Source organism: Phocoena sinus, chromosome 6 (assembly GCF_008692025.1).
Source record: "Phocoena sinus isolate mPhoSin1 chromosome 6, mPhoSin1.pri, whole genome shotgun sequence".
Lineage (NCBI taxonomy): Eukaryota > Metazoa > Chordata > Mammalia > Artiodactyla > Phocoenidae > Phocoena > Phocoena sinus.
This window is the reverse complement of record NC_045768.1, coordinates 92643232-92787410: the sequence shown is the minus strand read 5'-3', so window position 1 is coordinate 92787410 and position 144179 is coordinate 92643232. Positions and strand designations below refer to the sequence as shown.

The 144179-nt window shown below is 40.6% G+C and overlaps 1 protein-coding gene and 1 pseudogene across 2 annotated transcripts; both read right to left on the bottom strand.

Annotated features, from left to right (window-relative positions):
* Nucleotides 1-41295: 41295 nt before the first annotated feature.
* On the bottom strand, nucleotides 41296-114205 carry SPIN1 (spindlin 1). 2 transcript variants are annotated; one of them, XM_032634639.1, is made up of 6 exons: nucleotides 114105-114205; nucleotides 84118-84331; nucleotides 67637-67685; nucleotides 53991-54244; nucleotides 48864-49097; nucleotides 41296-44875 (listed from the first exon to the last, which is right to left on the bottom strand). In XM_032634639.1, the coding sequence occupies exons 2-6, from the start codon at nucleotides 84167-84169 to the stop codon at nucleotides 44676-44678; spliced, it is 789 nt and encodes a 262-aa protein (XP_032490530.1). In that variant the 5' UTR covers nucleotides 84170-84331; nucleotides 114105-114205; the 3' UTR covers nucleotides 41296-44675. The 2 variants fall into 2 exon arrangements, with proteins under 2 accessions (XP_032490530.1, XP_032490531.1); XM_032634640.1 differs by lacking the exon at nucleotides 84118-84331 and having other exon boundaries at nucleotides 41642-44875; nucleotides 114105-114194.
* A 7491-nt stretch (nucleotides 114206-121696) lies between these two features.
* On the bottom strand, nucleotides 121697-124559 carry LOC116755334 (annotated as a pseudogene).
* Between the last annotated feature and the right edge of the window lie 19620 nt (nucleotides 124560-144179).

Genomic DNA, 144179 nt, shown 5'->3' with positions numbered 1-144179 from the left:
CATAACTCAACTTTTAGGTTGTGAATAATTTTTTGGTTGTGAATAATTTTTTAAGTCCACAAAGGAATCTCATATTAGACCTTTAAAGTCTCTTTAGGTTAAGAAGCTAAGTCAAGGACTTGTCTAATTGTGTCCTATTACAAGGAGAACAGATTTTTATTGTTTATATAAATACTTGTGTTGCCATGAAAAATGAGAATATTTAACAAGAGCTTCTGAATTCTGGAGGGATCAGATAGGGAGAAAAAGATAAATGTTTCAACTTTGCTTACAAAAGTATACTTTATTAAATCGCTGTAAGTTATAGGTAGCTTAAGAGACAGAAGAAGAGGTCCTTTAAATCTGGGGAAAAAAACATGAAAGAACCAGCAACGTTTAAATTAAATCATAAAAGTGATAATCATTTTCATGAGTTCATTCAGTCTCCTGTTAATTCTTGTTTTGCTTCATCTTGGGTTAGCAGCTTCATCAATCAACCAGTTTTCATTAGAGTTTTATAAAGTCTTACCCAGTTCAGTGTTACGATCTTAAAGTTATCAGAAACGTATACTTAGAGTACTTGTTTAGGACTCGGCGCTTTCACTGCCTGGGCCCGGGTTCAATCCCCAGTAGAGGAATTAAGATCCTGAAAGCCACCCAGCGTTGCCAAAAACAAGACGGGGGTGGATTCCCTGGTGGTCCAGTCGTTAGAGTACTTGTCAGGGTCCTTTCCATGAATCTCTTTGAAGATGAAGCATTTTTGCCTGTAGTTGACTGTAAGTGCATTCAGAGAAGAATAGAGAATAAAAAACAACTGTCTGTGGGTGACGAAAGACTTAAAAACAGCCATGGTTAAAATTCACCAAAAAATTGGTGCAATTGAGAGGCAAATTGTTATTTATTTATTTATTTTTTTTGCAGTACGCGGGCCTCTCACTGCCGTGGCCTCTCCCGTCGCGGAGCACAGGCTCCAGACACACAGGCTCAGCGGCCATGGCTCACGGGCCCAGCCGCTCCGCAGCATGTGGGATCCTCCCGGATCGGGGCACGAACCTGTGTTCCCTGCATCGGCAGGCGGACCCTCAACCATTGCGCCACCAGGGAAGCCCGCAAATTGTTATTTTTGTGATGTATAATACTATAAAATAATAACGGAAATTGTGACTGATAACATTACAGCAGGACATAGATTTTTAGGAATTTCATATAATTTCTGAATTACTTATATTAATAATATACAACCATGTAAATAAAATCTAAGAAAGTTAAACATTAGTTTTTATTTATGTTTCCCATGTAACTTAACATATCAAATAAGCCTAATAAATTAACATTTCTCTTTTAGAATGAGAGATAGCAACTCTTTTGAAGTCTTCCAGGCACCCTCTGGAAAATCCCAAAGTTAGTTTGAGGTCAAAAAGACTTCAGTCAGAATTTGATTTTGGGAAGTGTGTCAAAAATGTCAAAATGGGACTTCCCTGGTGGCGCAGTGGTTAAGAATCCACCTGCCAATGCAGGGGACACGGGTTCGAGCCCTGGTCTGCGAGGATCCCACATGCCACGGAGCAACTAAGCCTGTGCACCACAACTACTGAGCCTTCATTCTAGAGCCCGTGAGCCACAACTACTGAGCCTTCATGCCACAACTACTGAGCCTGCACTCTAGAGTCTGTGAGCCACAACTACTGAGCCCACATGCCACAACTACTGAAGCCCGAGTGCCTAGAGCCTGTGCTCTGCAACAAGAGAAGCCGCCACAATGAGAAGCCCAAGCACCACAATGAAGAGCAGCTCCCTCTCGCCACAACTAGAGAAAGCCTGTGCATAGCAACGAAGACCCAATGCAGCCAAAAATAAAAATAAATAAATAAATAAATTTAAAAAATAAAATAAAATTTTAAAAAAAGGTCAAAATGTTTAAGACACTTGATCAAATAGGATCACAGGTCACTGTGAAACAACACTTATTCATTCAACCAAGGTGACAATTAAAAGATTTCAAAGGCAAATACAGAAAGTTACATACAACTGACCCTTGAACAACATAGAAGCACAACCCTCCATGCAGTGAAAAATCCACATGTAACTTTACAGTTGGCCCTCCAAATCTGAGGTTCTGTATCCTTGGATCCAACCAACCTGGAATCGTGTAGTACCTATCTACTGAAAAAAATGTGAGTATAAGTGGACCCATGCAGTTCAAATCCATGTCGTGCAAAGGTCAACTGTAGTTGTAAAATACCCTAGCTTTTTTAACAGAGAAGACTCAGTTTTCTTAAGGAATCAGACTTGATAAAGACAACATGAAGCACAGGAAATTATTTTCATAAACAACAGAATCTTTGTTTTCTAGGCAGACTACTTGAAAAGTAAAGAAAATCCTTTCAGAGTCTTACCAAGAGCAGACTAAGAGGCTAATAAAACTTTGTCCTTTTAGCAGATGAAAGAACATTGTTTTAGTTTTACATAAGTACACTATTTATTAAAGGTTATTTTTAAAAAACCTTATAATATATCTATTCAATTTTAGCCAGATTTGACCTCACACATAAAATTTATTTTCCATAAACCTCCTGAAATGTTCTATATCCATTTAGGTTTTGTCTTTTTTTTTTTTTTTTTCTTTTCTTATTCTGGAACAACCAGTCATTTTTTTTTAGACAACATTGCTCTCTTTTCCCTTAAAAAAAACACATCTTATATTCCTTGCATACTCTTCATATAAAAATATATCCCATTTTCTTCCCATATGTTGTATGCAGAGTTGTTTCCCTTTGCTAAGTTTAACTATTACTAATCTTTACTTCCCAGTGAAAACTAGGAAGCAGGCAGTTGTGAACTGTTTATCACACATTAACATCCTGTAGTAAATTAGCAAATATATAAATACAATCATTCCTCCGTGTCTTCGGGGGATTGGTTCCAGGACCCCCGTGGATACCAAAATCAGCAGATGCTCAAGTCCCTTATATAAAATGATGTATATTTGCATGTAACCTACACACATTCTCCTGTATACTTTAAATCATCTCTAGACTACCTATGATACCCAATACAATGTAAATGCCATGTAAATTGTTGCCAACATGTGGTAAAATCAAGTTTTGCTTTTTGGAACTTTCTGGAATTTTTTTCTGAATATTTTCAATCCACAGTTAGTTGAATCCATGGATGCAGAACCCAAGGATACATGGTGCCAACTGTACATAAATAATTTATACTTTTTAGAAACACGTTTTTCATAGCATACTTTTTTTAATGCGGCAAATGACATATTTATTAACAGACCCAGATATCCATTGTCTCTCTATAAAAATTAAAAAGCCAAAAGTTGATAAACTTATCTTTATGTTTAGTGATCAATATCTCAGTATACTATCTTATTTGGATATGACCTAGATATTCAAAATATATCCATTATTTAGTTAAACTTAGTATAAACTTTTATTTAAATTGATTTAAATTATTTTTTCTTAACAGTTATGCTTAGATTAGACATCAAACAGCTAACCATCATCTTAAGTTATTTCTCTGGCTGACAGTTTTGTAATATAGAGATAGCATGAAGTAATTTGACTAGTAAACCCAGGTAGAAAAAGTTGTATGTTTATGCTATACTTAATGCTGACAATTCTGAAAACATGCCTGTTTTATTAAACTAACAAACTTAAACTAGTTTTTATTTATCCAAGATTATCCCAGATCATGTGAACTTAAAAAATATTTGAGTTAGATTCTATATTTCTGTTTTTTACAAATACTTTATACAAGCACTTAGTCTTCTTTTAGCCAATTAAATAGAACGCTATTAAAATTATCACATATACATAATATAGATACTTACATAGTTAAACATATTGACAGACACAAACCGAGACCTTATAGCTTTCATTTAAAAATTTTAGGAACTTCCCTGGTTGTCCAGTGGGTAATACTCCCCACTCCCAATGCAGGGGGCCCAGGTCGATCCCTGGTCAGGGAACTAGATCCTGCAAGCATGCCGCAACAAAGATCCTGCATGCCGCAGCTAAGACCCAGCACAGCCAAAATAAATATTAATAAAAAGTAAAAATTTTAGCCATGTCACAGGTACAATAACACAAAACCCAAAAGAATAGCTGGATCCAAATTGTGTTCCTGGCCGCTGGACTAAGCTAAGGTTACCTGCTCAGATGACCAAAGTTTTTTGCTAAAGATTGTTGTTTCCATGCTGTAAGGATTCTTTTAGAAAAGCTGGTTTTGGAATCATTTTGTGTTTTAGAAACTTCTGCATACCAATCAAAGAATGCATTCTATTGTCTCTGAGAAGTTTGAGATCCTCTTTTCAGGTAGACTTGTCTAAGTTGAAGTTTCCCTAAAGTGGCCATTACAATTGCAAATTATCCAAAAGTTCACTCATTTTCCAAAAAGGCACAAGTTCCTGGTCCATAGTGGGTATACATATAGGAAATAGGAATTTTTGAGGACAGTGGAGCAAGAGTTTTAGACCAGGTAGAACCCACCTTTGCCTTTGGATTCCCTAAAACAAATAATCTACAGGGAGCCCTGTAATCATACTGCTCCCTAAAACCCAGGGAATCACAGGTTTCTACCCTTACAGACAAAAGGGTAACTTACGGGCTTTCCTGGTGGCGCAGTGGTTGAGAGTCCGCCTGCCGATGCAGGGGACACGGGTTCGTGCCCTGGTCCGGGAAGATCCCACATGCCGCGGAGCGGCTGGGCCCGTGAGCCATGGCCGCTGAGCCTGCGCGTCCGGAGCCTGTGCTCTGCAATGAAAGAGGCCACAACAGTGAGAGGCCCGCATACCGCAAAAAAAAAAAAAAAAAAAAAAAAAAAAGGGTAACTTACCAAGAAGCTTCAACAAACAAAATACAGGTATGCACAGTAAAGTCAGAGAGTTCAAAACGTAAAGAGTGTGGAGCTGGGATCCAAAAGAAACCCTTACCCTCTGAAACCATAGTGGAATACTTGCATGCCTCTTCCTAGCTTTCAGTAGTTTACAGCAATCTTTGGTGCCCCTTGGCTTGTAGACGCATCTCTCCAGCCCTCCATCTTCACATGGCCGTTTTGTGACACCAGTCACATTGGATCATGAGCCCATCCTACTGCAGTACGTCTTCATTTAACTTAACTAATCATATCTGCAATGACACTACTTCCAAATAAGATCACATTCTGAGGTTCTGAGAATCAGGACATCAACATATCTTTGTTGGGGGGCCATAATTCAGCCCATAACACAAGTCTAGAGGAAGAACAGTTACTTCAAAGAGGAGGATTGGAAGACTCTGTAGGAGGGTGGGCCCAAGAAAGAGGTGGTAGGTGGTGGGCCCAAGCAGGTTGGGGAGAGGGAATAGCAAGCATCTCAATTTGGCTTCAGTGGACATTTGTCAGGAGGGTGGATGGAGAGGATGATGGAAAGTGGATTGTGCCAGCTCACGCAGGGCACTGGATGCCTGGGATGCTTAATGATGATGGTGTTTTATTCAATGCTGTATGCCAGGCACTGTGTTACCTATTTAATGTTGACAGGCATTACCTATTTTATGTTAACTTATTAAATCCTCCAAAAAGTCCCATAAAGTATTGTAGAAACAAAATAATATATGTAGTTCCTCTCTTTGAAACAAGAAAGTGTGAAATCAGAAATGTGGACTTTTGTTTTATTAAAACGAGAAACAGTGAAGCCCAAAAGTACTTTACTTGTTCAGGCACTGAGGCTTCCCATCGCTAACCCCATTCTCTCTGCTGCCACCCCCCACAGAAGCATGGCAACACGAACGCTTCCTTTCTGAGCCTCCTGCAGTCCTGGCCAGTGGCACTTAAGGCTCTTCCTGGAATCTTCCTCTCTGTGATACAAAAGGAATAAGAAGAACCCCCTGTCTCGTGCTTACCTACCTCCAGAAGGCTTGCAGACAGCTTATAAGAAAAATAAACCCCTATCTCAGCAGTTTTCAACGTACGTTCTCCAGAACCCCAAGACCCTTTCAGGTGGCTTGCAGGGTGGAAACCGTTTTCACAATAACACTAAAATGGTATTTGCCTTCACTATATTGACATTTGCCCAAATGGTACAAAAGCAACAGTGGGTAAAACCACTGGTACAACCTAAATCAAGCCAGTGGCACCAAATTGTACTTAGTAGTAACCATATTCCTCACTTACATGCATTCACACAGTTTAAAAAAAACTGTTTCACTTAAGAATATTCATGATGATGCTGTAAGAGTTATTAATTTATTAAATCTCAAACTCTGAGTACAAGTCTTTTGCATTCTGTACGACAAAATGGGAAGTTTGCATAAAGCACTTCTGCTGCATACCAAAATACTATGGTTTTCTTCAGGAAAAGCACTGTGCAATTGTTTGGCTAGCAAGCCAAACTAGCCATTTTTTCATGGAACATCATTTCTTCTGGAAAGAACAATTGGCAGATGAACTGAATATTTAGACTTGAGCATTTGGCAGACATTTTCTCAGAAATGAATAAATGGAGCCTAACGATTCAAGAAAAACATTACTTGTTGCCTGTGATAACATTCAATCTTTCAAGCAAAAATTAAAATTTTGAAAAGCTTATACTCAGAGCCACGAGCTCAACAGGTTTTCAGTCATTAAAACACTTGAGAGCTTGGTGGTGATATTAACAAATGTGATTTGTTTCATGTTGTATAACAACTAGGTCAAAATTTGGAAGTTCTGCTTAACTCAGTGAACCAATATTTTCCAGTGGTCAATGCATAGTCATATAAATCCATGCACAGATTTTCCATGCACAGATCTGTTCAAAGTACAAGATGCTCTAATTGACTGTACTGTAACAGAGGATAAAAACTCCATTGATAAGATTTCATATTGCACATTGCAGCTAACTTTTAAGAAGCTACCACTTATTAAGTGTTGGTGTAGTATCAAAGAAGAATATCCGCAACTATCTGAAGGCTCTAAAAATTCTCTTCCCTTTTCAAACTACAGACCTACATGAGGTTGTATTTTCTTCATATACTTCAACCAAAACAACCTATCACAGCAGACTGAATGTCAAAGTAGATATCAGAATCCAGCTATTTTTTATTAAGCCAGACATTAAAGAGATTTACAGAAAGACACACAGTGATGCTCTTCTCCAAACAAAATAATTACTGGTAAAACATCATTTTTGTAAAAAGATGTGAGTTAACATGTAATGGGTTTATTAGTGTTATTTTAATTGAATTAATATGTAAAAAAATTTAAGTTATTATTTTAAATTTCTAATACAGTAAATAGTAATACTTCCAACCCATATGAATGAAAGATCTTTGTCATCCTCAATAGTTTATAAGAGTATAAAGGATCCTAAGAACAGAAGTCTGAGAACATTGCTCTTGTTCAAGGTCACTGCTGGCAGGAGGTATCTGTTATGTGCCACAGAAGCATTCATGTTTGTAAGTGGTGTTGGAAATACCTTCTCTTCTGCTAATCAGAGAAGCTAAAGAATACAGATTTTTGATGATCCAGTAAGTAAGCAATTCTAATCGAATTGAAGAAATAGAAACAAGACTTAGTTTAACTATACTCTCTTGTTCCAAGGACACATTTTTCTGCTGTGATGAATTTCCCCTTCATCTGTAAAGAGATCCACGTGTTTCTGCTATTTCCACCTGTACACAAACCTTTAATGTCTGTGTGGTTGTCTAGGAATTGTGAACTGTATTTTATAGAATTATGTTAAGTTACAAAATACACCTGGTATAGACGATATTGATTGCTTTAAAACCACTTCTTAATTGCTTCAGATATCATTACACTGAGGTTGGACTTTCTGGGCTCCTGACACCATTTCCCAGGCCCCATGGGCCTGACCTCAGCACCCACATGCTAGCAGCACTTGTGCCTCCCCTCTGCTCCCAGGCAGGCCTTCATGTCCACTCCAGGCCATGCTGCCCATTGAGAGCACTTTCCTCACTTCCAACGTGCTCGGTGATTCTTGATCTTTCTATTTCAAGATAACTGTAATCTATATAGGATTTGGAGATGGCTCAATGAAGAGAAAAAACAGGAAGAAAAGCTGTGACTCCCCAGGAGCATGGGTGCCTCATGCTCAGTGGCCAAGCAGAACTGAGGGTCCTCACACTGATTCACAGCACAGGGGGGAACCCAATGAACCAGAAGTCTCCCCACAGCCTCAGGGAACCCCCAACAGTGAGGGCCCCTTCCCCTGGGGACTCAGGCTTGGATAAGCCAATGCACCCAGTTGGTTTTCTCCACTCACCTTTTCGCTTTCCAATTTCATGTTATCTTTTTTTAACTTGTCTATTAGTTGGTTTAAATCCCTTCTGGAGCAAGGAAGGAGGGAGACGACTGGTCTGTGAGCTTGCTGGTGACTTAATAAAGAGCCAGCAGATACACACTACTGTATCTAAAATAGGTAAACAACAAGGACCTACTGTATAGCACAGGGAACTATATTCAATATCTTGTAATAACCTACAAAGGAGAAGAATCTGAAAAAGAATATATATATATATAACTGAATCATTTTTGCTGTACACTTAAAACATTGTAAATCAACTATACTCAGTTTGGGCAGGGATGGAGAGATGTATATCCAGCTCTCACTTTTAGTGTTCACTAAGAATCCCCACTTCACCAACCTCTCAGGTCTCTGCTGAGGGCTCTTTCAGACAGACATTGGGAGAGGAGTTGGCCTGACTAGGGTGAGTAAGAACAGGAAGCTTGAATACAACAACTACAATGTTTGCTCTCACTCAGACCTCACATCCACCTGTTGATGAGGCTCTGTGTCCGTCCAAACTCGGAGGCCTCAAGGAGCTAGAATTTGAATGAGAAAACCATAAAACTCTTAGTCCTGCTCATCTTTCTTTTTTTTTTTTTTTTTGGCTGTACGCGGGCCTCTCACTGTTGTGGCCTCTCCCATTGCGGAGCACAGGCTCCAGACGCGCAGGCTCAGTGGCCATGGCACACAGGCCCAGCCGCTCTGAGGCATGTGGGATCTTCCCGGACCGGGGCACGAACCCGTGTCCCCTGCATCAGCAGGCGGACTCTCAACCACTGCGCCACCAGGGAAGTCCCCTGCTCATCTTTTTATCAACATCCAACACTAAGCAATCATACCCAGAAGCCAATGACATCCACCATTAAGGAAAATTGTCTTCAAGTCTTAACTAACAAAGTCAAAGACAAAGGCAAATGTTTTTTGTAAAATCTTCCCAGCCCAACCTCTGACATGTAGGGACAACAGCATCTGGCAGCTACCGATAGCTTCTGGTATTCTTTCTGGCCCCTCCATGGATTTTTTCTTATCTCATCCACGTGTTTCTTTAAGCTTTTACTGTAAAGAAGAAAAGGGATTTGGAAAACCACGCAAGACAAATGTGCAGCTTAAGATAAACACCCCCACAGAGGCCACGACACAGCTTCGTGGCAGGCCAGGGATGCCCACCAGGCCTCTCTCCCTTTCCAGGAAGGAGACAGAAGTGTCCTGGTGTCCCGCTGGCTCAGGGACTGCTTGCAAGGGGAGGGGGTGCTCCTTCTATGCCCCCTGGGCCCTCCAGCGTGCTTGTCCTTCTTCCCACTGGCCACACCGAGAAGGGAGGATGCCATCCACTGTTAGAACAAACATGATTTGGGGGCTCAGGGCAGCCATGCAGCCAGCGCCATCCTGACACATTTGCAGAGGGTGGATCTTGGGGTCTGGTGAGAAAAAGGAGTCCAATGGCTCTTGGAGGCAGCGGGATGGCCTCAGACCAGCTTTAGAATAATGGACATTGGTAGGGCAATGGCTACACAACTAAAAATATGAGTTTCCCAACTTGCTGCCTTTAACTCGTGCAGGAATGAGAGTTACTAACCTAGTGCAGTAACCATACTCTGACAATAGTTGCCTGTAGGCTGTCTCCAGGCCCGACCTGGGTCTCTGCCAGGGCTCCCACCAGCTGGGTCCAGGACCCAAAGTTAGGAGACGCCTCATTTTCTTCATCTTCTAAGCCTCAAGGTAAGTTTTTCTGGAAGACACTTGACCAGCTGTTCTTAATTGATAAGGGGCTTAAGCTGCCCATATGTTGTTGATGTGGGGATACTATCCGACACATTTTTATCCCAAATTACAGTTCTTGTAAACTACGCTCCTTTTTTTCAAAAAAGAGAAATCACATGCATCTGCCTTTTGGTTTACTGGCATTATGAGCCTTGCACTTGCTACAAGTGCTGGCTTAAGACAGTGTCATGGTTAGACAGTGAACGCTGCAAAGGCGGCTGCCCCTGCTGGGGGCCATGGCCTCTGTGGGGACATTTCTCTAGCTGAGCCACCTTTACAACCCTGCCTATTTCAAAGTCATATCCAAACACAGTCAACAAGGTTGCTGGAGAGCAGCTCGTAGATGACATCACCTCTAATTAGCAGCTGAAAGAGGAGGGCATGAAAAACAGGACAATGCATGATGCAGGTACAGGGAAAAAAAGATGTTTGAAATAATTTCTATCCTATTAAATTGTTGAGGCTGAAGTCCAATTGGTCTGTTTTGTAATTTAGGATCTCTGTTGCCTTATTTTCTGTTTGGAAAATCTGTTCATTGATGTCAGTGGGGTGTTAAAGTCTCCTACTATTATTGTATTCCTGTCAGTTTCTCCCTTTATATCTGTTAGTATTCATTTCATTTATTTAGGTGCTCCAGTATTGGGTGCATATATGTTAATGAGTATAATATCCTCTTCTTATATTGATCCCTTTATCATTATATAATGTCCTTCTTTGTCTTTATGGACTTTGTTTTAAAGTCTATTTTGTCTGATATGAGTATTGCTACCCCAGCTTTCTTGTCATTTCTATTTGCATGGAATATCTTTTTCCATTGCCTTTCAATCTGTGCATGTCTTTCACCCTGAAGTGAGTCTCTTGTAGGCAACATATTGTAGGTTTTTGTTTTCTTTAATCCAGTCTGCCATTCTATCTTTTTATTAGGGCATTTAGTCCATTGACATTTAAAGTAATTTTTTTTTTAAGTAAAAACAAGGTTTATTTCAGTATACACAATGAATCATCAAGGAAGGGCAACTGAGCTTCAGCGTCATTAGAAATAAAAAGCTGGTAGAATAAACTGCGTTTTTGTTTTTGTTTTCTTTACATCTTTATTGGAGTATAATTGCTTTACAATAGTGCTCCCACCAAAAGACACAGATTGGCTGAACGGATACAAAAACAAGACCCATATATATGCTGTCTACAAGAGACCCACCTCAGACCTAGAGACACATACAGACTGAAAGTAAGCGGATGGAAAAAGATATTCCATGCAAATGGAAACCAAAAGAAACCTGGAGTAGCAATTCTCATATCAGACAAAATAGACTTTAAAATAAAGACTATTACAAGAGACAAAGAAGGACACTACATAATGATCAAGGGATCGATCCAAGAAGAAGATATAACAATTATAAATATTTATGCACCCAACATAGGATCACTTCAATACATAAGGCAAATACTAACAGCCATAAAAGGGGAAATCGACAGTAACACATTCATAGTAGGGGGCTTTAACACCCCACTTTCACCAATGGACAGATCATCCAAAATGAAAATAAATAAGGAAACTCCTTCCAAAAACAACAGAATACACATTTTTCTCAAGTGCTCATGGAACATTCTCCAGGATAGATCATATCTTGGGTCACAAATCAAGCCTTGGTAAATTTAAGAAAATTGAAATTGTATCAAGTATCTTTTCCAACCACATCACTATGAGACTAGATATCAATTACAGGAAAAGATCTGTAAAAAATACAAACACATGGAGGCTAAACAATACACTACTTAATAACGAAGTGATCACTGAAGAAATCAAACAGGAAATCAAAAAATACCTACAAACAAATGATAATGGAGACACGACAACCCAAAACCTATGGGATGCAGCAAAAGCAGTTCTAAGAGGGAAGTTTATAGCAATACAATCCTACTTTAAGAAACAGGAAACATCTCGAATAAACAACCTAACCTTGCACCTAAAGCAATTAGAGAAAGAAGAACAAAAAACCCCCAAAGTTAGCAGAAGGAAAGAAATCATAAAAATCAGATCAGAAATAAATGAAAAAGAAATGAAGGAAACAATAGCAAAGATCAATAAAACTAAAAGCTGGTTCTTTGAGAAGATAAACAAAATTGATAAACCATTAGCCAGACTCATCAAAAAAAAAAAAGGGGAGAAGACTCAAATCAATAGAATTAGAAATGAAAAAGGAGAAGTAACAACTGACACTGCAGAAATACAAAAGATCGTGAGAGATTACTACAAGCAACTCTATGCCAATAAAATGGACAACCTGGAAGAAATGGACAAATTCTTAGAAATGCACAACCTGGCAAGACTGAATCAGGAAGAAATAGAAAATATGAACAGATCAATCACAAGCACTGAAATTGAAACTGTGATTAAAAATCTTCCAACAAACAAAAGCTCAGGACCAGATGGCTCACAGGCGAATTCTATCAAACATTTAGAGAAGAGCTAACACCTATCCTTCTCAAACTCTTCCAAAATATAACAGAGGGAGAAACACTCCCAAATTCCTTCTACGAGGCCACCATCACCTTGATACCAAAGCCAGACAAGGATTTCACAAAGAAAGAAAACTACAGGCCAATATCACTGATGAACATAGATGTAAAAATCCTCAACAAAATACTAGCAAACAGAATCCAACAGCACATTAAAAGGATCATAGACCATGATTAAGTGGGGTTTATTCCAGGAATGCAAGGATTCTTCAATATATGCAAATCTATCAATGTGATAAACCATACTAACAAACTGAAGGAGAAAAACCATATGATCATCTCAATAGATGCAGAGAAAGCTTTTGACAAAATTCAACACCCATTTATGATAAAAACCCTGCAGAAAGTAGGCATAGAGGGAACTTTCCTCAACATAATAAAGGCCATATATGACAAGCCCACAGCCAACATCATCCTCAATGGTGAAAACCTGAAAGCATTTCCACTAAGATCAAGAACAAGACAAGGTTGCCCACTCTCACCACTCTTATTCAACATAGATTTCGAAGCTTTAGCCACAGCAATCAGAGAAGAAAAGGAAATAAAAGGAATCCAAATCGGAAAAGAAGAAGTAAAGCTGTCACTGTTTGCAGATGACATGATACTATACATAGAGAATCCTAAAGATGCTACCAGAAAACTACTAGAGATAATCAATGAATTTGGTAGAGTAGTAGAATACAAAATTAATGCACAGAAATCTCTTGCATTCCTATACACTAATGATGAAAAATCTGAAAGTGAAATCAAGAAAACACTCCCATTTACCATTGCAACAAAAAGAATAAAATATCTAGGAATAAACCTACCTAAGGAGACAAAAGACCTGTATGCAGATAATTATAAGACACTGATGAAAGATATTAAAGATGATACAAATAGATGGAGAGATATACCATGTTCTTGGATTGGAAGAATCAACATTGTGAAAATGACTCTACTACCCAAAGCAATCTACAGATTCAATGCAATCCCTATCAAACTACCACTGGCATTTTTCACAGAACTAGAGCAAAAATTTCACAATTTGTATGAAAACACAAAAGACCCCGAATAGCCAAAGCAATCTTGAGAATGAAAAACGGAGCTGGAGGAATCAGGCTCCCTGACTTCAGACTGCACTACAAAGCTACAGTAATCAAGACACTATGGTACTGGCACAAAAACAGAAAGATAGATCAATGGAACAGGATAGAAAGACCACAGATAAACCCATGCACATATGGTCACCTTATCTTTGCTAAAGGAGGCAGGAACGTACAGTGGAGAAAGGACAACCTCTTCAATAAGTGGTGCTGGGAAAACTGGACAGGTACATGTAAAAGTATGAGATTGGATCACTCCCGAACACCATACACAAAAATAAGCTCAAAATGGATTAAAGGCCTAAATGTAAGGCCAGAAACTATCAAACTCTTAGAGTAAAGCATAGGCAGAACACTCTATGACATAAATCACAGCAAGATCCTTTTTGACCCACCTCCTAGAGAAATGGAAATAAAAAGAAAAATAAACAAATGGGACCTAATGAAACTTCAAAGCTTTTGCACAGCAAAGGAAACCATAAAGAAGATCAAAAGACAACCCTCAGAATGGGAGAAAATATTTGCAAATGAAGCAACTGACAAAGGATTAATTTCCAAAATTTTCAAGCAGGTCATGCAGCTCAATAACAAAAAGACAAACAACCCAATCCAAAAATGGGCAGAAGACCTAAAGAGACATTTCTCCAAAGAAGATATACAGACTGCCAACAAACAAATGAAAGAATGCTCAACGTCATTAATCATTAGAGAAATGCAAATCAAAACTACAATGAGATATCATCTCACACCAGTCAGAATAGCCATCATCAAAAATCTAGAAACAATAAATGCTGGAGAGGGTGTGGAGAAAAGGGAACACTCTTGCACTGCTGGTGCGAATGTGAATTGGTACAGCCACTATGGAGAACAGTATGGAGGTTCCTTAAAATACTACAAATAGAACTACCATGTGACCCAGCAATCCCACTACTGGGCATATACCCTGAGAAAACCAAAATTCAAAAAGAGTCATGTACCAAAATGTTCATTGCAGCTCTATTTACAGTAGCCCAGAGATGGAAACAACCTAAGTGCCCATCATCGGATGAATGGATAAAGAAGATGTGGCACATATATACAATGGAATATTACTCAGCCTTAAAAAGAAACGAAATTGAGCTATTTGTAATGAGGTGGATAGACCTAGAGTCTGTCATACAGAGTGAAGTAAGTCAGAAAGAGAAAGACAAATACCGTATGCTAACACATATATATGGAATTTAAGAAAAAAAATGTCATGAAGAACCTATGGGTAAGACAGGAGTAAAGACACAGACCTACTGGAGAACAGACTTGAGGATATTGTGAGGGGAAAGGGTGAGCTGTGACAAAGCAAGAGAGAGGCATGGACATATATACACTAACAAACGTAAGGTAGATAGCTAGTGGGAAGCACCCGCATAGCACAGGGAGATCAGCTCAGTGCTTTGTGACCATCTAGAGGGGTGGGATAGGGAGGGTGGGAGGGAGAGAGATGCAAGAGGGGAGAGATATGGGTACATGTGTATATGTATAACTGATTCACTTTTTTATAAAGCAGAAACTAACACACCATTGTAAAGCAATTATACCCCAGTAAAGTTGTTAAAAAAAAAAAAATCTTCCAACAAACAAAAGCCCAGGACCAGATGGCTTCACAGGTGAATTCTGTCAAACATTTAGAGAAGAGCTAACACCTATCCTTCTCAAACTCTTCCAAAATATAGCAAGGGAGGAACACTCCCAAATTCATTCTACGAGGCCACCATAAACTTGATACCAAAACCAGACAAGGATGTCACAAAGAAAGAAAACTCTAGGCCAATATCACTGATGAACATAGATGCAACAATCCTCAACAAAATACTAGCAAACAGAATCCAACAGCACATTAAAAGGATCATACACCATGATCAAGTGGGGTTTATTCCAGGAATGCAAGGATTCTTCAATACACGCAAATCTATCAATGTGATACGATACACCATATTCACAAATTGAAGGAGAAAAAGCATATGATCATCTCAATAGATGTAAAGTAGTTATTGATAGTTATGTACTTATTGTCATGTTAAACCTTGTTTTCCAGTTGATTCTGTAGTTCTTCTACAAAACTTATTTTTTGTTTTTCCTTTTGTGGTTTGATATGGTTTTCTTTTTTATTATGCTTGAGTTTCTTTTTGGTTTTTGTGAATCTATTGTGTGTTTTTGATTTGTGGTTACCATGGTTTTCAAGTATGTTGACCCTTAACTATATCTACTTGCTTTATCCTGATAATACAAGTTCAAACACATTCTAAAAGATGTACATCTTTTATTCCCTGCCCTCACATTTTTGTGATTTTGATGCCCTATTTTACATCTTCATGTTCATCCTTTTGCTGTTAATTGTAGTTAGAATTGCTTTTACAAAAATCTTTTAATTGTTTTTGAATCTATTTACTGGCCTATTTAAGTGATCTTCCATCCTTTTATATATTTGTCTTTCCTATTGTGATTTTCCCTTTCCTATAGATTCTTGCTTCTTTTCTATTTAGAGAAGATATTTCAATATTTCTTTTAGGGTAGGTTTAGTATTGTTGTATTATTTTAGTTTTTGTTTGTCTGAGAAATTCTTTATCTCTCTTTCTATTCTAAATGATAATCTTCCTGGGTAGAGTATCCTTGGTTCCAGGTTTTTCTGTTTCAGGGCTTTGAATAAATCATGTCACTCACTTCTAGCCTGCAAAATTTCTGGAGAGAAATCAGCTGACAACCTTATTGGGGTTCCCTTGTAGCTGACTCTTTGTTTTTCTCTTGCTGCCTTTAGAATCCTCTCTTTATTTTTAACTTTTGCCATTTTACTTATAATATTTATGTCTTGGTGTGTGTCTGTTTGGGTCATCTTGTTTGGGACCCTCTGTGCTTCCCGTACCTGGATATTTATTTCCTTTTTCAAGTTTGGGAAGTTTTCAGCCATAATTTCTTCAAATACATTTTTGATCCCCTTCTCTCTCTCTTCTCCTTCTGGAACTCCTATTATGTGTAGGTTTGCATGCTTTACATTATCCCACAGATCTCACCTGTTGCTTTCATTTGTCTTTCTGTGTGCTGTTCTGATTGGGCGATTTCCATTATTCTATCTTCCAGATCACTTATCTGTTCATCTGTGTTATTTAGTTTGCTATTCACTGCTTCTAGATCGGTTTTTATCTCAGCAATTGAGCTGTATAATTTTGATTGGTTCCATTTTATAGTTTCTAGTTCCTTGTTACAGTGATCTGCATTTCTATCGATAATCTTTCTTATTTCCTTTAGCATTTGTACTACCTCCTTTTTGAACTCAGTGTCTAGTAGACTGGTGAGGTCTGTTTCATTATTTGTTCTTTCATGGGATTTCTCTTGTTCCTTTAATTGAGAGTGGTGCTTCTGCTTTTTCATTTTACTTAACTTTCTCTGCCTCTATGACTTTAGGAGAAACAGTTATCTACTGTGGTCTTGAAGGGGTGTTTTTGTGTGGGAGCAGCCCTGTGTAGACTGTGTGAGTCCAATGTTTTTGGTATGGATGCCAGCCACATCTTTTCTCAGTGTGTGCTGGCCATTATCCCCTTGATAGTGGGTGTAATTGGTGTTGTGGTGTCCAGAGCCAGCACTGGATGTTTGGCAAGGCCTCCTCTTTGCTCCATGGCTACCACAGCCCTGTTGGGGGCGGGTTCCGCTCCCCAGTTACTGGAGTAGAAGCCCTGAGGATTGGGTTCAATTCGGCTACGTTGCCCTTGACTGCATGCTTTGTCCCAAAGGAGGTGAGTGCTGAAGCAAGTGAGGTCCCTGTGGTCACAGCGAACCTATTCACCACCTGTGCAGAAGTCCATGGTTCTGCCCAGAAGCAGCCCAAGGTCACATCCTTTTCTCCATTGTGTTTATCCTAGACCTAGTGCTAGGCTGGTCCTGGGGTCCAGAGTTCTGTAGGTGCAGGAATTGAGGTGGTTGTGCTGCCGCCTGGGACCTGGGCTGCCTCTGGCTGCTCTCTCCCAGGACCTGTTCATCCCAGCTCTGGCTCCAAGCCATAGTGTGGGGTGGGCGGGACCGGAGCACTCCTGCCAGGAAAGGAACTGCTGCATATTCCTCCTCAGAGGCTGTCCGCCCAAGACATGTGTTTCTGTGGTACCACCCTGTGTGCGTGCCACTGCTGGACCTGTGCCCCACTGTGCATATGCTGACAATGGGCTCCAATGAAGGACCACACCCACCATTCATACACTGGCAATGGGCTCTGAGGTTTGGACCATTACCACACCCCAAGCCCTCCAGTCTGTCTCTGCACAGTTAAACCAAGTTTTCTCCCAGGGCCCGTCCACCTGAGATTCAGTGCCTTCCTGCTGCTGGTACTAGCAGTCCTACCGGGCATGCATTTCAGGCTGGGAAGTGCGGCAAGTTGGCGGCCTGTCTCTCTCCACCCTGATTGCTAGCAAGCTGGCACATGTGCACTCTTTGAGAGCAAAGTTCAGACCCCTCCAGCCCCTCTATCTGTCCCATCAGACCTCCTAGCAGGCAAGGCGGGTCCCTAGGGAGAGTGCCTGTCTGTGTGGACTTTCCCTCCTATGACCTATCCTCTTACTCAGGGTCCTACTGTCTCTCAGAAAGGCTTGAGTTCTTGGGACAGGACCAGGAGAGGACATGATGCCTGGGATTGCAGCACCCATTATGCTATCAGACTATAGCTAGAGTCAATCATGGAGGAAGGCAGAGGCAGCCCTGGAGTACTACACCTCATCACCCCTCCCCTTCTAAGAACCTTCAGTTATGGGAGGTAATCCATTCTCGTTTGAGTCAATGTTTTCTATCACTGTTGCAGAAAACAACCTATGTGGTGTTTTGTCTAAAATTTCTATCTTGTATAAAGTATTTTGGCAGATATTTTTCCTACTGTATGTGATGATATCACAGGGAGAAGAGGCAGTTCAGAATCATGATTCAACAGGTGGTCTAGTCAGACCTGCAGAGCCTTCACCCCTTCCTGGTTCACTCTGGTGGGGGTCACACCCACTCCCTGTGACAGTCCTTTAAAGAGGCCCCTACTGGGGTAATCAGCCCATTTTAAAGGTGTAGATCTGAAGCCTGACTACCACGCCCTGAGCAACAGGGCATGAAGGCAGAGATGAGTCCTCTGTTAGGACATGAAGAGCTGACTGTTCAAACGATTACTTGCTAAGAGATTAGTTTCCAATGAGAGATCTAGAGTTCCTCATGTACATTACAGTAACTGTTGGCTCAAGGCACCTGTCTGCTCTCTCCATAGACTTCCCAGCTACAGGGTCCTTCAAGACTCTAAGAGCACGTGGTGAATGGCTGGTTGTCATTTCCCTGTAACCCCCGCCACTGTTACAGACACACACACACATACACACCACACACACACACACACCACACCACACACACCACACTCACACACCACACACACACCACACACCACACACACACCACACACACACATACCCCACACACCCCACACTCACCACACACACACACCGCACACACACGCACACACACACACACCACACACACCCACACACACACCACACACACCACACACACCACACACCACACCACACACACACCACACACCACACACACACCACACAACACATACCACACACACCACACACACACACCACACACACCACACACACACCACACAGCAAAACACCACACACACACACCACACACACACACACCCCACACAACCACACACACCACACACCACACCACACACACACCACACACACACCACACACACCACACACACACCACACACCACGCACACACCAAACACACATACCACACACACCACACACACACACCACACACACCACACACAGCACAAACACCACACACACACACCACACACACACACACCACACAACCACACACACCACACACCACACCACACACACACACACACCACACACACATACTACACACACCACACACACCACACACACACACACACACACGCACAGGGCCCAGAGCTACCTTCCCTGCACCCCCACACTGTTCACCACTTGTTTTGCCAGAACAGAACAAATATTCTTATGTGGTCATTTTGCCTACAGAGCGCCCACTAAAACACAGGTCTCGCGCACCCCTCCCCCTGCCTTCCTCCCTGCAGAGGTTTGGTCCACAGGCAATGGCTCTGTGAGCCGGGATCACTGTTTTCAGAAGAAGCCAATGGGGAGCCCCGTAGACCCCGTATGTAACTACAAATGGAAATCCTTGTGACACCCTTGAATAAAGTAACAAAATGTATGGAGGGCTCTCTGACAGATCATGAATACGTGGCTTGAGGAAGTTGGGAAGCTTTTATCAGTAAATGCTGACCTCACAAAGAAGTCTGTAAGAGAATTAAAACAGAGAAATACAAAGTGTGTGCATGTGTATGTTAGGGAGAGGATACAGGACAAAAGCAGGTGTAGCTCTCGCTGGCCCCTCTCTGGCGTGGCCTGAGTACATTGATAGTGACCATTAATTATACTGCCTGAGATGGTTGTTGAGACCAAACTTCACCCTGCCCGTCTATCCCATCTCGCATTCTTTGTCAGCCTCACTGCCCACCCTACAGTTTCTCTAACATAATAAGCCGTGTGCTTTCTCACCCCAGGGCCTTTGCACATGCTGTTTCACTAATCCTCGTTCCCCTTCAGGGCTCTGCTTAAATGCCCTGTCCCAGCAAGTCCACCTTCAACCCCTGGACCCCGTCAGCCAGGTTAACTCACGCTGAGCACATTTCACACTGTGTAACCAATTAGCATAGTTGTATGTGTGGTATATCTTTTATAGTATATATAACCACATAGTGTGCCAGGATAGTTAGTGTTACTAGTAGTTTGAGTCTATCCTACCCTGTGGGCTGCGCACTTTGTGAGGAAGGGGCTGTGGCTCTCCTGTTCAGATTTGGGCCCTGGGTAACTGGCATGAACCTTCCATGTAAAAGTAAAAACCCACCCTGCCACTCACTGGGCTGAAAGGGCAGCCCCAGAAGACCAGCTGCAGAATTCATAAGAAAAGCACTTCTCACAGGACAGCTGTGCCCTGTCACGACAATGCCTTCTGTGAAGGATTGCTGCTGTTCCCACTGAGAAGCTTGAGTCTCTAAAATCCTAGACTGTCAGACACTTGCCATTTGGAATGAAAGCTGTGAGAATGAAGCAGCCCATGATCCCCAAGGGGACTTGGGTCTCTGACTCAGGGATGAAGCCCAGATGTACAACCCAGGTGCACAGCTTCAGACAAGGGGTCTCTGGACACACGTTCTTGCAGTTCCCAAGGAGGTCTACACAGCTCTGCAGGGCAAGCCTATCAACCCATAGCTTCATTCCAATTTCACCTAAACTCCATCCTTTACAAATCCTAAAAAACTCTTTCCCTTTATTGGTAAGATGCCCAAAGACTCCTTTGGTAAGCAATCAGCTCACTATAACAGGTCAATGAACCAGAGGCCAGGTTGGTCCCCGGAGGTCCCAGGCCAGAAGACACATTGAAAACAGAGCGTGGTGCCTCCTGACAGCCTGTGTGTTGTCCACGTCCCCAGCACTTGGGCCAGTAGGCTCCACATGGTGACCAGGGCTGCAGCCTCTGTCTTCTCCAGGTTTAATCATAGACATTTAAAAAATTGAGATGTAAGTCACAAACTGTAAATTCACCCTTTAAAAGTGAACTTTTATTTCAGTGGGGTTTTAAAAATATAAAAATATAAAAATATATTTACAAGGTTGTGCAATCATCACCACTATCTAGTTCCACAACATTTTCATAGTCCAAAAACAGATCCCCAAGACCCACTGAACAGTCACTCCCCATTCCCACGCAGCCCCTGGCAACCTCTGATCTGCTTCCTGTCTCTATAGATTTGCCTATTCTGGACATTTCATAGAAATGAAAACTTACGACATGGCCTTTGTGTCCGGCTTCTTTCATTCAGTATAACGTTTTCAAGGTTCATCCAACTTGTAGCACGTACCAGTATTTCATTCCTTTTGTGGCTGAATAATATTCCTCTGTATGGGTAGACTATATTTTGCTTATCTCGTCATCAGTTTATAAGACACTTGAGGTTTTTATTTTTTTTTTGGGCTATTGTGAATACTGCAGCTATGAACATTTGTATACAAACTATTGTGTGGACACATGTTTTCATTTCTCTTGGGTTTAAACCTAGGAATGGAAATGCTGGTTCATGTGGTAACTCTGCTTACCATTTTGAGGAACTGCCAGACTGTTTCCCAAAGCAGCTGCACCATTTGCATTCCCACCAGCAGTAAATGATGGTTCCAGTTTTTCCACATCCTCACCAACACTTGTCTTTTTGACTAGAGCCACCTTAGTGGGTGTGGAATGAGTGTGACTATATTTTTCTTGAGTAAATAGCTTTCCCCTCTTACTATCATACCCAAATTCAAGCGTCCCTTTAAGAACACACAATCCTGACGCATAATCACAAGCATGTCCAAGTGCCCTTCATGCTGTGGCCTGAGAGCTATGTACGTAGCGGATATGTGAAGCAGATCCAACCTCTTCCTACCTGTATGACCTTGGGCAAGTTATTTATCATCACTCAGCCTGAGTTTCCACATCTATAAAATGGAGATGGTAATGTCTATTGGGAGGATTTAATGAGATAATATATGTAAAGTCTCTAGAAAAGTGCCTGGAAAGTAAGAAGCTACTGTGTTTCTCATTATCATTTTAATATAAATTGATACTCCTGAGCTCCTATTAGCAATAGAGTGACTTAATTTGTTAGAGTAAATTAGAGAGACATAGTGATCCACTTACCATCATTTGATCTAACCAAGTGACCCACAATCCAGAAACAATCTCTAAAGACAGCTGGCCAGGGAGGGGCTGAGGCTCAGATATCTGTAATCGACCTCAAAGTGTGGTGTTACAGGCTCCAACCAGCTGGGCAAGATGGGAACTGAGCACTTAGGATGAAGCCCAAAGGATAGAAAGTCATGCCACTGCATTCCCAGTGGCTTGCATCCCCTCTTTCCTGGGGCCTCCCTTGGGAACACCAAGATTGGCCTGGGGGGCTGTCCAGATAACATATTCAGGGCAAACCAGGCTTTCCAAAGCCCTTTCCGTTTTCAGTCTCTGATTCTTCCCTCCTCAAGGCAGACTCATTCCCTCATTTGTGGAGGTTTCTTACCCCCTCCAGGCCTGGTGACCTGTTTCTCCAAAGTTGTAACTGCTCAGACCCTTTCATGGATGGTAAAGCGCCCATCTTGGTGACTACTACAGTTTATCCAACCAGCATGAGGGGTGTCACCATGTCACAAGCTCACTAGCCTTTGACTCTCAGAGTGGAGCAGAGGCTCCACACACCTTGCCATCCTGTCTCATAAATCACGGGGGGCCTGTATGAATCTTATTCACCTTGCCTAGGCTACCTCTCCCACGGTCTGGGACCGCTCGGGCAGCCCAGGGTCTCCAGATTTCTCTGTGGAGCCCTGTCCTCTACACCTCAGGCTACTCCGAGGGCAGCAGCTGCCCCTGGAGCCGGTTAGAAATGTAGACTCTCAGGCTTCACCCCACACCCGCTGAATCAGAATCTGCATTCACACTCCAGGAGAATCGTGCTCTCAACCTAATAGTTTCCAACCAACTGACAAATCTTAGAGCAACGCCCTGGGCAGCTGTTCTGCTTAAACAGAGGCCTTTAGTCAGGAACATTCTGTTTTCTGGGTGCCTAGTTTCCATCAGCGTATCAGCCTGTGGCCGTCACCTCTCTTCACTTGCCTTCACAGCCCATCTACTCTTCCTCCCATCTGTGCGCTCACCCTCAGTCCCCAGAGACAGGACTCCACTGCCTGCACACATGCACACTCACCCGCACATGCATATGCTAACACCACCCATGTGTTCACGTGCTGCACATGCATACACTTTACACATGGATGTGTACACACACACATGCACATTTAAACACATGCTCGCATACCCACCTGAACATGCAGAGACACACATGCACACTTGTGTGCACACTTACACACTTGTGAGCACACACAGGACCCTGTTCTCAATCTCTGGGACCAGCTGAGAGAGGGAAAAATAAGATTGATTCCAACATACATCAAGACTCTCTGTAAAACCTGTGGGTAAAATACACAGTCCTCTCTCCTGAGAAAGATCGGGATTTTTCAGCCTGACTTTTGAGAGCCTGTTTTGTAAATCTGTATATATTGAGAAACAGTCAGTGGTCTGAATGAATTAAGATCAGCTGCATGGATGCTGACTGACATGGTCAGGTCATGATCACGTTGGCTGGTGTGAGTTCATGGAAGGACAGGAACCACCCCCTCTGCATTGCCCTCCAATAGGCAGGTGTCCACAACTGGAGAGACCCTTGACCTCGAGGTCTGCCCGTCATCTGTAAGATGTGACCACCCACCTATTTCAGTCTCTGCACAGGGTCCCTGATGGCCCAACGGCAGAAACTGAGGCTCTCACAGCTCACTGGTCGAGGGCCCTTCACATCTGAACTGAAGCCCCCCCAAAAGTCACACTGAACTTATGGGGAGAAATGCAAAGGAGGCAGATGCCCACCTTTTTAAGGCATGGAATTTATTTTATGTACCAACGAACACATAGTACTTACCTGTACAGTTTACAGGACTGAGATGGACAACCATCCGTGTTAGGTTATGCTAGCGCCTCATCTGCACTGTCCATGACAGCAGATACAGGCCACACGCAGCTATCTATATTACAATGAAATAAAATTAAAAATTTAGTTCCTCAGCCCCACGAACCACATTTTGGGTGCTCAGAAGCCACGTGTGGCTACCGCATTGGGCAGCACAGACAGAACATCCCCCAAGGTTCTACTGGACAGCCTTGTCTTGGATGTTCAGTGCAAGCTCAGCTTTCCATAGCACAGGTCTGATCGTTACTACAAGACACTCAAGTGGACCCATCTGTAAAATGGGAGTGAAAATAATGCCTAACCGTCAGAAGAAGTTATTGCAAGGATTTTATATCTTATATATGAAACACACACACAGAACAACCAAGTTCCCAGCACGTACACACATAGTGTTCTGCTGCCTGACAAATCTGAGTTACTGCTATGTCTTAGTCCACTCAGGCTGCTGGGTGGCTTACAAACAAGAAATCTGCTCACAGTTCTGGAGGCTTTAAGTCCAAGATCAAGGCACCGGAAGGTGGGTGAGGACCTGCTTCCTGGTTCATAGATGGATGACTTACTGCTGTCCGCTATCCCATGGAGGAAGGGGCAAGGGAGGTCTCTAGGGTTTCTTTTGTAAGGGCACTAAATCCAACAGGGGGCTCCACCCTCATGATCTAGTCACCTCCCAAAGGTCCCACTTCCTAATACCATCACACTGAGCCTCAGGATTTAACATAGGAATTTTGTAGAGACACAGCCTGTAGCAATGGGCTCGAGCTTCTGCCAAGTGCCTTAATGCAGGCACACGTGGTTCTCCCTGGAGTCCTTACTTTGTCAGATGTTAATAAGATATCTCTACTCTGTTAAAGGACTGAGGAAATCTAACTCTGAAATGCTTGCAACATTCCTGTCCTGCACAGGATTTCTCTGCCTTGGCTTCTTCCAAGGTATTCTCCCGAAATCCAAAGCCAGAGCTGCTTTACCCTGGTAAGGTCTGTGTTGGCTTGTTACTCACTTGGAAAGGGTTCATCGCTCACCATTGTGTTGGTAGCCATCAGCAGACGAGGGGGTAAGTGATAACTGAGGGTCCATGACATCTCTCCACCAGAGTCTTCTCCAAGCTACAGGTTGCAAACTTCTCTTTCTAGGTCCCCCATCCCCAAGTCCAAACAAACTTTTATTCTTGAGAGACTTTCATTCAAAGATAAACTGGTAAAACTCATTTCTTAGTAGCAACCACCAAGCAACTGTATTTCTAAAGACTTCTTTAGGATCAACTATCAAATGTGAATTTTAAAAGACCATCTCAAATTATCACAAAGTCACTGGGAGCAGGGGATGCACTTCTGGAGGAGGCTTTGCAATCCATCATGGCTGTGGGCCCTAGAGGACGAGAGGGATGGAGGCAGTGATTTATTCATTTAACCATTAATTCATTGTTGTTGTGATCAATTTTTCCAAAAATTTTCCAAAATAACAACATTATTACCTAGGACAGATATTTGGCTTTATTCTTTTGTACATAATTTAGACAAGACTATCGCCGATATTAAGAGAGACCAATACATCTACACGGACGTGAAATAAATCAAAGCAGTTTTGAAATGGCTACCACCCCAAGGCTACTGAGACATGGGGCATAAAGAAAAGCACAGGCCAAGGTCAAAGCCACGGCTACCACGAGCACAGAGGTGGAGGTCGCCTGTTTGCCTCAAAATCTTATGTTCTTATGCTGTGCAAAGAAAGTAACCAGTCCTAAGCATGAACATTCATCTTCATTATAGTGCAGGCATTCTTTTTAGGGCTTCAGTTTAACACTACAGATTCTCGAATACATGGCGCACACCGGGGGAAACAGCTCTCATGGCCAAGTGTAGTCGACATAACCTTGAGTTGCTTTCCTGTGTAAATGTGGCCATGTAAGAACGGAGAGCGAGTCCTCTTGGAGACTGGAAGGTACCTCTCTTCCTTTTGCATCTGGACCCAACTGTCCTTCCTGCCTGGATCTTGAAGGAGCAAGCACATCCAAGCCTGCGAGGAGATGGGGAACTGGCAGTCACTGCCCTCAGGGTCAAGGCTGGGGCTGGCACTGGCTGACCACTAACTTGTGAGTACAACATCCAGGCCAAGGAAACACCAGGAGAGCCGGGGCAGCTTGCAAAGTACATGCAAAATGCCCAAGGGGAATAGCGAGGTGTTCCCAGTTATGACTGCGAAGTGGGAATCCCTTTGCAATGACAGCAACTGGAACTGGAATCTGACGTGGAGAAACTCATAAAGTAGCACATGCAGAAGTGGTTAGGCAACAAAAATGCAAAAAAAGCAAGGCAATCTCTCTAGCCAAGAACTCGAATAGGAGAGACTTGTGAAATCCTCACAGATTCTTATCCCAAATAGCTTCCAGCAGGAACTCCCAGCTTGATACTCTGGTCCTTGAATAATCTCCCCCCTCTGAAGTGTTTTATTTGTTCTCCCTCAAAGTCCAGGTACCTTAGGCAGGAAAGGGTTAGACATCCTGTTTGCTCCCTTCTCTCGTCAGTGTGTCCACCTGTGCAAGGGTAGGAGGCAGCAATGAAGAAATGCACTGAGCCACACACATGTTCTGGCGGGGGAAGGCATGCCGCCTGCCCACCAGCCTCCTGCCGGACTTTGATGAAACATTTTCCCACATGAATTTGCCCTGGTGTTGGGCTGACTTGTAGGATTGCCTCCATAGCTAATTTTTCCTCAAAAACTGCTTTCAGGGCTTCCCAGGTGGTGCAGTGGTTGAGAATCCACCTGCCAATGCAGGGGACACGGGTTCGAGCCATAGTCCGGGAAGATCTCACCTGCCGCGGAGCAACTAAGCCCCTGCGCCACAACTACTGAGCCTGTGCTCTAGAGCCTGCGAGCCACAACTACTGGAGCCCATGTGCCACAACTCCTGAAGCCTGCGCGTCTAGAGCCTGTGCTCCACAACGAGAAGCCACCACAATGAGAAGCCTGCGGACCGCAACGAAGAGTAGCCCCCGCTTGCTGCGTGCAGCAACAAAGACCCAACACAGCCAAAAAAAAATAAAAAATAAAAATTAAAAATTACTTTCACAAAACACCCTAGGACCACAAATGTACATGAGACTAACATTCTCCTGTCCCTCGCACTACCACCTGTGTGCTCTCACACCTGCTCCAGCCAACAAATGTAGCATCCCAAAGCACATGCACACAGGCGTGCACAAACACAAGTCTGCATTCCACCCCAAGGTAGACTCTGGAAGGCTCCTCACTGCAGTGGGCTGAGCTCTGATGGACGGATGTAGTGGCGAGACTCGAAGGGTGACAAGGCGGCGTTCTCGACCCAGCCTGAGTGACCTAGGTCCACCTCTCCACTTGCCTTCGCTTTCTGAGGGCAGGCTCAGCCCCACAGCATGTAAGATGTGTTTAATTCCCAAACTAGCCTAAAGCAGAATATTTCCAGTAACGGGTCACTGGGAGTGAAAATAAAGTGTATACGGTCTCATTCTCAGCTGCTTTTGCTTTCGGTATTCTTAACTTTCTGGTTTTGGCTTTTCACACACCCTCCTGGCCGCCTCTTCTGGTTCTGCCTTTCTCATGGGCCTGCTCCCTCTTCCAGATTGAGCCTGCTCTCGGTCTCCGGAAGAATCACAGACTGTCAGCATCAGAAGGGGCCCCCTGGCGTCAAGGTGCTTCCTGTAGCTTTTGGTAAACCTGTAGGCCTCACAGCACCGACTCACCACCAACCACTGCTGCCCCGTGGGTGCCCATGGGCCACATGTAGGCATTCGCCCAAAGGGCTTCTCAGCCTGGGCCGTGAGCTGCCCAGCTCCACAAGTATTAATACTTGTAGCTTTTTCTCTAGTTTCTTGCCCTCCTCTCAGCCTTTTAGCAAGATGATTCACTTGTGATGATGACGTTATTTTCCCACCAGTTATTTTCCTAAATAGAGAAAACTTTAGTTTTTCATGACTTCAGCTCTGATGCTGTTTCCCAGCACTTGACCCTGAGGACAAAGGCGCATGACACTCACGGAGCTCACAACCCCCAACCCCCTCGGCAATCTACCTCGTCCAAATGCAAGTCACAAACTAGAACACCCCCCTTTGGTCTAGCCCCGTGTCCTCAGACCGGATACCAAAGCATCACCCATGAGGTTGTCAGAAAAACAAATTCCCAGGCAGGCAGCCCAAACTCAGAATCACAAACTGTCCCTCCCACCTTTCCTTCTTTTTAGAATTCAGATATCATCTCAGGAGTCTTCTAAATGCTTTATTTGAGATATAATTCACATATGTATCATAAAATCAACTATTTTAAGTGAATAATTTTTTAGTAAATTTAGTAAATGGTTATACAATCATCAGTAACAGTTCCCTCAACGCAAAACGACTCCTAGTATCCACTGGCAGGTGGTCTCCATTCCCAACCGCAGCCTCCAGCAACCAACCAATAAACTACTTTCTGTAGTTTTTACTTTTTAGGAAATTTCACATAAATGGAATCACAGAATATGTGGTATTTTCCATCTGTCTTCCTCCATTTCATGTTTTTGATATTGTAGCTTGTACCAGTTCATTCCTTTTCCTATCTGAGTAGTGTTCCATTGTATGGATCTACCAGTGTGTTTATCCACTCACTGGTTGATGATAATTTGGTGTATTTCCATTTGGGGGCTATTATGAACAATGTTTCTATAAACATTAGTTTACAAGTTTTCTGTAGACATATTTTCTCGATTTTCATGTGTATTTTCCTAGGTACCTAGGGTCTTATGGTAAATTTGTATTTAACTTTTTAAGAAACTGCTAAACTGCTATCCAAAGGGGCTGCACCAATTTCTCCACATCTTTACCAACATTTGTCATTGCCTGTCCTTTGGGTTACAGCTATTTTGGTATTGTTATTTGGTACAGTTATTCTGCATGGGAAGTGGCATCTCAGTTTTAATTTGCACTTCCCTAATGACTAAGGATGTTGAACATCTTTTTGTATTTATTGGCCACTTGTGGATCTTCCTTGGAGAGATATCTATTCAAATCCTTTGCACTATTACTTGGATTGTCTTCTTGTTAAAGAGCTTTTTGTATACTCTGAACACCGATCTTTTATCAATATGATTTATAAATGTTTTTTTCCAGTCTGGCTTGCATTCTCATTTCCTTAACAGTGGCTTGTGACACACAAGTTTTTAATTTTGATGAAGTCTAACTTATCAATTTTACCTTTTAGATTGTGCTTTTGGTGTTGTATACAAGAAATCTTTGACAAACCATGAAGATTCTTGCCTATAATTTATTCTAAATTCAATAGTTTTAGCTCTTGCATTTAGGTCGTTGGTCCATTTTGAGTTAGCTTTTGTATATTATGAACGATCTAAATTCATCTTTTTTTTTTTTTTTTTTTTTTTTTTTTGCGTTACGCGGACCTCTCACTGTTGTGGCCTCTGCCGTTGCGGAGCACAGGCTCAGTGGCCATGGCCCACGGGCCCAGCAGCTCCGCGGCACGTGGGATCCTCCCGGACCGGAGCACGAACCCGTGTCCCCCGCATCGGCAGGCGGACTCCCAACCACTGCGCCACCAGGGAAGCCCTAAATTCATCTTTTTGCATATGGATAACCAATCCTTCCAGCCTCAACTGTTGAAAGGGCAATATTTTCTCCACTGAATTGCCTCAGTACCTCTGAGGAAAACCAACTGCCCATGAATGTAAGGATTAATTTCAAGACTCTCAATTGTCTCACTGAGATAGCCAGATGTATCTAGATATATCTTCATTCCAATACCACACTATCTTGATTACTACAGGCTTATAGTTAAGTTTTAAAACCAGGAAGTATAAGTTCTCCAAATTTGTTTTTATTTTTCAAAATTCTTGTGGTTATTCTGAGTCCTTTTATATTTCCATAAAAGTTTTAGGATCAGCTTATTCCTGCAACAAAACCTGCTGGAATTTTGACAGGAATTGCCATATTAATAGTGAATCTTCCAGTCCATGAACATGGAATGTCTCTCCATTTATTTAGATTTTCTTGTGTACAATCTCATACTTTTATTAAATTTATTCTTAAGTATTTTAACCTTTTTGATGGAATTAATTTCAAGTTGATGTAGTTATATATAGAAATGCAATTGATTTTTTGTATATGTCTTCTTACAACCTTGCTTAATTCCTTAGCTTTTATGTTTTATGTGTGTATCACTTAAGATTTTCAACATAGAATCATCTCATCTGCAAATAAAGATAACTTTATTTCTTCCTTTCCCACCTGGATGCTTTTTATTTTTTTCTTGCTTGACTGCAGGGTTAGATCTACAGTATAAAGTTGAATAGAAGGAATGAAAGTGGACAACTTTGAAATTCCTGACTTTAGAGGAGAAAGTTATTCTTTCACCATGAAGTATGATGTTAGCTTTTGTTTTTTTATAGATACCTTTTGTCCGGTTGAGAAAATTCCCTTCTAGTCCATGTTTTTGAGTTTTTATCATGAATGGTGTCACACTTTGTCAAACGCTTTCCCTCTGCCTTTTGAAATGACTCGTGTCTTTTGTCCTTCCATCTGTTAATATGGTGGAATACATTCATTGGCTTTCTGGTATTAAATCTCACCTGGCCATGAACCTAAGACTTTCTAAATGTCATTGGATTTGTTGAAGATTTTTGTATCTATATTCATAAGGGATACTGGTCTGTAGTAGTGTTTGTGATGCTTTTGTCTGGCTTTTGTATCAGGATAATAGGGGGCTCATAACATAGAACAAGTAGGTATTCCCTCCTCTTCTATTTTCTGAGTCTCTGAAAGATTGGCATTATTTCTTCTTTATATGTTTGATTGCATTCACCAGTGAAGCTATCTGGCCCTGGCGTTTATTTTCATGAGAGAAGTCTAGTTTCCAGCCTAATCTCTCCACTTGTTATAGATCTAATGAAATTTTCTATTTCTTCTTGACAAAGTGTTGGTGATTTGTGTCTTAAGATTTGTCCATTTCACTTGAGTTGTCCATGTGTTGACATAAAGTTGTTCACAGTATTTCCTTACCATTCTTTTAATTTCTATAAAATTGGTAGTTATGTGACCTCTTTGATCCTTGATGTTGTTAATTTGTGTCTTCTTTCTTCCTTGGTCAGTGTAGCTAAAGGTATGCCAAACTTGATCTTTTCAAAGACCCAACAATTGCTTTCATTGATTTTTCTGTACTATTTTTGTTTTCTATTTCACTGATTTCCATACTAATCTTTATTATTTCTTTCTTTGTTTGCTTTGGATTTATTCTTGCTCTCCTTTTTCTAGTTTTTTTAAGGTGGAAGCTTAGACTTTGATTTGAGATCTTTTTAATATAAGTATTCACAGCTATAAATTTCCCTCTGAGCACTGTTTAGCTGCATCCCATATATTTTGATATTATGTTGTGATTAACACTTATTAGGAAGTGATATACAAATTTTTTTTTTTTACAAACACCTCTTTAATCATCCACTTACTATCGTTTTTGCAAAAGTCCAACTTCCAGGAAGGTAACAACGAATTTAATATAAAAGGTTGTTAGTTAACTAATTCAAGCTCTGTACTTCAGATTCTAAGAAGTAACACTGAGCATATTAAGATCTATCTATGCATACAGTCCAGTAATCAGGCCAATGTGAGCTATCTGGAAAATAAACATGGATGCATTTGGTATTAAGCCACTGCATACACACACCCATGTCATCATTTAGACGGTTTGAAGACTGAGTTCCTCTTAAAGACAAATAAGAATTCTGTGAAACACACAGCTAAGTGGTTATTTAGAGAAATTCCAAGTGTACATGGCAAATGAATTGTGATAAAATACTATTCTTTTGTTCCTATAATAGTTTCTTTTAATTAATAAGCATCTTTCAAAGTTATAAAATGACATCAATTCATTTTCCAAAGTTAAATCAATGTGTGAGAGCATGAGAGAGCATCCTGCAGGTGAAAATCATTTTGGCACAAGGTACTTCCGTGTCCTGCAAGTTTTCTGTTTTGTTATAAAACTATTACTGAGTATCCTTTCAGGAATAGAACAGTAGTAGTCTAAAATGACTTGAGTTCTGTTTCTGATGAAGCTCTCAACATCATTTGAATACTGAAGCCTGAGGGTTGTTTTCCATCAGAAAGTCATACCTAAATGGGCAACAGCAGACGGGGTCACCTGGCTGAGGTCTGAGGTAGAACTAACACAGCCTGGCTCATGAATGGGCAAAACACAGGAATGCCATGTGCTGATTTCTGAACAATCTCATAAGCACATTCACAGAACTCCAAACACAACAACTTTAATCATTTCCCCAGTTCCAAAGTCTTTTAAGATTTGTATATTGACATAAAAATTAATCTGAAGGCTTAAAACAGGAAGATTTAAATCAAAATCATTAGAAACATGAAAGCATTTTCTCACCATCCCTGAGATACAGCCTTGGAAATATTAAAATAACAAAAACTCCCTGATTTTTAAATACTCCCTAAGATCCAAGATGGTAGGTCTCAAACTTGAGTATGCACAAAATTATTTAGGGGTAGGGAAGGAGTTCTTCTAAGATTGCAGTTTCCTGAGCGTCAATTTTAGTTTGTGTGAAGCCTAGGAATCTGTATTTCTAATAACCCTCACACAGATGATCATGTAGCTGACTCTCATGCTGCACTCAAAGACACTAGCCTAAGATGGGTTAGCAGAAACAGTTTCTCAGTCTTACTGACCACTCTTAAAGACCACCCATTTCTGATGATTACCAAAATTAACATGTAATCAATTCCTATTTCTTAGCTCTTTAACCCCTTTCTACTCCAGAATAATAACTTAATGGTGAGTTACAAGCACGATGTCAGACAGTGAGGAAAAAAGCTACAAAACCTCACCTTTTAAATACATAATCTTAATATAAGTAAATGAATCTTCTATAAAGGCTTATTTAGGCTCATGACAGACCACTAAAAGTGTGTTAACTGTTGATAAGGCAAGGAAAATAAAAGCATGAAAGGAATGGGGACTAATGTGTAAGAGAAAATGGTCACGTCAGCCAACATTTCATTACAGTACACGGTACCTGCTTAGCCACCAGCTCCAACAGGCAACCTGAAGCTAGGCAGCTGCCCTTTTCTCTGCAATCCTGGTCACCAATGTGTGGTGCTAAAGTGAAAGGGAGAAATAAGACCCTCAGTGGCCTTCCCAGGAACCACTCAGAGAAAGAATTCCCATGTTGAAAAATGAAAAGTGCTCCTAGCTGCCACAGCAAACCCCACCATCAAACACACTCTTCATTGACAGTCATGCAGGACCAACTCCCGAGGCTGTAAATCCAGCATGGTCACTTGGGATACAGATTTGACACTTCTGTCTGTGAACATTTTCCTGGGGCCTCCTGACCATCCACAATAGGAGTGTAACTGAGACAGTAGTTACGCAACAGATCTTTGTGCAAAGAGAGCAGTTCTCTCACTGCTCCTCCTTCCAGGAAGCAGCCAGGGGGGTAGGGGTTGGGGGGTAGGGGTTGGGCAGCAGGGTCCTTGGGGGCAGGTGGGCATCCTGACTTCTGAGGTTTGAGTGTCACCTCGGTATTCGGCAGACTGGATACAATCACTTTACCAGGGACTACACTCGCCACTGGCCCTCAGGCCCAGGCTGCTCCCTGGACTTTACGGACGCCATGAGGGGTGACGGGTGACAACCCTAAAACTCAACTGGCCTGTGACACCAATCACAATGTTATGAACATGCTGTGCAGCAGGCAGTCAAAGAGGCCCTGGTGGAGGCCAGAACAGTGGAGATGCCTCCTGACTCTAGCGTGGGCCTCCGCCCAAGCACTCAGCTTCACAGGCACTCTGCAGGTACTCAGGAGCTGGCAGACAGCCTGAAGTGGAGAGCCATTGAAAGACAGACTCAGGTGAACCTGAGATGAATCTGCTCAGAGTGTCTCTTCTAATGCTTAAAGGTATCCTAGGCACTGTATGAATTAGCTTACTCCTTTTTGCAATAATGTACTTTCATATACTTCCCTTTTGGGGGGATTTTCGGCTCAAAGTCACTCAAACCAGAACTTTTTCAAAATGATACTCTGGACAGTACCCAGGGAACTAGGTATGATTTTACCATCTGAAAAAATTCATGACATAAGATTCTTAAAATCTTGTCTTTAAAGATCATAAAAAGTAAATAAATCAACACAAAATTATATTAACATGATCCTGAAATAAGATGCTTAATAAAGGTATGACAATTTACTTAAGTGCAAAGGAATTTTGGTAATATGGTTAGCTATAAAAGGAACTTAATTTTCTTGGAAAAATTAAGTCAGCTTAGAACAATGGCTTCAAATAAATTTTGAAAAACTTCTAATTTACCTTCAGTTCAGTGCTGAATGAGCATATAAACTATTAAGTTAAACCTAGGATGCTCAGTATAAGGAAAACATTAAAATACCTTGGTATACAAAAGTCCCATCTTAATAGTGTCTTTCCTCAAAATACTTAAAATGTCTTGAAATCCTACAATATCACATCAGAAAAGTGAAGCTGGTAAAGTTGGTCTTTTCTCCAAAGAAGGTAGAGATAAGAATACAGAGCAACCGTTAAGATGGGTGTCTTAAAAAAAAAAAGATGGGTGTCTAGCCAAAAATCATGCCTTCACCCGTTTCAGCTTGAAATTGTAAGTAGAACTGTTTTTAAACAGGAAACAAATTACAAACAATTTTAGAATATTTTAAATTATGAAGACACAGAAACTGCGGAAAAGATTTTGGATTTTTCTGATATTAATGGTACACAATTTGAAACTTAACCTTGCACTTCATGATAAAACTATAAGGTGCATGTAAACCCTGAGAAGCAGCAGGTATGACAACACAACCAGGCAAGTACTGACCACAGCCAAATGGATCCTGCTGGAACGTGGAACACAAGTTTGTCCTGCTGTCTCACAGAAAGCCCCTCACTGGAGGAGGCGGGGCAGAAACAGCCCTGGTGGATTCCAGTGTATTAACGGTCTGTTGGACAATGGTCGGCTGGGAGGATTTTGACTGTAAACTGAGAATATGCTACAATTTACATTTTACTTTGTTTTCTCTTTCTAAAAGCTACATCACACCACTCTTTGGTGTCACAGACAACTAAAATGCTTAAATGCCAGTTGTAAGCTCCTCCATGGAGCACAGTGTAGCAGGGAGAACACCAGTTAGGAAGAAACACCTTCATCAGCTTCATGTTCATCAGCCAAAGTAATTCTTGGTATAAGGCACCTCACTGAACCAGATGAGCAGTGGGAAGACTTCAGTGTAGTAATACGTAGAACAGACACGAGCTTATTGCTATCTGAATTACGGTGCTAGTTTAAATGTAGTATAGATTGTCACTTATTCTGAGGCATTTTTGCAAAAACAAGTTACTCTTTCCTAAGTGCTTTTAAAAAACAGGAAATCATAATATTATTCTGGATAAACAAGTTAGAAGTTCAGAGATGTTAAAAAAAATAATCATGCAAAGAAAGAAACTGAGCACAGAGATGTTTTAAAATAGAGAACAGAGACCAGACTCCAAATACCTGCCCAGGGCTAATTCTACCAGGCCTTGTGAATTTATCCTGCAAAGTCCAGCTGCTGCACTGGACAGTGCCCCCCAAAATCCCAAGTCGTAACCACCATATAACTCACATACTGGTGAAATTTAACCACACAACAGTGACCACAAGTTTTAGGAGCCATTTCAGTGAGGTGCCTCTCTTGAGGTGGCAGTATACCATATCAATTTACATTATCTGGAAAGAAACAGCAATCTTCCACAGGACTCTTAAAACTTCGCTATTAAGGATGGAGAATTTTCAAGGGCAAAATAACTATGTATACCTATTTTGTTCCATAAAAGATTTTAGGTAGCTTATGAAATTATTTGTATATTATTCACATTTACAAAATATCCTAGAGGCAAATGTACATTTTTGCTACTATCTGTAGAGTATTAAAGCTGAATTAGGTTAGAATTGACTTGTTTACAGGTTATAATAAAGACTTGCAACATAGCAACATTTGTAATTCCACTCTAAAGAAGTTTAATTAAACCCTCACCTCCTTTAGAGGAAGGCAGCCTGCTATCTTCACTTTCTCAGCAGGACAAAATCTTGCTCTTGGTGTCCACACCCTCAACACTTTCCCAGGCGCCCCACTGAAGAACACAAGCAATGGCACCGTTACGCGCCAGATGCCAGCTACCATTCTCAGACAATTTGATGGTTATTTCTTTTGGGCACACGTGAAAATAAAATGAAATTCGGTTGCAGTTTAAATAAAACAGCTGGCTTTACCTGAGTGTGGGACCAATGTTAAATAGCCATACCAGAAATTAATTAAAGATGGGACATCAAATACTAAGGTGAAATTAATACCTGCAAACAACCCCGCCCCCTCAAACCATAATCAACTTTTAAAACTTCTCCGAAGAGGGACTGATTTCAGATTATATTAGAGAAAAAGCAACATTGGTGATTAAAGACACAGTGCATCAAGGCCTCACTTGGGGTGGGAGTGAGGACAGTGGTCATTACTCTCCTATTACACACAACGGCTACGTTTCATTGGGCATAACTGTCCTGTTTTAAAGATACGACTTCCCTCTTAGGCAGCAAAACTCTCTGAAAGTAGACTATTTCTATTTAAATTACTCCAAATCAGGCCACTGGCTGACACTGCCAACTCTAGCACCATGTTTTACGAAAGCACTAAGGAGGCAGTTCAGTGTTCATGACCCCTATGACAATGTGAGAACATTAGCAAAACACATATGCAGACCTTTATTCATGAAGGTTATCTTCATAGTCTCCTTCTTAGTCACAATAAAATGGAAAATGTGGAACATCCCACTGACCTTTCAACGGTGCTTTTTACAACAATTTTTACATATGCTGGGAGATGCTACTGTTCTGAAAAAATATAAAAATGGAAATCTTCCCGATTGACATTATATAAGTGAAACTGTATCAAACTAAAAGATCTCAAAGATCATAAAATCAAAGCAAATCATGGCAAGGCCTGAAATGACAGAGCTGCTGTCTGTGTAAGGCCCTGACACCCAATGAAATCCCAGCACGAAGGTGACCCGCTCCCTCTGCATCAGGCTCAGGTTTGCATCACGCGCACATCCAGCATCACTGGATCCACTCATCTTTTGAGTGAGTAGGGCAGGATTCTCCCCAAATACAGATGAGGAAAAGAAGTTAGAAAGGCTAAACAATTTGCCTGAGATCATACTGATAGGTAGTGGGCAACGAGAACTCAGAGATTTGGCTCTTCTTTCAATGCTCTCTTTAGTACACTAAATTTATCCATCCCTTTTAAATAAAAATAGAAAATTAGTATTGTTTTTAAAATAATTAGTCTGTCAAAAATAATGCTCTGCCAATAAGATTTCTTTTCCATTGTAAGCTTAACAGTAAGAAAGCCCAACTAAATTTTAACACAGTGCTGTGGATTAAATTGCATTACCCCAAAATTCACCTGTTGGTATCCTAACCCCTGGCAACTCAGAATGTGACTGTATTTGGAGATATGGCCTTTAAAGAAGCGGTTAAGGTTAAATGAGGTGGTTATAGCGGGCCCTAATCCAATGTAACTGATGTTCTTACAAGAGATCACGGCAGACACACACAGAGGGAACACCATGTGAAGCTGGAGGTAGGACAGCTGTCTGCAAGCCAAGGAGAAAGGCCTCAGGAGAAACCATCCTGCTGACACCTTAACCATGGAGTTTCATCTTCTAGACCTGAGCAAGAATAAATGTCTATTGTTCAAGCCCCACAGTCTGTGGTGTTTGTTACGGCAGCCTGAGCTGACGGACACATATAATATGTAAAGCAGTATCAGAAAACAATCCTTCAGTGGTCTACCACATGTAATTTGATCAGAGCATGACCCTTTTTAAAAAATATAACTACCAAATTTTAAAAAAGGGCCAGTCACAACAGCTGAGACATTTCTGTTTTTGTTTACTTGTTTGTCTTACAAATGCATGTGAATTAAGGAGACGGCTGGTAACAGGTGTTAGTTTCCTGTGCTCTGTGTGATCTCTCCCCCACAAACTGCTCAGAGGCAGTAATTCTAGTTGTAGGACAATGCAGACTGTGGACTCCATCCCTTCAGACATGTTTTTCAGTCCTTAACATACTGCTCTCTTCTGCTGGCTGGACTGCTCTGAAAATGACCACAATCTTGTCCTTCTCCTGTGACAAATCAGATTTGGGATAAATTAAGACAAATGCAGTGGTTAAAACTACTTGGCCACGGTATTACAGGGCAACTCGAAGCAACACTTTGCTCAAATCAGGTCCCCCGTAAATAACAGACATGCACACACACACACACACACACACACAGAGTAAACACAGTCCACACAAAGTACAACTCTTGGGAAAAAAGCCACAGTCACCAGGGACTACTCTCCTCTCGTTTTTCTAGTGGGAATGCGCAGTGCACAAGTAGTCGTGTTCAGATTTCTTACAAATCCTTTAGGAGACAAACCTAAGGCAAAAGCTTTAAAGCAACTTTCACAATCTGTATCAGAGGACAATTCAGAATGCTGAATTTCAATCTTCAGTTGTTAACTGTTCATATCAATGTCAAGGTTTTTAAAAGGTCTTGGTCTTCCTTCTGTCCCTTTCACATCATAATCTGCTTTGGTTCCAACATGAAGACACAGAATTTAAAGTTACGTGTAATGTGCCAATCCTATAAAAAGGATTTTTAGGTAGCTCACATGGTACTTCAAGCTCTAATGTTCCCCCAGAGCATGAATTTTCAAAGCATAAGTTGAAAGTAATGAAAGAGGATGGAGATAAAGCGGAAGCAGGAACACGCCCACAGTACACATGGCAGCCTACTCACCTACTGTTAATAGCCAACGTAAAAAAGAAATGCAATGAAAGGGTCCCCGCCTCTGTGTCACCACTGCGAGAGCTGACAGGGGTCAATGCGCTACCTGGTCCAGTGCCCTCACATAAAAATTAAGCAGAAAGAATGCAATGTCATTTTTAGGCAAAATGATGTGCCAAGGCAGTACCCGAAGTCCATCTGCCACTGAGTTACCAAAACCTACGAGTTTTAGGGCCCATACAGGGGCAGAGACTATCCTAGAATGTCTGGAGAAACAGTTTACAGACTCACCTGATTTTCTGAAATTCAGCAGCCTAAAAACTCACACACACACACACACACACACACACACACGTATATTAATGACATAGGACAATTACTGTGAAAACTAGGAAGGAGCATAAGAAGTCTAGGTTTTATAAGAATATTAACTTAATGACATGTTTAAAGTGTCTGAAATATAAAATAGTATCTACATTCTTGTGATGGAAATTTAAATATTTCCAGTATAATTTCTCTCCAAATAAAAGATATTTATTTTTATACCTTTTATTAGCTATATTTATTATAACTTTGGATTACAATTCTCACTATAGACAGATTTCTACATTCTAGCGACTTAATATAAAACCTTTTATTATGCAACTTGGAAATAAAATACTTTTTGCTATCAGTGTACGAAATAAGGTTACAAAAAATTATCCATAGAAATTACTGGACCATAGACTATTCAAATCAAATCACCCCACTTTAGTAATTTAATTCTGAGGCGTGAACACAGCAGCTTGGAGCCCGGGCACAGCATTGAGGGTCTGAGTCCTGATGGCCTCTGTAATCCTGGACAAGGTACTCAACCCTCACTCCTTTTACAATAGCACAACATGGAAAAACGTCATGCCTTCCTCACAATATTAAGAATTAAATGAAGGGACTTCCCTGGCAGTTCAGTAGTTAAGACTCTGTGCTTCCACTGCAGGGGGCATGGGTTCGATCCCTGGTTGGGGAACTAAGATCCCGCATGCCACATGGCATGGTCAAAAAACAAAAACAAAAAAACAGAAAGAGTTTGGCAAGGTACTTACTAAGCACTTTTGCTAGTGCTTTATTAGTGTCAAATGCTTTATTATCACAGAGCTGTGACTGTATCAAGTGAAGAAACAATGGAAAGCAAGCCCATCCCTGCAATTCTCCAATAGTGGCGACTGCTCTAGACCTAGTTCTTCAGTTTACAAACAGCAGTCAGCAACCGCCAACCTTTCGACTAAGCTTGCTTTGTTATTTTGGGGGAAAATATTTCCTGAGCTGTACCTTCGATACTACGAGTGATTTACCTTCAGGAAGAAGACTGTAAGATCTCGCCCAGGGTGAACACGTGTGCTTCCAGGTTCATCTTCTCCCAACACCTGTCTGCAACTCCTCCCACCAGAGTCTGAGAGGTGGTCCTGCATCCCCTTGGCCAGGGCCTCAGCAGTGGTCATTGCAGCTGCCATGCCAAGCCTCCCCAGCCACTCTGGCCGCAACAAAAGTGACCTGTCCCGTCCTAGCTTTAACCACGGATCCTTGGGCCGAACAGGGAAACATAAAAAATGAATCTAATTAAGGGCAGGCATACCATAAACTCTACTTTTCCCTCTCACTGATAAAATTATCCAGGAAGATAAAATATAGAGTACATATAATTCCAGTATTACCTACATGTCTTTGTCCTTACTACTGGGAAAAAAAAAAAAAAAGATTTTTTCACTGCAGAATTTCACTAGTTGGTATTTAAGTATTAATAAAAGCAATATATAATTATAGCAAGAAAAGATGTGAAAGTATAAAACACACATTATTTAATTCTATTTAAAACAATTCTTTTAAGTTTAAAATTTTATGATAAACTGAAATTTCTCATTAATTGCTAATCACAAACTTTCATATTTTGGACTATATAATATATTGGGGCTATTGATTATTGCTCCCTTTCTTTACAGGTACTATTAATTATCATTCAAATAAAAATTCTATTTCTTTCTGTTCCTATATATATCTGACATTTACATTTGGTGAAAAGAGGGAAAAAAGGTCTCTTAAAATCTTCAAGTAAAACTTCAAAAACTTTTTCAGAAGCACGTTTAACACATCACAGTTTGCTCATAAGCACAAAATTTACAGTCAAAAGTTGCACATAAAGGGTTTATTTTAAATGTTTTAAGGATAGGATAGAGTTACATCATAATTATAAAAATTACTTACAGAATGAACAGATTTATATTGTTTATACTTCTAAATGCAGAGAACAGGGAACTGTCTACACATTGTATAAAATAAAATTAAAATTAAAAATGAATTCAAGCTTGAAAGATGAGGTCATTTACCTAATATTAAAATGCGAACACGAAGACCTCTGAACTATACACATTCGTTCGAACTGCACTAATGATGGAAAATACAAAAAGCGCAGCATTTCCAAGGAACCACAGACATTTTGACCATAATTATTTTCTGTTACAATAATTCCTGTTTTGTCTTTGGAGAACTTTTTTTTTTTTTTTTTTTAAGACAATCAGCTTCAAGAATGTCTTCAGGCACTACAATTTGTGACAATCAAAACAGCCTTCTAATGGGCCCACAACGTTCAGAGATTCAAGCCCAATGCACTTCAGGGTTTGGCACGTAAAACAATAATAGAAATGAAATCTGGTTTAGAAGCAACTGTGATTGTTTTAAGAATGCACAGTCCCTTCAAATGCTGCATGACATACACAACTGGAAAATCACCTTCGGTTGGCACTACATTTGCTTCACCAGTGCATCTTTATCCTACAACCACTGAAACAGCACAGTTAAGCAAATATACAGAAACTGAAACCAAATAAAAACAAAGATAGAAAACAAAAAACCTAAATATATTTAACATGCAATTTTAGTTAGTTACATTGAACATTCTACTTAGAATAGAGCATGCAAAAAAGGATGGTCTGCTTTTAAGGTTTTCCTTTGAAGCTTTACATGGCAGCCAGACATCACGCACACACACACACACGACACAATAATACTATAGCAGGTCAATGAGAAAGGCCAATACATTTTATACAGAGATTCATGTCTTGTGTTGTCACAAGTCCCATGATAATTTTGGAAATTAATGTTGTATTCCTAGAACAAGGAACCAACATTCCGATACCAGGAAAATGCAAGCAATGCATGCAGATCTGAAACATGAGCCTAGACGAAGCCTGAAATACTCGGCTGGGGAGCAGAGTTAGTCATGGCATCAGGAAGTGTGGTTTAAGCCACCAAAAGAAAAAAGAATGGGAAAAAAAAAAGGAAAAAACAACAAAAAAAAGACCCCTTCCCCTTCCTTCAACCCTAAAGGCAATAAATGGAATAATGATTAAAATAATGATGATAATAAATCACGTCACATTCATCTAGAGAGATCATGTGGTATTAAAAGTTGCTAAAGGTACTTGCAGAAAAACCACAATGCAAGTCATTAAGTAATGCCAGAAATGTTTCAACTCAACTGACCCAACCCTCAGGATATCTCCAAAGGACTTTGTTTTTCAGTCTGAAGTCACTGTGTCCTGTTCATGCAGTGCACGCTGGACAACACACTCTCTGGGCCACATGTGTCCACTTGGGCACAGGGAGCTGGGCTCAACCTTGAGATTCACATGCAGGAACTCTTACAAGAGCCTCCAGGAGAACAGATGACAGATCTGTAGCATGACACTTGTTTCAAGCACAGGAGGAACACCTAAGACCTGGGTACCCACTGCATGGAGAAGCTCACCCCTGGCTGCCCTCAGTGAGGCACTGGGCACGCTGGAGAGAACTGGGGTGCTGTATTTACATGGTGCGCGAGGTTACCACCCACCAGCACAACAAGGCACAGCCTTCCTGAAGGCAAAAATGGGCATCACACAAACCATGCAGAGCGCAGCCTTGAAACTACAGAATCTCTTAACATCAAGAACAGCCATGACAGACGTCACACAGACCTGGTGTTTGACTGAGATTCATATGCATTTAAGCTTTCTGCCCAAATCAGAGGTAAGATTTTCAATCTCCACAAGATTGGTTTCACATATCATCTTTCTCCTAGCTTTCAAACTGCCAGGGATCATCAAAAACAAAGTGATAGACTGATGTTCTGCTGCTAAATGAACCACTTTTGCAGTTCTATTTTAGTTAAAACCACCTTGCAGGAAAGGATTCAATGGCTAAGGGCTGCTATCAGTCACACCCACAAGCCTGTGCAGGTGACTGACCCTGATGTGGTAGGATCCACCAAATGGCATGAATCCACATCAACAGCATACCATGAGTAAGAACATACAGCACCACAAGAGGTGTCAGGAATTTAAGCTGTTATTTGTCTAGACATTCTTTGAGGGGAAAAGTCTTCTGACCATAATCATATATCAGTAATAACAGTAATAAAAATAAAGGTATCCCAGAGAACTTGTTAAAAGGCAACAACGTCATTCTTAAACTTACATTTCTAATATAAAAGCACTACGTTCTTCCAGGAACTTACCAAATACACATAAACCGCTGGTACACTGTTGCCTTTTAAATCCAGGTACTAAAATTCCAGATTACTAATTTGTACAAATAATGGACCAAATGTGCCATCCAAAATACACCTGCATTACACTATGTGGACCAAGTACCTGGGCTTTGCTTAAAAAGAAGTATTTATGATAAAAAATGTAAACAAATAATATACAAAGCTTAGAATTAAAGGCAGCCTTTTACCCAGATTTCTAACTGTTTTGTAAAATTGTAATGTGGGTCATTAAATGTTCACAGGTGATTCATATTTGAATTTACAGTTTAAAGCCTCCAGACTGAAATGGTGCTCTGAACCTGACTTTCAAAATAAGCTGAATGTCCCAATGTGCTTCCTGTGCCCAAATTTAATTTTAAATAAACAGCAGTAATACACTGAATACACTAAATACAAATGGCTTGGGTCAGCACTCCTGTTAAACTGGAGAAAATTATGTAACCCCCACTCCAATCCACAAAGAAAGGACTGCCCATGAAGTGTGTGTGTGTGTGTGTGTGTGTGTGCGCGCGCGCATGCACACAGATCTATGTGTATGTATATATACATTATATATGTATACACACAGATATAGATAGATAGGTAGATATAGATACATATATATCTCAAAAAAAGGCAATAACAAAAATACCAAACTATGCTTGCATTGTGGCAGCAGAATAACAGTGTTAAGCGTGAAGGGGAAAGTGGATAAGATCTACTACAGTTTTAAATGACTATGATACTAGCTTAACTTTTACCAGACTTGCCTGTAACTCCCTTCCAAACAGACAGACTTCTTTTAAGAGGAAGGAGTTCCTTACACAAAATGCTTTGTGTTCACATAAATCTGTACTATTCAGAACAAAACCAGTTCTGCTGGCAGAGATTGTGGGTTCGCAGGGACATTTAAGCTTTCATTAAACTGGAAAGCAATCAAGTCTTTATGTCTACAAATTATACATTTAATAGTTCCACAAATTTGGCAAAGTTCGTGATGACATCTAGGATGTTTTCACCAAATCGTAGACATAAATATGGAAATCATCATCAAACTTGATGAAATAGACAGACGGTTTGGCTTCTACTTGATGAATGACCATGCCAGTCCTTTTAGAGCCATCTTCTTTGGCATATTCCACTTGTTTGCCTACCAGGCTGTCCACAACTTCTCCTGGTTCCCTTTCTGCTGGAGGTGAATCATCTGTATTTAAAAGGGGGAAAAAAGAGAATTTAGAGTCAATTTTTAGATACACACCAACTCACATATCTATTTTAATAATTAAAAAAATTTTTTTTTAATATCCTGAATTCATCTTGATTTTCTAGACCAAGAGTCAGCAAACTTTTCCTTCAAAGGCCAGACAATACATATGTTAGGCCTGAAGCCATACGGTCTCTGTACCAACTACTCAGCTGTATTGTTGTCACATGAGAGCAGCCACAGATGATATATAAATGAATGGTGTGGTTGTGTGCCAACAAAACTTTATTTACAAAAACAGTGTGCTGATCCCCAAGAGCTAGACATGTAAATGATTTTGAAAATCATAACCAGAAATTCTTTTGGCTTATATTTAGTTATAGCTATAATGACCTAAATAGGGATAGACTAAAAGAAGGAAAGGGTCAAGAAAAAAACTAAATACAGTTGACCCCTGCACAACAGGGGTATGAACTGCATGGGTCCACTTATACAGGGATCTTTTCCAATAGTAAATACACGATCTGCAGTTAGTTGAATCCACAGATGCAGAGGAACTGCAGATATAAAGGGCTGCCCATAAGTCATATGCAGATTTTCAACTGCACGGAGGATCAGTCTCCCCAACCCCCAAGCTGTTCAAGAATCAAATGTAATTATACAGCTTCTTTCTTTTTTAAAAAAATTTTATTGAAGTATAGTTGATTTACAATGTTGTGTTCTATAGCTTCTTAAAAATAAGGCTGTTTTACTTTGAAATAATTTCAAAGCAGATAATACCTACTGGGATTACTGAGAATGTGCCTAAATGCCTAAGTATTCCTGTCTTATCCTGTGAATCCTTAAAGCTTTTTTTCCCTCAACTTCATTTCATCACACATGGTCCTCTTAACCCAGTTTCAAAATAAAAGAGATTTCCTGTGCTATAAAAATAGGTGCTAAGTGAACTCCATCCTCAGACCAATTACAACTGAATCTCAGAGGATGGCTGAGGCACCTGAACTTTTTGAGAAGCCCCCAAGAAAATCTGAGTGTTGGAAAACACTGCCCGCCCTATGACCTAGCAAGAACTCTGTAAATTCTAGGAATACACATAAAATGAGAACAAATCATCACTGTCAACAATAAAGAAACAAAGTACAAAAAAGGGGAGCCAGGGGAAGGAGCTAGGCAGTTACAATTCTATTTTAAGAAACGCCTAACAGGTCCTGAATAACTCAAGCTCTTATCCATGTAGTAACAGAGAGCCTTCAAGTACGACAACCAGGTATCCTGGTTTGCCCAAGACAGTCAGTGCTTATGCCTGTAGTCCTGACACAATGGTTAGCAGTGCACCTTTTTATTTTCACATGTATCCTGGTTTGGATCATATCATGTATCTGTATTAACAGTAGTTTGCCTCTTTGATTATAATAAATTCTCTCATTGAATGGCATAATCTGAAACCTGCTATTCTGATCTCACACAACACAAGCAAACCACCTGAGCATAGTGTTATCAGTTCTTTAAAAAAAGGAAGTAAAGAGGAAATCTAAGCTGAACTCTTCTTCAACAGTGCTCTTCCATCAAGCACCAACATCATACCACACCACACTTTTGTGGCACCTCATGTGTACAAAGAAATTACAAACACATGATCGCCATACGTTTTACAGTAACCATAAGTGAAGAAGCCAAGGACTCAGAGGCCACTGCAGAGCTCTTTGTATCAGAACATCACAACAGCAAGTAACAGCAAATAAACTTCCATATCACTCGAAAGAAAGGAGTGAGAGGATAAAGACGTGGTTGGTACAGGCAATGATTTAATCTGCAAATGACCTCATACTTTCTATTATCAAGTCAACAGTACTTGCTTTGGACATTTCTCTACAAAAAAGTTTAAAACTTCATATAGGTTGGAGGAAATGTTTTTATGGTATGCTCTCATATTTAAATTCCTGCCTTTTTTACTTTCCATTACACATTTATAACAAATATACATGCACTTAAAAAAAAAAAAAAATCTAAGAAGGCAGAAGTCAGGGCCAGATGAGCACATGAGTAGATTCAATGAGTGGCTTGTTCACAGGAAGAACTTTAAAAAAAAAAAAAAAAAAAAAAAAAAGGAACAGAGATGGTGTTACATTGCTAATATATCCAGTGTCTGTCAGTCGGCCATATCTGCCTAGGGCCAAGAATTCATGTGTTTGAGGAAAAGCTATTGAGTAGTTTAAAGAAAAAAAAAAAAAAAGGCTTATGCAAAAGTGAAATTAAGAAAATAATTTTATTCACAATAGCATCAAAAAGAATAAAATACTTAGGACTATAAGAAGGGCAAAAAAGTATACTCAGAAAACTACAAAACGTTGATAGAAATGGAAAAAACTCAATAAATGAAAAAACATCCCATGCTCATGGGTCAATGGCTTAACTTAAGATGGCAATATGCCCCCGCCAAACTGATCTAGAGATTCAACACAATACCTAACAGAATCCCAGCTGACTTCTTTTGCAGAAATTGACAAGCTGATTCTAAAATTCATACAAAATTGCAAAGAACAGCCAAAACAATTCTGAAAAAGGAGGATTCACACTTCTTGATTTTAAAACTTATTATGAAGCAGTGTAATCAAGTGTGACACTGGCATAACTATAGACATATGGACAAATGGAATAGAACTCAAAGTCCAGAAATATCTCCATACCTCCATAGTCAAGTAATTTTTACCAAGGGTGCCAAAACCATTCAGTAGGAAAAAGAATAGTCTTTTGAAAAGTCTCTGAAAAGTGGTTTTCAGACAACTGGATTGCCACATGCAAAACAAAGAAGTTGGACATGACACATCATAAACAAATATTGACTCAAAATGTATCAAAGATCCAAGTAAGACCTACATGTAAGAGCTAAAACTGTAAGACTCTTAGAAGAAAACATAGGGGCAAATCTTCATAACCTTTGATTTGGCAAGGGTTTATTAGATATGACACCAAAAGCATGAGCAATAAAAGGAAAACTAGAAAAACAGGACTTCATCAAAATTAAAAACTTTTGTACTTCAAAGAATACTATCAAGAAACTGAAAAGACAACTCAGAGAATAAGAGAAAGTATCTGCAAGTCACATATCTGACAAGAGACTTATACCTATACTATTGACTGTTACGACTCAATAAAAGAAAGACAATGCAATTGAAAAACAGGCAAAGGATGTGAATAGATATTTCTCCAACAAGACACAAAAATGGCCAATAACACACGAAAAGATACTTGACATCTTTAGTCATCAAAAAAAATGAAAACCAAACCCACAATGAGATACCATTTCACTACCACTAGGATGGCTAGAATCAAAAAGTCAAGTAACAAGTGTTGGTAAGGATGTGGAGAAATCAGAACCCTCACACACTGTTGGTGAGAATATAAAATGATGCAACCACTCTGAAAATCAGTCTGGCAGTTGCCTAAATGATTCAACCCAGAGTGATCACTATGCCTCATCAATTCCATTCCAAGGCATATACCCAAGAAAACTGAAAACAAATGTCCACTCAGAAACTTGTACATAATTCTTCATAATAACCAAAAAGAAGCAAAAAAATCCAAATATCCATCAACAGATGAATGAATAAACAAAATACAGTATATCCAATCGAGTTGTATTTGGTTATTAAAAGAAATGAAATACAGACACACGTTACAACATGGATGAGCCTTGAAAACATAAGCTGAGTGAAAGAAGCTAGTCACAAAGGACCCCACATTATATACACCATTCATATGAAAGTCCAAAGTCCAGAACAGGGAAAGTAAATTATTCTTGGCAAAAGGGTAAAAATTTCACAACCTATGCTTTGTGCATGACTAAAAGAATAACCACTTAACCCTAATAATTAAAATTTTTAAATGTATCTGCACAAGAGTTAATCAAATATCTTGCTCTAAAGATATTTGATTTATCAAATTATTTTTGAATTATCAAAAATAAAAGTTGTCAATCTATACTTACTAGAATCGGGCATAATGCGAAGGTCGCCTTCTTTATAATCATCTAAGAGCTGGTACATGTACAAGACAGGATCTTTTTCATAGGTGATGTAAAACCATGTGTTCATTATAGGGGCACGTGCTAAGACCATTCCCCTCCACTCGTCTTTAGAGCCATCCTCGGTCTCAAACATGTGCTCCACTGCTTTGCCAATCATTGTGTCGGCTAGGTGTGCATCACTGATTCGAGATGTTGCTGGGGACAAAAAAGCAAACAATAGTTTACGTGAAAGAATCTGCTTTTTTCTTTTTTTTCTGAATTCATCTGTTCTTGGTACTGTACCTAATTAAAACTTTTAGTTTATTCAAGGTATAAAGTGTTTTTTGTTATTGTTTAATAGATAATTATTTTAAATTATGAGATAGAATTAGACTTACAGAAGAGTTCCAAAAATAATATTGTTCCCATATTCCCTTTACCCACCTTGCCTTTTAAATATCTTATATAACCATTGACCATTTATGAAAACCAAGGTATTAACCTATTCAAGGCATAGGTTTTTACTCTTGCCCCTACAACCTATTTTTTACAGTCAGAGTGATATTTGTGGCCGTTATACCAGATTGTGCTGGTCATTTGCTTAAAACACTCCAGCACTTTCCTTTCATAATTTGAATAACGAACTGCTTCTCCAGATCCACAGCACATTGGCCATCATCCCCTGGTAGCCCTCTGCCCTCCTGCTCGTCACATACTGCTTGACTGCCTTACACCTCAGCAGCATGGGCATCTTTTCCTGGGATACCCTTGGGCTGACTATGGCCCCCACATCCTCGGGGGCTGGCTCTTCCTGAGCAGATGTCCTCCCAGAGGCTTTCCAGGACCACCCGGTGAAAATAGCCCCAACAATCAGTCACCTAACCGAGCTTGATTTCTTAAAGACATTTACCACTCTCTGCAGTTATCTTGTTTTACATGTTTGTTTACTTGCTTTTAGACTGCACAGTGATGAAAGCAAAGGCCTTTCCCATCTTGTTTCCAATACTGTGATCACAGGGGTTCAACATTTGTTGTATAAATTAATTATTTCAGAGGAAAGCAGGTTGTTCTAGATGGCCTGTGTGATTAGGAACACAGGCCTCCCTACTGGTGTATCAATAGCTCTCTGCAGCCCTGCTCTACATTAAAGACATAGGTGAAAAATTACAAGTTTCATTTTCTTTTTTAATATTGCGAAAATTATGGAGGAACCTACTGATTTTAAGGTTTATCCATTCCTCACATTTTAGACAATTATCTTTAAAAAAAATTAGCACTTCTTACTCATGAGTCCTATTTTTGTCAAAGTTCAAAGGAACAAAGATTAGAATTTCTTGGTAAAGGTACTGCTATCCAATTTTATCAGGACACTGTAAACACATACGGTAGTTTTCTTTGTTTAAGTATGCAATAATTACCCAAAATAACATAGAATTCCCCACTGTGCATGACACTATAGCAAAATCCCACTAGTTTTCTTCATACCAGAAGTTATCAAACTTTCTCATCTTAGGACTCCTTTACATTCTTAAAAGTTTTTGCGCATTTGTTTATATGGATGATAAATATCAGTACCAACTATTTTAGAAATTATAAATGACATTATCTAAAAATATGTTAAAATACCTACAGAAACACATTTTTAATGAAAAATATTTTCTAACAAAAAATTAGTAAGAAATGTCTAGCTTTAAAAATGGACAGCTAGGGGCTTCCCTGGTGCCGCAGTGGTTGAGAGTCCGCCTGCCGATGCAGGGGACACGGGTGCGTGCCCCGGTCCGGGAAGATCCCACATGCCGCGGAGCGGCTGGGCCCGACAGCCATGGCCGCTGGGCCTGCGCATCCGGAGCCTGTGCTCCATAATGGGAGAGGCCACAGCAGTGAGAGGCCCGTGTACCACCAAAAAAAAAAAAAAAGGACAGCTAGAATCTCGTATCTGTTTCAGCATTCAATCTGTTGTATGTACTTTTAGTTGGTGTATAAAATCACAAAGATATGCTGTTGAAAAAATATTTTATTAGTGTTCAGATAATTCTAGGTATTCTTCTATGATACCACATCAAAACTCAACAAGTGGTAGCTTTCCTTAAAGGTTAATTGCAATGTAGAATCTGAAATCATTATCAATAAACTTCTGTCACACTATTAAATTAAAATTCATTTGTCTCCAGAATACATAAAGAACGCCTACAACTCTACAATAAACAAAACAAAAAAATCAAGTGACCTGATCAAAAAAGTGGGCAAAGGACTTGAACAGACATTTCTGCAAAAATGACATACGAACGGGCAAAAAGCATATGAAAGATTCTTAACATCACTAATCATCAGAGAAATGCAAATCAAAACCAACAGAAAATAACAAATATTGGTGAGGATGCGGAGAAATTGGAACCCTCGGGCACTGTTGGTGGGACTGTAAAATGTTAACAAACACTATGGAAAATATTACGTATGTAGGCTCCTCAGATAATTAAACACAAAATTACCATATGATTCAGAATTCCTGGTTAAATACTCAAAAGAACTGAAAGAAGGGCTCAAAGAGATATTTGTATACCCATGTTCACAGCAGCAGTATTCACAATAGCCAAAAGGTAGAAGGAACCCAAGTGTCCAATCATGGATGAATGGGGGAAAAAATGTGGTATACACATGCAATGGAATATTATTCAGCCTTAGAAAGAAAGGAAATCCTATCACATGCTACAACATGGATGAATCTTGAGGACATTCTGCTAAGGGGAAGAATCTAGTCACAAAAAGACAAATACTACATGATTCTACTTATGATGTATCTAAAGTAATCAAATTCATAGAAACAGGATGGTGGGTGCCAGGGGCCAGTGGGAGGCAGAAAAGAGTAGCTGTTGTTTTAATGGGGAAAGAATTACAGACTTGCAAAATGAAAAATTTCTGGAAACCTATTCCATAACAATGTGAATATACTTAATGCCTCTGGAACTGTACACTTAAAAATAATTATGGTAGTAAATTTAATGTTTTGTGTTTTTACCACAACGTAAAAAATCTGTTGGTCTTTGAATGGATCTTTCACCAATATATGATTTGGTAACATCATGCATTGCTCATATAGAAAATATTGTATTCACTTAGTTATGCAGATCTTCCAAATAGTGGGAAACTCCAGTGTATAACTGTGAAAGGATGAGAGTGAAAAAGGCAAATTATATCTTAAGATTTTTATGAAAATTAATTTTGACCTAATAAGCCTCCTGAATGGGCCTCTGGAAACCTCAAGGGTCCTCAGACTACACTTTGGGAACTGGTACTCTGTGACATCACATGCTTTTGGGTTGACTGACTTACTTTTCTCTCCATCTTTAGCTTAAGGAAAACAAAACTGTAACTTTAATGTACTGCCTTAAGCAAATTAGGAAAGACCATTTTCTTCCTACATGGAACATAAATGAAGTCCAAATAATTTTTCAGACTAAAGTATCATAGGGAATACCATAGTTAACTATTAATTAAATTAGGCATGTAACATATTGCTGCTTTGCACACAGGCCTTTGGATTTCCTTTTTTAAATTGCTTTTCTGTTTACAAAAGCAATCCATATCTACTGTTGGAAACAGAGATGGCCCAGAACTAGAAAGAAAAACAATAAGAAACCCTTAAATCCCATCACCAGAGATACTCATATATCTTCAGATATTTTGGTTTAGTCAAATCACTTTTTTATCAAGATAAAAGGTTTCTTCTGTCCTATGATGACAACAGAGCTAACACAGGTCATGTGGCAGAATGCAGTAAATTTCAAGTAAGCTAGCAGCCTTGCCCTTGAAGGGGTCAGAAACTAAAATTCTGGGTCAGAAAAAGAATGCATGATAATTACTGAGCACAAATAATTGATACAAAGGTGTGGATAATACTTTTTAAGCCCTGAAGGGAAGATTCTTCAATGTTAATTTCTAATGTGGAAAATGGACTGATGTCAAGATGAGGAGAAAAGAGGATGTGCTTCACGAGGAAGAATGTGTTCGGCTGAACTTAGACTAAAATGCCAAAGATTTACTATTACATAATTAGTTACCTTTGGTTAAAAATACAAATTTAAAGAAAGATTTCTGTGAAAACTGAACTATATTTATACAGGATGAATAAAGACAGTGTTTGCTATCTAAAGCAAGGATTAAAAAAATAACTTGCTGCTCTGGCAAAGTTAACTTGATGAGGAAGCATGTGTTCCAGGAACACAATGGCAAAAACAAAGGGGGAAAGGGGGGGCTAGGTAAGCGCCTTCCCTTGACAATTTAATCCCAAATTTCTATCCTCCAAGTGCAGATCTGCTGAGGCTCTATTTGTAAATATATAGGCTTTTAAGGACAATTCCAAAAGCATAAACCAGATTCAAGCAATAGCAGCATCAGTGTAATAATAATAAGAAAACATTTCAAAGTAAATACTCTGAAGAAAGTAACAACTTGGGTGTATTCCGTTGATCTTAAAAATAAAATCATATTTTATTTTAATCTTAAAAATAAAACCAGTCATGCCTTAAGGAACCTAAGGTATCCAAAGCAAAACTGATTTGTATGACATTAAAAAAGCCATCATTTCCCACAAACCTTGTACAAACGAACCCCAAAAATGCTGTAATAGAGTTCACATGTTTTGGTTGCTTAAATTTTGGCTGAAGGTACAATTATCACTTATATAATAATACACAATGATAAAAATTCACTTCACATAAAGATCCTAAAATAAATACATGAAATTTTTCTGAGCTATTATAATCTGATGAAATGAGCACACTGAATATTTGAGCTAATGAGAAATACTCTTACTCACCAGAGTCCAGATAAACTGAGCAAAATGTGGGAAATAATCATATTAGAAATTATTAGACTGTCGACTTCTTGGGGAACAATTTTATACGTCTTTATATCCTTCACAGTTCCTTGAACTTTGGTTTTAGAACATTTGCTGAGCAGTTTTTGTGGTTTTAGGTGACTGATTTAAATGTGTATCAGAAGTACTTATGCTCCAATTAAAAAAATACCAGTAATGCTAATAATCAAAAAGCATCCATTTCAATAATCATTTTTAAAGCATATAACGCACAAACAGTAAAGAGAACTTACCAACTCTATCAGGGAGGACTTCAAGCGCAGAAACTCTTTCATCTTTATTAAGTTCTAGTCCATAAACACAGTCAAATCCATCGTATTTTATAAGATACAAAGAAGGATTTACAGGCACCTGGTCCAGAACGGTTCCTTTCCACTGGGTGATGGGGCCATTCCCCTCTTTCCACCCATGCTGAATCCTGCAGCCTACGATGTTCCGCCGGGGCTGGGAAACAGGTTTGCTCGGCCCCACACTGCTCCGATGTTTTCTGTATTCACACATATACACACGTAAGGTATCATCTCAAAAGTATGCACTCCTACCAACACAACTACTGCTAGCTAGCATGCTCCCATCACAGATGCTCCGGGTCCTATGCTAGCTAATGTTGCCACACTCGGGGTTCAGGTGGCTATAGGCAGCCATCTCCCAGTCCCACAGCCGTGCAGTGGTGGCTCACAGGTGGGGCCTGTCTCTAGCAATAGAAGCTTCTTGTGCACCCTAACTCAGGACACGCAGAAAAACACAACTAGTCAATAGCAACTTAGCCTTAAAATTAAGTATCAGTTTTTCAGCTTTCTGAGTTTCCTTTAATTCAATCAACTCACAATTATCCAAATTAATCAAAGAAAGACAAGGGCTGACTACATGAAATAACCGCACATGCATATGGCTTTATAAAATAGAAATCCATTTCTCGTTAAAAAGAAACTCAATTTCACCCATTCTAATGCCCACATAATTTTGTCCCCACTGGCTTAAACAATAAGAATAAACTAGACATTTAACTTTTTCTTAAACTGGAGTTCAGGCTGGCTTCTATCCATGCATTTATACTATCATTACTTCTCTAGAAAACATAACCTTCAACACTTAAATTTGTAACAAATACTTAATGTAGTATTAAAAATTATTGAAGTAACACCAAACTACATTCTTTCTCAATTACAAACAATCGAAAAATCTACATACAATGTTTACAAGTAATACACCTGGCTCTCAATATCAGGGAAAAAAATCTTCATTTCATGTAGAAATCCAGAGACAAGGGACAAGACTTAGCTTGAACGCAAGCTGAAGGCCAAAGCCATGCTGGCACATGGATGCTGCTATATGCCAAGAATGAAAAAATTTAGGGAGCAGAAAAGAACCCACTCATAAGAACCCAGAGCTTATGTGGGCATAAAGCTCTCATCTGGTAAACCACAAATAAAAGTGGTGAACAAATGGCATAAATACAAATAAACTTTTAAAAACAAGTAATTTATTGTAGCCTGTAATATTTAAAACTACAGTTGTATATATTTTAAGTAGACCAGCTTGGTAAACTTAGTGGTTTTGTGAAACAGAGAAACAGGTTACAACAAGATATTAAAGCTGTCTCAAGGAGGCCTAGAATCAGTTGACACAGTCCTTTACCTAAGCAAGATAGGGAACACCATTTGGGGAACACCTCAGAAGGAAAACTTCTCCAGTTGGACTGTAAAAGGGTTCACAAGGTTATATGCAGGACATGAGACCAGAAAACGCTGTGTCTAACCCAGCCCTTAAGTCTCTGCAAACACCCAGCCAAATGGCCTTCCAGGAAAGGCAGAGCCCTGAACTGAGGACACATACTGAGAATAACATCCTGAGTAGGGTGAGGCCCGTGGGTAAAGGAAAGATGAAGTTCAGATGCTTACAGGGTGGGCCCAAAGGAGGCTGACCTCAACAGGTATCACATAGGAGACTATACAGAGAAACTTGAGTATGCCATGGGAATACTGAAGAGCTCTGCAGCAAGGATAGCTGTCCTGGAATACTCTCACCCCTTCTCATGTACAAAAGTCTCGGGAGAGAACCATGGTGGCACCAATGGGCAACGGAGGCAAACCCAAAAATATGCCCACAAGGCAGATGGAAATTACCACCTAACATTATGCACATAACAGAGGCCATAAAAGAGGAACTTACATCAAAAACATAAGAGCCCAGATGAGAGATAGCTACACAAGAGAAGATGTGAGAAAAATCAGACACAGTCAACAAACAAGCAGCAATTTGAAAACTTTTCAGAAATGAAGGCTAAACTAGAGGAACATGGAAGAAATTGACACCATGGGGCATTTAAGGAAAACAGATAATAAAAAAGAGACAGATGGGAACAGATATGAAATTCCAACTTCCATGTAACAGAATCACCCAAAAGCTAAAATCAGAGGAACAGAAAGAATACTAAAATAATTCAAGAAAAATATCCAGAAATAAAAGACTTAAATGTACACACATGCCCCTGGGAAAACTGACCCAGAACTACTGACACTAAGACAGTCTAGTGAAACAAACAAACTTTAAAGAAAATAACATCTCGTGGGCATCCAAGCAAAAGAACTGCATCATGTGTAAGGATAATCACATGTGTAAGGAAAAGAAAATCACACAGTGACACCATGCGTGTGCCACCAGATAACCGAGTGACAAACTTAAGGTTCTCAGGAAAGAAAATGTGAGGTGAGGGTTTTACAGGCAGCCAAGAATTCTATACTGACCTCCAAGTAAAAGTATACAGATAAAACTGTGTAAACACAAAAGAACGCGGGGAATACTGTTCTCACAAATGCTTCCTGAAGAAGTTAACAGTTGGCCATCCATATCCATGGGTTCCACATCCTCAGATTCAACCAAACATGGATAGAAAAATCCCAAAACTCCAAAAAGCAAAACTTGAATTTGCCATACGCAGGCAACAATTTACCTGTCATTTACATTGTATTTACAACCATTTACATAGTGTTTACACTGTATTAGGTATTATGAGTAATCTAGAGATGATTTGAAGTATATGGGAGGACTTATGTGGGTTATGTGCAAATACTATGCCATTTTATATAGGGGACTTGAGCATCCATGGATTTTGGTATGGTGTGAAGGGGTCCTGGAACCAATCCCCCTCGGACACCAAGGGACGACTGTACAGGACAGAGTTTCAGATAATCAGGAATGCCTGGGGACTTCCCTCATGGTCCAGTGGCTAAAACTCCGTGCTTCCAATGCAGCAGGCCGGGGTTCGATTCCTGCTCAGGGAACTAGATCCCACATGCCACACCTGAAGATCCCACGTGCCGCAACTAAGACTTGCTGCAGCCATATAAATAAATATTAAGAGGGAAAAAAAGAAAGAACACTTAGAAAAGTTTCAGCACAGAGCTGATAGTAAGCAGTGAATATCTCTTACTATAGAACAAACACAGGAACAAGAGAAATAGAGTAGAATTTAACTATTACCTGCTCTGAAAATACAGTTAACACTACTCTGAAAAGGGGAATGAAAGAAGAATATGTAAAGTATAAGAAGCTCACCAAGCAAAAGAATATTACTTGGAACAAAGTACCTGATATTAAATGGAGAGAGAAAGGAGAAAAGCAAGAGCTAAATTCAATATTGTTCATAGTAAGGAACCAATCTATATAACCTTAAATGAATTAATAAGATTAATTTTTAAGGACTTCAGTATAAAACTTAGTGGAGAGGAAAAAACCTTAATAACATATTGAGTCTGTAACTTGTAACTACTACTAATACTCAAACCCGAAAGAAAGTGAACCTCAAGACCTTTTCATAATCCCTGAAAATGTGCCACTACATCCAACTGGCCCTCTGTAGGGATATGGCTGGTGAAGGTGATTATTCCTCCTTTAGAATACAAGAATCTTTGCTAGCATTATGTTTTTCTTCAAATAGACAATTACCTATCTTCTTTTGATCTTTAGGCAAAAGTCCTTGTGTTTCATCCTGTGTACAGAATCAGGCTTTCTTCACAGCAAAGGCAGAGGTTGGTTCCCAAAACTCACTGAAGAAAGAATTCAGTCATATGCACCATTTTGTAATTCACACAGACATTCCATTATTACTACCAAAATTATAAGCAAATTCAGCATCTTCACCAGTGTGATGGTTAATTTTAATGTGTCAGGTTGGCTGGGCCACAGTATTCAGGTATCTAAATCAAGCATTAGATGTTTTCTGTGAAGGTATTTTTCTACATGAAACTAAAATGTAAATCAACAGACAGACTGCCTTCCATAACATAGTTGGGCCCCATCCAATCAGTTAAAGGTATTAAGAAAGAGTGTTCGCCCCCCCACAAAGAGGCAATTCCACCTTCAGACTCAAGCGGCAACATCAGCTCTTCCCTGGATCTCCAGTCTCTCTATGCACGCACCATTGGTGCTGTTTCTCTGGAAAACACTGACTACAAACAGCAAAGATTCCATCCTAGATTCAGAGGCATGAAATTTTCTACTACTATGATTCTCAACAAAACCAATATAAACTTAGCCATTGATAGCAGGAAAGGGCAACTGGAAGACTCACAGCAGTGATTTTCTAGTTCAGTCACTCATCCTTTCTATACTCATTAGTGGCATTCTTCTGGAACCGCAACTGCTTCTGAAGAGGGAGATGCTTGATGCTTTCTAATCACATTTCAGAACAAGCAGTTTTTATCCTGGTCACCTCCAGTGGTATAGTACACAAGGCTCTCCTCCATCTTCTGGACAACACAAGGGACTCAAATCTAGCCAGCAAGCATCCCTATTCAAAGTGGCTCCTATATCCTTTAATTCTGAAGAAACACAATCCCTCCTTTTTGCATGGATTTTATTTCCTCACTTTCTTTAAGGGGACTTTAATCATTAATTTTTAAAAATATTTATTTATTTATTTTTGGCTGTATTGGGTCTTCGTTGTTGTGAGCGGGCTTTCTCTACTTGCGGTGAGCAGGAGCTGCTCTTCGTTGCGGTGCGTGGGCTTCTCATTGCGGTGGCTTCTCTTGCTGCGGAGCACGGGCTCTAGGCGCACGGGCTGCAGTAGTTGTGGCACGCAGGCTCAGTAGTTGTGGCGCACGGGCTTAGTTGCTCCGCGGCATGTGGGATCTTCCCAGACCAGGGCTCAAACCCATGTCCCCTGCATTGGCAGGTGGGTTCTTAACCACTGCGCCACCAGGGAAGCCCTTAATCATTAACTTTTGCTGTGGTAAATAATATGCTTGGTCTATTCTAACATTTTGCTTTGTGTTTCTGTTTGCAATACTTTGTCTCATTTCCTCACCCCTTTCTTCCTTTATCTATACAGCTAGGACGAGCAAGGTTTCTTTGCACCAAATAAAGCTTCTAATGGAAGCTGTAGGAATCTATAGATCTTATTTCTAAACTTACAGCAATTACTTCTAACTTCCTAAATATCCTATTTAAATTCCCTGACAGTCCAGTGGTTAGGACTCCATGCTTTCACTGCTGAGCGTGCGGGTTCGATGCCTGGTCAGGGAGCTTCCCACAGCCACATGGCTCGGCCAAAAAAAAAAAAAAAAATCCTATTTAAACTTACAATTTTCTATTAAAATCTACAATTAATCAAAACCTATACTTTCCCTTCCCCGGTCCAAGCAAGACTAAAAGTAACAAAAAAATTCTTAGTAAAAGAAGGAAAGAATTTTAAAAACAAACACCTTAGCACCTAGTAACCCCTTCCTGGCCACTTTCACCACACTGCTGAAATTCAGTCTTTTGTTCCAAACTGTTATTTATCTTGCTACTATCTTAAAAATAATTTTCAAAAAACATTTCCTTATTTAGAAGTAAACAAGAGGATTTTTGTTGCTTTCTGCAACATTTATATTTTTCTCACGTACTGGGTTGGCCAGAGAGTTCGTTCGGGTTTTCCCGTAAACCTGAACTTTTTGGCCAACCCAATATATTTGGTCTTTCTAGACATGTCCTCTGGTAAGTCAGATAGGGTTAACAAATGCAAACTCCAAATTCTTGCAAGCCTCAAAATATTATTTTGTTCTCATCCTTGACTTGCCTAGGTATACAAGGCAGGCTCAGATTCCTTTTCCCCTCAGTACCTTTATTGCAAAAAGGTATTTTCATTGTCTTCTACCTTCCAGAGTTGAGAGATACCAGATGCCAATCTGATCCTTGCTCCTTTGAGGGTAACCCATCTTCCTCTTCAAGTTGCTTTTAGAATTTTGTTACTGGATTCTGAAATGTTACCAGGACTTGTGACATATGTTTCTAATTATCCCTCACTAGCACTTGGTCAATCTCTTGAATTAGGTAAAACAGGCTTGAATTTCAGTCTATCTATTGAATACCTTACATAATATTTTTAATTTCTATGAACTGATTATTTCTTTATCTTGAATGATTTTTCTTTTTAATGAACACACCTTCTGATATCTGAGGATAATTTTCACTTTTCCTGATTCCTTGTGAACTTCTGGGTTTAGCCTTGTCTTTGTTGAGTCTGCTGCTGTCTGAGTGGCAGCTTTCTTAACACTTGCAGATTCCTGGTTCAGCTGCCCTGTTCCATGTATGACTTTCTTTGGTGCTATCAGTGTTCCTCAGGTGCCTGATGATTCTTGGTGTTCATACTTCAGATGCAAGGAAAGATTAAGTGGTATCTGTAGCTGAGATGTATTTCTTCAGGCCAAGTCAGGGTCCCTGGTGTCTGAGTATTAAGTACAGGTTCTGATAAAGCAGCCAGGACCCAGGGAATTGTGAAGCAGCTGAGACTGAGTAGCAACTTCAAGTCAGGGGAGGTAAGGTGAGCATCTACTGCTTAATGGTTTCTCACCCATAATGATTCAGACGACTGCAGCCAGTCTTTGCTCTCCCTGACCTGAATAGATTCTAGGGGTCTAGTTTGAACATTTAACTTTTTCAACTTTTTGGAGGTCTCCCTTTGCAGCTGAAAGTGGTTGGGAGTTCCTTGGCTTAGCTGAGTTTTTATATAAATCTATTCCCATCTGCTGTATATCTTGCAGAGATTTCTCAGTGTTCTGGTCTGCTGGTAGGATGATCTTTCTACACCAATAACAAAAACTGCAAATTTAATGCAAATTACAATGAAGTACTATTTTCTAACTGCTTACAGAATAAATACAGCCCTCCTAGTGAACAATCTGGCAATCCACTGTCCCAGTAATTCCAGGTCTAGGAATTTATCAAAAGAAAACAGTGGACAAGCACAAAGCTACAGCTACAGTGAAGTTCTGAGCAGTGTTCATACCAGGGAAAACTGGAAATAAAAAATGTTCAATAGGTCTCACTGAATTAATAAGTAATAGTGTATCTATATGATGAAATAACTACATAGCTATTAAAATCACAGAAAAAACATGACATTTTATTCCTTGGCTTGTAGACACATCACTCCAATCTCTGTCTTCACATAGCCTTTTCCCCTATAAGTCTGTGTCCAAATTTTCTTCTTATAAAGACACCAGTCATTGAATTGGGGGACCTCTGTAGTCCAGTATGACCTCATCCTAACTTGATCACATCTGCAAAGACCCTATATCCAAATAAGATTACAGTCAGTTTCCAGGTGGACACGAATTTTGGAGGACATTATTCAACTCAGTACATACATCCCTCAGAGTCGTTGCAAGGAATAAATGAAATAATGTTTCCAAAGCACTTAGTACTGTGCATGGCAGGGCACACAGTAGGACACACAATTATCCATACAGATATGCAGAAAAAAACTTTTAAAACATACATTAAATTATTAACAGGTGTGATCTCTGGATGATGGCATTAAAAATAATTAAGTTGTCTTCCTCTGAATTTACCTGTGTTTTCAAATTTTTCTATGACTTAAGTATTTTACTTTCATAGGCAGATAAAACAATTTTTAATTACTCTTAATGCAATGGATGTCCTAATTCTGCAATAAACTATATATAAAAACAGATTTATACATATTAGTGTTATCAATTCCAAATTTTATTTCTGTTGCCTTTTTTTTTACATCATTTCACTAGTTCTAAAAGAAGAATTCAAGGAGATCTAATATAGATACCATTTCTGCCCAATTTATTTAATAAACAACTTAATTTGATCGAAAGGAGGAGGTAAAAAAGAATGAATGGATGGGACTTCCCTGGTGGTCCAGTGATTGGGACTCTGCGCTTCCAAGGCAGGGGGAACGGGTTTGATTGCTGGTGAGGGAACTAGGATCTCACATGCCGCGTGGCGTGGCAAAAAAAAAAAAAAAAGAATGGATGCCTCAACGAATACTAAAGACAAAAACAGTAATTAGAATATACCACTTTTTAAAATCATCAGTCAAGCTTTCCAATTATTGCACCTTGAATGCCTAAACTGTTCAAATACCCTTGCAGCCGAAGTTTACAAAGAAGAATGTTTAAAAATATTTTTAAACATATGTTAAAATATTAAATATTATTTAATATTAAGTGTAGAAATATGTAAGTTTTTGATAAACTGATTTAAGCTCTTCCAACTATAGCATCTACTAGAAGACAAGGTTTAGAACTTCCCTAAATTACAAGAAATATACTAAGAGTATCTAATATTGGGCAAAATGTTGATAATTGCTGAATCTGGATGATAGGAATTCGGGATTTATTATATACTACTTTATTTTTGTGTGTATCTGAAATTTTCTGTACTAGAAAAGTTAAGAATTATATATTAAACAAACTCTAACATTTTACTTTAATTTCTAATTGCTAATTCAGATTCAAAAATCAGTAAGAAAAACTTTAAGGGGGGACTTCCCTGGTGATGCAGTGGTGAAGAATCCGCCTGCCAATGCAGGTGACATGGGTTTGAGCCCTGGGCCGCAAAGATCCCACATGCCGCGGAGCAACTAAGCCCGTGCACCACAACTACTGAGCCTGTGCTCTAGAGCCCGTGAGCCATGACTACTGAAGCCCGCGCATCCAGAGCCCATGCTCTGCAACAAGAGAAGCCACCGCAATGAGAAGCCCGCACACCACAACAGAGTAGTCCCCGCTCGCTGCAACTTAGAGAAAGTCCACGCACAGCAACGAAGACCCAACGCAGCCAAAAATAAATAAATAATTATATATATATAAAGAAAAAACTTTAATAAAAATTAAAGCTTACTTACATGAGTTGAAATAGTATATATAAAAGCAAACAATATGTCAGATTACTGGAAGAAGATATAAAAAGAACACAAACACACGTGTGTCATCTCTGGACAGTTCAATCTAAGAATAGTACAGGGAATTCCCTGGTGGTCCAGTGGTTAGGACTCCTCACTTCCACTGCTGAGGGCCCGGGTTCAATCCCTGGTTGGAGAATTAAGATCCCACAAGCCACACAGCATGAACAACAACAAAATTTTTTTTAATAAATAAATAAGAGCAGTACAAATAAGGATGTGAGATTAATGATTTAAAGCAATGAACTTTTAAAATTTAAAATAACAGTTCCTTTAATATGGTAATGTTGTTTTTTGTTCTCCCTGGATATATTATTTTTAACAGCCTTAGTCTCTGGTATTTTCTTTGGAAAAAAAGTCTAAAATGTTCTTAACTATCATTTACTAGGTAGTCAATAAATAAACAGCAATACTGTAAACAAATACCAAGACACTTCATTCAACTGAAGACATATGGAATTACATAGCCAAGGGCAAATAAAAAGCTGCATCCCGTCAAGATCCAAACAATTCAAGGATAAAAGCAGAGAAACAAGAATTAAACATCTATAATCACTTTCCTTGTTTCTTATCTCCAGAAGCTATAAATGGCTTTTCTTGTAGTTTCAATGGGAGAAAATGGTGACCAAGTACACAGCATCCAATCATCCTTCATTGCTGTAATTTTGTGTACTCATTTCCAAACAACTTGACTTAGTTATCTAACGTGCTTTAAGATATCAGCTCTGATAATGGTCTAGGCCAGTGCTTCTCAAACTTTGGCTTGCATTGAATCACCTAGAGAGCTTTTGAAAAAAGATACCCAAGCCCTGCCCCAGAGACTCTGGGCTCCATTCCGCAGGTCTGGAGAGTGACCAAAGACTTTCTAACAAGCTTCCAAGTGCTACTGCTGCTGGCACCAGACCTTTCTTAGTAGAGCTGATCCAGAAAAAACACTAATTTCTATCCATCCATGTGCCCAAAAAAGATAAACTGAGAGTGCAGAAAATATTTCTGTACTTTGCTCAATACTTTAAATAAGTTCTCAATGTACCATTCCAATTATTTGGTCATCAAGAAAAGAATTCCTAAGAACAAACTAGTGGTTACCAATAGGGAAAGGGAAGTGGGAGGGGAAAAATAGGGATAGGAGATTAGGAGGTACAAACTACTATGTATAAAATAAATAAACTACAAGGATATATTGTACAGCACAGGGAATATAGCCAATATTTTATAATAACTATAAATGGAGTATAATCATTAAAAATTGTGAATCACTATGTTGTATACCTAAAGCTCACATAATATAAATCAACTATACCCCAATTAAAAAAAAATCTGTTTTAAGACCTTTCATCTTTTATCTAGACTCCCTTATTGACTTAAGTTGACTACTGTTTCTCATCAGTAAATACCTTACTTTTATAGTCAATATTTAAAGGCACCATACTTCTTCAAGTTAAATTTTCAACCATTACAATTCTACTATGAACCAGTAAATGACTGCCACACACCATGTACTTTGGTGTATGAATTAATTACTGACCTCTTTCCTTATTCTATTTAGTATTGTGAGATAACAGCAGTTTCCTGACTTTGTGTTCCAGCAGATTTCAAAAGAGACTATTAAGGCAAATAATTATCTTTCTGCAAAATGCATACCAGCAAGTCGAGAGAGAAAAAACTGCTTCTCTAGTACTTGTTGCTTGATAAAAGTTCTACAGCTGATACGGTCATTCCCAGCTTAAACTGGCAATATAAAAACAAGATGGAGAAAGTCAAGTTTTCCATCCAAATCACTATGGTTTTTTCATTATTTTGTCTACACAGTGTACACCCTGAGGATATCAGAGATGTCCATGGCAAACATCCAAATGCCTCAAGGGTCTTCCAAAGCACTAGTCACTTTCACTGGTGTTAATAACAGTTATTGGCAAATTGATTAAAAAGTATTACATATTTGACCAATTTAAGATTGTCAATACCATGGATCATTTAGATGCTTGCTCCAACTGTTATCTAGTCTGTGTGTTTAGGACAGAAATAATATATTTTTCAGATATGAGACAACAAAACATACAGTTCAGGAAATGGAATGTGGTAGTTAATATGGGCTTTAGAATCAGACTGTCCTATTTCTGAATCCTAGCTCAGTCACTTCTTATACGTATGACCTCAGACAAGTTACTTAATCTCTCTGTGCACGGAAGAATTCATGGTCCCTACCTGACAGGGATGCCATGAACACTAAATGAGACTACACCAGGGACACAAGGAGGAGGATCACAGTGACAGTTTTATAAGATACTAGTATTGGTATCTTATAAAATGAAAGGAAAACATTCCCTGGAAATCCTCAACTTAGCATGTAACAGCTCATGATCCATTTTCTAAATGTACATTAGTAGGAAATACACCAAAGCCCAGTCATACCTTCCAACAGTACCCTGAAATGTAAATCTATCCACTATTCCAATTAGGAAGAAAAGAGCCAGATTTACATTTGAAAACTAAAACAAAGAATCACTGTAGCTAAATTCACCTTACATGTCCCCCAACTACACTTCCCTTCAAGATGTAACTTCAGTGCAGATTTCCCAAATAACCTCCTGGGAAGCCAGGAAAGGCTTGTCCACCAGCTTGTCCCCCAAACACACCAAGGACCCTAGCCCGCAAGAAGTACAAAAGTGTGTTTCTATTTACTTTAAAAAATGAGAACAAGACTCAGCTACACAACGTTTCTGGGTGCAGAGGTACTGCTCCAAGCACTGGAGACCTATTACCTGAATCCCCTAGCACCCACGGGGATGGGAGGTGCCGTTCTCAGGACGGTGGCTCTGCCAGCATTTGTTTCCTGGGAGTTCCTGTGACTCTCTCAAGCAAGCAGAGGCATCTGCACATGGAGTTATTATTGCTCAGTCTCCCTATTCCAAGACGGGAAGCGAGAGGAGGCATGACCACGGGTCAGTGGCTGCACATGAGGAGTCCCGAGTGCCTTACTTTCTGGAGAGCCACAATGGGGGCAGGCAAGGAGAGTGAGGCTCCAGTTCTGCTTTCTTATATTTGTTTGCTATAAACACTTCATCTGTAGAAAGGATTCTATGATAAAAAGCTGAAAACCTTGTTGTTCTAGTCCAACACCATGACTTTACATGAGTTAAGCAGAGCACCAGGCACATGAGGGAACTTGGTAACGCCCACAGCTGAGCCAGTGGGGCTTCCCACTCCAAGGCCAGCCTCTCCAACAGCCATTATTCCCACTCACCCTTCCAAGGACAACTATTAACACCTTTCACTTGTGAAATGTGGAAACTTTTCAGTTTTTTTCCATCCCACCCATCTTCAAATTTGCACTGAGATTAGAAAAAATAGGAAAATGACCGATAACTTTTCCTTTCATTTCAACTTCTCCCTTTTAATATGTTCAAAACGTCTACCCTTTAAGTGAGACAAGCACACCTCATATTAAAGCACTAGATCAAGTTCCCTGTATCATACAACATACAGGATGAGAAACCTTTTAGCTGTACACATATGAACTTCAAAAATTGAACAGGTAGGTATTCAAGCCTTGTGTTTTAGGGGAAAAAAGATGAAGAGTTCCGGTTTTGCAAAGTTAATGTGTAATTTACTTTCATTTCCCACTGTATTTAAGTTTTTTTTCATTACCTTCTATTTGTGCCAAGAGGTGGTGTACCATTTATGGTAATGATATGATAATTAGTGGAGATATAGTACATAAATTATCAGATTACTAGATATGGCAGAAGATGTGAAGGTGATGGGCAAATAAATGAAATTTGAGAAACGCTTTATCAAACCTCAGGACTTGCCTTATCTTCATATTTTTACTTTCCAAGTCATTTCTTAAACTGAATATCACAAATATTTACATTACATATACAAGTATTCATTTAAGTAGAGACATATTTAGTTTAATCACCAACAATTACTAAAAGGCACCTTTATTCATCCAAACTTTCCACAAAAGCCCCGAGGACTCACACTCTTTGACCACTACAGTGCGGTGACCAAGAGGTACAAGCATTTCAATATGAGTAATTTGAAAATAATTGCTATGGGGAGAGTCTTAGGAGGTGCTAGGGTCAAGGAGAGTCTTCCATATTTAACAATCCACGATTAAGACTCATACAATCATAACTGATTTGTTAGAGAGGGTTCCATGGTGCAGTAGCTGTCACTACTGCACAGTAGTGGATACTGTGGATACTTGTAAAATCTATTAAATAAAATACAGTACCAGTGGATATTGTTATTTAAGATAGTATCTCAATTTTCTTTTTGGACATAACTACATTACACACAAAAGAAGATTTCAGGGAGGAAAAAAGTTGCTTCTACTCTCTAGTACCTATAGAATTTAGGATTTATAACACATTTGTCACTTAAAATTATCTTTCAACATACTTATGCTTTCTCTAAATTACAAGCTCCTCATTCATTTGAAAATCTTATAAAGAAGTGAGTGTGCCTGGCAGAGTGCTAGCCAGGTCCTCAATGCACAGGGATTAGATAGCACACCACTACTCAGCATGCAGCAAGGCTATATGTGACGCTGGCTGCTGTGAGGCAAGACCTGCTCATACACGGAGAGAGCCTCACATAGATGACCTCATATCTCATGTAACCAAAGGCCACAGTTTGCTATCTAAAAAGGCAAGTTTCAGAATTGCTTACTTGTGGGATGTCCGTTTCTTCATCATGCTTGCAGATACACCAGCATGGCCTAAAAGAGAAGTGAGTGTGAGTCAACGAAAACTGAATAAAAAATAGTTCAAACTCAGGAAAAAGTTAACTTATGAAAAACTGCTATATAAAGTATGAAGTTAAAATAAACCACAAGAGAATTCCCTGGTGGTTTATGGTTAGGACTCTGCGTTTCCACTGCCGAGGGTCCAGGTTTGATACCTGTTTGGGGAACTAGGATCCCACAAACCACAAGCCGTGGCCAAAAAAACCCACAAACAGCCAACATGTAACAAAACCATTTGTTCACTTATCTTTTAAATAGGAGATATAAGGGATTCTGGGAAGATAAAATGACAGAGACAGCAGTTTATCTCCCTAAATCAGCCATAAAACAAAACCAAAATCACACGGACAAAAACTGCAACAAAAAATGACAATCCTAGTCATAAAGAACTAAAAGGTACAGAACTTGTCTTCCTGCCACAAACAACTAGAAAATGGGACAAGAGATATGACACATCTGGATCCAAATATCAGGACAACAGGCAGCAGAGGACTATGGAACCAGGGAGCAGAAAACCCATGCAGAGGTCCCCACACCAACCAAGTGCATCCCGATAACAACTTGTGGATGATGGTTCACGAAGGGAAAACCAAGAACACTGTGGTTCTGCTACACTGAGAGTCAGATGGGAGTTGCGGAGGGAGAGGTGGCTGGGAGTTGTGGATCTGAGTGCTGGCAAGGAGAGAGATCTCAGAGGGAGCTCCAAACATCTGGAAGGGGAGGGGTGGTCTTAAGTCTGGCTAGATATTAACCTGCAAAGGCATGAGGGTTGTTCAAAGTCCATCTAGCCACCTCTCTGAACACACAGGGCAGTCAGTAAAAACCATAAAAAGATAATCCGTTAACCAGAAGGATGAAGTAGCCCTAAGAAGAAAAGCTGCTATAGACCTATCCTAGCACCTGCTTGCCAAAACAAACTCCAATATTCATTAAAGGACATCAATAAAACCCAGTGCTCCACAACACACTTCAAATGTCCAACACCCCAACTAAAATTATTAGACCTGTGGAAAAGCAGGAGACTGTAACACTATAACCAAGCGGGTTTTTACCAAAACGATGTAATTAGCAGGCAAGGATGTTAAAAGAACTATTAACAACTATGCTCAAATAGCTAAAGGAAGACAAAAACACTTAAAATAGAAAAATGGGGGTGGGGTGGGGAGAAGAGAATAAATAAATGAAACTGGTGAAAAATACATGATCCAAAATGAAAGAAAAAAAAAATCACTGGATATGATTAACAGCAGATTAGACCCCACAGATAAAAAACCAGTGAATGTGAGACATGGCAGTAGAACATATCTAAAACAGAACACAAAGGAAAAAACTGGGGGAAACAAACAGCCTCAGTGACTTGTAGGACAATATCAACTAGCCCAACATAAATGAAATGCACTCCATGAAAGAGAGGACCAAGGGGTGAAGGAAGAAAAAGTCTGACAAAAATAATGGCAGAAAGTTTTCCAGATGTGGTAAGTACATAACCATGGAGTCAACAAGCTCAATGAAGCCAAAGTAAGATAAAGACAAAGGAAAAAACCACACCAAGGCACATCCTAATCAAATTTCTGAAAACCAATGATAAATAAAATATTTTAAGCAGACAAAGAATAAAGACACCTTAAACTTAGGGAAACAGAAAATACTAGCTCCAGATTTGTTGTCAGAAACAATGTAAGCCAGAAAACAGTGGAATAAATCTTTAAGGTGCTGCTAAGATAAACAAAATAACCTACCTGTGGATTCAGAATACTATAGATAGCAAAAATCTTTCCAACCCCAACAATATTGATAATTTCATTAAACATAGTCTAAATGAATCAATTTAAGAGACCATATAAAGAAGGAAGAGATGATTATTAACATCAGACAAAGTAACTTCAGGACAAAGTTATCAGGGATCAAAAAGGACATTCCAAAATGACGAAAGGATCAATCAAGAAGCCATACCAGGGAGTTCCCTGGTGGTCCAGTGGTTAGGACTCCAAGATCTCACTGCCGAGGGTCTGGGTTCAACCGCTGGTGGGAGAATGAAGACGCCACAAGCTGTGACGGTGCGGCCAAAAAACCAAAACAAAACAAAGAAAGGGAAGCCATAACAATCTTACATGTATATGAACCTAATTATAGAATACTGAAATATATGGACTTCCCTGGTGGTGCAATGGTTAAGAATCCGCCTGCCAACGCAGAGGTCACGGGTTCGATCCCTGGTCCGGGAAGATCCCACATGCCGCAGAGCAACTAAGCTCACATGCCACAACTACTGAGCCTGTACTCTTGAGCCCACGTGCTGCAACTACTGAAGCCTGTACACCTAGAGCCCATGCTCCACAAGAGAAGCCACCATGAGAAGCCCGTGTACCACAACAAAGAGTATCCCTCACTCTCTGCAACTAGAGAAAGCCTGCGCACAGCAACGAAGACCTAACGCAGCCAAAAATAAATAAATAAAATAAATAAAGAACACTGAAATATATAAAGCAAAAACTGACAGAATTCACAAGGAAAAGTGACATACTCATAATTGTATTTAAAAATATGAACGCTTCTCAGTAATTGATATAACAAGTGGCTAGGAATATCAGAAAGGATATAAAAGACCTGAACGTCACAAACAGCCAACTAGGCTTAGTTGACATTTACAGAATGCCAATCCAATATTGTCAAAATAAAGATCTTTTCCAAGTTCACATGGGACATTAACCCAGATACACCATATGCTACTCAGAATACAAACCCTCAATACACTTAAAATAACGTGAAATCATACAAAGTATGTCCTCTAACTATATCAGAATCAAGTCAGAAATAAATAACAAGGTATTTGGAAACACCCCAGTATTTGCAAATTAAACAACAATCTTCTAAAACTTCATGGTTCAAACACAAAATCACAAAGAAAATTCAAATATTTTGAATAAAAATATGAAAATGAAAACAATCTATCAATATCTGTGGAATGATGCAAAAGCATGCTTACTATATTGATCAAAATTCACGCTAAGTAACAAGATCCACCTGGGTGGAGGAAGAATGCTTCTGGGTTTTCTGCAAAGTTCTCTCTCCTTGGCTTTACGTTAAGACATGCAATTTTTAGACATAAATTTCTGTACTTACATAACATTTACAATTCTAAGAAGTTAAATGAAAAAGGAGATATATGGTCAATTGGTCTGTGTAAGATTGTCCATTCTACTTCATAGATAAAAACAGTGAGACATTACCCCAATTGCTCAGAGAGCCATTCTCCCCCACTTTCACCTAGCATGCTTATATATATACAGTGCACGAAGTGGGCAGCTCATACATGAAGATGAGATACAGACTGAACAGAGAGCAAATCTATCCAGAGCATCCCTGGAACATCCCTAAGGCTTACAACAGATGCGTATAACGATATAAAAAATGCAAAAGTAGACGTGAAAATACAGGATTCGATCAAGATCTACTGGAATTGTACCTGGTGTCAGGATCCCCTCCTTCCCTTCACCACTAACTATACAAGGAAAGGGCAGCTGACGTTAGCATTTGGTACACCCCCGGCCTAACACCCACACGGCTCCCTGCATCCTAGGCACTTAACAGGCCCCAGACATCGCCACACTCCCCACAAAGCTGACTTTCCCATTTAGATGAGTACCGTGACAAAAACAATCTTCTGATCAATCAAGAAAAGGTAAGCCGTTTGTAATTAATCCTTAATTCTTAAGTATGAATGGACAATGAACAATAGTCAAACAAAACAAAAAAACAAACAAAAAACCCAGTGGTATGAGAAAGATAAAAATAAGCATCACTGTTTGTAGTTCCAAGACCTACGAAGATTAAATAAAAGAACTGGTATCCTCAGGAAAACTGAAGATACTATAGTCATAAAATGGGAACAAGTGGCTATAAAAAGGGACAACAAGAGCTCTTGAAAATTAAAATAAATGAAGAGAGAGAACTTTCCATTTCCAGTCCGGCATGTTAGGAGCTTGGAAGTTATCACTCTGTCCTAACAAGGGCTGAACAAGCTGAAAAATCAACAACTCTTCTTAGATTGGTGAGAGAAGTGAGGTTACAAGGAATCACTGTCCCCAAAATTGGAGACACAGACAAGCAGATACAGAGAATCACAATTCATGGTAGCAGAATCCTCTGCAGGAACCAGTACCTGGGTAGGAAAACCTGAAAGGCAATTGACTAACTGCTAGAGGCTTGATGTGGACAAGTCTGAAAAATAAAAACTCCAGGGGACCTAGTCATGGGAAGGAAGGGGCTCCACATATTTTTAAGTTTTACCTCCAGAAGCACCATCAGGTTCTCACAGTGAAGAGCAGAGAAAAACCCCCTTATGCTTTCAGCAGAGGGAAGGGAGAAGTACCCTTTTTGAAATACAGCAAAGTATTATGTTCTTAACAAGGCCTGCCCTTGAGAGAAACTATTTTATTGGAGCCTTACTGTATCAGGGCCTAAGTGACCAGAGGGAAGGGAAATACCCAACTCCAACTCTCTAGCTGTCCCCTGGTGTGACAGGTATTTCAAGGCTCAGCCCCCTAGCCACCCTGTAGGACACAAGAGGGGAGGAAACTGAGGAGCACAAGTGAAGGTCACAGCCCGGTGAGGCAGACTCACTGAAGACTAAAACCTCATCACAGAACTACATAGTGCATCTCTCCCTCCCACACCACACCACCATATCACTTAAGGCTCATTTACCAGAGCTCCTTTTACCCAGAATATCATGTCTGGCTTTCATCAAAAACTGTGAGGCACAGTTTGAAGAGACAGAGCAAATACCAGAATCGGACTCAGATATGGCAGTGATGCTGGAATTATCCAACTGAGAACTTAAAATAACTATGAATAACATGCCAAGGGCTCTGAGTGGCTGAACCACACTGACTCTTCTTTGTCAACTCCTTCTTAGGCCCTCAGTCCCACCCCCTCTCCCCTTTCTGCATGACTGAGCTTTAGCTTACTCACAAGAAATGCACCCAAAGCAGTTAAGTTTCCTATCAACTCTTACCCTTGCCTTTACCTGATATGAAAACTGGGAGAGTATCTTTTGCTGATGCAGATGGTTAGTGGACATGAGACCCCTGGCGGGGGGAGGAAAAACCCCAGTCCCATCTGTGTGGGTGTGCTTCTCCCTTAGTAATCAGATTCCATTTTTAGCTTTGGCTCCTTTAAATCCCCCTATACTCCTTTTGGTGGTATGGAGTGCAGCTGCAAACACCTATGGATGGTCGTCCAGCTGATCCTGCCTGTGTGTAAGTCACCCCACAATAAACTTCATAATTGCACTTTATGACCGCTTCACTTTTTAGTCTCAAAGACTAAAAAAATTAAAGAACCATATAAATGGACAGATATTCCATGTTCATGGATAGGAAAAACCAACACTGTCAAGATGTCAGCTCTTCCCAACTTGATCTGTAGATTAAATGCAATCCCAATCAAAATCCTAGCAAGTTATTTTGTGGTTATCAACAAACTGACTCTAAAGTTTATATGGAGAGGCAAAAGACACAAATAGCCAACAGGATATTGAAGCAGAAAAATAAAACTGGAGGACTGACATTACCTGACTTCAAGACTTGCTATATAACTACACTAATCATGACAGTGTGGTATCGGTGAAAGAACAAAGAGATCAATGGAACAGAATAAAGAGCCCACAAATAGTCACCCATAAATACAGTTAACTGTTCTTTGACAAATGAGCAAAGGCAATAAAATGGAGAAAAGACAGTGTTTTCAACAAATGGTGCTGGAACAACTGGACATCCACATGTAGAAAAATGAATTTAGACACAGATCTTATATCCACCACAAAAATGAACTCAAAACAGATCACAGGCCTAAATGTAAAACAAAAAACTATCAACTATAAAACTCCTAAAAGGTAACATAGGAGAAAATCTAGATAACCTCAGTTATGTTGGGAACCTTTTAGATACAATGCCAAAGGCAAAATCCATGAAAGAAATAATTGATAAGTTGGACTTAATTAAAATTTAAATCTTTTGCTCCGTGAAAGACACTGTCAAGACGATAAGAACATATTTGGGAAAGACATATCTGATAAAGTACTGTTATCATAACATAAAGAGAACTTTTAAAATTCAGCAATAAGAAAACAAACTGATTAAACAACTTTTAAAAATTGAACCAAAAGGGCTTCCCTGGTGGCGCAGTGGTTGAGAGTCCACTTGCCGATGCAGGGGACACGGGTTCGTGCCCCGGTCTGGGAAGATCCCACATGCCGCGGAGCGGCTGCGCCCGTGAGCCATGGCCGCTGAGCCCGCGTCCGGAGCCTGTTGCTCCGCAACGGCAGAGGCCACAACAGTGAGAGGCCTGTGTACCGCAAAAAAAAAAAAAAAAAAAAATTGAACCCAAAACCTTTACACCTCACCAAAGATACAGAGATGGCAAATAAAAGTATAAAAAGATGGTCTATATTATAAGTCATCAGGGAAATACAAACTCAAAACAATGAGATACCACTAAACACACCTATCAGAATGGTGAAAATCCAAAATATGTATTGATAACACCAAATGCTGGAGAGGATGTGGAGCAACTGGAATTCTCATTCACTGTCGGTGGGAATCCAAATTTGGAAGTTTCTCACAAAACTCTTACCATATAATCCAGCAATTATCCTCCCTGGCACTTATCCAAAGGAGGTGAAAACTTACATCCACATAAAAGCCTGCACATGGATGTTCATAGGAGCTTTATACATAATTGCCAAAACTTGGAAGCAAGCAACAAGATGCCCTTCAGTAGGTGAACGGATAAATAACTGGTACTATATCCAGACAACAGAATATTATTCAGTACTGAAAAAAAAAAACGCTATCAAGCCATGAAGGAATTTTATGACTCCAACTATATGATATTCTGGGAAAGGCAGAACTATGGAGACAATAAAAGGTCAGTGGTTGCCAAGGGTTAAGAGGGAGGTAGGGATGAATAGTTGGAACACAGGATTTTCAGGGCAGTGAACCCATTCTGTATGATACTATAATGGTGGATTTGTGTCATTATGCATTTGTCAAGACCCACAGAACATACAACACCAAGAGTGAACACTAAGGTAAACTACAGACTTAGGATGATGCTGATGTGTCAATGTAGTACCTTCATTGGTAACACATATATAATTGAGTGTGGGATGCTGCTACTGGGGAACACTGGGGAGAGATGGGGGGTATATGAGAAATCACTGTACCCTCCGCTCAATTTTGCTATAACTTAAAACTGCTCTACAAAAATAGTCTATTTTTTTAATTCTTTAAAAAAAATAAAGAGGTACTAGACTTATTCTTTGACCATCAACACTGGGCTAGACAACAAGAGGTAAGTGATGCCTTCAAAACTGAGGTAAAATTATTTTGAATACAGAACTCGTAACCAGATAAATTACCAACTGGCATTTACAGTCATGTACGGGCTCAAAATTTAAACCTTAAACAAATCTTCTCTCAGAATTATTGGAGGATACTCCAGAAACTGAGAGAAAAGCACTGTAAACACAGAGGATCTGAGAAACCATGTTAGAAGTTCAGCGCAGCTTCTGAGAAGTAGGCTAAGAGACCCATACAGATGGGAGCAAGAGACAAGGGACTCAAGGAAGATTTTCTCCAAGAAGCTGACTCCACACAACAGAGAGTATAAGATAAATTACTCATACCACAGACAAAAGTTAATATCTCTGACATTAAAAGAGGTTCTGAAAGTAGAGAAGAAAAAATGGGTGAGAGAAGAACAGAAAAAGGTCAAAGAGGCATTTACAAGTAACACAAGATATGCAGCCTCACGCATACAACTACAGAGATACCATTCCCACCCATCAGATGGACAAAAATCTACACTGCTGACAACATACAACGCTGGTGAGACTCTGTGAGAAATACATATTACTTGCTAGTAGGAATGCAAAACGGTACAGAGCCCGTTGAGGGGAATCTGGTGACATCTCACAGAATTACATACACATTTAAGATCTGATTCAGTTCTACCTCTAGAAATCTATCCTAATGGCATTGGCAAGACAAATGGACAAGGCTATTCATTGCAGTTATTATTTCTAATAGCAGAAGAGTAGAAACAACCTAAATGTCCAAATAACTGACTACTGAACAAACTAATTTGGTACGCCTGCACAATGGAATACTGTTCAGTTGTAAAGAGTCATGAGCAATTTCTCTACATACTGCTAAGAAGAGGTCACCTATACATACTGTTAAGTGGAAGAAGCAAATAACAGAAGAGTAGGTAGGTGTGTATATATTCACTGGGCACCAATGTCAGTTAGTTGTCAATGGTGGGTTATATCACCCATCTGAGGATCACAGATTTTCCAGTGGAAAACAGAACAAGACCCTTTATTAGGGAGCTGCATCTATTTGTTGATTGAAATGAGGAAAAAAGCCTAATTTACAAAATAAACTGTTCAATGACTCACCAAACCACTACTTAAATTGTACTAAACCATGACAGGCAAGTAAAACTATATACACTCAAAGTGTTTTAACAAGCTCATTCAGACACATGTTCCAAAATAACCAACTTTTGACTTAACTTTGCATGGACTCAGATGTTCCAAGGATAAAGACCAATGTCTGTTCCAGCAACTCATTTGGATTAAAAATACCAATCCCCCTACACACCACACTCATTGCCTCCAATCCTATTAACTCACTCATTCCTCCCCTGTGAGCACCTTTCCCTCTTGTGAAATTTCCCTGGGAGGCTGTCAAGGTGACAGTCTCCCTGTTGATCAGCAATTTTAATTAGCCTGGCTTTACATGACCAGCAGTCGTCTCTGGGGGGGTGCCACTTCAACAAACAGAAAAAGAGTATGACTTTATAACTTTAAGGGAGAAATCAGGAAATCTGAGAGGTATTAAATACTCTCATCATACAAGCAGGAAATCTGAAAATCCATCTCTAAAGAAAACATTCACAAGAGAAAACATTCACAAATAGAGACGAAAAGCAAAGAGACACTAAGACAATCATAAGAGGCAGAGCTAATTCAAGAAAGGCTTTTTAAGAATGCAACTTACAGGGGCTTCCCTGGTGGCACAGTGGTTAAGAATCCACCTGCTAATGCAGGGGACACGGGTTCGAGCCCTGGTCTGGGAAGATCCCACATGTCGTGGAGCAACTAAGCCCATGTGCCACAACTACTGAGCCTGCGCTCTAGAGCCTATGATCCACAATTACTGCGCCCGCATGCCACAACTAGTGAAGCCCACGCACCTAGAGCCTGTGCTCCACAACAAGAGAAGCCACTGCAATGACAAGCCTACACACCGCAACGAAGAGTAGCCGCTGCTCGCCGCAACTAGAGAAAGCCCACACGCAGCAACAAAGACCCAATGCAGCCAAAAATAAATAAATTTAAAAAAATTAAAAAAAATAAGTTTCTAGAGAAGAGGGGAAAAAAACCACTGGACACATACAAAGGTTCAGAAATGAAAATGGCATACAACTTCCCCAAATAGCAACACTGGATCTCAAAGACAATGAATGGAGCAATGCCTGGAAAATTCTGAAAGAAAAAGTTATTTCCAACCTAGAATCTTTTCCCTGCCAAATATAAAGCATGAGAGTAGAATAATAACAATGTTGATACAAGGTCCAAAAAACCTTCCATCTTCTATGTGCATTTTAAAAAATTCTTATTAGAGACAATTTCAGGAAATCTGAGAAGTGGAAAGTAAAGAATATGAATGAATCACTATACATTCCACTTGCAGCTTTAACAATCAACTCATTCACTGCCTACTCTTGAAACTTTTGAAGACATACATGCTTTACCCAGGCAAGAGTACACACTAAGAGACAAAATGCATGGGAACCAGGAGGAAAGGAGAATCTAACATACAAAAGAGGAAAAAGAAATTCCAAGGATGACAATGTTGCAGCAGGTCAAGAGAATAATCAACAGATGAGAAAAGGACAGAAGGCACTAGGAAAAAATCCTCTAAGAAAAACACGGACAGATGGATTTGGCATGCAGGAAATTATACTGAGAGGAGCTTTATAAAGCTGTTGGAGGGTTTAAAAGACTTCAACTTGCAAAGAAACTTAAAGAAATAGAAAAAAACTAAAGCAATCACTAAACTCCAGGAAAAATGTGCAGAAAAAAATAATCATACTGCATTACTTGGCTCAAAAGTTCAGTACTTATGTAGTAATCATGATAGAAACAGTAAGTACCATTTTAGCCAAAACTTAGAAGGCTAAAGAAGTAGTAAAATTGTCCCTGTTTGCAGATGACATGATGCTATATATAGAAAGTCCTAAAAGATGCTACCAGGAAACTAGTAGAACTCATCAATGAATTTGACAGTTGCTGGATACAAAATTAATATACAGAAATCGTTTGCATTTGTATACACTAAAAACAAAATATCAGAAAGAAATTAAGGAAACAATCCCATTAACCACTGCATCAAAAAGAACGTATCTAGAAATTAACCCACCTAAGGAGGCAAAAGACCTGTACTCCAAAGACTGTAAGACACTGATGAAAGAAATTGAAGACAAAAGATATACTGTGTTCTTGGAATGGAAGAATCAATATTGTTAAAATGACCATACTACCCAAGGCAATCTACAGATTCAATGCAATGCCTATCAAATTACCAATGGCCTTTTTCACATAACTGCAACAAAAAATTTTATTTGTATGGAAACACAGAAGACTGCCAATAGCCAAAACAGTCTTGAGAAAGGAGAACAGAGCTGGAGGAATCATGCTCCCTGACTTCAGACTGTACTACAAAGCTACAGTAATCAAAACAGTACGGTACTGAAACAAAAACCGACATAGAGATCAATGGAACATGATAAAAAGCCCAGAAATAAACCCACGCACTGATGGTCAATTAATCTACGACAAAGGAGGCAAGAATATACAGTGGAAAAAAGACAGTCTCTTCAATAAGTAGTGCTGAGAAAACTGGACAGCTAAATGTAAAACAATGGAATTAGAACATTCTCTAACACCATATACAAAAATAAACTCAACTGGATTAAAGACCTAAATGTAAGACTGGATACTACAAAACTCCTAGAGGAAAACATAGGCAGAACACTCTTTGACATAAATCACAGCAGTATTTTTTTGGATCTGTCTCTTACGGTAATGGAAATAAAAGCAAAAATAAACAAATGGGACCTAATTAAACTTAAAAGCTTTTGCATAGCAAAGGAAACCATAAACAAAATGAAAAAAGACAATCACGGACTGGAAGAAAATTGCTGCAAATGATGCTACTGACAAGGGATTAATTTTCAAAATACACAAATAGTTCATACAGCTTAATATCAAAAAAACAACCCAATCAAAAAATGGGCAGGGCTTCCCTGGTGACACAGTAGTTGAGAATCTGCCTGCTAATGCAGGGGACACAGGTTCGAGCCCTGGTCTGGGAGGATCCCACATGCCGCGGAGCAACTAGGCCCGTTAGCCACAACTATTGAGCCTGCGCGTCTGGAGCCTGTGCTCCACAACAAGAGGCCGCGATAGTGAGAGGCCTGCGCACGGCAATGAAGAGTGGTCCTTGCTTGCTACAACTAGAGAAAGCCCTCGCACAGAAATGAAGACCCAACACAGCAAAAATAAATAGTTAATAAACTCCTACCCCCAACATCTAAAAAAAAAGGGCAGAAGACCTCAACAGACATTTCTCCAAAGATGACATACAGATGGGCAACAGGCACATTAGAAGAGGCTCAACATGCATTAATTAGAGAACTGCAAATCAAAAGTACAATGAGGTATCACCTCACACCAGTCAGAATGGCTATCATCAGAAAGTCTACAAATAATAAATGCTGGAGAGGGTGTGGAGAAAGGAGAAAAAGGAACCCTCCCTACACTGTTGGTGGGAATGTAAACTGGTACAGCCACTATGGAGAACAGTATAGAGGTTCCTTAAAAAACTAAAAACAGAGCTACCATATGATACTGCAACCCATGCACCCCAATATTTGTAGCAGCACTAATTATAATAGCCAAGACGTGGAAGTAACCTAAATATCCGTCAACAGATGAATGGATAAAGAAGATGTGGTATGTATATACAAAGGAATATTACTCAGCCATAAAAAAATAAATGAAATAATGCCATCTGCAGCTACATGTATGGACCTAGAGATTATCATACTAACTGAAGCAAAGAAAAGTATCATATGCTATCACTTATATGTGGAATCTAAAAAAATGACACAAATGAACTTACTTACAAAACAGAAATAGACTCGCAGACCTACTGGAGAACGGACTTAAGGATATGGGGAGGGGGAAGGGTGAGTTTTGACAGGGCGAGAGAGAGTCATGGACATATACACACTAACAAACGTAGTAAGGTAGATAGCTGGGGGGAAGCAGCCGCAAGGCACAGGGATATTAGCTCGGTGCTTTGGGACAGCCTGGAAGGGTGGGATGGGGAGAGTGGGAGGGAGGGAGACGCAAGAGTGAAGACATATGGGAACATATGTATATGTATAGCTGATTCACTTTGTTGTAAAGCAGAAACTAACACACCATTGTAAAGCAATTATACCCCAATAAAGATGTTTAAAAAAAAAAAAAAAAAAAAAAAAAAAAAAGAAATAGACTCACAGACATAGAAGACAAACTTATGGTTACCAAAGGAGACATAATGGGGGAGGGGGATAAAATAGGAGTTTGGGCTTAACATATACACACTACTATATATAAAATAGGTAAACAACAAGAACCTATTGCATAGCAGATAGAATGATACTCACTATCTTTTTTAAAAAAAAAAATCTCATTTATCTGTCTCTGTCTATCTGTCTGTCTGTCTATGCCAGGTCTTAGTTGCGGCAGTCAGGATCTTCGTTGCAGCACACAGGATCCTCAGTTGTGTCAGGCGGGATCTTTTAGTTGTGGCATGCAAACTCTTAGTTGCAGCATGTGGGATCTAGTTTCCTGACCGGGGATCGAACCCAGGCCTCCTGCACTGGGTGCGTGGAGTCTTAGCCACTGGACCACCAGGGAAGTCCCAATATAATCAATATCTTGTTAATAACCTATAATGGAAAAGAATCTGAAAAATAATACATACATATGTACATGTATACATACACAACTGAATCTGTTTGTTGTATACCTGAAACTAACCCAACATTGTAAATTAACTTTATTTCAATAAAAAAAATTAAATATTGACATCGTTATTAAAAAAAAAAGGTTAACGGGAGAAAAAAGATGTTACGTGAAAAAGCCGTCATCCTCCACAGGTTTCAATACATATCTAAATTTTTCAGATCAAGAGAAATCTGTGTACTCATTTACAAATTTTGAAGGTAAACATCAAAATGAATGGAGTGCCTACTTTTTGATATAAGTCTTCGGCACTACTTGACATTTCACCCATGAATTTTTATTGATTTGATAAAAGTAAAATCAAGGTTTTAAAAATATTTGAATACAGCAAAAATAGTTGTTAATCTGAGTATTAGGCACATGGATATCTATTACTACCATTCCCTGTACCTATCAGTATAATGTCATAAAAGGAGAAAATTTGCAACCTTTGGTAAACTAGTAAAAATGGAGGCTAACTTTACAGGAAAAAAAAAATATGAAAAAAGCTTTACTGTAAAAAAGGACTTGCTTCCCAACGTCATTAGGTATATATAAACTACCACTTTAGTAACCAATTAAATTCCAACACATTTGTATAAATAAACCTAAGTTATTTAAAAAATAGAAATCCCTGGAACTTCCCTGGTGGCACAGTGGTTAAAGAATCTGCCTGCCAATGCAGGGGACATGGGTTCGAGCCCTGGTCCAGGAAGATCCCACATGCCACAGAGCAACTAAGCCCATGTGCCACAACTACTGAGCCTGCACTCTACAGGAGCCCATGAGCCACAGCTACTGAGCCCACGTGCCACAACTACTGAAACCTGTGCACCTAGAGCCCATGCTCCTCAACAGTGAAGCCACCACAATAAGAAGCCCGCACACCACAAAGAAGAGTAGCCCCCGCTCGCCGCAACTAGAGAAAGCCCGTGCGCAGCAACAAAGACCCAACGCAGCAAAAATTAAATAATTAATTAATTTAAAAAAAAAGAAATCCCTAATATGTTGAACTAGGTACATAAAGAGAATGTAGAAAATTCAATTTTCAAATTTTTATTGATCACTCACACCCTAATGTCAAGCACTGTCAGGTATTAGGAATTGCTCACTGTGGTGGTTTTAAAACATGACCACAATTCTGACACTTCTCCCATGGAGCAGAGTACATGCCCACTCCCTTGAACCTGGGCAGACCTCTGAGACTGCTTCAATGAATAAAATGCAACAGAAGTGAACCTGTATGACTTCCAAGGCTCCAAGAGAAGAGACCATGCCACTGTGCCTGTTTCTCTTGGGATACTTGCTCCGGGAGCCTTCATGTAGTAAGTCCAGCTACACAATGGCCCACAGAGGAAGAGAAACATCCTAGGAGCCTTATCCACTGAAGGCCCCCACTTTAGCCTTTCAGATGGCACCAGACTAAGGGCATAGCCGAGCCACCATATCAACTCTGGAATGCCTATTTGGGCTTCTTGCTGCATGAGAAAAAGAAACCCCCTTTGTGTGTGAATTTTCTTTATTTGTAAATGGGCACATTTGTTACTGATACAGGGATTTAAAAGTAACAAAGCCTTTGTCTATGTTAACAGGGAAAATGATTAAGACTAGTTTATAAGTAATACTGATCAAGGGATCAGTATCTCTCTAAAATAGAGTATAATACACAACAGTGAAAAACAATAAATGACCCCAGGGTTTCATATGTTAAAATATTCAACAATAGGCTGATTAGAATTTACAGAGTACCTACTTTGTCTTTAGCACTATGCCATATGCTCTAAAAAATATCAAAGAGTTAGAAAATATAAGATCAAAGAACTGGCTAGGATCAGACAATCTCTCCCTTAACAGTAACATCTCTTGGTTTAGCTCCTTCAATTACTTATACCATACTACACATCACTTTAATCAATTCTTTCTGCTAAGAATATGACTAAATCAGTGAAGAAAATAGGAGTGCTGAATTTAGAATGGTGTGCATAAAAAGAACTTGAGGGTACGAATTACTATTTCAAATGACAGAAACATGGGGTGTTCACTGATCAACAAAAACTTGACAGCAATTTTTGCAACTAATGAGATGGAATAAATATTTCGTTACAAACAGTATGATCAACAAAAAAAAATGCTTTTTGCAGAGCAGCTATAATGTGCCAGGCACCTACCTAAACACCTGACAACATAAACACATTTATTCTTCATAATAACCCCAATAGATACATACCATAACAGTCCCATTGTTTAGATGAGAAAAATCAAAGCTTAAGAAGATACAAAATGCACCAACGTTTATACAGCTAATAAAAGAGCAGGACAGAGCTGATGAGCCGGTTGGAATTTAAATAGTAACCTCTCAGGTGACTTATACTTCAGTCAGTCACCACTACTGCAAGTTAATCTTACTGACAAATATTTAACAGTTAAATCAATATTATCTTTACAAGAGAGGAACTAAAATCAAAGAGAAAAGAGAAACTTAAAAATCTTAATCCCTGTGGCTCTTCTACAAAGGAATTCCAAACACTACAGTTAATAAATAAAATAAATTCTAAATCACATAGCAACCACTTGTAAGATTAATAGTAATTTTCCTAGAATTCTCAGATTCATTTATCAAAGAACCTTAATATGTTATGACAGGTTTTTTCCAATATTCAAATGTATTTCTGGAATGGAGAAAAACATAAATCTTAAAGAAAATACTACTTACCTATTTTATTTTGTAGCCTATAAGATTTTTAACCTTTGTTTTTAGGGTGGACAAAAATCATGCAAAGTCTAAACTTCTAGTATCGGCTGTGTGCCACAAAAATAAAAATTAATTTCTATTAAATATTCATTTCATTTCCATACATTTCATTCCAGTAAAGTTCTTTCAAATAAATACACAAAAAACTGAGCTTACCTTTTTCCCTATAAATATCCTAAATCTCACTAAATCTAATACTCAGCTAGTCATCTCACTTTCACATCTTCTTTCAAAAACAAATGATAAATCCTTTGTTTACTATAATCCTACAAGTATTTACAATTCACTTGCTGTATTTACTGGACATCTATAACTTACTGCAAGAGACCACAGGAAAAAAAAATTAATATGATCCCTACCTTTCAAAAACCTAAACCTGTTTCTTTCACATGTGTATGTGTTTAAAATACTGGAAATCACAAAGCTTTAGGAATAGCAAACCACTAGGAATTACATGAGAGCATTTCTCATTTTTACAACTGTTTTAAATTTATTGTACTAAAGTGTAGAACTGCACTGCCTACCTGCATCAGCTCTGGACCGCTGGCCAGGTGTCTTCCCGAATGGGGTCTTCATTCATCTGTATTTAAGTGAGCAGCAGAGCTGCTGGACTAGGGTGAAAATTCAGTATGCTCCAATTTGAAAGTTTTCACAGAATTTCAATGTTCTTGTTAATCCATCATCCCAAGCGCCTTTTTTTTTATAAGTTCAGCAAAAATACATGAAATCCAAAGTACTCTGTAAGACAGTGAAATAATAGTTCATTACTAGAGCATCACAAAAGCAAACTACTCCAAGTAAGCCATCAAACATGACAAATTTTAAACGTAACATCAGCTAAAATACACTTTGCCAGGAAGCAATTAACTTTACTTCCTCAGACCTCGGTGCCAAGGACAACACAGAGAAGCAGGAGAAAAGGAGGTACTAGACCCCTCAACAAGGAAAAGTACAGTTCCTCACGGGTCAACTGAACATAATACAGCATCTGGCTTCCGGCTTCCCCCATTGTATCCCAACCTATTTTGCTGGCAGCCAATCCATTTTGCTGGCAAAAGTCAGAAAAGGGTAGACACTGGCATGTCAGAAAAGATTTAGACTGGCAGGTCCCATATTCTTGATGGGACACAAAAAGACCCAGCAAGGCACTGGAGCGGGCAACAGAGGTGTGGCAGGTGCATGGTGGAACAACAGCTGGAGGGTGAGGCAACACTGGAAGCTACTTCAAGTCTGAGCCACAGCTAGAGGTATGGTCAGTAAACCAGCAGCCTTGGGCAAAAGAAGGGATTACAGCCAATAAGACTTCGCAGCTCCCTTTCTGCTCCCAAGCTTCAGGAAACCAGAGCGGAAGATCCAATAACTCTGGAGAAGCCTCAAAGAAATTTCCATACCCATGCAAAAAAGTCAGTTTATCATTTAATTGAAATTTGGGTCTAGTTTACAGTCCACGTAGTAAAACATATATGGAAATGTATTCTCATAAAACACAAAAATATCCACCACAAATTTCACTGAACCACATGACTACGTTCAGTTCTCGTTGTTAGTCATCATGTCTACATCGTACAGCCATGCATTCACAGGTTTAAGAATTGAAGGGAATGAATTTTCTAGAGCCTAAAATTCAACAAAATAGTTAAAATAATTAAAAAGCCTAAATAACAAGGGAGAGAGGAATCATTTCAACTGGTAAAAATGCTTAACTATATAGAACTTCAAGGGAAATTTAAAAACAAATGGCTTTTATAATTCATTTAATGAATATTCAGAATGCCTACTGTTTGAAGCTTAGGTAGGAGGGGAGAGACAGTACACAAATAAGTAAGGAAAAGAGACAGTATTTCAAGTGGCAATAAGTTATACAGGCATCCCTCAGAGATATTGAGGGTTCAGTTCCAGACCACCACAATAAAGCAAATATTGCAATAAAGTGAGTCACACTAATTTTTTGGTTTCCAATGCATATAAAAGTTAAGTTCATATTATACTGTACTCTATTAAGTTTGCAGTAGCATTATACCTGAAGAAAACTATGTACATACCTTGATTTAGAAATACTTTATTGCTAAAGATGCTAACCATCATCTGCCAATGCCAGGTTGCCACAAACCTTCAATAAAACAAGGTTTGCCTGTACAGAAAAAACATGGAAGCAGCAGCTTTTCTGAAGGTGACTTTTCCCACGCAAGGTTCATGTGCTCTTCCTAGGAGCTACAACCAGCCTGCCTCCCCACCCACTGAGGTAAGGAACTGAAGTCTAGGCTGTCATGACAACAAAGTCTAGGCTGTCATGACAACAAAGACGTACACTTGTCTTTCCCAAGGCCACCCAACAGACATGTAAGCCTCGCATCACTCTACCTCTTTCAGCACCAGAAATCTCACTTCCCCATTCAATTCTTCCCACTCTGATGTATCTTTCCCTACTGGAACCCTACAGCCCTCTTCCCCCATCTGCCCAAACCTTTCTGCTGCCTTCTGAAAGGCAGTCTGTCTGTAGCAAAAGTCTATCTAGGGTCCCCTCCATCCAGCAGCTCTCTCCAAACTGGTTGTTTGTGTTCCCCAAACAACCTTACTTACACAATCTCTCCTACCCCAACACCCCAACATGGAGGCACGTGCCATAGCACTAGTAATAACAGGCCCCCCATTTTGTTGCAGTCATCCACCTATTAATCCTCTAGTCATCTGCACACACTCTTGAAGATCTTACTTGTTTTCCATCACATTCTTGGCAACATATGATCCTTGAACAACGTGCTCCCTTGGTTCTCTGACATCCTCACTTCAAACTACCTACCCAACTCCAACCAACTATCTCCACAGCCACAACCTCAACCTTCTCATCACCAATGACTACAATACCTCTGGAATCTTTGTTTCAAGCATCTCACACTCAAAACCACCTCTGATCATTCCACTTTTCCTACACCAGAAGTTTCACTCCCAACAATTCTTTGATGCAACCACTACCTGCAAACTACAGCTTGACCTTTATCTTCCTTGGGGACTAACTTCCCTCATTACTCAGCTTAGATTCCACAGATGGTCAACCACTAGAGTGACTCCCTTGCTTTTCTCTTCCTGTCACTTTCTGGCAAAACCCTAACCCAACTCCTTTCCTACTGCACCCACAATTTCAGCCATTAAATGGGGCTGAAAAACTTCCAAATTTATAATCTCATATCTCAAGTGGGCATTTGACAATACCAAGCCCATCCTCGGCAGATAAGGTTCCTTTCTGCTAGTTAGACAGAAGCAAACAGAAGAGAACTACTCATTTTCCCACCACAAATTCACCAGCTGGTTGGTAGCCTCTGCTACTATAATAACAGATAAACTGTGTTTAAATTCAACGCTTTCATATGTTTTAACAATCCCATCTCTATCTTCTCTATCAATTTCTGTTCTCATCGGTATACAATAAATAATGCAGTATTTCCCAATTTTAAAAACATCCCATGACTCTGCTCCTTTTCTCTGACACTCTTTACAAAGCTGCTTCAAAGACTGAAGAATATTTTAATCTACACAAGTATCAATGTTTCTTAACTTAATAAATCAACTTGGTTCTATAACATGAAAATTTTAGCTTACTGATGGTCTAAAGAGTATGTACCCTTCTCACTAGCAGATTTAAGCTTATCTTGGTATGATTTTTCTACTGCTTACCACTTCATTAAAATTTTCAGGTTGAAATTGTTATAATACTTTTTAAAAAGTATAAGACACAGATTGAAAAAAAGAGTTGCAGAAGGGAAGGATATAGGAGCTTTTTGAATAATATAAGAAAACAAAATTCCAGATAAAAGTCCTTCCCCATTTTTGAGTTGCAATTACTATTCCAACTGCTTGATCTTATCTTAAATCCTGAGACAGCACAATCTCATTTCTAAGATAGCAGGAGTCATAATTTTTTTCAAATATTACACAAAATGTTGTCAAATGGAGCTTAAATTGAAGCCAATAAAAAAGATAGCTCTGTATTCAGGACTAAACCCAACAGATTGCTAACACCATTCGTGAAAGGCTGTTAAAAAATAATGTTGCACAGTACCAAAGAATCACCCCAAATTACCTGTTGATTATAAATGCTTCTTGACAATGGAGGGATCAAACAATTCAACACCACTAATTGTGAGCCAACCACACTTTAGAGGCTTCCAGATGTGATGTGATGCAAGGTACATCACATCATTATAAAACATTCTTGCCAAAAATGCTTTATCTAAATCTACTTGAGACTCTAGACCTAATTCCCAGTTTTTAAGAAATACAGGTGATACAAGAGAATGTGAGAAGTTTCTACAAGACAAATGGAATACACTCCTTAAAAGGTCAATGTCATAAGAAAAAAAGGTAGACATACTGCTCTAGATTAAAAGAGACTAAAAGCAGACAGCAAGCAAACCCTGAATGAATGGTTTGGAGAGGAAAAAGCTATAGAAGACACTGAAGTCTGGGGAAATTTAAATAGGGTCTATATAGTAGATGACACATTATGGAATTATAATTAACCTTTAAAAGCACAATAATGACACTGTAGTTATACATGAGAATATATTTATTCTTAGGAAATACATGCTGAAATTTCTACAGGTAGGCTGAATTAATGTCTGCAAGTGAATTTCAAATAGTTCATGGAAAGAAAGTGATACATACACAAACAATAAAGTGAAAATGACAAAATATTAATTTTTGAATCTATACAAAGAACATACTAATGTTATTCTCTTAACTTTTATTTCAATTTAAAATTTTTCATAAAGAAAGTTGGGGAAAAGAAGATCCTGGATTTATTTCCCTTTGCTATAAGTCCATCTGTATTAAATATAATTAACTATCCAAGCATGCAATTTTGCTAAACAATCTTTAAAACATGTCATGGAGACGATCGGTGCCGACCGGCACTCACCAACCCGAGAGGCTTGCTGCTCACCCACCGGGGCGGGCGGGGCTGCGAGCTGAGGCTCGGGTTTTGGTTTTGGACGGAGCTCAGGGAGAGGACTGGGGTTGGCGGCTTGAACATAGCCTGAAGGGGTTAGTGCACCACGACTAGCCGGGAGGGAGTTCGGGGAAAAGCCTGCACCGGCCGAAGAGGCAAGAGACTTTTTCTTCCCTCTTTGTCCCCTGGTGCGCGAGGAGAGGGGTTTAAGAGCGCTGCTTAAAGGAACTCCAGAGACGGGCGCGAGCCGCGGCTAAAAGCGCGAACCCCAGAGACGGGCGCGAGCCGCGGCTGAGGGCGCGAGCCCCCGAGACGGGCGCGAGCCGCGGCTGAAAGCGCAAACCCCAGAGACGGGCGCGAGCCGCGGCTGAGGGCGCGAGCCCCCGAGACGGGCGCGAGCCGCGGCTGAAAGCACAAACCCCAGAGACGGGCGCGAGCCGCGGCTAAAACCGCGGACCCCAGAGACGGGCGGGAGACGCTAAGGCTGCTGCTGCCGCCACCAAAGGGCCTGTGTGCGAGCACAGGTCACTCTCCACACCCCGCTTCCGCGGAGCCTGTGCAGCCCGCCACTGCCAGGTTCCCGGGATCCAGGGACAACTTCCCCGGGACAGCGCACAGCGGGCCTCAGGCTGGTGCAACGTCATGCCGGCCTCTGCCGCAACGTCACGCTGCCTCTGCCGCCCGCAGGCCGGCCCCGCACGCAGTGCCCCTCCTTCCCCCATCCCCCAACCCCCGGCCTGAGTGAGCCGGAGGCCCCGAATCAGCGGCTCCTTTAACCCCGTCCTGTCTGAGCGAAAAAACAGACGCCCTCCAGCGACCTACACGCAGAGGCAGGGCCAAATCCAAAGCTGAGCTCCTGTGAGCTGTGAAAACAAAGAAGAGAAAGGCAAATCTCTCCCAGCAGCCACATAAGCAGCGGATTAAAGCTCCACAATCAACTTGATATACCCTGCATCTGTGGAATACCTGAATAGACAAGGAATGATCCCAAATTGAAGAGGTGGAATTTAGGAGCGAAATCTATGATTTTTTTCCCTTTTCCTCTTTTTGTGAAGGTGTACGTGTATGCTCCTGTGTGACATCTAGTCTGTATACTCTAGCTTCCACCATTTGTCCTAGGGCTCTATCCGTCCATGACTTTTTTTTAAAAATTCTTTTTCTTAATAATTAAGTTTAATTGTAATAACTTTATTATACTTTACCTTCGTTCTTTCTTTCTTTCCTTCCTTCCCTCCCTCCTTTAGACAACGAATCACCCCAAATTGAGGAGGTGGTATCAGGGAGCAGGATTTATGATTTTTCCCCCTTTACCTCTTTTTGTGAAGGTGTATGTGTATGCTTCTGTGTAAGATTTTCTCTGTATAGCTTTGCTTCCAACATTTGTCCTAAGGTTCTATCCGTCCCTTTTTTTTTCTAAATATTTTTTAATTCAATAACTATATTATACTTTATTTTTACTGTATCATCTTTCTTTCTGTCTTTTTTTCCTTCTTTCCCTCCTTCCTTCCTTCCTCCCTCCCTCCCTCCCTCCCTCCTTTCTTTCCTTCTTTGCTTCTTTCTTCCTTCCTTCCTTTCCTCCTTTCCTTCTTTCTTTCCTCATACTTCTACTAATTCTCTCTACTTTTTCTCCCTTTTATTCTGAGCCGTGTGGATGAAAGGCTCTTGGTGCTCCAGCCAGGAGTCAGGGCTCTGCCTCTGAGGTAGGAGAGCCAACTTCAGGTCACTGGTCAACAAGAGACCTCCCAGCTCCACATAATATTAAACAGCGGAAATCTCCCAGAGACCTCCATCTTAACACCAGCACCCAGCTTCACTCAACGACCAGCAAGCCACAGTGCTGGACAACCTATGCCAAACAACTAGCAAAACAGGAACACAACCCCACCCATTAGCAGAGAGGCTGCCTAAAATCATAATAAGGCCACAGACACCCCAAAACACACCACCAGACGTGAACCTGCCCACTAGAGAGACAAGATCCAGCCTCATCCAGCACAACACAGGCACTAGTCCCCTCCACCAGGAAGCCTACACAACCCACTGAAACAACCTTAGCCACTGGAGACAGACATCAAAAACAACGGGAACTACGAACCTGCAGCCTGCAAAAAGGAGACCCCAAACACAGTAAGATAAGCAAAATGAGAAGACAGAAAAACACACAGCAGATGAAGGAGCAAGATAAAAACCCACCAGACCTAACAAATGAAGAGGAAATAGGCAATCTACCTGAAAAAGAATTCAGAATAATGATAGTAAGGATGATCTGAAATCTTGGAAGTAGAATGGACAAAATGCAAGAAACAGTTAACAAGGACCTACAAGAACTAAAGATGAAACAAGCAACGATGAACAATGCAATAAATGAAATTAAAATCACTCTAGATAGGATCAATAGCAGAATAACTGAGGCAGAAGAACGGATAAGTGACCTGGAAGATAAAGTAGTGGAAATAACTACTGCAGAGCAGAATAAAGAAAAAAGAATGAAAAGAACTGAGGACAGTCTCAGAGACCTCTGGGACAACATGAAACGCACCAACATTCGAATTATAGGGGTTCCAGAAGAAGAAGAAAGAAAGAAAGGGACTGAGAAAATATTTGAAGAGATTATAGTTGAAAACTTCCCTAATATGGGAAAGGAAATAGTTAATCAAGTCCAGGAAGCACAGAGGGTCCCATACAGGATAAATACAAGGAGAAACACGCCAAGACACATATTAATCAAACTGTCAAAAATTAAATACAAAGAAAGCATATTAAAAGCAGCAAGGGAAAAACAACAAATAACACACAAGGGAATCCCCATAAGGTTAACAGCGGACCTCTCAGCAGAAACCCTACAAGCCAGAAGGGAGTGGCAGGACATACTGAAAGTGATGAAGGAGAATAGCCTGCAACCAAGACTACTCTACCCAGCAAGGATCTCATTCACATTTGATGGAGAAATTAAAACCTTTACAGACAAGCAAAAGCTGAGAGAGTTCAGCACCACCAAACCAGCTTTACAACAAATGCTAAAGGAACTTCTCTAGACACGAAACACAAGAGAAGGAAATGACCTATAGTAGCGAACCCAAAACAATATATAAAATGGAAATAGGAACATACATATCAATAATTACCTTAAATGTAAATGGACTAAATGCTCCCACCAAAAGACACAGATTGGCTGAATGGATACAAAAACAAGACCCTTATATATGCTGTCTACAAGAGACCCACTTCAGAACTAGAGACACATACAGACTGAAAGTAAGGGGATGGAAAAAGATATTCCATGCAAATGGAAACCAAAAGAAAGCTGGAGTAGCAATTCTCATATCAGACAAAATAGACTTTAAAATAAGGACTATTAAAAGGGACAAAGAAGGACACTACATAATGATCAAGGGATCGATCCAAGAAGAAGATATAACAATTGTAAATATTTATGCACCCAACATAGGTGCACCTCAATACATAAGGCAAATACTAACAACCATAAAAGGGGAGATCAACAGTAACACATTCATAGTAGGGGACTTTAACACCCCACTTTCACCCATGGACAGATCATCCAAAATGAAAATAAGTAAGGAAACACAAGCTTTAAATGATACATTAAACAAGATGGACTTAATTGATATTTATAGGACACTCCATCCAAAAACAACAGAATACACATTTTTCTCAAGTGCTCATGGAACATTCTCCAGGATAGATCATATCTTGGGTCACAAATCAAGCCTTGGTAAATTTAAGAAAACTGAAATTGTATCAAGTATCTTTTCCGACCACAACGCCATGAGACTAGATATCAATTACAGGAAAAGATCTGTAAAAAATACAAACACATGGAGGCTAAACAATACACTACTTAATAATGAAGTGATCACTGAAGAAATCAAAGAGGAAATAAAAAAATACCTAGAAACAAATGACAATGGAGACACAACGACCCAAAACCTATGGGATGCAGCAAAAGCAGTTCTAAGGGGGAAGTTTATAGCAATACAAGCCCACCTTCAGAAGCAGGAAACATCTCGAATAAACAACCTAACCTTGCACCTCAAGCAATTAGAGAAAGAAGAACAAAAAAACCCCAAAGCTAGCAGAAGGAAAGAAATCATAAAATCAGATCAGAAATAAATGAAAAAGAAATGAAGGAAACAATAGCAAAGATCAATAAAACTAAAAGCTGGTTCTTTGAGAAGATAAACAAAATAGATAAACCACTAGCCAGACTCATCAAGAAAAAAAGGGAGAAGACTCAAATCAATAGAATTAGAAATGAAAAAGGAGAAGTAACAACTGACACTGCAGAAATAAAAAAAATCATGAGAGGTTACTACACGCAACTCTATGCCAATAAAATGGACAATCTGGAAGAAATGGACAAATTCTTATAAATGCACAACCTGCCAAGACTGAATCAGGAAGAAATAGAAAATATGAACAGACCAATCACAAGCACTGAAATTGAAACTGTGATTAAAAACCTTCCAACAAACAAAAGCCCAGGACCAGATGGCTTCACAGGTGAATTCTATCAAACGTTTAGAGAAGAGCTAACACCTATCCTTCTCAAACTCTTCCAAAATATAGCAGAGGGAGGAACACTCCCAAATTCCTTCTACGAAGCCACCATCACCTTGATACCAAAACCAGACAAGGATGTCACAAAGAAAGAAAACTACAGGCCAATATCACTGATGAACATAGATGCAAAAATCCTCAACAAAATACTAGCAAACAGAATCCAACAGCACATTAAAAGGGTCATACACCATGATCAAGTGGGGTTTATTCCAGGAATGCAAGGATTCTTCAATATACGCAAATCTATCAATGTGATAAACTATATTAACAAATTGAAGGAGAAAAACCATATGATCATCTCAATAGATGCAGAGAAAGCTTTCGACAAATTCAACACCCATTTATGATAAAAACCCTCCAGAAAGTAGGCATAGAGGGAACTTTCCTAAACATAATAAAAGCCATATATGACAAGCCCACAGCAAACATCATCCTCAATGGTGAAAAACTGAAAGCATTTCCACTAAAATCAGGAACAAGACAAGGTTGCCCACTCTCACCACTCTTATTCAACATAGTTTTGGAAGTTTTAGCCACAGCAATCAGAGAAGAAAAGGAAATAAAAGGAATCCAAATTGGAAAAGAAGAAGTAAAGCTGTCACTGTTTGCAGATGACATGATACTATACATAGAGAATCCTAAAGATGCTACCAGAAAACTACTAGAGCTAATCAATGAATTTGGTAAAGTAGCAGGATACAAAATTAATGCACAGAAATCTATGGCATTCCTATATACTAATGATGAAAAATCTGAAAGTGAAATCAAGAAAACACTCCCATTTACCATTGCAACAAAAAGAATAAAATATCTAGGAATAAACCTACCTAAGGAGATGAAAGACCTGTATGCAGAAAATTATAAGACACTGATGAAAGAAATTAAAGATGATACAAATAGATGGAGAGATATACCATGTTCTTGGATGGGAAGAATCAACATTGTGAAAATGACTCTACTACCCAAAGCAATCTACAGATTCAATGCAATCCCTATCAAACTACCACTGGCATTTTTCACAGAACTAGAACAAAAAATTTCGCAATTTGTATGGAAACACAAAAGACCCCGAATAGCCAAAGCAATCTTGAGAACGAAAAAAGGAGCTGGAGGAATAAGGCTCCCTGACTTCAGACTATATTACAAAGCAACAGTAATCAAGACAGTATGGTACTGGCACAAAAACAGAAAGATAGATCAGTGGAACAGGATAGAAAGCCCAGAGATAAACCCACGCACATATGGACACCTTATCTTTGATAAAGGAGGCAGGAATGTACAGTGGAGAAAGGACAGCCTCTTCAATAAATGGTGCTGGGAAAACTGGACAGGTACATGTAAAAGTATGAGATTAGATCACTCCCTAACACCATACACAAAAATAAGCTCAAAATGGATTAAAGACCTAAATGTAAGGCCAGAAACTATCAAACTCTTAGAAGAAAACATAGGAAGAACACTCTATGACATAAATCACAGCAAGATCCTTTCTGACCCACCTCCTAGAGTAATGGAAATAAAAACAAAAATAAACAAATGGGACCTAATGAAACTTCAAAGCTTTTGCACAGCAAAGGAAACCATAACCAAGACCAAAAGACAACCCTCAGAATGGGAGAAAACATTTGCAAATGAAGCAACTGACAAAGGATTAATCTCCAAAATTTACAAGCAGCTCATGCAGCTCAATAACAAAAATACAAACAACCCCATCCAAAAATGGGCAGAAGACCTAAATAGACATTTCTCCAAAGAAGATATACAGAATGCCAACAAACACATGAAAGAATGCTCAACATCATTAATCATTAGAGAAATGCAAATCAAAACTACAATGAGATATCATCTCACACCAGTCAGAATGGCCATCATCAAAAAATCAAGAAACAATAAATGCTGGAGAGGGTGTGGAGAAAAGGGGACACTCTTGCACTGCTGGTGGGAATGTGAATTGGTTCAGCCACTGTGGGGAACAGTATGGAGGTTCCTTAAAAAACTACAAATAGAATTACCATATGACCCAGCAATCCCACTACTTGGCATATACCCTGAGAAAACCAAAATTCAAAGAGAGTCATGTACCAAAATGTTCATTGCAGCTCTATTTACAATAGCCAGGACATGGAAACAACCTAAGCGCCCATCATCGGATGAATGGATAAAGAAGATGTGGCACATATACACAATGGAATATTACTCAGCCTTAAAAAGAAATGAAATTGAGCTATTTGTAATGAGATGGATAGACCTAGAATCTGTCATACAGAGTGAAGTAAGTCAGAAAGAAAAAGACAAATACCGTATGCTAACACATATATATGGAATTTAAGCGAAAAAAATGTCATGAAGAACCTAGGGGTAAGACAGGAATAAAGACGCAGACCTACTGGAGAACGGACTTAAGGATATGGGGAGGGGGAAGGGTGAGTTTTGACAGGGCGAGAGAGAGTCATGGACATATACACACTAACAAACGTAGTAAGGTAGATAGCTGGGGGGAAGCTGCCGCAAGGCACAGGGATATTAGCTCGGTGCTTTGTGACAGCCTGGAAGGGTGGGATGGGGAGAGTGGGAGGGAGGGAGACGCAAGAGGGAAGACATATGGGAACATATGTATATGTATAGCTGATTCACTTTGTTGTAAAGCAGAAACTAACACACCATTGTAAAGCAATTATACCCCAATAAAGATGTTTAAAAAAAAAAAAAAAAACAAAAAAAAAAACCAAACATGTCATGAATTTAGTTTTGAAACTCAAAATATTTCTGTAACCAGCTGAAAGGGGATCACAAGATTCTCACAATTTCACAAACAAGTGTCCCCAAGCACATGCTGTGTGTCACACACTGCTATACATGCATCAACTCAGACTCTATACAACCACCACAAGGCACACACTATACTTGTTCCATTTTGGAAATTAAAACCCTACGGCACCGGGACTTCCCTGGTGGGGCAGTGGTTAAGAATCCGCCTGCCAACGAAGGGGACACAGGTTTGAACCCTGGTCCGGGAAGATCTCACATGCCGTGGAGCAACTAAGCCCATGAGCCACAACTAATGAGCCTGCACTCTAGAGCCCGTGAGCCACAACTACTGAGCCCGCACACCACAACTTCTGAAGCCTGCGCACCTAGAGCCCGTGCTCCGTAACAAGAGAAGCTACCACAACAAGAAGCCCGCGCACCTCAATGAACAGTAGCCCCGGCTCACTGCAACTAGAGAAAGCCCGTGTGCAGCAATGAAGACCCAACGCAGCCAAATATAAATAAATTCATATATAAAAAAACCCCTACAGTACCTTTGTTATACAGCAGAAACTAACACAATATTGTGAAGCAATTATACTCCAATAAAGATGTTAAAAAAATAAATAATAAAAACCTACAGCACCGAAATTAAAATGCACGTGGACATACAGACTACAAGTAGCATAGCTGAGATAAATTTCTTATTTTAAAAATAAACACAGGGACTTCCCTGGTGGTCCAGTGGTTAAAACTCTGTGCTTCCACTGCAGGGGGCACAGGTTCGATCCCTGGTAGGGGAACTAAGATTCCACATGCATGCTGCAACTAAGACCTGGAGCAGCCTAAATAAATAAATAAATAAATATTTTTTTAAAAAAAGTTACATATCAAAATATTTGCTGCCAGCTGCTATCACGAAACAGTGCTATTTATAAAAATAAAATAAATTTCTAAAACTGCTTCAGCAAAAGTGCCATGTTCCAAAGAAATCTCAACACTAGTGGAAAAGTACAAACCGCTAAACACACCAAGTGTTAAGCTGAAGTTTGGGCTGCCAACAAGTGTCTTACAGTTGTCGTCACAAAGGGTTCGAAGTGTGGGGAGGAATGTATGCTATCACAAATATTTATGTGAAAAATGACATATGGCTAAAATCTGAATAGCACCTGAATATTAAACAAGAAATAATTTTCTTAATTTCTTAATTATGATATTGTAGTTACCAAAAAAAATCCTTATTTTTAAAAGTATCATGATGTCTGCAATTTACTGCAACTTTCAAATGGCTTAACAACAAAAAATGTGAGTATAACAAAATGTCAGCAAATGAATATCAATGGAAAATATACAGGTATAACTCAGCTATAGGTTTAACTTTTCAGTGCATAGGAAGTTTCATTTTAAAAGTTTGGGGAGGGCTTCCCTGGTGGCGCAGTGGTTGAGAGTCCGCCTGCCGATGCAGGGGACACGGGTTCGTGTCCCGGTCCGGGAAGATCCCACATGCCGCGGAGCGGCTGGGCCCGTGAGCCATGGCCGCTGAGCCTGCACGTCCGGAGCCTGTGCTCTGCAACGGGAGAAGCCACAACAGCGAGAGGCCCACGTACCGCAAAATAAATAAATAAATAAATAAATAAAAAGTTTGGGGAAAACAACAGCAGAGAGAGAAGAACAGCAAAATTTGGAATTGGTGGCAACAACACAGATTTACTGTAGGTACTCCAAAGTCTGTAGCTTATTTCCTAAGATGTGATTTTTAAAAATAGATTAAGAAAAGGTGGTAGGGCTTCCCTGGTGGCGCAATGGTTAAGAATCTGCCTGCCAAAGCAGGGGACACGGGTCAAGCCCTCGTCTGGGAAGATCCCACATGCCGCGGAGCAACTAAGCCCATGTGCCACAAATACTGAGCCTGTGCTCTGGAACCCGTGAGCCACAACTACTGAGCCCACGTGCCACAACTACTGAAGCCTGCGCACCTAGACCCTGTGCTCCACAACAAGAGAAGTCAGTGCAACGAGAAGCCCACGTACCGCAACCAACAGTAGCCCCCACTCGCCACAACTAGAGAAAGCCCGTACGCAGCAACAAAGACCTAATGCAACCAAAAATAAATAAATAAAATAAAATTTAAAAAAATTATTTAAAAAAAAAAGGTGGCAAAGTATTTGCAATTCCTGAATCTGGATGGTGAGTATACAGACGTTCGACTGCGTTTCAACTCTTCTGTATACTTGAAAATGTTCACAATAAAATGTTAAGAGAGAAAAAGGGTCAATAGTTTTAGATTCTATAAATCTGGAAAGAAAAAACATTGTATTACAACTCAGAACCTTCCTAAGTACCCAAAAGAATTTACCAGAAAGCCCAGTCACAAATGTTTTAATGGATGGCATGTAAAAACAGTGCTCTAGAGGTCTCCAGCATAGGCTGTCCCTTTGGCTAAAACCTCAAGATTAAAATGAAGGGCTGTTTGAACACAGCATTGTTAATTACCCAGTGTTTGGCTACAGTACATACCAAGTGTATATCTGAAGGCCTTCAGGGCCACAAACTCTCTTATCAATATAAACAAAATTATTAAACAGCCTAAATCACAAGACACCCAACCACCAAGTTCTAACATAGGAGCTCTTAAGGATGGACAAAATTCACAAGTATCATGAATTTGGATGAGGGAAAAATTCTATCTTCATTTTCCTAACTTTCACCTGAATTATACAGCAAGCACTTCCTTCCATCATGAGCGTATGAAACCACATTATTTTACCAGTATCCCTGACTTTCTCAGCAACAGAAATCACAGATCTTTCCACCCCACTGCATTTATTACAGATCTCAAAACAGCTTTTAAGCTCATCAATTACTTCGGGGTTTTTTTTTTTTTTGGCTGCATTGGGTCTTTGTGGCTGCGTGCGGGCTTTTCTCTGGTTGCGGCAAGCGAGGGCTACTCTTCCTTGAGGTGCGCGGGTTTCTCATTGCGGTGGCTTCTCTTATTGTGGACCATGGGCTCTAGGCGCGCGGGCTTCAGTAGTTGTAGCTCGTGGGCTCTAGAGCGCAGGCTCAGTAGTTGTGGCACACGGGCTTAGCTGCTCCACGGTATGTGGGATCTTCCCAGACCAGGGATTGAACCCGTGTCCTCTGAGGTGGATTCTTAACCACTGCGCCACCAGGGAAGCCCTCATCAACTACTTCTAAATTAAGTTATGAGGCCTGCCACAGAACAAGACATGACCGGAGTGGATCAGCCATCAGGGCATTAGTCATCAAACTGTGACAACAGAATTGGTGACTGTTGTAAAACAAAGAGTTTGGCTGGACCTTGCCCCCTCCCCACCCCCGTTCCTGGGAAGTACCTTCTAAATCGTTGGAATGTCCTAAATGACAGGAGTGTTTGTGATTTATGGTGGGTCCCTAGATAGTTTGTGCTAACAAGATGACTCAGGATGGGGCTGGCCACACCAAAAAGACCAACCACGGGATTAGAGGATTGGAGCATTGAATCCCCTGATAGCCCAACTTTCAGGGAGGGAAGCTAAAGACCAAGCTCAACCTCATGGCCAATGATTCAATCAGCCATGCTCACATAACGAAACCCCAATAAACACTCTGGACATAGAAGCCGGAGAGAGCTTCCCTGGTCTACAATACTCTAACTCCATGCACCATTACATATCCATGTGCAGGTCAGTGATACTCCACTTCCTGACTCCACAGAAGAAAACTAGAAGATTCCCATTCAAACCCTTCCAGACCTTGTCCTGTGTGCTTCTTCTTTTGGATGGTTATGGATTTGGATCCTTTTCTGCTATAATGAAACTGTATCATAAGTATATAGCATTTTCCTGAGTTCTGTGAGTTGTTCTAGTAAATTATCAAACATGAGGTCACGAGGACCCCCGAATTCGTAGCCAGGTGGTCAGAAACGTGGGTGGCCTGTGGACCACCAAGTTTATTGTTGGTGTCTGTAGTGACGGCAGTTTTATGGAGGACAGTGGTTCGGCCTATAAAGTCTGACCTCACTCTGGGTAGCTAGTGTGTCAGGATTACAGTGCTGTGACACACAGATCTACTATGCTCTCTTGTATTCCCTATCAATTATTTGTTGATCAATATGTGAAAGGAGAGAAAAGACCACCTCAATTTACTTTTTGATAAACATCAAGAGCTGTCACTTTAGTACCTTAAAATATGAAACTGTTTCTGTATGTCTTATCTGTCACTTAACATATTAACAAAAAAGCCATATTACTAAATTAACATTGTTTTCATATTTTAATAACTATTTAAATATAACATTTCTTCTTTGCTCCCTTGTATTTTATTCACTTGTATTCAGAAACATTCTGAGAAGGTATCCACAGGTTTCACCAGACTGAGAAAACGTCCGTGGCACAACGACCCCTGCCTAAAACCACTGGCAAAAAGTAACCCTGAATCTTTGATGTGTCTTTAAAGGCCACCTGCAGGAATCAATGTAAAAAATGGACAATCCTGGTAGGGATGGACTGGTAATTTAGACCACTCTCCTGAAAGCTAGAATATCAAAATAAAATCTAAAAGAATACCCTTAACAAAAACTATTGGGAAGCAGGGTTTCTTATAGAAAAGGTTAATTCCAGGTGAGGGGGAGGAAATATATGAAGAGCCTGGAACATCTTGCCATACCAGAAGCCAGGAAGCTATCAAGGTCAGGAAGATCACTGGAATGGTGTCACAGAGACAAAGGGGGATCTTTCACACTATTTTCTTGACTATTGTACAGTTCACCCTCCACATCTGTGGGTTCCACGTCAACAGATTCAACCTATCTCAGATCAAAAATATTCAGGGGAAAAAAAATTCCAGAAAGTTCCTGAAAGCACTGGCAACTATTTACACAGCTTTTACATTGCATTTACAACCATTTATGCAATATTTATGCTGTATTAGATATTATAAATAATTTAGAAATGACAAAGTACATGGGAAGATGTGCATAGGTTATATGCAAAAAACTACGTCGTTCTATGTAAGGGACTTGATTTTGGTATCTATGGATTTTGGTATCCTCTGGGGATACTAGAACCAATCCCCAGCAGATATCGAGGAACGACCGTATATGACTGAAAACTTCCGTGACAAAAACATGAACACACACAGTGACACATACACTAACCACATGCTTGAAGGCATCAAAGAACTTGAAGATAGCAGTGCTTCCAGAGGCAGGACCTAGAGTGGTAGGTAAACCCCACATATGCAACCACTTTTCTCCCTGAGAGTAACTGCCAAGTGTTAAGGGGCAGCTAGAGGCTAATAACTTTGCAAGGTGAGGGGCCAAAGACCAGAACCCAGGGACTACCAAAGGAAGGAGGGGGCTGGTGAACCCACATCTCTATGACATGGAATCCTGAATTGCTCTTGGGAGCTGGGGGAATGGTAAGAAGTCCAGCCGCAACTCCTCTTTACCCTAAAACTTAGCAGAGGTGATCCCAAGCTGCCAGCTCCCTCAGACGTCTGGCAGAGCAAGCATAAATCCTGTCTAGGAATATCATCCTGACCCCAAATTATCTCAAACACTTTAAAAAATGTAATCTACTACATGTGCAACCATGCAAGTTAGCCCAGAAAGAGACAAAATAAAAACTAGCAGAAACGACAGATAAACAACAAAAAAAAGCAGACCCACTGTGCTACTAGGTGTTGCAGTTACAAAATCATACTTTATAGTAAGCTACAGGAAGGTTACAGGAATAAATAAAATTATTAAATGAAAAATAAAATAGCTGTGACTATTATGTTCAGAGATAGAAAAATAAGATATAAAACTTTGGTAGAAAACTATCACAGAACCAGATTTTCCAGAAGTGAAAAAATACAATAAACTCAATGGATAGATTATCAATAGGCTGGTCTCGTTAAAAATTAGTGAACAAAGACAGATCAGAAGAAATACCCAGGACGAAGCATGCAAAGGGTAAGAGACTGGGAACGCCTCACATGCATTTAAATGGAGCAGGGGGTAGGGGGGACAGGGCAGCAGAAATACTTTAAAAGATAATGGCTACAAACTTCTCAAAAGAATAGAAAACATTACCACAGATTCAGTAAGACCTATAAACACAAAATATAAATAAAAAGAAATATATACCTAGACACATCATAAAAACTGTTGAAAACCAAAGACCAAAAAAAAAAAAAAAAAAAAAAAAAAACCATAAAAGCCTGAAGTAAAAAAGATAGATCCCATCCATGACAGCAAATATTAAACTGAGAGTTTACTTTAAGAAAAAAAATGAAAGCTAAAAATCTAATAACTTCTTTCAACACCTTAGAAGAAAACTGACAAGTCAGAACTCTATACATATCAAAAATATCCCTCAAAAGGGAAAATCAATTTGAGATATTTTTAGACTAACATATACTCAAAGAATTCACTATTAGGAGTCACACAACAGGGGAGAAATAAAGAATGTTCTTCAGGCAGAAGGAAAATGGAAGTGGAATTGGATTGGACTGGAATTATAACAAGGAACGAAGAGCAATGAAAAGGGTAAATCTAAATGGCTACTACTGTACAAATTAATAACGTCCTAAGACAAAATATACACAGAATTAAAATAGCACAAACTGTGCTACCTAAGTGAAACTAATATAAATGGAGTTTAAGTGTCCAGGAAGAGGGGGAAACAACCAAATATTAGATTTTGACAAGTCAAAGATGCATGTTTTAAGTAACTTTGAGGTTAGCAGAGGAAAAAAAAAAAAGGCATTCAAAGAAAGCCAAGAAAGGAGTAAAAGACACATAAAACAGGTACAATAAACAGAAAGCACTTATTAAGACAACATACTCAAACCCAACTATGTCAACAGTTGGGTTAAATTTAAATATCAATAGACTAAACACTCCAATTATGAGAAATATTGTCTGACTAGATTTTTAAAATCCCAGCTATATACTGCTGAAAACAGAAACGTCCAAAACATAGTACAAAGACTGAAAGTACAAGGTTAAAAAAAAAGATATACACTGCACCTGCTAATCAGAGAAAAGATAATGCAACTACATTAATATTAAGCTAATCAACCTTTACCTCTAATAACACTTTTGCCTTAAGGAAAGACAATTATTTTAAAGGACTCAACCGGTAAAGAAAATACACAATGCTAAACATTGTATGCACCTAGTAACATAGCCACAAAATAGATAAAGCAAAAATTATCGCAAGTAAGAAGAAACAGACAAATGCAAAATATGAGTATTAATACATTTCTCTTGGTAACCAATACAACCAGCAAACGAAAAGGAAAAAAGGATGTAGAAGAATTTAACACAATTAACCAAGTTAAACTAACAAATATAGAACACTGCATCTAACAAAGACAGAGGCACATCCTTTCCAAGCACACACAGGACATTTACAAAAAGTGATCATATGTTGGACCATAAAGCAAGCTTCAAAAAATTTCATAAGCTTTTAATTACATAGTATTATGACCACAATGGAATGAAGACAGAAATCAGAAAAAAACAAATACAGCACAGAAGATTCTTAGAGCAGTGAAACTATTCTCTATGACACTATAATGTCGGATACATATTATAAATGTCAAAACCCACAGAATATAGAACACCAAGAGTGAACCCTATGTGAACTATGGACTTTGGATGATAATGATTTGTCAATGTAGGTTCACCCATTCTAACAAATGTACAATCTGGTGCAGGATGCTGCTAATGGGGGAGGCTGTGCTTGTGTGGGATCAGAGGGTACAGGGGAACTCTGTACTTTCTACTCAGTTTTGCTATGAACCTAAAGCTGCTCTTAAAAATAAAGTGTATTTAAAACAAAAAAAAGAGTTTATCTGACAAGATAGGTTAATGAGTATGCTATGGTTACAAACCACCCTAGTAATCTTAGCTGCTTAAGATGAAGAAAATTCCCACTCCCACCCATTCCCTCCTCCTCTTTTCCCCACCCTTGCCCTCTCCCCCACCCTCTGCTCTCTGTTTGCTCTACACCGGCAGTCCCCAACCTTTTTGGCACCAGGGACCAGTTTCATGGAAGACAATTCTTCCATGGGTGGGGGTGGTGGGGGGGGATGGCTCAGGCGGTAATGCAAGTGATGGGGAGCAGCAGATGAAGCTTCGCTCACTCGCCTCCTGCTGTGCAGCCCGGTTCCTAACAGGCCGCAGACGGGTACCTGTCCGCAGCCTGGGGGTTGGGGACCCCTGCTGTAGCTGGAATAGAAACTGATAGGTATATCCACACTGGAAGTTTGGCATTATCTACTAATACCAGACATAGGCATAATATATGACCCAACAATTCTACTCCTAAGTCTACCCAACAAAAAAGCAAACAAGAAACATGCACCTGAATGTTCACAGCATGTCTGCTCACATGAGCCCCGTGACAGTCATGGAAATGAGCCTGTTGGATCACCTAACATGGGGAGCTGCTCTGTTCTGAATCCATCATCACCATTCCCCCAGCCCAACATTTCCCACAGGCTGTTCTAGCCAATGACTGGCCATAGGCAGGATGCTAAAGCAGGTCCATTCCTGCAGAAGGAACTCCTCTGACCCTAACTTTGGCTGGAGGACATGTCACTGGTCTTGCTTAAACTTTCTTAGAACTGCACTGAAGTCTGAAGACTTATCGTACCAAACGTTCCCTCCAACCTCTTCCTCCTCTACATACATCAGTCCTGCAAGGGGCTGTTGGCTTTCTCACAAGTATTTCTCCCAATACAGCAAAATCTAATCCCAACTTGTTGTCTTCTTGTCCTTGGGGGACCTTAACAGGCTCAAATTGGGAACAACCCAATATTTATCAACAGAAGAATGAACTACTACCATGGATAATACATGAATAAATCATTACATGAATAAACAAACTACAACTATACATGACCGAGTGAATGAAATTAATGACAAAATGAGTAGAGTTCCATGGCTGGTATGTCACAAACCATGGATCTGTAACTACTTCTGTACTTTCAGTATATTTCACCAAAAAAAAAAAAAAAGAAAAAAGAAAAATCAAAAAGGCAAGACTCTGAAAAGTCAACTATCCTTAAACCAAAGGGGAATTTGCTACTTACTATTAACTCAGATTAAGAAGCTACCCATATGCACTAATATGTATAAAATAGATAACTAATAAGAACCTGCTATATAAAAATAAAATTCAAAAATTCAAAAAAAATAAATAAAAAAAAAAAAGAAGCTGCCAGACTGTTTACATGGAGCCCTCCTCCCCCTTCCTTCATCATTCTCACATCCCTCAGAGGTAACCACTGTTAAAAGACTGCTGTGAATCTAATGACATATGCAAATTCTTAAAGCATAGTAAGTATAGATATACAAACATCTTAAAACACATACATGCACACACAAAGTTCTACAACTTGCTTCTCTTACTAAACATTACATTTTCCATGCAGTATAGGGAATTTTTTCCTCTTATTTTTATTTCCCTCTTATTTTTAATAGTGACAGAACATTCCAGAGTATGGACATAAAGATCACTTACTTTACTGTTAACTTCAATATTAGACAGATGTTTCTCATTTTTCACTACCACAAACACCACTATAATGAAAAATCTTACACATACAGGTTTGTACATTTGTGCAAATACATCTATACCATAAATTCCTAGCAGTGGAATTGCTAGGCCGAACAGAGTACAGGCATTTTATATTGTTTCAATGACGCCACCTTCCAAAAAGAGTCCACCAAATTATAGTCCCACAGGTCATATAAACTATATATTTAAAGGCTAATGTATTTTAGATGAACCCTACTTTATGGACTAAAGCTTGTGGTGAAGAGTAATTATGAACGGAAAGTACATAAAATTGCTTTTATCTTTCACTGGGTCAATTTAAGGAAAAATTTCAGAGGGTTACACAAAAATACCAGAGTAACCAAAAAATTACCAGTAGTTACAACCCAGAGATTGATTCTAAATAAAAAAGACCATTTAATAGACCTCACAACCCAGGATCCAACTGTCACCACAGCATTTACAGATCCCAGTTCAGTGCCAGCAGATCCCACTGTGATTTCTGATCTACAGAGAAGAGTGACCAGAGTTCTCAAGGATACTGGGGCTTATCGTACCAAATGCTCAGATGTCTTGCAGGTGTCTTATGGCTGTGGCATAAGGCCTGAGTTGTGAACCTTCCCAGGAAGGGTAAGTCTTTCATGACAAATCCACTCCAATACTCCAATCTCCCTAAGCCTTTGGATACCTTCCTCCACAGTATACCAAGGTAGTTCTGGCACCTCAACTCCACTTAGTACAGGTCACCCTTCGGTTTGTTTCAGGCAATCAACCAAGCAGAGCCCTTTCTAAGCCCTCAAGCTGTAACACTGAATACAGAATCTCTCCTTATGGGTCCACATCAATAAATTTGGCCTAACCCAACTTTACATTCCCTTCACCTTCAACTCACACCCTTAACATCCATTCCCATAAATATTCCCCAGGTTCCTATTTCTCTCATGGCAAAGTAGACAATCTTTTGGAGGGTAGGCCTACCTCTTCATGGGTCACAATTTGCACCTCACCCTTTGGGGCCTCTTGGGATGATCCTAGGGGAAGCCAAATGCAGGTTTTTCAGGCAAAGGGAGATTAAGTTCAGGGAAGGGATGGAAAGGTTGCTTCTACAGGGAAAGGTAGCCCAGCAGAATTTAGGTGTTCAAGGTCTCCAGCCACATCAGAATCTGACCATATGCCGCTAATCCAGTTTTCAGGATCCCATTCCTTACCAACCAATGTTTTCACTTACAAACGGGGAATTCAATTTGCAGTTTTAGGGCAGTTGTAGAAACCTTCAGGTCCCTTATGTGGAACCTGACCTGGTAATTTAAAACCCTGAACTCATCGTTTTGCTTTGCAACGTTTTCACTTGGCTAGGCTAAATCGCGTTCCCCAAGATTTCCACTCCCATTTGTTTCTAGATTGGGCGGGCCACAAGAGAGACTACTGTGCAGCACGCGGAGGGAGCAAGTGAAGGGGCACACATCTGGTAGGACATCTGCAGCCTGCACCCACTGAACTCCCCATTTGCTTCAATGATGCAAGGCTGCAACAACTACTCTACCTTCCCCCAGGCTCACTGAGAGTCTCTGCCTCCTGGGCCAAGTGTGTGTGGTTACCTCCATGGCAAAGGGCCAGCTCTTTCAGGATATCCACACAACCAAGGTCAGAGGCAACAGAACTGACACATCTTTCCATCTGTCTTGCTGTGGCTTCCAGTCTGGGTTCTCCCCCACTGTACATCCACCTTCCCTTCTCAAATGCCTGTCCTATGGACTGCAAACTCCAGCATCAGGCACACAGACAACAGTCTTATCAATGAGTTGCATCATCAGCTCCTACACTGTGTTAACTGAGATCCCTGAATAAGACTGTCTGACAGACCCCTGTGCAACAGACCACACATTTAACCACACAGCCTCAACCTGCCCTTGGACAATTCTAGTGCCCAGGGAATTTGAGCACTCACAACCCAAGTACTGAACTAAGGACTAGAAAAGTAATTATGGACAAAACAAGAAGAATCTCTACTTTAATGAAGCTCAGCCTTTTTGAGAAAACAAAAATCCATTAAATCATGTGAACAAATGTAACCCTGTAATTTTGATAAGCACCAGGAAGGCCAACAATGTCCCTAATAGAAGAACTTGACTTCAGTAAAGTCAAGAAAACTGCTAGTTACTGTAGCAAGTGGTGGATATATCGAAGTTCCCTATTCTACCTTTATTATAAAATGTGCAAACTCACACAAAACGAATTTCATAAAAAAGTGATGCCTGAGACAAGCTCTAAATGAAACTAGGAATAACTGAAACCCGGACGGAAAAGCATTCCAGGAAGAGGGAAAGAACAAATGCCACACTCCCTGGTGGTGGAGATGATGATGGGCACGGGAGATGTGAGAAGGACCTGCATGGCTGGAGCAAGGAAAGCAAAGGGAGATGTGGTACAGGAGAGGTCAAGACCCCAAAGTTTAAGAAATATGCACACCCTTAAGGCCACGTTTTGAAGTTCTGTCCTTAAAGCAACAGGAAGCCACTGAGGGTTTTACGTAAAAGGTGACATAATCAGATCTGCTTTTTTAAAAGGTAATTTCTGACACTAACAAATTACAAACACGTTTACCTTTTAGCCAACAATCTCACTATCTTGAAACTATACCTGCACAAATACAAAACAATACATCCACAAGGTTATTCACAGCAATGGAATATAAACAACCCAAGTATTTATTATAATTAGGAAATGAACTACAAGCACAAAAGAATGGAAAAGAGTGTATACGAAGTGATCTCTAGAATATATTAAGTAAAAAAGAAGAAACAACAGTGTACACAAACTTCTTTTTAAGAAAGGCAGGTAAAAAACATACTTGTGATTAAATTTGCAAAAATAAAACAGTGGAAAAATAAACCAGAAACTAATAAAAGTGGGGCAGGAAGGGTACAGTGCAGGGATAGGAAGAAAAGGGAGAATGTGAACATACCTTAGTAATGCAGCTTTGATTCTGGAACTATATAAATGTTTTACACACTGAAAAAATACATTAAAATATTAAAGAAATCCTTAAAAGTTAAAGATTTCATTCAAATAAACCAAACTAATGATCGAATTGGTTACAAAATCAGAGGGAAAATGTTTTCAAATGATTTTATAATTCAGATTGTCAACTGTACATCCTTGCATGGATACATTTTTAAAACAAGGAGAATAAAATACAAACCTACAATCACTCTACGGTTATTAACATTTTCAAACTACTATATTTATACTGTAGGATAAAGGAAAGTAACTACTGTTGCTAAGAATGCAAATTTTTAACATTAGAGAAGAAAGGATAAAGTCAAAGTAAAAACCCTATAAAGTTAAATGTGAATTGGAAATATCAACACAAAATCAAAATTTATTATTTCCCAAGCCTATCCAATGAAAGCAAGGGCATCTCAGTAGCAGTAAGGACACACAGCACCAGATTTTGTTATCTAAATTCCACTGCCTGATAAAAAGAGCTAAAACAACTGGCTGATAGATATTGGGCAGGAAAAGCACAAAGTGAATCTAAGACATCTTGTAACATGAGCAAGAAACAGTTCAAAGATTAATGGGGTCGCATTCCAGGGAAGAGAACTAGTTTGAAAGGACCAAGCCATGCCCAAATTAGAACAAGCTGAGGGAAAAGAATGATGACTACTTGTTTAAAACACACCAAATACATAAAATTCCTTGGGTCCACAGTGATCCTGAAAGAGAGAAAGCAAAAAGAAACAACAACAAATCAACCCTGTACAAAGGAAAAAGAACATTCTTATCCTGTGTCAGAACCTAAAACTCACACTAGGAATATTAACTTAGATATATGATTAGTTAATATACAGGTAGATATACAGGTCATACATATGTGTAAGTATATAGATCATCTATAGATAAATACGTGGATCATTTGCAGACAGGTCCAAAAATTAAACCTAGGTTATAAGGATATAACTATAAGCAAGCTGAACAACAAATATAAACAAACAAATATAATCTAAGTTTAAAAAGTTGTCATGCTTTATTACTACAGTCTAAAAACATCTAAAATGGTATGAAAATGCTTTATTAACCTCTTCATTTACTCTCTCAACATTTGGATAAAACAATATCCATGATGAATGGATCCTTCCTCCCTCTACCACCCACCACCCACCCCCCCAAAAAGTCAACACACTTAACATTCTAGGGACTCCAGACAAATTGCCCCTGCTTCAAATGACTTCATCTGCCTTCTTGAACAGGCTACACTCTTTAAACTAGAGCTCCTACACTGGCAGATTCCTCCAATGCTCCTTTCATACGGTTTAATGCCTTTCAATGGCTCCCCTCACCTTTAGGATAAACACCAACCACCTTAATGAGATATGTACAATTATTTAAAATCTGGCCCCAAATTCATCCCTAGACACTGGCCATGCCAAATTATAAGTGGTGTCAGCAGTGGTATGATCAATACCCACAGAGAACTTATGATGTCCAGGGACCCTAGGAATCAGTCACACAGGAGTAACCGATAATACAGGGCAAACTTTTGGTTGTAATTCAAATCCAGAATGATCTCAAACACTCTCTTCAGGACTCTGCTCCTGCTGTCCCTCCATCTAGACTTTTTTCCTCTCCTAATCTATATTCTTAACCCTGCTGGAACATCACCTTCTCTTCCCAGATATCAAAAGCATAGAATTTCCTCATCTTATGTATGGGTATCTTCCCTACCAAGCTGTAAGGTCTCTGAGGGCACATCTTTATATATTATGTCCATGTATGACTTATGGCAATTTTAAGGCCATATAATAAGCACCCAGTAGAGATTTAATTAAAAATTTAATTGGGACTTCCCTGGTGGCGCACTAGTTAAGAATCCACCTGCCAATGCAGGGGACACGGGTTTGAGCCCTGGTCTGAGCCCTGGTCTGGGAAGATCCCATGTGCCGCGGAGCAAGTACGCCCATGTGCCACATCTACTGAACCTGCGCTCTAGAGCCTGTGAGCCACAACTACTGAGCCCACGTGCCACAACTACTGAAGCCTGCGCACCTAGAGCCCGTGCTCCGCAACAAAAGAAGCCACTGCAATGAGAAGCCCATGCACCGCAACGAAGAGTAGCCCCTCCTCGCCGCGAGAAAGCCCACGTGCAGCAACGAAGACCCAACGCAGCCAATAAATAAATAAATGTATAAAAAAAAATTTAATTGAAGACGAGCACAACTAAGCAACCTGATGTTGAAAAAAAAATGGTAATAACTATAGCAAAGTTCAAAATCAGGATGGAGAAGGAAATCAACAATGACTGGCACCAGCTGCTGAACTTCAGGAACTGTACTGGGAACTCTACAAATCCATTGCATTTAATTCTCATAATAGCTTTATATGATAGGTTTCATCCTACAGGATGAAACCTATGTTTCATCACAGGTTTAAGCTTTTTAAGAAAGCTTAAAAAGGCTATGTGATGAATCATGTATGTAGCTTTGAACCAGTAAGGAGTGTGGCTGGATTTCAACCCAGACTCTTCTGAGCTGAAGGCCATCTCCATGTCCAACTCCAGAGCTCTTATCCTTTGCACAATTGATTCCCTGCTTTCAATTTCTTTTCATTCAAGGAAAAGAGAAAGAAAACACAATTAAGCATCTAATAAATATAAGAAAGTATTTACATGATATATGTTAACTGTTCTTTCTCAGCAAATTAGAATCCTGCTAATAGCTAATTCAAAAGAAATACCCAACAGCATTATTTTTAATCTCTAAAATAATCCACAACAATTCTTCAGGAACAACAGTATCCTTTTTATGTGTTTCCAACATACCGGCGGAAAAAATGCTAACAATTAAGGAGTGCAGCCAGTGGAGTTTAACTGTATGCAATCAGGTAAGTCATTGGGAAGTGAGAACACTACATAATTAAATTTCTCCTAGTTAAGACCTCAAATTAATAACTCATAATTATACACTATCAGTGTGATAAGAGCCAAATCTGAGGTACTCTTTCCCATAGGATGCACAGGCACACACAAATCACATCAACCTCCCAGTCCACAATTTATAGGAGTGGTACCATTATCCGTAAGGACACCAATGACCAACGTTTCACCATTACCTGGATTTCAAAAGTGTTACTAGATATTACACGAAAAACAAAACAAGAAGGGATCTGGGGCCAAATACGGAAAACAGTGCTGGTACTATTCCTCAGAGCCCTTAACCTGATAATGTGAATTGTGACCCTTGGGGAGAAGGAAAAGGACAAAGCAATGTTTCCCAAACTAAGGTAACCAAGAACCGTTCTGTTTTTCCTGTAGCATTTCTTAGCACTAGTATTACCAAGAATACCACCTTAAACACTGCTTCAGATATATATTCCAAAACTAAGTAAATACTGTTACTGTGGTCTGAATTGGTAAATAAAGGTACTGTCAGAAACAGTACTATCAAAATTCTGGGGCCAATAGAAAACCTTAAAAAAAAGAATGCTAGGGGCTTCCCTGGTGGCACAGTGGTTGAGAGTCCGCCTGCCGATGCAGGGGACACGGGTTCGTGTCCCGGGCCAGGAGGATCCCACATGCCGCAGAGCGGCTGGTCCCATGAGCCATGGCCGCTGAGCCTGCGCGGCTGGAGCCTGTGCTCCATAACGGGAGAGGCCACAGCAGTGAGAGGCCCGGGTACCACAAAAAAACAAAAAGAATGCTAAGTTAATCATAGAGATGACTGAGGGCCTCTTTTCCTTACCCATTTCACAGCATTTTAAAATAACCATTTTGCATTTTGTGGGACTTCTGGTGGTCCAGTGGGTAAGACTCCGCATTCCCAATGCAGGGGGCCCGGGGTTCGATCCCTGGGTGGGGAACTAGATCCTGTACGCATGCCGCAACTAAGAGTTCACATGCCACAAGTAAAGATCCTGTGTGTGGCAACTAAGACCCGGCACAGTCAAAAAAAACAAATAAATAAATACTAAAAAAAATAAAGTAACCATTTTGCTACTCGAGTCAAAATAAAGAAATTCTATTTTATTTCTCACAAGAAACACACATCTACTACCCATAATTTTGACAAACATATTTAGCAACTCTTACATTTAATTATCAAGTCTGATAATAAAGGTTCTGTAATCCAGCAGCTACTACAACTTTTTGGTATTTGCCCATTAACCAAGGTTGGGGGGACGGGGGAGAAGCCTCCTCATTTCACTCGGCCCCCATCTGAAATTTCACAGCCTCTGAAAGTTCACAACCTTTAAGAATGTTCACAAACTCAATCTGTCCTGGTATACATCCTCAAGTGTAGGTTTAGTTTTCACTTCCTAACAAAAGCTGTGTAGAAAGCAATTACTGTACTCTCCATCAATGCTTTCAGACCGCGGAGTTCCTTCCAGAAAATTCCAACAGAAGTTATACAGGAATTCGCATTTTGGTAGGTATGTCGTCTCTGGCACAAGTCACGTTATGCAGTGTAATCCGTTAACACTTAAATGTATTTGGTGTTGCTTTTTAACGTACAGCAAAATCCGTATTTGCTACTCCAACATGCATGGAAAACCCTCTCCAAAACCAGGAATCTCAATCCACAAATCATAAATAGCAAATAAACGTAAAGCAAATGCGTAAACAGATTTGGGGTGCCTATTTCGTGGCATTTATTGCTGAAGCCATCACTAAAATCTAACCCGGTAGAGTCGAGGACGCATCCGCAGTTGGAAAGATGAACAGAGCCAAACCGAAGGCACTGCGCAGTTTCCGAGCCGTGCAATTAATCTCAGCAAATGCTTGCGGAATGCGTTCAAGGTCACTCGTGATGAAAAAGAAAAGTGTGTGTGTGAGTGTGGGTGTGCAGAAACCCCGCCGTCCGCCAGTCCCGCGCATAGCTGACCAAGGCGCGCGGACAGGCAGCCAAGGGGGCGGCGGAAATTAGGCGGGGGGTGTTACGGGGAGCCCCGAAAAACCACCTTCTCCACGAAGCCTACTGCTGCAGGACCCAGGGCAGCCGCCGGGGAGGCTACGCCGTCGTAGGTACACAGCCCTGGGTGGGAGACCAGCGCCAGGCCTCAGGGGGATCCCGAACCCGGAAAACCCCCTCCCCTTTCTGAGGTCTCGGTGCAGAGCCCCTCTCTCTCTCACGCTCCGGGAGGCAGTCCCCATTCCCTCCCCCACCTCCTTCCCACCCTCCACCCCAGCCCCTCCCCACGCCCCGAGGGCTCGTTCCCCTCCCCCCTTTACATCCCCTCCCACCCAACCAGGGATACAGTCCCCACCCCCGCCCCAGGGGACTCGAACCCCTCCCCCTCAATACCCGAGGGTCCCATTCCTTCCTCCCCGCCCAGCCCGGGTTATGCAACACTCACCCCGCCCCGCCCCCCACCAGGGCCCGCCGCAGCGCCCCCGCCGCCCCGCGCCCCCCGCCCACTGTGTGCCGAGGCCTCCGGAACAAAGCGCTCGGGCCGACCGGCCTGGCCGGGGGCGGCGGCCATGTTGGCGGGGGCGGCGAACAAAGGCGCGCGGTCAGAGCCCGAGGCCCCCGCCCGCGGCCCGGCCGGCAGGGGGCGCTGTGCAGGCGCCACCCGCCGCCCGGACAATGCGCCTCGGCCCACTGCTCCCCGGGCGCCACCGTCCCTCAGCGCGCCCCGCCCGCGACCCCGTTGCGGCGCCCGCTTCCCCACGGCGCACGGACCTCACCTGCCGGCCACCTAGGCCGCCGTCGGCAGCCCGCGGGCCCTGCCGTCCCGCGCCGCACTCCCGCCCCGGCCCAACCGAGCCAGACGGCGCCGCCCCGCCCCCGCTCCGCGGCCGCCGCCGCCCGCCCCCGGCCGCACGGCGCACGCGCACTGCGCCCGCCGACTGCACCGGCCGAGCGGCCCGGCCCCGGCCCGACGGGCCGTACTACGCAGGCGCTGCAGTCGGTGGGCGGGGCCTAGAGGGCGGAGGGCGGGGCCCGGCGGACTTGGCTTGAGACTGCTCACCTGGTGGTGGGGCGGGACTGAGTGAGGGAGGGCCTGGAGGTGGGGCGGGGCCTGGTGGCAGAGCAGGCCTTGGTCTGGCACAACTCACCTGGCCGCCGAACAGAGCGGAACAGGGCCTGGCGCCGGGTGGGGCCTGGCGGCGGGGAGGAGCCGGGCGCGGCTCTCACCTGGGGGCGGGGCCTGGCTGGGGGGCCAGGCTGCGCCCCCGCTGCGCGCTGGAAGAGGCGGCGTTCAGGGCCCGGAGGCCCGGGAGAGGGGCGGCGCGGTCGCAACGGAAGTCTGGCATCCTTGGAAGTTTCGTTTTCGCGCGGTGGGAGGGCTTTCACCGAATGACTGTCCCTCCTTGTCCTTGAATTTAAGCAGCAAGTCGACCTGCGTCGCGCACGCCGCCCGTTTGGATAAAACCGGATACAGTGACAAGGCCCTCCACTGGCTGAGCCGTGGCCGCAGAGACAGCGTCCAGTGCCTTCCGACTCACCGCGCGGACCCCTCCGCCGCACTGCGCCACCGCGGCACGGACCCGGGCCTCGCCCACTCACCTGCCCTACCTGGCAGGGGAAGGTGAGCTCTGCAGCTCTTGACCCTGCACTCCCTCCCCGTGCGCCGCCCCCACCACAAACTGGAGAACTCGCTCGGCTCTCCGCGGAAGTCAGGAGCCAGGCATTCCCACGGTTACTCGTGAACTTGTTTGAGTTATGTTTAAGCCAAGATGCCCTTTGAGTGTCAGGTTAATTGTTTGCAGGAGGACGGGGAGAGGAAGGAAGCGTCCAGAACAGTTTTGACTCCTGCGGAGTGCCGTACCTGGAGGCTGAACCCCGGGTCTGAACCCCTACCCCAGCCTGGAGTTCTGCCCCCTCCAAGCCCTGGCCTGGGACTCTCCTCTCCCCACATCCTCATCACCCGACTCCCGCCCAGCCCTCTCCGCCCACCAGACCGGTGTCCTCCAGCGAGTCGCTGGGCGGACGTGGTTCCTCGAGTGCAAAAGTGCAGTCACTTCGTAATAAACCGCCTCCCCGAATGTTGTCAGGTCAAATGACAGATGTATTATTGGAAAGCACTGTGTATACTCTAACCTGCAGGACAATTGTCAGTTAGCAATGCTCTTTGGGATTTTACTGGCACGTTTTTCTTCCAAGTAAGATTGATACGTGCCTGTTGGAACAATTAAAGTGCTCATCTCAGATGACACACTTGGCAAGAGCTACAAGTTCACAGGCCAAGTAGAGGGCCAATTTAGTTACAGATATACAAAAGTGTGGCGCCGTACTTACCAGTTAGGAAGTGTTGAGAAATTGTTACTTCCCTTTGTGTTTAATGTTTATGATGCATACAGTAGTGGAGCATTTCAGAAACAAGGAGAACTGGAAGGAGGCAGGTGCCAAGGAGTCAGTTAGTTGGAATATTTCAGTGGCATCCCCTGGATTTCTCCACCTCGCTACTGTTGACATTTGGGGTCAGATAACTCTTTTTTAAGGGAGATGTTTGGCAGCATCCCTGGCCTTTACCCTCTAGGTGCCAGTAGCACACTCCCTCCTCCAACATGAAAACCAAAAATGTCTCCAGACAAAGCCAAATATGTTGTCCTATCCCCTCCAACACCGGAGAACCCCTGTTTTAAAGTTGGCCTCTAGTGATGATCACTGGGAGCTATCAAGAATGCACAGGCCAGGGCTTCCCTGGTGGCGCAGTGGTTAAGAATCCGCCTGCCAATGCAGGGGACATGGGTTCGAGCCCTGGTCTGGGAAGATCCCACATGCTGCGGAACAACAAAGCCCGTGTGCCACAACGAATGAGCCTGCACTCTAGAGCCCGCGAGCCACAACTACTGAAGCCCACGCACCTAGAGCTGGTGCTCCGCAACAAGAGAAGTCACCGTAATGGGAAGCCCATGCACCACAACGAAGAGCAGACCCTGCTCACTGCAACTAGAGAAAGCTGCACAGCAACGAAGACCCAACGCAGCCAAAAATAAAAATAAAATTTTTTTAGTTAAAAAAAAAGATATTTTCTAAAACAAAAAAGAATGCACAGGCCAGGGAGGTCAGCCAGCCCTATGTCAGAAAGGGCCACACTCCAGAGAAGGCAACTACTAGTCTTTCTGCTAAAAATATCTCCATGGCCCTCAGAAACCTTACTTGCTAGCGTGCTGAATGTCAAAAATGAGGTTTTACGTCACCCATGTATATCTGCCAAAAAGGTTTAAAATGAAGCTAGTCACAGGGGAAGAAATCAGACAAATCCAGTGTGAGAGACCTTTTGCAAAACAGCTCCACCAGACTCTTCAAAAAATCAACATCAAGAAAAACACAGGAAAGCTAGGAATAAGTTCAAACATAAGAGACCACAACCAAATCCATTGCATGACCATTGATCCTACACCAAGTTGAAGGAAAGAAGCTATGAAAGAGATTTGGGAGATAATTGGAGAACTTGATGGAAAATATATTAAAGAGAGTATTATTTAGTCTGTTAAATGTTTCACTGTGATAATGGCTATGTTTGAGAATGTCTTTGTTCTTCGGAGTTGTGTGATGAACTATTTTAAAAGTTGTGGTGGCTACAATGTTCTTTCCAATAGCTCAGAAACACATGTATTTTATATACAGATAAAGCAAACGTAGCAGAAGGTTAACAATTGGTAAATCTAAGTGATGGGTATATATGTTTTAATTCTGCAATTTTTTCAACTTTTCTGGAAAACTGAAATTTTTCAAAATAGCAAGTTAGAAAAGTGGAATACGAAGTATTTTGTGAATTTTTGGAATGCTAAATAAGCCAAATTGCTTCAACTTCCCAGGCAGCCTCTATTCTCTTCCAACTTGCTAACTAAGCATTTCCAGAAACTTAATTTCTTTACAGTTTTTCAACCACACTGTACTTCTGGAGATTACGTCAGAAGGGCCTGCATGTATTTTTCATCCTGCAGGAGCTATATTGCTGGCAAATATAAACAGGCGTGTTAAAAGTTTCAACTTATACAAGACCTATGTCTATTTTAATGCTGGATCCCAGGGATCCTACTTGGGGAGAAGGGAATTTCTGCCCCAGAGATGAACCCACAGTGAACCTTGGTATATTCACCCCACTGACATTGATGGATCATAGGAAACTGATCCTCAGGAGCCTTTTTAAATTAGTTATATTTATTACAGGATTATTCAGTTATTCAACACAGCAAAAAGTATTCAGTCTTCAGTATGTACCCCATGCAATAGGGATGATTCTTTGTATTAACTTAACCTCTAGGTGAGTGAGCCTTATAGGCCACCAGTCACCTTGTAAGTAAGGATGATCTCTCCCCAGTGTTTGCCTGGGTCAACTCCCAATTGGATGCTATAGCCTGCTGTCCCCGGGGAAGTGGAGACAAAGGTCATTGAACTGGGAGCACTCAGGGCTTACAAGTTTAACATGATGACCCTCATTATGATTGTGGCTTATGCTGGTTCTCCTACTCGCACTTGTGGCTATGGATTATGGCTATGCTGGTTAGGCAGCCCTATGTGAATCCTGAGAAGATGGTGGCCTCACTAGGACAGAAGCCACTCCTCTCCGCTGGCTCTGGGGTCAGATCTCTGACGAGAGCCACATTGATGCACATGTTCTACAGGGAGAAGCATGAGGTCTAGGGCTGTCATCCAGGGCAGAGGTGACCAGAACCTACCTGGATGGCCAGCAGTGGGGCCAAAAAAGAAGGAAGAGGTAAGGAATGCTCAGGGAAAGGCAGGGTCAGCGCTGCCTGGCACCTCTCCAGGTATTTACCCCACTCAGGGCTACAGGAGGCTGGAATGAGTGAGGATGGTTTCTCCAAGCCTCTTAGCACCCTCTGTCACATTGTGTCTTCTGAACTTCCAGAGAGCACACCTTTTTTTCTATTTTCTGCTGTATCTGTACTGCCTGGACTAGAGCCTGGTGAGAGATGTGGTTCATTAAAGACTACAGAAGACTAGTTGTGGTTTGTAGCCAGCTTCCCCAAGTTTGTTTCATGGCCTCAATGCAGAAGTTTTTCTTCGAGGGGAAGTAACCAGTTAGGGGAAAAAAACAGGTTTGCCAGAGGTGCTACCGCAGACTCTGCAGGAGCCACACACAGACCTAGATCCAACACCCTGGCTTCTGACCCCCTCCCCCTCCCCCTCTGCCTCCCCACCCTCCCCACCCCCCACCCCCACCCCCACCCCCATGCCCTCTCTAGTGTCCTCACCCTGTTGGAGAGGGGGAAATTTCCCCCTTTACTCCTCTTGAGTTCCTGTGGGTGGACTAATAACAAAATTAACACAAGACAGAAGAACAGGAGAAAAAGAAACATTTTAATTCATGCACATGTAGGCCTCATAGAAATGGGATCTACGAGGTGACCAAAGCAGGCAGATTTTATACTTTTTAGACAAAGAAAAAATAAATTTGTGAGGAATTGACAATACAAACTTACGTTTTGGGTGCTCAATTAGTGAAAAATCTAAACAATTTGGGCTTGGGGTAGTAAATTTAAAAAGTAACAGCGTTTGTTTATACAGGCTTCTCAGCCTGATTTCCTTGTCTCTGGTGATAAGTATCTCTCTTTGCCTCCTGGTACAAAAAGGGTACCTTTCACATGGGAGATTTATTTCCTGTTTTCAGGGAGACAGAGGGGAAGGTCAGAGTGTCCCTCTTACATTGGTCATTTCTTAAGTAACTTTAATTCAAAATAATCAATGTGCCATTGTGGCATATTTGGAGGCAGTCCGCCCTGGCTCCAAAAACCTCAACCAGGAGGGTATGAGTCCCTTCCTTTCCCATTCTGAAAGGAGAGGTCTGGCCACCTTGCTTCCCAGGAAGCCTCAGACCAGGTAGACCTGAGCAGCTTCCTATTAGAGGGGGAAGGAGCCAGATTTCGCAAGCCTCTTTCCTTGGAAGTCTGGCAGCAGTGGGACCAGAAGAACCAAAGAGGACCACTTTCTTCTCAGGAATTCTCTCAGAAAGTACTCTTTCTCTACACTCATTTTTGGCTTACCTTGGAACCTCAGGAAAATCATAAATTAGAGCGCCATTCCTCTTCCAGGCTTCTCTCAAATAATTGAAACTATCACTGTCACAGCACTGCTGAATGAAAAAGAGAGCCAGAAGAGCCTTTCCACTCCCTGGCTCAACAGATATCAAATGGACCCTACGGAGCACAAGGTACTGCATTAGCCTCTGGAGGGGACACTGTGTCTACATGCACAAGAATGTTTACACTTCATGAAGGGAACATCACATGGTGCTAAGGAAATATTTACTGAATGAATGACTCCAAGAAAGAAACAGCAGGAGCAGAGTTCAGCCATCTGGTCAACTAAGCAGCTTCCTCCCCTGGCTCACTCCCACCTTTCTCCAGGTCATTCTCTACCCAGCAGGCAAATATATGCTTTTAAATGTCACCTCCTCAGAGAAGCCTTTTCTGACCACCTGCACAAGTAGATTGCCCTCTATTCTCTTTTACTGACATCCTTGTTTATTTTTCTTTGTAGTACTGATTCTCTTTTGTAATTACATCCATCACTGACTTGTTTAGTCACCACCCACCCCATTATAAAGTCCAGAGGCCAGAGGCAAGATCTGTTTTCCTTATCAATATACCTCCTAGAGGACAGTAAGTGTTCAACAACTATTTGTTATAAATGAATACATGACTTGACTGAATACTGTATCATGGGCATTTGTTAGAACATAGGGTTTGTGAAGGGCCTCAAGTGCCAGGATATTGGGGAATTTAAATTCTATGCACATGTAAGGGAGTTTCACCATCCAGTGGGAGACAATTGAAGATGTTCAGTCAGGTTCGTGGGGTGACTTTTTTAAATCAATCTGTTGTTATCTAGAAGAAAATTTAGAGTAGAAATTATGAAATATAGGCAACCATGTAGAAGGCTACTGAAATAACTTGGGGGGGCTGGATTTGAACTGGATACAATGCTTATGAAAAGGGTAATATAACAATAACTTTTAAACAGCAAGCAATACATATGACTGGTTCACTTTGCTGTGCAGCAGGAGCGAGCACAACATTGTAAAGCAACTCTAAAATAAAAAAAAAATTTAAAAGGAACCCAAGTAAAAAATATATATTAAAAAAATAAAACAAACAGCAAGCAAACTACTCGATGATAGAGGAGAGTTATTATTTTATTGAGGAGGAGGATTATGGTTAGGTTGAGATGGAGGAAGTCCTCATGATTTAAAGAAACATCCTGAAAAAAAAATTTTTTTAAGTATTTATTTATTTATTTGGCTGTGCCAGGTCTTAGTTGTGGCATGCAGGATCTTTAGCTGTGGCATGTGAACTTTTGGTTGTGGCATGTGGGATCTAGTTCCCTGATCAGGGATCGAATCCAGGCCTCCTACAGTAGGACCGCTGAATCTTAGCCACTGGACCACCAGGGAAGTCCAGTGGCTAAGATACAGTTATGCTGAGTTCTCTCAACAGAGTGGTTTTGTCTGGTTATGTAAATGGAATCAAACAGTGACCTGCCTACTTACAACATAACACTTCAATACTGTTTATGCATCCCTAGGGATGCTGTATGTGAACTGGAAGATAGCTGCTCTTGGCTATATTCCTAGAAGTGGGATTGCTGAATAAAGAGTATGAATATTAGTAGAAATATTAATACATACCATACCCATACAATGATATGAATGTCATTTTATATCTTTGCAAGTTCAGTAGGTGAACAAAACCATATCCCATGATAGTTTTTATTTACATTTGTCTCATTTTATGACAGGTTGGTCTCTTTTCATATATTTAAGTCATTTGATTCTCAGAAATCTACTAAAAACTATTAGAAGTAATAAACAAGTTCAGCAAGGTTGTAGGATATAAAATCAATATACAAAAGTCAATTTTTTCCTATACAGTAGCAATGGGTAAACCAAAAGTGAAATTAAGAAAACAATTCCTTTTATAATAGATTTCAAAAGAATAAAATAGGAATAATTTTAACAAAATAAAAACAAAAATTATACTCTGAAAATTACCAGTGTTGAAAGAAATTAAAGAACTAGATAAGTTTGAAAGTATCTCATGTTCACAAACTGGAAAACAATATTTATAGATGGTAATACTCTCCAAATTGATCTACAGATTCAGTACTATCCTTATCAAAATCTCGACATTTTTGCAGAATTTGATAAGCTGATCCTAAAATTTGTGTACAAATTTAAGGAATACAGAATAGCCAAAACAATATTGAAAAAGAAGAATAAAGTTTGAGGAATCACACTTCTCAATTTTAAAACTTACTACAAAGCTACAGTAATTAAGACAATATGGTATTTACATAAGCATAGATATATAGGGAATTCCCTGGTGGTTGAGTGGTTGGGACTCCGAGGTTTCACTGCTAAGGGCCTGGGTTCTATCCCTGGTTGGGGAACTAAGATCCCACAGGCCACTGTGTGGCAAAAGAAAAAAAAAAGAGTAGATATATAGATAGATGGAGTAGAATTTACAGTCCAGAAATAAGCCATCACATTTACAATCAATTGATTTTCAACAGGGTACCAAGACAATTCAAAGGGGTGCCAGTATTTTCAACAAATGGTGCTCAGACAAATGTATATCCACATTTTAGAAAAAGAAGTTGAACTTCCATCTCACACTACATGTAAATATTAACTCAGAAGTACCAAAGACCTAGATGTAAAAATTATAAAATGCTTAGAAGAAAACATAGGTATAAGTCTTTGTGACCTTAAATTAGACAATGGTTTCTAATTCTAACACCAAAAGCACAAGCAACAACAACAAAATAGGTAAACTAGTGATCCCCAAAAGTAAATCTTTTGAGCTTCAAAGAGCACCATCAAGAAAGTGAAAAGACAACCCATAGAATGGGAGAAAATATCTGCAAATCACATATCTGAAAAGGCACTTGTATAAAACATACAAAGAACTTAGCAACACAATAATAAAACAACAAATAGCCCAATTAAAAATGGACCAAGTATCTGAATAGTTCTCCCAAAAAGATAAGCAAATGGCCAATAAGCACAGGAAAAGTGTTCAGTATCATCAACCGATGAAGGACCACATATTGTATGATTCCATATATCTGAAATGTCAGAAATAGGCAAATCTGTAGAGACAGAAATTAGATTAGTTGTTGCCTGGGATGAGGGGTTAGGAAGACTGAAGAGTGATGACTAAGGTGTGCAGAGTTTCTTCTGGGCGTAATGAAAATGTTCTAAAATTGATTATGATGATGGATCCATAACTATGGGAATGTACTAAACACCATTGAATTTTACACTTTAAAGGTGTGAATTACCCGTAAATGAATTAAATCTCAAAAGAAGCTGTTCAAAAATGAAACAGAAAACAGTCATTTGATATTTATTTCTTGTGAATTGTCTATGTCCATGGTCAATTCTTCTATTTGGATTTTTGTTTTATTTTTCACCTTAATTTGTAGGAACTCTTTGCACCTTGAAGAATACTAGTCTTCTGTCATATGTGTAGCAAAAAATTTACCGAATTTTATTTGGGTTTTTCTTTTGTTTGTATTATTTTTTTCCTGCAAAGTTTTTGTTAACACCAGACAATAAAACAGCCAGTTATTATACCAGCAAAGCAAGTTTATCTGGGAGCAGAAAACAACTGCAATTCGAGACACGCAACTATAGCAAACCACATTTAGGTCCAGCCTAAGGTTCTCATAGCCCATCTGTAGGCACAGTCATAGTAGTAATATCCCCAGAAACCAGGATAAATCTCCAATGTGCCTGAATTTAATGAACAAGATATATCATTGTATCACCAATATCTGCCCATAGCCCATTTTCAGTGAGATGAATTTTCTTGCTCGTGGGGTCCATGTGGAAAACAGCATGCTCAGAAATGGGCATCTCCTCAGCATGCTCTTTTCCCAGGACAGGAACTTGCCAAGGCCCCAACAGTGGATCGTCAAATCTCATCAGTTTCACTTTGGAAAGGTCTTTGATTCCTCGGTCCACTTTCATTAAACGCCAGATTATAGAATCACGGTTATCTCCTCGCCTGATTTCAATTTTGGTTGAGAAGTGGCCATTGAATGGCTGAGAATTCACTAGGGAAGCTGATACACCAGGTTCTGTGCTAAAAACATTAAGTGGTTTCCCAGAACAGCAATCTTCCCTGACTTTATCTGCTTCAGAGGCACACTTGAGTTCTGTGTGTTCTAGCTCAAGGGAATTGGTCAGATAGACTCTATTCTCCATGAGCACTTCAAATTCTAATTGCAAATCTAGAACATGAGGTCCCATCTTCTCCAGATTTTCCTTAATCATTGTGACAAATGGCATCACTTTCTTCATGTATTTCTTCATTTCTGGCAAATTGCCTAGTTCATTAGCATGACTTTGTTATCAGGCAATTTTCCACTGTTGGTCTCAAAGTGATTATGCAGAACTGACAGGGTGATGTGTTGCCAAGATGGATAGTTCTTCGCCACATAGATGGTGCAATGTGAAGGCTACTGAGGGGGCTGCTTGTCAGTCTTCTTCTCTTTAGCTAGTATCATATAGTTCTTGAGTCAGTCTAAGGTCATGTGCTACTTCTATGAGATACTGTGAGGAATGTATCAAGCTTTCATCCACAGGACCTGCCAGAGGCCATGAAGCATTCATAACTAAGTTGGGCTTTCCCAGGAGTGTCCAGATGTGCTCACACAAATGAGGACAGAATGGAGCCAAGAGAAGTGTCTGAACTTCAATAAACCGGAACACAGGTCTTGGTGCATCCCTTCTATGGCCAATTCATGGTACTTATCTTTTGCTGCCTGAAACTCAAAAACCCTGTTTTCAAAGCTTCTTTAAGCATCATATTTTCATGGTTTTGATCTGTTTTTATAATTTCACTGGCAAAAACTCTATCATTGAAGGTGTTGGCAGGACCACTTCTTAGGCTATCCCAGTTGGCAACCATTTCTTTCACCCATTCCACCCAGGTGTACGGATGGAGAATACCTGCATCTGCCATGGTTTCCATAAAGTTAGCATCTTCAACAGTGTCACCAGCATCAGCTAGAGCCAAGCACATTCCATCGGCTGAATATTTATCAAGAGCTTGGGTCAAAGTGAGGAAGTTGCCTGTGGAGTTTTGACATCAAAATCCAGCAAAGAAGTGCAGCAAAGTAAGGAGAGGAAACTTTTTGTTGAGAAGGGAAAGTTGGGAGGGGCTATTATAAACAAAAAGCCCACTAGAGCAGGGGTCCCCAACCCGGGCCACAGACTGGTACCGGTCTGTGTCCTGTTAGGAACAAGGCCTCACAGCAGGAGGTGAGCGGCGGGTGAGTGAGCCATTCATCTGTATTTACAGCCACTCCCCATCACTCACATTACCACCTGATCTCTGCCTCCTGTCAGATCAGCCTCAGCATTAGATTCTCATAGGAGCATGAACCCTACTGTGATCTGCGCATGCGAAGGATCTTATGAGACTCTAATGCCTGATGATCTGAGGTGGAGCTGAGGTGGTGATGCTAATACTGAGGAGCGGCTACAAATACAGATTATCATTAGCAGAGAGGCTTGACTGCACAGAGACCATAATAAATCAATTGCTTGCAGACTAATATCAAAACCCTATCAGTGAGTGACAAGTGACAATTAAGCTGCATCTGGTGGCAGGCTTTAAGTCAGAATTTGACACTTATTTTAGTCTGCACGTGGCCCACCCATTATTTTATTTACCACTTCCATCCGCGCCTCTTTCCCACACTGTGCACTTGTCTCAGTCATAGTCTTGGTAAGCCCACAAGCTCACCCTAGCCAAAATGAGTAAAAAACAAATGTCGCTGAAGAGCTTCTTTGAAAAGGGTGAAAGACCCAATGATGAGAGAGCAGAAGACTCTCAGGCTGCCAACAAAAAAAAGCTGCATTTAAAGGAAAATACCAAGAGTCTTACTTAAATTGCAGCAGGTGATTCACATTCTCCAAGCCCACTTTGTATAATATGTGGAGACCAGCTATCCAACGAAACCATGAAACCTTCAAAACTGCTCATCTATCTCAGCTTTCACAAGAGTTTGAGCATTACTTCCCAACCACAAAAGACCCCTGAACTGGGAAGGAATGGATCTGCGACCCATTTGTGAATAAGCCAGGTGAATTGACTTTGTCTGTGCTAGAAGAGGATCAACTGCTTGAGATTGCAAATGATGGTGGCCTTAAAAGTATGTTTGAGACAACTTCAAATCTCCATACTCCATACATTCTGGATTAAAGTCACAGCGGAATATCCTGAGATTGCCACAAAAGCACTGAAAAGCCTGCTTCCATTTGCAACATCCTATCTTTGTGAAACAGGGTTTCCTGCAGTGACAGCAACCAAAATGAGATTACGGAGTAGACTGGACATAAACAACACACTTCGGGTGTCCCTGTCTCCCATCACCCCCAAATGGGAAGATATAGTTGCAGGAAAACAAGCTCAGGGCTCCAACTGATTCTGCATTATGGTGAGTTGTATAATTACTTCATTATATATTACAATGTAATAATAATAGAAATAAAGTGCACAATAAATGTAATGTGCTTGACTCATCCCGAAACCATCTGCCCCACACCCGGTCCATGGAAAAATTGTCTTCCACGAAATGGGTCCCTGGTGCCAGAAGGGTTGGGGACTGCTGCACTAGAGGAAACTGGGAGTTCAAAGTATAGTGGCTTTTCATTGGTTAAGTTGTGACAGTCTCTCATTGTCTGAGCCATGCCAAGCAAGAAGAAAATCTCTCTTCCTCCTGCTGGTGGTAATAAAGTAGTATCATTCCTGTAGGAGATGGAAGGTACTTCTCTTCCTGTTGGGATCTTATAGACTTCAAATGGTATCTGTGTGAGAGCTCCCCCTTCTGCCCTCCCAACTCTATTTTAGTGAGGTTTCCCTTCATTAAGAGAATGAAGAATGTCACCAGGCTTATCAGTAAATAAAGGATGTTGGGGCCATCAAGCCATCGACCACTGCAGATGCCCCATAATGTGCACCATGAAGAGATTCAGGATGGAGAAAAGCAGGATACCAGTCCTAGAGAGTTAAGGTGCATATCAAAGGAATAATTTCGATGAGCCCAGACTCTTGCATCTTCCCATAGATAGAAAAGGGCTAACTTGAGATGTCTGGTTTTCTTTAGTTAGCAGTAACTTTTGATGTTTTGAGTACCTGCTTTTAGTTGCAAAAACTCCTGTATATCCTGGATCCTCCCTTGCCTCTTTGGAGCAGTCCCTTAGAGCTATCAGAGATATTAAATCTGTGAAGCCACAATGCTTGCAAACAAGGACCCTGGGTGGTGATTATTTTCACAATTTGCCTTCAAGACTGGGTCATCTACCAACTTCAGTCTGGGCCTCACCGCACCTCCTGTGGCTATGAGGATGATTCAGAGGACTGAGCAAAGCCTGAGACACATACAGTGAGCACTGGCATTCTAGCAGATAACATACATCCAGGATAACCCACAGAGGTGCAACCTGTGGCCAGGACAAAGCCAAAACCTATGGAGAACGTAGCTAAGATGCTAGCTCCCAGGCATTGGCAACCTAGGGACAGAGAGGCTCCCACCGGGTATGATCTGTCCCAAGCCCTGATCCCAAGGCCTTCTACTTTTCATAGCAATGCCAGCTTCCTGGAAGGAGGAGGGAGTCTTCATTTCAGGAGGGCGGGAAAGGCCAGTTTCATCTATTCTTTAGATATCCCCCAAATCTGTGAGTCCTTAGCAATTTGAGTCTCAAACCCACTTTTCATACTTCTCAAGTTTTTTTTCTCAAACTAAAATCTCTGCCTTGAGACCTCAGAAGCCTACTCTGTAAATCAAAAGCCAAGAATTTTGTTATCTTCAGTCTTTTTCTGATCACCTCTCCTGTGAGGCAGAATAGTTGGAATGTTCTAGATAGATGAGCTCCAAACATGTTCGATCTCGAAGTTGAAAACCTTTTGAGCAAGCACCCCCCTGTGTGAATGTGCTTCTAATGTGTGTCCATATATACTACTGCTAATCTTTACATAAAAAACTGGCAAAGCGTAGCTTTTTCTCTCTGCCTTGGATGTCAATTAAATTCAATATAAGTTCGCCCAGCTAGAGTGCGTGCAGTGACTTTCTGCTAATGATAATGTTGTGTTGATAGGTGGTGGAGGCTAAGGGGAAGAATTTTTAATTCCAGGAGATATGGTTTTTGGTTCTCAAGGACAAAAGTCAACTGGCCCTTCGAAGCTCTTCTTGGAGTAGTATCCGGCAAATCATTCCTTAATTACCCTGTTCACCCCTTATGTTCCAGGCTCCTCAGTGGGCTCTGTACTCCTCCTCCATTATTGCAGTCGAAGAGCTAGACTTCTGAGGGTAAAGGAAAAAAAAATGTTGCTTGCTATTCCAGTTCTACAACCATCAATCCATTAACCACTGCAGATGCCTGGTCACCTGAGGGGAATTCAGGATGGAGAATAACAGGAAGCATTCTGGGTTTTGGATACCAGCCCCTAAGTAGTTAAGATGCATATCTAAGGAAAAATTTCAATGACCCCAGATTTTTGCATCTTTCTATATACAGCAAAGCACTAAAATCATTAACTTTATATGTCTGTTTTTTTGTGATTAGCAGTAATCTGACGTTCAACTACATGTTTTTTTTGTTTGTTTTTTCCAGGAAAAATCTCATATATATGCTGGCTTCTCCCTTACTGCTTCGGAACAGTTTCTCAGGGCTGAGAGGCTGTCTCCTGGTCTACAGTCCTCAGCAAGACGCTGAATATACTCAACTCACAGCTCTTACAGTGTGTGTTTTTTAAGTCAACATGAGTCATCGATCACCCTTGGGAAGAAAAGGAAGATGAAGGATTTTTTTTCTTGTTAAAACACTTTCTTACTAGAAAACTCATGCTTACTTGCTGTAAAAGATACAAAGAATGACAGAAATGTATAAAATGAGCTCCACCTGCACCTTCAATGCTCAGGGAAGGCTCCTGTTCACCTACAGAGTCCTTCTTTTACTGGAAAAGTTCCTTCTTTTCAAAGTACATTTTGGATATCCTTGAAAGTAGCTCTTTGTACACATTTCAACGACTTTGTGGGGTAAACTTTGTTTTTTAAATCAATATTTGCTGTATCAAAGTTACAAATTTAAAATTAATGAATTCTAAAATTGTAAAAACCTAGTTCTTCTTTAAATAAACTTATAATTCATATTATTCTATTTATATATCTAGCAAATCTTTAAATAAATTTTAAGGCTTTTATACAACTTAAGTCTCCTTAAACATTTAACAATATATTTGATTTCCATCAACTATACTTAAATAAAAGAATAGCAAAATACGTATATATGTGTGTATATATATGTGTGTGTTTGATTTCCTTTGTGAGTACTTCGGTTGTTTTATTAGTGAACAAAATTTTCCCAGTAATCACCAATCTTCATAAATTCATGAATTGTAAGTTATTTATTTTTTATTTTTTAAATTTTTTTGCCATACATGGGTCTCTCACTGTTGTGGCCTCTCCCGTTGTGGAGTGCAGGCTCAGCAGCCATGGCTCACGGGCCCAGCCGCTCCGCGGCATGTGGGATCTTCCCGGACTGGGGCACGAACCCGTGTCCCCTGCATCGGCAGGCGGACTCTCAACCACTGCGCCACCAGGGAAGCCCGTAAGTTCTTTTTAATGGTAATAATATTTACAAAGAGTAAGATTTTCTTTTAAAATTAAAAAAGTCTTGTCAGTTATTTAATTACACATTTTAAGCTGAAATTACAAGATTGTTGGGCCCCAAATCTCTGAAACTTTAAAAATACTTAAAATGCTAAGTATGCACAAAAATATTAACTCTATATGTTTGATTTATGAATTAGGTCTACACATACTTTAGATACATTGACACAACAAAGACACAAGCATGTGATGCCACCTGAGTGGAGTGAAGTAACCATCCCAAGCAAGGTTATTCTCTCAGCTCCAGAAAATCCAGGTGATCCTTCTCAGAATAAGGGACATATTTCTGTACTAAAGGGAGTCCCAGCCCATGTTTCAATCACTCAAGTTGTATATTATCTAATTCCTATCCGAAGATCAGCAGCCTCCCCCTTAAGATGGTACCTAACCTCCTTGCATTTGGGATTTTTGTCTTTTTGTGGCTCTTAAGATATTTAAGTGACATTATCGCCCAAGGCTCTAACTCTGCACTCACAAATTCTAAGGTCTGTATTGGATTCTGTATTTCCCAAGGCTTTAACTCTGCACCAACAAATTCTAAGGCCCTTTGAAGGAATTCAGGAACACCACCCCAAACTATGCCTCTTTGGTATACTGATTATTTTGATCTGAAGGCACTTGAAAAAAGCAAATGCTTATCTGCCTAAAGACAAATCCTCCAAAAAAAACCAGGGACTTCCCTGGTGGTCCAGTGGGTAAGACTCTGTACCCCCAATGCAGGGGGCCCAGGTTCAGTCCCTGGCTGGGGAATTAGATCCCACATGCATGCCGCAACAGGTCCGCATTCTGCAACTAAAAAGTTCCCACATGTCACAACTAAGACCAGGGGCAGCCTAAATATAAATAAATAATTTTTGTTTTTAATTAAAGAAGGAAAAAAAAAAGAACTCAATTGTCATCAATTCCCTCCCAGGAGTTTTTCACTCACTAGGGAAGATTGACTCTTATCACAGGAGAAGAGACAGGAAGTCACCACCACTCTTAAATTTTGTCCCAAGCTACCACAACTTCCATCTGGTTTTTTGAGGGTTTTTTTTGTAAATCATTTACTCTCCCCTAAAATGCTCACATCCCTTCTCCCCTTCCCCTATTATGACAGTATATAAGTTCTCAAATCTCATCAACATTTTGGGTATTCACTTTTTTCCCTGAGACACCCCCATTCATGGGATGTTCAAAATAAACAAATTTGCATGCCTTTTGTTCTGTTTACTGTGCTTGTTGTCAGTGTGTTTCATAGACCCAGCCAGGGCAAGTCTTTCCTCCTCTACCCTTTCCAAACACAAATCTCTTCAAAGATAGTCTGGAGAGACAGGTACACAGAGTGAGGGGAGAGGGTGCTATCCTCCCTCACCTGCTACATCAGTGAAACAGATCTTGCCAATCAAGAGTAAGCAGTGAAAAAAAAAAAAAAAAAAAAGAGTAAGCAGTGTCCCCTCCTGTCTCTCACAGGAGCTGGCCTGTGAGCTGGGCCCAGGAGGACAAATGAGGGACATACAAGCATTCAAGCAGAGGGTCCTAGACCCACTGGCCACTCCTCCCCTGCCATCCTCATCTCTCCATTCTGAATGTGCCCTTTGTTTTCCACATGCCAGGGAGATTTTCCTTTGTCACTCACTTTAAGCAATTTTATTATGATATGCTTTGGAGTAATTATCTTCATGATCCTGCTGCTTGGGGTTGTTCAGTTTTGGTTTTTGTTCTTGTTTGTTTGAGCTGTGGGTTTATAGTTTTCATCAAATCCCCTCCCTCCATACTTCTAGGACTCAAGTCACAAAAATATTAGGCCACTTATATTGTCTCACAGTTCACTGATACTCTGTTTCATTTTGGATGATTTCTATTACTAGGTCTTCAAGTTCATTAATCTTTTCTTGTGCGTTGTCTAAAATGCTGTTAATTCCATCCAGTGTATTTTTCATCTCAGACATTATATTTTTTATTTCTTGAGGTCCTTTCTATTTTTTTTTCATATGTTCCAATAACTCTTTTATACATATGTGTTCCTCTGCCTTCTTGAACATCTGGAAAACATCCATAGTAGCTATTTTAACATGCTTGTCTACTAATTCTATCATTTGTATCATTTCTGGATCTGTCTCTACTGATTTATCTTTCTACTAATCATGAGTTATAGTTTCCTAGATCTTTGCATATTTGGTAATTATTTTATTGCATGATAGATATGGTAAATATATTCTTGGGTGTAGGAATTTTTTTTGTATTCCTTTAAATGTTACTAGCCTTTATCCTGGTACATAGTGAAGGTATTTGTAAATAGTTTGATCCTTCCAAGACTTGATTTTCACTCTAGGGCTAATTTGTCCCTACTCCTAAGCCAATACACTATTGACTACTTTTCTCAACACCCTGTTTCTTAGGAGTCTTTCCAGTCTGGCTAGTGGAACATGAATTATTCCTGGACTGTGTGAACCTGGGGATTGTTCCCCTGATCCTTTCTGGTGATCTTTCTCTGGCCTGTCTCCTCAGGTACTCACACTTTTCAGAACTCATTCACATATCTGCAGACAGATTTCTGGAGTTCTCTGTGGAGATCTCTCCTCTGGGGCACTCTCTCCTGTGAAGCATAGCTGCCTTGGCCACCCCCATCTCTGAGCTGTGTCTCCTTAACCCAGGGATCCTGCCACTGCTGGGCTACATCTGGGCACCCTTTATGATGCTCCATGGCCAGCAAATCATCCAAGCAGTAATCCATAGTTGTTTCCTATATTTGATCTGTTTTTCAGTTGGGTAAGGCAAGATACAAATTCTGTCCCCTTTATTCCACTCTTACTGGAAGGAGAATCGCTCCCTTTGTGATCTTTGAATGGTCAGTCCTCTAGGACCTTCATGTTTAATGAATATGAGGCTCATGGACCAGCAGCAGCCCCTGGGAGACCCACCTGCTACTGAGTCACATTCTTCCTTTTAACCATCTCTCCTGGTTCTTTATACACAAGTTATGTGCTGCCTCAGGAAACAAGCTCAAGAACAATAAAATTCACACTCTAGTTTAAATAAAACACTAAAAACAGTGGAATGCAAGTTAAATAAGAACACCATCTATACATGGCATGGAAAATGCTGTATTGTTTAGCTTGCCTTTGGTCTAGAACGATTGCTGCAAAAGTATCATTACCTCAGGGATCCTTGATCACATATTCTTTTCATTAAATTTAGCAAAAGATCCCCTCTATTTTGGTCTCATTTTGGTTTTATTATAAAGCTATCCTTACTTGTAAAGCTTTTTTAATCCTAGAATGAACCCAACACTGAGCTGGGTCTTTTCATTTCAGCTACAGCAGACAGTGTCTGTAGCCAGAGAGCCTGCTTCACATTTAGGCAAGGAAAACACATGACAAATGTGTAAGTTATTCATTTGGCATTTTAACTGAACCAAAGAGCAATTCATTTTTGTAGAAAAAAATTTAAATTACCTGGTTTCTCATACCTGGCTATAAAGCAAACAAAGGCATAAAGTAGGATAGAAGATTCATTTGGACATATTCCAACAGCAGGTGTTTTCTAATGTAGGAAAGTAGCCAAAGCTCTCATCTTTCAAAGCATATTATTAATAAGTTCAAATAATATCAAAACAAATGAGTGCATAAATACTTGGAGGTCACTACGTATCTATTTTAATGACTCATTCATTCATTTTCTAAACGTAGTAATACTTCTGATAGAATTTGACTCATTCAGAAATGTGACCCCACACTCTAGGTGATCAAATTCTTTAGATCATTTTTACACCATAATGGTGGGATTTTTATGTATTCATTGAGCATCTACACTGTGTTTAATTATGCTTTATTCTGATAAATTTACACCTTGCACACCAGAGATTCAGAGAGTCTGAGGCATAGAACTAGTGAACAATGACAAAGTAGGTTGGTGTCCATTAACCTATGAGAGAAAGCTCCTTAAAGCTAGTGAGCTTCCAGGTTTAATAGAACACTAAATAATGTATCACAAGGTTCCACGTCATAGTGAGTAACATTATTTCACAAATTTTGTAATGATAACTGTAAAAGGTTTGCTTGTAAAGCATTTTAAGTACTTTAGTAATGTTATTGGTAAGCCATGCCATGTAATTTATATACCTATGGTCAGTGTATCTGGAGATGCAGAACAAGATTATGCTCAACTGAAGGAGACAATCATGACAATGGTAATAGGAGTTCTTTAATGGGGCAAACACGATTCTGGCAAATCCCACTCTAAAACCATCACAGCATGTAATAACAGCAAAATGCTAACATGATTTAAAAAGAAGTAAAAAAAAAAATCCACTGAAATTTGACAATAAAATTCTCTGACATGGAGATCCTTACAAGATGCTGCCATTTTTTGGGGGTTGTTTATGTCAAAAGTATAGAAATAACAAGAGTCTGCAATTTATAGTTACAGATATCAGGCTTCCCTCCCTGACCTCCTGCCCTTATTCAGTTAACAAATATTTATTGGATGCCTACTGAGTTTTTAGGCACTGTTAGGTACAAGGGATATCATGCTTAATAAGACGTGAATAATGCCTGAAAAAAATGAAGTGCAACTACAACAACAAAAAAGGAAAGCCAGTTTCCACCAATGAAGCCTGTGCAAAAGTTGTATCCTTTGGTGCCAGAACTTCTGCCCAGTCCTTGAGAGACATGAGGCCACAGGAGTCAGGCATCTGAGCCTCAGTGGTAGGAAACCACATTATTCCAAGTACAAGTTCCCAGAAATTGAGAGCATGTGTGGGGTAGAAGAGGCATTCTTCCTGTTTGTCTTTAAAGTATTTGTCTAGGTTTAGATAAACTTAATTTATCTTTCTAAAAAGATTTCATTGTATTTTTCTCTTTTTTTGGCTATGCCGCTTGACTTGCAGGCTTTTTGTTCCCCGACCAGGGATCGACACCAGGCCTCAGAAGTGAAAGTGCTGAGTCCTAACCACTGGACTGCCAGGGAATTCCCTCACTGTATTTTTAAGTTAGGAGGTCTGGCCTTTTGAACATGGAATGATACATGAGAAATGTCCTACAGGGCATTTTTGGACATCCTAAGAGATCTTTATAGCATGTATTGAGATATAATTTACATAGCATACAGTTTACCCATTTAAAGTGCATAACCATCACTACAATCGGTTTAAAATATGTTCATAACTCCAAAAGACCCATATCCTTAAGCAATCACCCTCCATTCCCTCCTCCCTAGGCAACTACTTATTTACTTTCTGTTTCTATGGATTTACCTATTCTGGATGTTTCATATAATTGGAATTATACCATTTGTGATTTTCTGTGACTGGCTTCTTTCATTTAGCATAATGTTTTCAAAGTTTATCTTTTTTCAATGTAATGTAGAGAATCACATTAATTGATTTTTTTTCTGTTTTTTAATTTTTTTTTAATTTTGGCTGCATTGGGTCTTCGTTGCTACACTTGGGCTTCCTCTAGTTGTGGCAAGTGGGGGCTTCTTTTTGTCATTGCGGTGGCTTCTCTTGTGGAGCACGGGCTCTAGGCACACAGGCTTCAGTAGTTGTGGCATGCAGGCTCAGTAGTTGTGGCTCACAAGCTCTAGAGCACAGGGTCAGTAGTTGTGGCACACGGGCTTCGTTGCTCTGTGGCATGTGGGATCTTCCCGGACCAGGGCTGGAACCCGTGTCCTGTGCATTACCAGGCGGATTCTTAACAACTGCGCCACCAGGGAAGCCCACATTAATTGATTTTTGTATGTTAAACCATCCTTATATTTCTAGGATAAGTCCCAGTGGGTCATGATAAGCCTAATTCTTGATATATTACTAAAGTAAATTTGCTGATATTTGTTAAGGATATTTGCATCTGTCTGTAATTTTCTTTACTTGCAAAGTCTTAATCAGGTTTTAGTATCAGGGTCACACAGGCCTTACAAAACAAGTTGTGAAGTATTTCCTCTTCCTCCATTTTCTGAAAGAGCTTGTATAGTATTTATATTATTTCTATCTTAAATGTTTGATAGAATTCACCAGGAAAGACCTCTAGGTCTGGGCCTTTCTATAGAGGGAGGATTTTTTTTTATTATGAATTCTTTATAGATTTGGAACTCTTTAGATGTTCTTATGTCATATTTGCTAATTATATTTTTCAAGGAATTTATCTAAGCTTATTTAACTCCTAAATGTGGGTTATAGATCAAAAGGTGAATGAACATTTCAAGCATAGAAGATTGCATGGTCAAAGGAGTGGAGTGTGTGCATGTGTGTGGATACAAGCAGTTGTTCCTGGAGCATGAAGTAAAGGCTGAGAAGTGATGGAAACAGAGAGTGAAATGAAACTTTAGACAGCCTCCTTTTTGACTATGCCTTGTCCTGGAGTCCTGTCCTTGGCCTAACAAGTCAAGCTATAGCCAAAATCCTGCTAACTCAGTTTAGAGAGAATCCCCTACCCTTGGTATTGTAGGGGAGGAAAGACTTTCCCTCTACCTCCTGGATTTGATGGTTGGGTCTATGAAGTACCCTGACAACAGGCAGATTAACAGGAGAAAATGTATACAAATGTATTAATTTTTTTCTTTTTTTTTTTTTTTTTTTTGTTTTTTTGGCCGCACCACGTGGCTTGCATGTTCTTAGTTCCCTGACCAGGGATTGAACCTGAGTTCCAGTATTGGAAGTGCGGAATCCTAACCACTGCACCGCCAGGGAATTCCCAATTAATTTTTAATGTTACATGCACAAAGCCATCACAGGAAAAAAAGTGAATACCTAAAAAAAACATGTATAAGTAAGAGTTTATATACCATCTTAATAGGGGAAAAGGATAGGGAATATGGGCCCCTTAGGAGAGAGTAAGTGATTTTCAGGAAAGATGTCGGAGCCCTTAGAGGAATAGATGGGAGGTATGATAGACTGGGACAAATTCTGGATGTGATGTCAATTACTAATCTTCTCTCCTGGTGGATGAAACTCCCGGGGATATGATTTATGACAGCTGAATTCCTTCTGGAGGATCTGTCTTTAGGTGAATGTGGGGAGTTCAGAGAAAGCCTCTCCCTGATTTTCTGTTTTTAAAGTGCCTTCAGCTCAAAATAATCAATATACCAAAATGGCATATTTTGGGGTAGCATGTTGTCAGGATTCAGGACAAGCCTCTCAAAAATGTGCATGAGGATTAGTTCGAGCTAAAGGCAATTGAGACCCTGCTGGTTTAAGAGAAGCTATTGCTCCTCCCTTAAATACCTAGAAGAATTTAAACTGGGGATTTTTCCCAGAAAAGTTATTACTGGGAGATAAATTTTATCTAAGTGGCCCAATATATACAGCAGATCAAACATCTAATTACCAAACACCTGCTCTTCTTTTTACTGTCCTGTGAATTACCTTTCTGTCCTTGGAAGCCCCAGGCCCCTATCCTATTCCTTAGCTCAGGATGACATATATACCTCATTCTACCTTTCTGTCTCTGAACTGCTCATGTATGTGGGGTCTCTGACTCTCTCATGTATGTGGGATTTCTATACATACAAAATCAAATTTGATTTTTTCCTGTTAATCTGTCTCATATCAATTTAATTCTTAGACCAACCAGAGGAACCTAAGAAGGGTAGGGGAAAGTTTTCTTCTTCCCTGACAGTGCCCTGAATGCCTTCAATATCTGCTCACCCTGGATATCTGATCAAATTCCTCACCCCTGCACCCTTGATATCTGACAGCCCCAGCCTGCCTTCAGCAAGAATCCTCTTAAGTTAGTTTAGCAAGAATCCTCTACCCTGGATTTATCTTCTTAGTGATTTCCTATCCACTGACCCCTCACTCTGATTTTTGGCTATAAACCACCAGCCAACTTTGCTGCATTTGGAGTTGGACCTATATCTTGCCCCTATTGCAATAGTCTTGACACCTTTCAACATAGTGCTGAAGAGATTCTTCTTTACTGTTTTAACAAGTGTCATAATGATATTTTCTTTAACAGGGCCGTAGTCTTAGGAAGTTTGGATTGGATTTTCTAAGTTTTGAGAGGTTATAAAAAAATCTAGGGCTTCCCTGGTGGCGCAGAGGTTGAGAGTCTGCCTGCCGATGCAGGGGACACGGGTTCGTGCCCCGGTCTGGGAGGATCCCACATGTCGCGGAGCGGCTGGGCCCGTGAGCCATGGCCGCTGGGCCTGCGCGTCCGGAGCCTGTGCTCCGCAACGGGAGAGGCCACAGCAGTGAGAGGCCCGCATACCCCCTCAAAAAAAAAAAAAAATCTAACTCATGTTAGATTTTTCAGTATAAAGTTGAAAGTAACGATTCCTTCTGATGGGGTTCAGAACATCTTGGCACCTGGGCATATTGAATATTTTAAACTGAAGGCATTTGAGAAATGACAGGTGCTTGGAAGGGTTCTCTGACTTCCCACTTCCCCCAAAGCAGGTCATGAGATCCTCTTATAAGAGGTGCCCTCCTTATACCCCGAGTAAAGCAGCCTCCTTATCTCCAGGTTGGAGAGACACTGAGAAGATTCTGAGCACACAGGCCTTGCTGTTTCCCCCAGTTTACTACACTGACTTCATACCCTGTCCTATCCTGTTCCTTCATGACCGTGCACTCTTCATCAAACTTAGCATAAAAATGCTCAGTTTTAACTGTGTCTTTAGGTCTTCTTTTTCTTATGAAGGCTCCCATGTCATATAAAACTTACATTAAATAAATGTGTATGCTTTTCTCCTGTCCATTTTCCTTTATCAGTTTAATTTTCAGACCTAGCCAGGGACCCTGAGAGGGTCATCCCTCTTCATCCCATACACTTCTTCTGATAACTGTATGAGGTTTTATCATTGTGAGCTAACTTAAGTGAAGTGAAATGAATGGCAATCTATTGTTCCCAAAACCGAAGGAAAGGCTAAAGGCCCAGGCTGAGAAAGGACAGGGAGACTGAGAAGGCTGAGAGGCCTGGAGCAGGAAGAGATGTGGTGTCTCCTCATGAGGAGCTTGGCCATTTTTGACCCCTACATAGCTCTGCTTGAGGCTCCAATTCCAGCAAGAGTTGGGTTTTTGTCTCCCAGAGCTGCAAATCTCTCTAGCGACTGCACACTAGAATCTCCTGGGAAGTTTTAAAAAAACATGCTGATTTCCCAGCTCTACCCCAGAAATTTTGATCAATGATAATTGGCCTGGGCTACAGGGCCTTGGTCTTTTCCAGAGTACCCTGGCACTTTAGGTGTGGCAGGAAGAAGGGCACTCCTTGGGGTAGGGGGCTGAGTCTGCAACCACCTGGAGGTACACTGGGCCAGGTGTGCTGGGGCTTGTTTTTGGCCAGTGTGGGGCAAATATAACTGCAAAATCCTTTCCCACCCTAGAATACTGCTCCACAGAAGCAGAAGAAAAAAACATATTATCAAATAAAGCATTAAACCAGAATTCGATGCACATCACAGGCATTCAATGTAACTCACTAAAAAGATTGAAAAGATAGAAAGAAATATCACTCTTTGATACAGCCAAGGGCATACAACCCATCACATTAGGTAGCCTTTGCCATTTGGAATAAGGTGACAAGTCTGGTCCACATCCTCCCAGGGCATCTTAAACTCTGTTATACTACTGGTATATAAATCCTGCATCACCATGGTTGTCCTTAAACATGGGCAGTGCTTTTGGCCACCAATCAAGATTTGGGATTATTAAGGGCTATAGGGGATCAGAACAGGCCACCCCAAAACATGCCACATGGGCATAAAGATTATTTTGAGCTGAAGACAATTGAGAAACAGCAGATGCCAAACAAAACTCTCCAGCCTCCCCATCTGCCTAAAAGCACGATATAAACCCCCATTTGTAAAAGTGTCCCCTGTACTGTACCAGGAAGAGGAGGATGGCTCTGAGTCTCTTCTCAGCTCTCAAAATAGCAGGAGAGGAATCTATTTAACAAGGCTACTAAAGCAACACTTACCTTCCATGAGTTCTCCCCATAAATTTACCTTCCCAAGTTTGCTGCCTTTAAATTCTGAACATCTTTTCCTGAGTCTTGTCACATCTCTAGAGATTTATTGGTTTTTGTTAAGATGTTATATAATCCCAAGTTCTAACCACCCCTTTGAGTTACTCATCCCTGAGTTTTCCCACGTCTATGTGTGTTGCATGCATTAATAAACTCTGAGCTTCTCTACTTAATCTGTCTCTTATTAGTCTAATTTGCAGGGCCCCAGTTGGAGAACCTAGGAGGGAAGAGGGAGAGTTTTTTCCTCCCCTACAGAGCTAATACGTTTCCTCATAGTGGGGTTGGATACCCTTATCAATGTCTTGGGGATCCAGAATACTGAAGAGCAGCAGCCAAGAGAAGGAGGCATTGGCATGCCAGCCAGAAGCTCATGGTGCCATGTTGGGAAAGGAAAAAATTTCCCTCTACTCTTTCTAGGTTCCTCTAGCTGGTCTAAGAACCACACTGACATGAGACATATTAACAAGAGAAAATAAAATTTAATTACATACTACATACCTACGGGGCCTCCATAAGAATGTGAGTTAGGTAATTGAGGCCTATATGTCATCTGAGGGAAGGAGAAACGGTAGGGGTTTGGGACTTCAAAGGGGAGAAAGACAATTCACTTGGAAGTGGAAAAACAAATGTTTGGTGAACAGATGTTTGCTATGCCATGCAGAGACAGTGGGACGCAGAGAGCACTTTGGTCTCCAGGCCCTGCTGAGTGACCCCTGCCACACGCAGCCAGTATTCTTTGCAGATATCTCTGGTGATGGGGCTCTTCCTGGGTCAGGGCCTTTATCTAAATTCTTTAGGCAGTAAGAGGGAAGTAAAGAGAAAGACTTCCTGAGTCTTCTGTTTCTTAAAAATTATCAGCTTGAGATAATCCTCATGCCAAGGAAACATTCTAAGAGGAAAAATGGGGTTTGTTCAGTCAGTCAGTCAATTAAACTTTTTTTGAGCATCTATGTGCCAGCAGTTAGCTAGACTCTGTGGAATTACTGGGATTAAATAAAACAGCAAAATGAATTCTCCTATTGTCAGGGAGGAGGGAGGCAGGGAGAGAGACAGAGGGAGGGAAGTTTCTCTGACTTGTCCTCCTCCCCTTTCCTTCTTTCCTCCCTTTGACGCTGCACCCCAACTGCCTTGGACACCCCCATCCCCCCATCCCCAGTGTCCTGGGAGTGTTTGCATTTTCACCTCCCCTCCCAGACTGCAGGCTCCTCAAGAGTGGGGTCAAGATCCTCAGCACCTTCTCAGGGCCCAGCTCAGGTAGGTGTTCAACAAATGTTTGAGGACTAAAGGCAGAGTCCTCACCCTTAGGGCTTAGTATGCAGACTGTCCAGACATTGTGGGAATGGAGCCAGCCAGGCGGAATCCTGAAGGATGAGTACGACAGTGCTGTGGGCCAGTCCCCCCAACTCTTGTCTCGTTTCTTTGAAATTTCCCTGGCTGGTTTGTCCCCAAGACAAATAGCTGTTTTTCCCTGGGATTATAGTTGTATTTCAAAAAACAGATGGAGCAAACCTTTACTGGTTCAAATCTCTGGTTAGAGGCAGGGCACCAATCCCCAAGCAGCTTGGAATGGAATAACTGGGCCTAGGGAAGTGACTTGTCTCATCTAAAAATACACTTGTTTCTGCGTCTCCCATTCCCATAATTAAGCACACGCACATGCACATGCACATACGCTTGCTGCCCACATTTTTTTTTTCAGTTTTCACATTTTTATTGGGGGATCCAGGGAAGAGGACCCTGCCCTGTTAATGTAGGTGCTCACAGTTTCTTCAGCCACTCTAAGCTTGGGCCCTGTGGGTCCTGTGAGTGGCTGGACCCATTGGGTATGTTCCCATGGTCTAGGAGGAGCACTGTGTGGTTGTAAGGTGAGGCCGGGTTGATCATGATGGCATATTTGGTGCAGGGGCTGATTGTGGGCAGAGTTATAATGAGGCCCCCGAAGGACACCACCAGCACCAGCTCCTTGGCCCAGGCATTCTTGAGGAAGGAAGGAGTCTTGCAGTTTCCCTGGCTACCCCAATTTAAGTCAGCTGGTTCACAAGCACTCTCTGTTTGACCAAACTTTAGACAGACTCCTCATCCACGGCCTGCTAAAGACAATCTTAGCAAAAAATCCTGCTAAGTCAGTTTAGCCTGATTCACCCACTCTTGATATCTGATCAAACTCCTCATCCCCCACTATTGGTGTCTCATCCTTGATGCCTTCAGCAAGAATCCAGTTAGACAGGTTTAGCCAGAATCCCCCATCCTGGATGTCTCCTCTTAGTGATTTCCCATCCACCAACCTCACAGTTGGCTCATTGGCTGTAAACCCCTAGCCATCTTTGCTGCATTCAGAGTTGGGCCTGATCTCTTGCCCCTATCACAATAGTCTTGAGAAAGGTCTTCCTTACCATTTGAACAAATATCAGGATAATTTCTTTTAGCTTGTTTGAGAAGGAAAAAGAGAAGTGGTCCAGTTGTTGCTCCTTGGTCTGTTCCTACAGGTGACTGGACTATGGCCAGAGTGACTGGGGAGAGAGCTGTCAGTTTCTGTATTTGGGAAGTGAAGAGTGGACTGCATCCCCAAATTTCTGTCCTTTAGAAGGATGCAGAAAAAGAGGTATGGGCAAAGAGATGCTCAGGAGAGGCAAGGCAGTGACCACCAGGGAGTTGGTAGGAAAGTGTTTACTTCTGCATTCTCAGAACAAAGGGAGAAGTGTGGTGCCTATCCACCTATCCATTAGCCTCTGGTGTTGGAGGGAAGAAGGTGGGGAAACACAAAGCAGGGCTGCAGCCTCAGGGAGATGTCTACATGTGTTCCCATGTCCCTGTAGCTCACAGGTGGACATTGCAAGATCCTTCTATCTGCCTCAGCTTATTTTCACATTTATATATATATATATATATATTTATTTATTTATTTTGGCTGCTTTGGGTCTTAGTTGCTGTGCATGGGCTTTCTCCAGTTGCAGCGAGCGGGGGCTACTCTTCGTTGTGGTGCACGGGCTTCTCATTGTGGTGGCTTCTGTTGTTGTGGAGCATGATATCTAGGTGCATGGGCTTCAGTAGTTGTGGCATTCAGGTTCAGTAGTTGTGGCACACAGGCTTAGTTGCTCCACAGCATGCAGGATCTTCCTGGACCAGGGCTGGAACCTGTGCCCCCTGCATTGGCAGGCGGATTCTTAACCACCGTGTCACCAGGGAAGTTCCTTATTTTCACATTTAAGGCTTAATATGTGCTGAAGAGTGCTCCATCTGCTCCCCATTTAATTTTTTTTTAAACAAAATCTTTTGTAAAGAGAAAGGGAAGGAGGATGTAAGAGCTACGTTGATTCATGAACAAACATGGATCAGATAGGACTATGTCATATTACTTATATAGTCCACCATCAGAAATGTTGCATAGTAATGGAAATAAATCAGTTAAGCAAAACCGGTTATATTAGTGCTACTGATGTAAATACCGAGACTTTGTTTTCACCCTCTGCAAAGTACAGAGACAAAAAGGGGCCATGAAGGAAAACTGACCCACTGCACAAGCACATGAGAATGTGAAAGACGCGAGGACCTTTCTCCCCTGCCAGGTTTCTAGCCCCTGTGTTTAACGTGTTGAATCACTTCTACCTTCTGAGAGCTGTTTAGTCACCATTAAAAAAATAAAGATCTTTGGGCTTCCCTGGTGGCACAGTGGCTGAGAGTCCGCAGGGGACACGGGTTTGTGCCCCAGTCCAGGAAGATCCCACATGCCGCGGAGCAGCTAGGCCCGTGAGCCATGGCCACTGAGCCTGCGCATCCAGAGCCTGTGCTCCACAATGGAAGAGGCCACAACAGTGAGAGGCCCGCGTACCGCAAAAATAAATAAATAAATAAAGATCTTTGATACAGATTGTTGATACTGTTTCTGCAGGAAAACACAGATTTATGCTTTGAGGTCCTATATGGAGAGAATATTTGGCTTCTATAGCTGAAAAATTTAGAGTTCTAGGGAAAAAATTTCTAGACATCAAATAAGATTTATAAAAAAAATGAATCAGTGTTAATATAATACAACATAGTTTATATTATGGTTTATATAAAACCCAGAATAGATAATGTATGACATTTTAAATTAATATTTTATATCGTGATTTCTTCTTGACCTGAAGATTAGAGACAAGGTTCCAACTGCCAAGAAATTAAGTGGAGTAAGGGAGATGGTGATGTATGGGGGAGGGACAGTGGCTTTTAAAACCACAGTCTTCACTAGGGAAACAGAACTATAAATACCAGAGCAGTTAACAACTCAATAGAATAAAATACAGTCAAGCATCTAGATTTTTTTTCAAGGTGATAGTGAATGTGCAGTTTTTTGGGGAAAAATATCAAAACTATCCATTTTTCTTACAGATATTAGAGCTTGCTGAAAGGTAGCAGAATATGCCACCCCAAAATATGCCTCTTTGGCACAAGGATTATTTTGAGAAACAGCTGAGGCCATAGAAGCTCTGAAAACAGAGTAGAAGTCACCTTTTTGTAAGGGACATTTACATTTATAAAGTAATTCTCCATTTGTATGGGTATCACCTATTATGTACAAGGAAGAGGACGATGACTCTAAATTACAAGAGAGTCTAATAAGTGAGGGAGGCACACACTTGAATCTATATAACAACTTTACCCTTGTTTACTTTACTCTTCCTGGAAATAACCCCCACCATCACCATGACTGGCCTCCCTTCCCCAACATCTTTTTTTTGTCTTTAGCTGAAGATGGTATTTAAGGTGGTGGCTTGGGTAATCTGGGTAATCTTGGGTAATTTACAGTTTCCCTGGGTATATTCCATGCACCTATGAGGTATCCATGTTAATAAACTTCTGTTCTTTTTTTCTTGTCAGTCTGTCTTTTATTATTAGGAGGGTCTCAGCCAAGAACTCAGAGGGTAGAGGGAAAATTATTTTCTTCTCTTACACTTCCAAGCATGAAATTAAGTTCCCAAATTAGTTGTTAAATTTGTGAAAAATATTAGCTTTTCCAGGCCCAAGTTTCTGACTTCCAAAATGAAAGAGGAGGGCTAGCAGTTGGAGTATTTTCCTATGCCTCCATGATCTGTGCGATTTATGGTTTAACGGTCTTTCTAATGAGGATGACTAAGAATTCTTTTATCCCGTGTCCATGGAATAAGTGATCCCCTTTGGCTACCA

Coding starts and splice junctions, on each gene's coding strand:
- SPIN1 (XM_032634639.1), bottom strand. CDS start 84,169: ATGAAGACCCCATTCGGGAAGACACCTGGCCAGCGGTCCAGAGCTGAT. Junction 67,686..84,117: donor GCGGTCCAGAGCTGATGCAG/GTAGGCAGTGCA, acceptor CTTCTCTTTTAG/GCCATGCTGGTGTATCTGCA. Junction 44,876..48,863: donor TCGCATTATGCCCGATTCTA/GTAAGTATAGAT, acceptor TTTTAAATACAG/ATGATTCACCTCCAGCAGAA.